Source organism: Balaenoptera ricei, chromosome 8 (assembly GCF_028023285.1).
Source record: "Balaenoptera ricei isolate mBalRic1 chromosome 8, mBalRic1.hap2, whole genome shotgun sequence".
Lineage (NCBI taxonomy): Eukaryota > Metazoa > Chordata > Mammalia > Artiodactyla > Balaenopteridae > Balaenoptera > Balaenoptera ricei.
In genome coordinates this window covers 87307684-87429579 of record NC_082646.1, presented here as the reverse complement: position 1 = coordinate 87429579, position 121896 = coordinate 87307684, and the positions used below count along the sequence as shown (strand labels likewise).

At 44.1% G+C, this 121896-nt stretch overlaps 1 protein-coding gene and 2 long non-coding RNA genes across 20 annotated transcripts; 2 read left to right on the top strand and 1 right to left on the bottom strand.

Moving 5' to 3' along the window:
* Positions 1–7788: 7788 nt before the first annotated feature.
* Positions 7789–57200, bottom strand: LOC132370737 (uncharacterized). Of its 18 annotated transcripts, none has more exons than XR_009504681.1 (10): positions 56955–57200; positions 54507–54639; positions 54167–54389; positions 50824–50866; positions 41693–41768; positions 38229–38323; positions 29047–29165; positions 26434–26497; positions 17739–17901; positions 7789–8504 (listed from the first exon to the last, which is right to left on the bottom strand). It is a non-coding gene; the product is annotated as an uncharacterized LOC132370737 (long non-coding RNA). The 18 variants fall into 18 exon arrangements; XR_009504683.1 differs by lacking the exon at positions 56955–57200 and adding an exon at positions 54911–54936; XR_009504685.1 differs by lacking the exon at positions 54167–54389.
* On the top strand, positions 55327–57364 carry LOC132370738 (uncharacterized). The gene is made up of 3 exons (XR_009504696.1): positions 55327–55799; positions 56683–56817; positions 56927–57364. It is a non-coding gene; the product is annotated as an uncharacterized LOC132370738 (long non-coding RNA).
* Positions 57365–63135: 5771 nt separating this feature from the next.
* Positions 63136–105951, top strand: WT1 (WT1 transcription factor). Its single transcript, XM_059931337.1, has 10 exons — positions 63136–63163; positions 63776–63898; positions 64349–64451; positions 74234–74311; positions 75364–75414; positions 94934–95030; positions 97455–97605; positions 101160–101249; positions 101858–101950; positions 104542–105951. The coding sequence occupies exons 2-10, from the start codon at positions 63877–63879 to the stop codon at positions 104661–104663; spliced, it is 807 nt and encodes a 268-aa protein (XP_059787320.1). The 5' UTR covers positions 63136–63163; positions 63776–63876; the 3' UTR covers positions 104664–105951.
* The last annotated feature ends 15945 nt before the right edge of the window (positions 105952–121896 follow it).

Below are 121896 nucleotides of genomic sequence, written 5' to 3'. Positions count from 1 at the left end.
ACTTCGTTCCCTGAGCAGTGGGAAGATGTATAGATCCCTACTGTACCTCGCGAACACACTGCATTGAACCTCTGGCTAAGATAGGCCTCTTGTCAGCCTTAGGTCAAATTAAACAAGGTCATGTCTTTACAGAAAGTTTAGTATGTCTCTTTAGGTATTTTTTCAGTGCATACTATATGCTTTACATGTGTATTATACAATTGAGATAGTATTTGCTTGTGTTCACTTAATGTATCTTGATTTTTAATGACTTCATATTATTTCAATATGGATGTGCCATAATGGATCTAACCTAGTTCCTAGTAGACATTTGAGTCTAATAACATAGTATCTATATTAATAACTTAATGATAAATAAGTTAAATAAGAATGTATAGAACTTACGTATTAATCTTTGCACACATATTCCTGATTATTTCCTTGGGGAGACTTCTTAGAAATGAAATTGCTAGGCCAAAAGAATATGCTTACTTTTCTGATTGAATCAAAAGTGCCAGCCTGAAAACTATCAATTTACATGCCCACACATGAAGTGTGAGAGTAGCCATTTCAACAGGGGTACTGTTTTCAAATGGTGTGTATTGGGCTGCAGAGGAAATGGGGAGTTACTCAGGTCCACTTGGATTGGAATCTTGGGTCTCAAGCTTTGTGTACTGCAGGTAAGTACACAAACCCTAACCTTAGTTTCTTCATCTGTAAAACAGGGGAGATAATAGTATTTGCCTCACAGGAGTGATGCAAAGATTCAGAGAAATCACGTTTGGAAAGCACTTAATGGAGTACCTACCCAGAGTAAGCATTTATTAGTGTTCTCTCTCTCTCTCTTTCTCTACACGCACACACACAATGTTACGTTATGTCGTGAATTTGGATACTCTTTTGAGCAAATGGAAAAAAGAAAATTCCTGTGTTTGTTATCACATCTTTTAGGCATTGAATAAAGTGTTTTTCTACTTTCTCCTGCCAAATAAGAGTGTAATTTCCATACTCAAAGGTCAGATTTCTCTACATGGATATTTCCTTTCCAAAGAGAAGAAAAGTCATCTTTGACTAACACTGGATTTAGAGACTATCTGTTTTGCATTTGAATCTTTCATTATTTTCTTATATTATGAGGCAAAAAAATGTGGCTTGGAAGTAAGAGCCCCTAAAGACCTGGGTGGGAAGGCTGGCTCTTGCCACTCACAGGCAGTGTGGCCTTGGGCCAGTTGCTCATCCTCTCTGAGCCCCACTTCCCCCCACTGTAACATAAGGTAATGCCACCTCTCAGTGTTGTGAGGATTAAATGAGGTTAACACAGGCAGGGGCACTTAACCTCTGTTGTGTAGGAGATCAGTAAATGTTGAATCCAAATCCCAGATCCAGCTTACAAGCAATGAATAGTGAGGATGTGAGCATGTGGAACTTCTTATATTCATGAGAAAAGACATCTGCTCTTGGGTCTAGCTCAGTCTTTTATTCCTACAATGATCAATTGCCTCTTCCCTTTCATATGCTGTCCTAAAAAATCACAGTGACCCTGACTTATAACCAAGATAAGAAAACACAAGTGATAAGGAAACTGATGAATCTCCTGACACACTGCAGGGTTATTTGAATGATTAAGTTGACCTGCCATCTTCCTCCTTTGTCAATCTAGAAAAACTCTGAAATGGCCAAGAGGTCCAAGGCAGCCAGTAGCCCAACAAACTGAAGAGTGGAAAGAGTGCCTGAGTTCATGGTCATCCTGAAAGGGTGTCAACAAGTAGAGAACCACTGTTTCTCTAAAGTTTACTGTGAAAAGGTCCATTCATTCCCATTGAGAGTGACGGCCAGAACCAACTTGGGCATATACAGATTTTATTTGAGGTGGGAGGGTAGGAAAGGGCCCAGATAATCAGAAAAACTTGGGTGGATCAGGATTTCAAAAGTCATAACTCAAGGGACTTCCCTGGTGGTACAGTGGTTGAAAATCCGCCTGCCAATGCAGGGGACACGGGTTCGAGCCCTGGTCTGGGAGGATCCCACATGCCGCGGAGCAACTGGGCCTGTGAGCCACAATTACTGAGCCTGCGCGTCTGGAGCCTGTGCTCCGCGGCGGGAGAGGCCGCGATAGTGAGAGGCCCGTGCACCGTGATGAAGAATGGCCCCCGCTCGCCGCAACTGGAGAAAGCCCTCGCACAGAAACGAAGACCCAACACAGCCAAAAATAAATAAATAAATAAATAAATTTATTTAAAAAAAAAAAAAAGTCATAACTCAAACTATGACTTTTTTTTGAGATTTTCTGATTCATTTTTTCACTCTCGTTACTCTGGAAAACTATTCCTCCCATCCCCATAAACAGGTACAAACCCCCAAATTCCAAGTTCTTAAGCCATTAGCTAGAGCATGGGCTTTGAGACCGATTTATACCTGCAGCCCAGGTTGCTCTACCCCTCCTGATGTTTTAACAGTCATCTTGAACCTCTCTCTCCATCTCCATTAGTGACAATTCCATTCTTTTATTCGCTGGAGCAGAAAACTTTGGGATCCCTCTTGTCTCCTGGCTTTTTGTTTTGCTTTGTTTTTCTTATACCCCTGTCCAGTCTGCAGGGAAATCCTATTGGCTATACCTTTGAAATATATCCAAGCCAATTTGACCCTTTTAAATTAACTACTCTCGTTGCTACTCCTTGGCTATGACCATCTCTTTCCTGGTTATTACAATATCCCCTTCATTGCTCCCCCATTGTTTTATCCTGGTCACTTCAGTCTATTTCAAACACATCAGGAAGATGAGGCTGTTTCGGTGTACAAGTCAGATCATGTCAGAAGCCTCCAGCTACCTTCTGGGAATTCCCTGATGGTCCAGTGGTTAGGACTCGGAGTTTTCACTGCCAAGGGTAGAGGTTCAATCCCTGCTTGGGGAACTAACATCCAGCAAGCTGTGCAGTGCAGAGAAAGAAAGAAAGAAAGAGAGAAAGAGAGAAAGAAAGAGAGAAAGAAAGAAAGAGAAAGAGAGAAAGAAAGAAAGAAAGAGAGAGAGAGAAAGAAAGAGAGAGAGAAAGAAAGAGAGAGAGAAAGAAAGAGAGAAAGAAAGAGAAAGAGAGAAAGAAAGAAAGAAAGACAGAGAGAGAAAGAAAGAAAGAGAGAAAGAGAGAAAGAGAGAGAGAGAAAGAGAGAGAGAAAGAGAGAAAGAAAGAAAGAAAGGAAGGAAGAGAGAAAGAAAGAGAGAGAGAAAGAAAGAGAGAAAGAAAGAAAGAAAGAAAGAAAGAAAGAAAGGAAGGAAGAGAGAAAGAAAGAAAGAGAAAGGAAGGAAGGAAGAGAGAAAGAAAGAAAGGAAGGGAGGAAGGGAGAGAGAGAAAGAAAGGAAAGAAGGAAGGAAGGAAGAGAGAGAGAAAGAAAGAGAGAAAGAAAGAAGGAAAGAAGGAAAGAAAGAAAAGAAACCTCCAGCTACCTTTCATCTCCCTAGAAGGTGTCCCTACTGGGGCTTTTTGAGACATAGGTGCTCTGCCCTGTCACCGGCTGGCTGCATTCCCTCCTGCTCCCCTCCTCCTTCACCTCACTTCCACCACCCTTGGTCTTGGCTGTTCCTCCAACACCATCGCAGGCACACTCCTGCCTCAAAGCTTCTGCCCTTGCCCTTCCCCCAGGCTGGAAGTTTCTCTTCCCAGATGCACACCTGTTTCGTACTTTTGGTTTCTTCATATCTTTGCTCAGTTGTCACCTTCTTAGTGACACCTTCCCTGACTGTCCTTTCCAAAATTAGACCCTCCCCATCCCAACCTCTCTTCCTCTTCCATTTTATTATTTCCTATATAAGGCTTATTGCTGTCTAACACACTTTATGTTTTACTTGCCTATCTGGCTTATCATCTGTCTGCCCAGTGGACCGTGAGCTCCATGAGGGCAGGGATTTTGATCTGTTTTCTTCACTCTGGTGTCCCCAGTTCTAGAACAGTGCCTGGCCTGTCAAGCTGCTCCATTAATTTTTATTGAGTCAAATTAAATGTAGACCTGGATCTAAAGCTGGGCTCTCCCGCTTAATAGCTGCATGAGTACGAGTAAGATACTTAATCTCTTCGAATGTGTGAAATATATGGGACCATGTTTGGCTTACAGTAATTTCAATAAATATTTACTTTCTTGCCTTCTCCCAATTTGAGTAATGGTAAAAAGCCATTTGAAATGCTAGAAGAGTGACAGTTAAGTACAAGGAAATTCTCACTTTATTTCTCTTCTCTTCTTTACCTTTCATCCTCTTTTGATTCCTTGCTCTCATCCTTGTTCTTACTAAGTCTGCTGAAATAATGCACATGACATAGAAAGAATGGTGGAGGACCCCGTGCTACCAGTCATAACTGTTAAACATCAGCCCAGTATACTGCTGATGGGAAAAAAGGCCAGGGATGAATATTGGAACCCAAAGCTGTTATAGAGGTGCAGTCTTCATAGCAAACTTGACAGTTTCTCTGTGCCATTCTGGAGAACACAGGAAAGATATTCAGAAGCTGGACAATATCCAAAAGAGGCATTTAAAATAAATCAGGTGATTAGGAGAAGGAATTGCTGTGTGGAACCTTCCTTTCTTCTCCCACCCCACCTCAACACCCCGCAAAATTGAGTGCGGAATGGTGAAAATGGAAAAGGAACCATAGCAAACCCTCACATCACACTTGCGCATGCCAGGCTCCGTGCCGTGCATATGATATAGATTAACCTGTTCAACCCACAGCTATCCTAGAAGGTAGATACTATTATTATGCTCATTTTACAGATGAGGACATTGAGGCACAGAGAGGATAAGTAATTTCCCCAGGGTCATACAGTTGGTAAATGGCAGAGCTGAGATTCACTCTTAGCAGATGACGAACGCGAAGTAGGACTCAAGTCTCAAACAGTCATACTGATCACATGAATGTTGACTTGTTCATCAAACTCTAGACGTGCTTATGTGTCTGATAAGCTGTCACCCTGAATACTCTTTCTCGGCCAAGCGCTGCTCTGTGCTCTGCAGCTTGGCCACCATTTGGTCTAGCAGCCCAGGTGAGCATGAACTCACCCGAACAACATTTGCTTCTTCTTCTCTCTGTCCAAATCCTGTAAGAGTCCCATCATATCTCGGCTCCTCAGTGAGACTTTCCCTACTAATGCCATGTGGTGATTTATCTTTCTGCTCACTGGTCATCCACATGTTTTTGCCTATACCATCCATCTTGACATGTGGTGTAACTTTCCTTTAGCACTCTGTACAGTTGGTACTTTTTGCTGCCTATTTCCTGTCACATCTTTTCAAGAAGATGGCATGTCCTTCCAGCCAAGGACATGTGCTTCCTTTATGTTCCTTCTCTCCCTTCATGTGCTAGTATTTTCCCACCAAATGCTTGCTGACTTGAAGCTTTTATGACTAATCCATGAAGAGTGGGTTACTGAGGGAAATGTGACGCTGTGGTGACATCTACAGTGTGGTACTTATGAGCCTGGATTTGGAGGTTCACAGGTGTTGATTCCCATCCTGGCTCTGCCAGCTCATGGTGGCCTGCTCATGTTACCTCCATAACATCTGTCTCCTCATTGGAAGATGAGGGCTGTAATGCAAGTTAGCCCAGAAAAATGTAACTCATCCTTAGGAAGATGTCTGGCACAGAGCAAGTGCTCAGTGAACAGTAACTATTATTTTTCTTGTCCCTAAGCTTTGAAGTTTATATCAAAGAGAACAATGACCTTCTGGAATATGTTCCCTGGTGAAACTGTCTGAGGCTTCCTGGACCATGAACCTGTCCCACTACAGCATTTCAAATGACCTTATATTAAACTGGATTGTGGGGCCTTCATCCCCTTGAAACTATGGAATACTCGTTATTAGACATTCAGGACCAAGGATTCTAGGGAGAGGCTGTGAGATTGCATGGAAGGGATAAAGGGAAGGCTTTTGATTATTTCCTGATTGTTACTTTTCATCTGGCCTTCCTTTGCTTCTTTCCTCCCTCCCTTCCCCTCAAATTTTGAAGGCTTATTATGAAAATGAACTGAAAGATGAAGGAAATTTTCGATATAGTTAGGTATATCATGTAGATATTTATAGATTCTTTCAAGTCTTCAACATTTAAAACTTGGGTTTACCGTTCTCAGTAGAACAGCACTGGTTGATTCTTGTTGGCTCACCCTGTGTATATATAATATAGCTGCAACATGAGGCAAAACTTTCTATTAAAATGTTGACTCTTCATTTAACCTTTCAGATGTGGGTTCTTAGATGTTGAATTACAACTGCTAGAGTTGTAAGTTAACTTTTGACTAGAGAGTTCAAAGATCATCTCTGCTTATATTTTCTTTATTTCATTAATTCACAAATATTTATTGGGTTCCTGATATGTGTCAATTACAGAGATGGAAAAATCAGTACGATATGGGCCCTTCCCTCAAGAAACTTACATCTACCTACAATATGATCTGCTGAATCATAATAATCTATTGTTAAAGATTATCTTGATTTCCATGATGCATTTGAATACTGTCCTTATTTAGAAACACTGGGAAAGTTTTTATCTGCCAAAGGGGCATTTATGTGTGTGTGTGTGTGTGTGTGTGTTTTCATTGCCCTCAAATAATTTTGTGGTGCTTTAGACAACCTTTTAAAAAAGTCCTCAAGTCCAGCTTATGGTTTGGGAAGATATGTCTACTTAGGTTTCCTATAATGTTTTGTATTACAGTATTATAGGCTAGATTATTAAAATTTCTTAGTTGTTTCCATAGTTTTGAAATGCAAAAGTCTTCGCATCCCTCGAGTATTCTTGTATAAACTAATCCTTTTGTTCTCAGAAAATTTTTGTAGAATAGATAAATAGACCCATAGGAAAATTTAAAGACTCTTAGTCTCTCATGCAATTGAAAATATTTTATTTATTATTTTATAAATTTTAATAATGTTTGTTTAATTGTTTCTTATTTGCTTTTCTAGGTGATACTTGTTATTTTCAATTAATGAAAATTATTTTCTAAATTTATTTCTCTTATTTATGTTTTATGTTTTGTTGCATTGTATAGAACAAGGTTTCTCAAACTCAGCACTATTGATACTTTAGGCTGGAGAATTCTTTCTTGTGGGGGCTGTCCTGTGCACTGTAGGATGCTTAACAGAATCCCTGGCCTCTACCCACTAGATACCAATAGTTTTCCCGAAGTTGTGACGACCAAAAATGGCTCCAGACATTGTCAAATATCCTCTGGGAAGCAAAATTACCACCAGCAGAGTCCACTGGTCTAGAATTTCCAAAATATTGTATAATGATAACTGTGATATGGGCATCTCTAGTTTATTTCTGATTTTACAGGAAATAATGCTTCCATTATTATGTTTTTCCATTAATATATCAGTTTAACATAGGTAGTCTTTGTGAAACGAAGGAAATAGAATTTTACTCTTATCTTAAAATAAATAAAAGGTAAATTTGCAATGAATATTGATTGGTGATAATGTAGGATGATAATTCCTTGCGGTCAAAAAGAATTAGTACAATTCAGTGGACCCTTTAGGGCCAAGGCTGGGTGGGGAGTATGGGTGTGTGTATGTGTGTGTGTCTGTGTGTGTGTGTATGTGTGTGTGAAAAAGTTGGGTAGAGAGTGTCTGTTGTGTAACTTTTGATTCTAGACACTTGATCCTAGAAGCAGAAAAGAATCCCTGCTAAGAGAACACAGCCAAGCCTTTCGCACAGTGAAGGGAAGGAAACCAAATACTGGATTATTGCTGTAGTTGAGAAATAGCCCCCAGGTATTTTGAGTAGATGAGTTCTTTAGCCACTACTTTCAAATGATAATTTATAGCTCTTTTTGTTTTTCTGAACTTATTTTATTAGGCTTTAGCTTTCAACATTTCAAATATAATAATGAAGTTGAGAGTCCCTGTTATTAGCTTCCAGTGGCCTTGAGAAGTCTGCTTCTGTGACTGAGGTGATGATGGCAGACTTGGCAAGGAGCTGGGAGGTTCTGGTCAAACCTTCAAAACCAGCCTGGAGTAGAGGCCACAGACAGACAGCACAGGTGAGAGGAAGCATAAATTCTACGCCTTCACTGCTCAGACTCCGCTTGGCCTGAAGGGCCTCCCTCTGTGGGGGGCTCAGAGGCCCCCTGGGCTGGCGGATTTATGTCAGCAAGAGCAGCGCAGTAGAAAGAGATTAAGAACACTTTCAAAGGGTGAGGGAGTGGGCTGTTCCTCTGGCTGAGCGATCTGGGACAGAGCTCAGTCTGTGAGGACCTGGGCTGGTGCCAGTGAAGGGAGTAGGGCAGTCCTGAGGAATGGAAGGTCACCGGCCAATTGGGTGTTGTGATAATTATATCCTTGTTTCCTTGAAGGTACCAGCGTCCTTGATTTTCCAGCTTCAAAGAGAGTTGCCTCTGAAGTAGGGGGACGTTCACACCTGCTTTGCTGCAGTGATTTCTGCCTTCCTGGCTGCAGACTCAACAAGACAACAATAGTTCTGTGGACATTTTCAAGGCCACGTTCATAAACCAGGCATGGGAAGCTTCTCTTTCACCCTTTCTTCCTAAATGAAAATGAAAAATTAGTGTACCCCATGAGAATTCAGCAATGAACCCGATTTAACGGTTTTACTTTAAATTCAGATACTTAGGAGGTTAGGCACTCTAAATCATTGCCCCACTACCCTTATCCTTGCTCCCTCCGATTCTCCCCCCTCCCAAGGGGACTATCACAGGACTAGACATCAGGTAATTGCTAGAGGTGTCAGTATACAATACACTGGGAATGTTTTGGTTTTTTCTCTTCCTCTATCCCATTCGTCTTCAGAGAAGCTGTGCCAACAATAGTTAAGAAGTACAAGCTTAGTTCTACCTTCCATATTTTCCTTATGGCACTTAGATTTCCATAAGTCCTTTCAAGAGAGGAGAGAAGTTGTTGACATTGCTGTTGTTTTAAGTGGTACTCTGCTTGTCTGCCTGGTGCAGAGAATAGGATCTAAAAGTGGGCTCTCCACTGACTAAATATATACTTGCTGCCTCCCACCTCTTCTTTCTACTGATCATCTGGACCCTCCCATCATTAAATGTGCAAGTTTAAAACCACATTTTAATTAATAAATGCCCTTTGTTAAAGAGCCGATGACTGGTTTCTGGCACATAAAACTTTTCCAGGAGGTAGACTGGATATTACACGTAACTCCCTAAATCCTGAGTTCTAATGTTTCTCTGGAAACATTGCCATCAGCTCTGGAAACCAAACCTTCCTTCCCTACACAAAGGCAGGTGCTGGTCAAAACCTGGAGAGTAGAAAGAGGGAAATGTAGTCTATTTTTGAAGCTAGTTCTTGTTCTGACCCTTGACAGTGATAAACGGTGGTCCCATATACAAAATATTCCCTAACTCTTTTTAACTTTTGCTCTGAGATTGTGCAAATACACAGTGTTATGTTGATGAATTCCCAACTTAGTGATATATAAGTAACTAGAGTCTTTCTTCATTGAAACATGCAGTCTCTGTCTCTCTTTCTTCCTCTCTGCCTCTGCCCTTCTCTTTCTCTCTCTATCTCCATTGTACTAAGAGTTTTCCACTTCCAAAGATCAGGAGTAATGACTGCTATGATACCTGGGAGGAGCAAAACCTCCGCCCAAAGTCTGCTTCTACCTGTCACTCGGGACCCTGGGATTCTGAGCTCTTGCCTGTGATTTAATAATGAGACCCAATGGGGCAGCCCAGGTGCTGTATATCATACCCTTGTTGATTGCCAAGGGAACATTTAATCTGTTGGCTTTATTCAGTTATGCTAGTCTGGCAAACGTACCTGGAGCTATAAATTATTTAGATGTTTAATTTATTTGGTGTAGAAGGAACTCTCTTATACCTTAGTTATCAAATAGCAGAAGATGAAAAACCACTTTGCTGGCAAATCATAAAAACTTTAACAGACTTGTGCCTTAAAAAGCAAAAGAGACTTTCCTGACCTTAAAAGTATAACGGGGATCCAAACAAGCACTGTTAACACATTATCCCCTGAGATAAAAATTATGGTATAAATTCCTTCGGATTATAAGTGAAATGTGAAACAAATGCTTTCCATCGGATGCTAACAGATAACTACTCTGAAGTGAGTACAAGTGTAAACTGCCAATGAGGGGTCAGAAGGGGCCTAGCAGGGGTCTTTGTCATAGTGCTCTTCTCTGTTATAATGTACTTCCATTATAAGGACCCAGGTGAGGGAGATATTTTAAATTGTAGGAAATATGATATAACCTAAGCCTTATTAGTATACAAAATTACTAGCTAACAACGAAACATGTCATTGTTTTATTTATTCTTTGACCTTGTACTTAGCACATTTCATTAAAATAGAAACTCAGCACATGTTTCATTAAAATAGAAACAAATAGCAAAAAGATATTATCTTGTGGAACAACCACTATCACATCAGATTAGGTCTCCTACCCTCCAACTGTTTCATCCATTCTCTTGATGAAAAAGGGTTGATCTGAAGCAAAAATAAACAATCTATAGCAACACAAAAATATAAACAATAGGAGTACAGAAATTCTTTGTAAATGTTTTCTAACTGTTTTGTTTCAAAGATACTTCTGGAATCAGGTGACATTACTAGGCTTTTGTTTACCATCATCCAAATATTTAAACAATTTTCCTTTCTCAGTGGGAAGCAGCAGAGTTTTTAAGCTAAGAATGTTATTTCTGCAGTCAAGCAGCATGGGTTTGAATTCTTGACTTTTATCAGCTGTGTAACGTTGGAGAAATTATTTAACTTCTCTGTGCCACAGCTGTCTCATCTGTACAATAGGGATATTATCTTCCTCATAGAGTTCTTATGTGGTGAAGTACATAAAACAGCACCGGACATATAATAAATGCTTGATAAATGTTAAATTGTTGCTACTAATCATCCACTACGTGCTTTGGATTCATTTCCTCATATTCATATAATAAACAATTCTATGAGTAGTTATTATTCCATTTCACTGGAGAGGACATTTATTCCTGGACCCAGAGTGAAGCAGATATAATCCAAACTCAGGTCTGTAAGTCTCTGTGGCAGGTTCTGATTCCTGGTGCCGACTCTGAGACAGAGATCTTGGTGCCGGAAGCTTAAGGGGAGTGCTCGGGGGCGACACCTGTGGGCCAAGGGAGAAGGTGCTCTGTGATGCAGCACACGTGCATCACCCTACAGGATGAAAGGCCACCCTACCAGAGCTCCAGCACTGGCCTGGCCCTTCAGAGTTGGACCCCACTGGGGCAAGGGGTTGGCCTGTTAGTGGAATCTGTGGTCCTTGCATGTAGCCTGCCCCCAACAGGGGTGTGGGTTTGGGCAAAGCAGCTCTCTTCAGCCAAAGGCTATCTCCAGAGAGGGTCTCCGCTGAAGAACCATCAGTAGCCAACACTCCCAGCAGCTGGGGGCATAAGCACTTCAGTCTCGAAGCGGGGATCTAAGCAGTGGATCAAGGGGTCCACACCGCCTCCATCTTTGGAGGGTGTTCAAGGCCATCTGATGGCCCATGGCGGTTGTGATCCTACTTCTTTTGCCCAGAATCTCTCAGCGCCTGTTCGTGTTGGGGAGTCCAGGAAGCATGTGGATGGACTGTTTCTGTGAATTACAGAAGGTGCTTGGTGACTTGAGACAGCACAGCTGCTGCTAACCAGCATCAAAACCAAGTAAATCACCCATAGGAACTGGCTGCCGTGGTTTATGGTCTGTACAGCTGGCTATAAGAGTGGTCATTTGAAAATGCCTAAATAGCACAAATTTAAAAAAATCCAATCTTCTAGCAAGCATTCTTTATGGTGTTTATGTCATGATCCATAGGCTAGAACTACAGAATTTTAAAACCAGAAGGGGCCTGAGAGATCCCACTCCTCCATTTGGGTTGGGTTGGGTTGGCAGGGAGTGATTTAGTCAAGGTCACACAGCAAGTTAACAGTTACACACAACGGGATTGGGACCATAAGCCTGAAAATTGATATTCTCAAGTAGAGGCTAGCTGTTTGCCAACTGCAAAGAAATTATAAAAACAAATTCTTGGCTGAAAACTTGAAAGGATAGGTTTGGAATGTTATCTTAATGCACACTACAATCTTGAAGTTTCTTGTCCTATCCTAGATAAAGTACTGTGTTTATATTTTATTCATTTCCATGCAAAATGGCTTCTAAAACTAAATGCCAAGAATTCTCACTGACATTGTGTGGTTCACATTTCATTGATTATATTTTGTTATTTTACTATTTTATGATTAAAACTGTCCTCTACTCCTAGCACTGTAGTTTTTCTCTATATAATTGATACAATGACAAATACTGTGTGGTGCTGGCAGTCTTTGAAGAAAGAATTTTAGATTTGAGAGTGGAGTCTTATCTTAAAATTACTTTCAGAAAACATATCAGACACATGGAGCTGTCAGGTTTAAAACTGTATCACCAATTTTATGTTAACTTATTATCTCAATATTCTCTGGCACATGGATACATCCATAACCACGAAGATTAGTGCTTAGTCAAAAAGAAAAAAAAAAAAAAGCTGTTAATTTTTCATTACCCCCTCAGTACACTACCTGGCTGGAGTTAGACATTTAAAAATCCCATATGATTGTTCAGCTCTTCAGAGATGTTAACCCTTAAACTTCCAGCAGAAAACCTACTGAACAGTGTTTGACAATTAGGGATAGTGGCAGTTTAGAGTTGAGGTTCAGAGCACAGACTGCAAATCCATACTTCCTGGGGTCAAAGCCTAGTTTCACCAGCTGGATGACGTATGAAGTGCTTAGAACAGTGTCTACTCACAAAAGTGCTCAGTTGATGCCGTGTCATCAAAATTTGCTTTTTAAACTACAGAGGATTGAGTCATTACAAGGAAAGTTAAAGATGAAGACTTAAAAACTAGATACACCTAGTTTTCAGTTTTTGACGTGTTCAATTCTCGATGCTTACAATGGAGCTCCTAGGTGAAATAGAATCATAAGCCTAGTTAGACCATACGTTTAGATTCTAAAGATTTACTCCACAACCTGATACACATAATACATGAAACAGTAAATTCCCAATTTTTAACTAGAAGACATTTGATTCTGGAAGTCACTGTTCTAATAGTGAGCTCTAGAAAATCATGCTCAACTTGCAGCTCCATGAAAGCAGTGACTATGCCTATCTCGTTCACCACGCTATGCCCAGGATTTTGCACACTGCCATACGGTAGGAATTTAGTATGTGTAGAATGACTGACTAATTGAATATAAGAGGCAATGCACTTTATTTTTTTATAATTGCTTTACATTGTTGGGTTAGTTTCTGCTGTACAACAAAGTGAATCAACTATATGTATACATATATCCCCATATCCCCTCCCCCTTCAGCCTCCCTCCCACACTCCCTCTCCCACACCTCTAGGCGGTCACAAAGCACTGAGCTGATCTCCCTGTGCTATGTGGCTGCTTCCCACTAGCTACCTATTTTACATCTGGTAGTGTATATATGTCCATGCCACTCTCTCACTTCATCCCAGCTTCCCCTCCCCACCCTGTGTCCCCAAGTCCATTCTCTATGTCTGCGTCTTTGTTCCTGCCCTGCCACTAGGTTCATCAGTACCGTTTTTTTAGATTCCATACATGTGTGTTAGCATACGGTATTTGTTTTTCTCTTTCTGACTTACTTCTCTCTGTATGACAGACTCTAGGTCCATCCACCTCACTACAAATAACTCAATTTCGTTCCTTTTTATGGCTTAGTAATATTCCATTGTATACATGTGCCACATCTTTATCCATTCATCTGTCGATGGACATTTAGGTTGGTTCCATGTCCTGGCTATTGTAAATAGTGCTGCAGTGAACACTGTGGTACATGACTCTTTCTGAATTATGGTTTTCTCAGGGTATATGCCCAGTAGTGGGATTGCTGGGTCATATGGTAGTTCTATTTTTAGTTTTTTAAGGAACCTCCATACTGTTCTCCACAGTGGCTGTATCAATCTACATTCTCACCAACAGTGCAAGAGGGTTCTCTTTTCTCCACACCCTCTCCAGCATTTACTGCTTGTAGATTTCTTGATGATGGCCATTCTGACCGGTGTGAGGTGATACCTCATCGTGGTTTTGATTTGCATTTCTCTAATGATTAGTGATGTTGAGCATCTTTTCATGTGTTTGTTGGCAATCTGTATGTCTACTTTGGAGAAATGTCTATTTAGGTCTTCTGCGCATTTTTGGATTGGGTTGTTTGTTTTTTTGATATTGAGCAGCATGAGCTGCTTGTATATTTTGGAGATTAATCCTTCGTCAGTTGCTTCTTTGCAAATATTTTCTCCCATTCTGTGGGTTGACTTTTCATCTTGTTTATGGTTTCCTTTGCTGTGCAAAAGCTTTTAAGTTTCATTAGGCCCCATTTGTTTATTTTTGATTTTATTTCCATTACTCTAGGAGGTAGGTCAAAAAGGATCTAAGGCAATGCCCTTTAATTCATAGAATTTTAGAGTTAGAAGGGGTCACCTGCTAATGATGTTGCAAATAAGGAACCTGAGGATAAATGACTTAGAACTAATTATATGATTAGCTGTGAATAGAACCAGGATCCAAGATGTTGACTTCAGGCTTTGGACACTCAAATAAGTGATTGCCTTCTGCAGTATTTTTGCAAAAGTTATTCTTAGAAACACCAGTCTCTTGGGATATTCATGGAGTAAAGAGTGGAAGGAGTTGTTCTGTGGGCAAAAAATTGGGGGAAATGTGGGCTTAAAACAATTAAACTGTGGATCTCAGCATTTGGAAGAGGGTTTGGCCATAACGCCACCCACCCTTTTTTTTTTATTGGAGTATAGTTTCTTTACAATACTGTGTTAGTTTATGCTGTACAGCAAAGTGAGTCAGCTATATGTATACAAATAGCCCTTCTTTTTTGGATTTCCTTCTCATTTAGGTTACCTCAGAGCACTGAGTAGAGTTCCCTGTGCTATACAGTAGGTTGTCATTAGTTATCTATTGTATACATAGTATCAATAGTGTATATATGTCAACCCCAATCTCCTAATTCCTCCCCCCCCCCCCTTTCCCCCTTGGTATCTGTACGTTTGTTTTCTATGCCTGTGTCTCTATTTCTGCTTTGTAAATAAGATCGTCTACACCAGTTTCATAAAACCCCTTTTGAAGGGAGCATATTTTGGAACTGATGGTCTATGAAACCCATAGGAGAAGGCTGACCAGTAGGCTTCAGCAAATACTTATCATGCACCTACTTCATGCAAGTATCATGATAGGAGCTGTACAAAGAGTTAAAGTGAGTTAGACACCAAAGAGTTCCTGGGGCGTTTAAGGGTGGTGGGCGTGGGGTAAGAGTGGTGGCAGGGGCGACAGCATGTTATGAAAAGGCACAAATAACTTCAGTCTATGTCTGAATTTGGGAAGTGTCATGAGAAAGCCTCAAATAAAATGCTATGGGGATTCAAAGGTCAGAGTTCCATGGAAGAAACAGCATTTGAGATGAATCTTGAAAGATGGATGTGAACTCCTTTAGTAAATGTCTGCTGGCTTTTGTTTAGCTGAAAATGACTTTATTTTACTCTTACTTATGAAGTGTAGCTTTTCTGGATGTGCAATGGATAGTTATTTCCCTTCAACACTTTGAATAATTATTTCACAGACACCCTGCATCCACAATTACTTTTGATAAGCCTGACAGTCTAATTCTTAGTCCTTTGCAGGTGATCTTTCTTTTCTCTCAGGCTGCTTTTTAAGGTTTTCTCAGTGTCTTTGGTGTTTCCCTATAACATGTCTAAAGCATAAATTTCTTGTTCATTTATCTTTCCAGGGATGTGCTGTATTTCCTAGATCCGTGGGCTTAGGTCTTTCCATCGGTTCTGAAAAACTCTCAGCTACAGATATTATGTATCTTCCATTCTCTCTATCCTCTACTTCCAAACCTCCAATTAAATTTATATCAGAAGTTCTCATTCTATCTTCCATATCTTTAAATTTCTCTTTCATATTTTCCATTTCCTTTTTTTCCTGAGCTACATTCTGGATGTTTTCTTCAGATATTTCTTTAATTCACTAAGTATCTCTTCAGACATTTAACATGTTTATTAAATATTTATTTTCAACCATTTTATTTTTGTCTCTTTTTTATTCTTTTTCAAATCTACCTGGTCATCCTTTGATGGTCCTTTGTTGCTTGGTTATCTTTGGTACTCCACTCCTTTTTTTTTTTAACTTTTTAAAAAAATTTATTTTATTTATTTTTGGCTGCGTTGGGTCTTCATTGCTGTGCGTGGGCTTTCTCTAGTTGCAGCGAGCGGGGGCTACTCTTTGTTGCGGTGCGTGGGCTTCTCATTGCGGTGGTTTCTCTTTGTTGCGGAGCACGGGCTCTAGGTGCAAGGGCTTCAGTAGTTGTGGCGCACGGGGTTAGTTGCTCTGTGGCATGTGGGATGTGGGATCTTCCCGGACCAGGGCTCAAACCCGTGTCCCCTGCATTAGCAGGTGGATTCTTAACCACTGTGCCACCAGGGAAGTCTTTCTTATTTCTTTAAATTTGTCACACATAGGGCTTCCTTAGTGGTGCAGTGGTTGAGAGTCTGCCTGCCGGTGCAGGGGACGCGGGTTCGAGCCCTGGTCTGGGAAGATCCCACATGCCGCGGAGCAACTAGGCCCGTGAGCCACAACTGCTGAGCCTGCGCATCTGGAGCTTGTGCTCTGCAACAAGAGAGGCCGCGACAGTGAGAGGCCCGCGCACCGTGATGAAGAGTGGCCCCTGCTCGCCGCAACTGGAGAGAGCCCTCGCACAGAAACAAAGACCCAACACAGCCAAAAATAAATAAATAAATAAATTAATTAATTAAAAAAAAATTTTGTCACACGTAGACATTCTATGTTAGAAAGTCAACAAAATGTAGAGATGAAGAGTGCATACTCTAGAACCAACTGCCTGAATCCAAATTGTAGTTCTACCACTTAAGAAATGTTGACCTGGAACAAATTACTTAATCTCTCTGTCCCTCAGTTTTTTTCCTTTATAAAATGGGGATAACAATAGTACTTGCTTCATAGAGTTGTTATGGGAATTAAATAAGTTAAAATTGGGGGAAAAAAAACTTTACAATAGTGCCTAGCACTTAATAATTGCGCTATACACTTTTGTAAATGAAAATATATATCCAAAGTTCTTGGGGTCTAAACTAGATGCTTGTTTTTCCATCAACTCATTCTCTCTTGGTGGTTTGCCTCCTTCCGTGATCTTAGATTTGAACTCAAATTTGATGGCTCTTAATGGCCTACTATGAAGATTTGTATTTGCTTCTGCTGGGAGCAGAAGGAAAACACCAGCCTGAGACACTTCACCCCTTTCGGAGTGTCCTGGCCTAACGCAGAAGTGGCAGACCTTTGGCTTCCCCACTTTCTGATGCTTTAGAGTTCATACCGTGCTACGATGGCACTGGCCCTTAGGACAACCCAGTTTTCTTATTTTCTTAGCACTCTTGGCTCCCAGTTCTGGTTTCAGCTCATATTTGAGGATAAGAGCTGTCCTAGACAATTACTTTACTACTTACAAGCCCAACAGCCCATTTAAAAAGTGATCCAGGGAATTCCCTGGCGGTCCAGTGGTTAGGACTCTGTGCTTTCACGCCGTGGCCCGGGTTCAGTCCCTGGTTGGGGAACTGAGATCCCGCAAGCCGCATGGCCAAAAAAGTGATCCAGTTCTTTTGTAGCTGGAAGGCCTTCTGAGTATCTAGTTATCTATACCGCCAGAAGCTACCTCCTGCTTTGAACCAGTCAGAATGGGTTACCTTATGCTGCAGCAACAAACAACCTCCAGTGGCTTAGAAAAACAAAGGTTTATTTCCCATTTATGCTACACGTTCATCCCAGGTCAGCAGGGCCTCCGCTCTGTGTGATTCTTACTCAGGGATTCAGGCTGATGGAGCTTTGACTATTGGAAGAACATCAGTCCTGTAACAGGGGAGAGAAAATACAGTGAATCATACTCTGGCTGTTAAGGGCTTCCATCTGGAAGTGACACACAACAGTTTCATTCACTTTTAATTAGCCAAGGCAAGTCCTAGGGCCACACCTAACTCCAAGGAAGTGCTTAGGAAGGAAGAGAACTGAAAATATCAGTGAACATCATTAACAGTTACTACATGTTTTTTTCACCTAATATTATAAACATTCTTATATTCTTATATAGATTTGGTAACTAATTTTTAAAAATATTATTATGAAGCTCTCAAACATAAAGACTTAAAAAGAATATTATAATATAATAATACACTTCAATTAAAAATGGTTAAGATGGTAAATTTTATGTTATGTGCTTTTTACCACAATTAAAAAAAACTTGATTGGATTAAATACAAATCATTTTGTTCTGAGGATTCTGATACATTTGTGTTATAACAAGAAATAAACATAGCATTTATTTTCTTTAAAAAAAAGTTTTGTACCTTGAGGGACTATGAAGTGAGCTCTGGAGAAAGAGGGCAAAGGGAAGCTGCCTTTGAGAAGTGATGAGTCTGGGAGAAGAAATTGCCTGTCAGGAAAGAGTGCAGGATCATCTCGAGGGGGTATATGCCCCCTGCCTCCTGGCAGTGCCTGGGTGGGCAGCATCTAGTGGGGAGCGGCTGCTCGTGCTGCCAGCGAGGCCCAGTCCCAGCCTCGCCAGAGTCCCTCCTGGGCCCCAGGTGTACCTGCCCAGCCTGGAACAGACGGCAGGGGTTTGACCTCTTTTGCACATCGCTACTTATCAGCTCCTAGAGCAGGCCTTGACAGCTGGTAGGTGTTCAGTAAATATTTGTTAAGTAAGTGAATGATGGTGATAAGGCAGGGCCTTGGTGTTGTATAAGACCCCTGGACTTCTGCATGAGCCTATGGACTGCAGAGAGGGAGGCTGTTACCTTTCTCACAAGCTTGGCAGGATGAGGACTTGGAGTTGGAACTATGTTGATTTAAGGAAAATAAGTGACATCTTGCACACTTGTCAGGCAGCTTTCTTTTCTTTTTTTTTTTTTTTAAATTACAGTGAATTAGTTTATAGCCAACAAGTATTGATGACCATGTAGAGAAATGAGAATTCTTTTTTTTTTTAATTAATTAATTTTTTAATTTATTTATGGCTGTGTTGGGTCTTCGTTTCTGTGCGAGGGCTTTCTCTAGTTGCGGCAAGCGGGGCCACTCTTCATCGCGGTGCGCGGGCCTCTCACTATCGTGGCCTCTCTTGTTGCGGAGCACAGGCTCCAGACGCGCAGGCTCAGTAGCTGTGGCTCATGGGCTTAGCTGCTCCGTGGCATGTGGGATCTTCCCAGACCAGGGCTCGAACCCACGTCCCCTGCATTGGCAGGCAGATTCTCAACCACTGCGCCACCAGGGAAGCCCAGGCAGCTTTCTTTTTAACTGACTATTTTCCTGCATCCTTTATAGTATGTTATGTAATACACTGTATTTGCAAATAAGTTATATTTGCAAATAAATAGGAGGTATTTATTTACTAATGGATAAAGAATTTTCAGCATGTTACTCATGAACAGAATGAGAGCTGTATCCTCCCCACGGACAGCCTTGGGTGTGAGTAGAATCTATGGTAAACCAACAGGGCACCCCACTTGCCTTACCGGGGCTTTGTGACGGCTGCAGCGGAGGTAGTTAGAGGGTGAACACGGAAGGCTTGGGTTCCACTCCTAGCTCTGCCACCACCACATGGTCTCAGGTAAATCCTTCAATCTCTTCAGTGAACAAGTGTTGGGTTTAATGGTCCCTAAGAGAGGGCTGGAGTTCAGCCTATATGCACTGGGTCCAGCCATCCCAGTCGTCTCCAACTGGTCGGGTATCTACTATCCACTGGTTAAATATTTTGAATGTCATTCCTACTCTCAGGTCTCTTCCATGTGAGGACAAGTCTCTTGCAGGTCTGCAGGAGCCAGAGGTAATCTGGCTTCTCAAAAACAGAAGAATCACAGGAACTCATCCAAAGCATTAGCTTATCCTGATTATAAATATTACTCCTAATGACTCCAGAAGCAATTGCTATGTGCCATATAAAACTGTCTTCTTATCACTGACTCTGTGCTCCAGTTTTCCATTTTCTAACCTCCTCTAAACCTTTTCTCTGTTTACTGTAAAGTAATATTTTCCCTGGCTTCAAAACATGTGGACACATTCCCCATAGATGTGGAAAATAACAGGAGGCTTGAAGTTCACCTGAAGTTCACCAGAGCACCTGAAGTTCTCTCTTGGAGCCTCACTGTTGCTCCTTGGGAGAAATCAAAACAGAAAAGGAAGGTGCTGCTGTAACCAGGCAGCCAAGGAGTAGTATGTGTTCTCTCATCTCCCCATACCTTTACTAACGTTGTTTCCTTTTCCTTTTCCTCTCTACACCCTTTCTTCTGGTGAGCTTCTACCCACACTTCGATGCCCCAACCTATGGTTATTTTACTTCCATTACACTTGTACACCTCGCTGTTACAGAACTTAGCACTTTGTAATATAAGTATTATTTATAAGTGGACTTCCCAACTTCGAGAATCTATAGCCTCTGGAAAACCTGTGTTCTAACATCTAGCATGATACTCTTCCTTTTCTTTACAGTACGTCCAATATTATCACCTATGCTCCTTTGGTCAGCCAGTCTGAGTCATACTGTTTGCCAGAACACAAAAGCAATGGCAGAAAGGGAGCCCAGAGCAGAATAAACAACATACACATCAGGACGCTTTCAACTCAGCTCACCAACTGGAAGCAGCCGCGATACTGTGTGTTAAGAACACTCAGAATGGCTTCTTTGCTCTAGATCTCATTGGCTGACAGCAACTGATGACACTAAAAAACCCACTGCAATTTTATTTTGGAAAATATCTCAGACATAAGTAGTGTTATAATGAATTGGTTTTGAGGGGGTAATCCTGAATATTAAAAGTATTTCCTGGTATTTGATGCTAAGAAGTTCCACTCTATGAACAGTAAATCTCCTTTATTTAAATTAGTTCGAGAGGCTTTCTGTTCCTGTGTCACCAGGCGACCCTATGCAAATAGTACGCCACCGGTATTAGTTAGTGTTCTCCAGAGAGAACCAAAAAGATGTCTATATATACACAGAGAGAAATTGCAAGGAATTGGCTCACATGATTGTGGAGGCTGGCAAGTCCAAAATCTGCAGGGGTGGTAGGCCGTAGGCTAGAGACCCAGGGAAGAGGTGCAGTTTGAGTCCAAAGGCAGTCTGGTGGCAGAATTCCCTCTTCCTTGGGAAAGGTCAGTCTTTTTTCTACTGAGAACTTCAACTCAGTGGCAGAAACCCACTCACATTATAGAGGGTTATCTGCTTTACTCAAGTATTTAAGTGTTAATCTCAATTAAAACAATACCTTCACAGAAACATCTAGAATAATGTTGACCAAATATCTGGGTACTGTGGCCTAACCAAGTTGACACAGAAAATTAACCATCACACCCCTCATCTCTAATCCTTACCAGTGGCTGCCTTGAGCACCACGTTGCAAACGATTCTGAAGCCACGTCCAGACTTAACAGGAAAGCACACTCTTATGAACTAGTAATGTCTGCTCTGAGCACAGAAGAGAGGAGAGGCAGCCTGTGTCTTATATTTTCTATTCCTACACTAGAAGTTTGGTTTGTGTTTATTGAATGAACAAGTGACAAATCTTGCCCATTTTGCCTTTGAAACTAGGACTAACCGTGATTCAAGATGTGTTCAAATTGAATTGTTTGATATCAACCAGGCAAGCTGAGAAAATTCTCATGCTCCCTGTGTATATGCACAAGAATGCTCCCAGCAGCTTCATTATCAACATTCCCAAACTAGAAATAACCAGAATGTTCACCAACAGTACGTGGTAGATAAAAAATGTGCTGTAATAAATATGAACTACAGCTACATACAACCTGGATGACTCTTACAAACAGGAGGTTGAGCAAAAGAAGCCAGACACAAAAGAACAAGGCATTAATTCCATTTATGAAGTTCCAACACACAAAATTAAGCTATATTCTATGTAGATGCACATTTAGGTGCTAAATAATTATTTAAAAAAGCAAAGAAGTGATTCCCATAAAAGTTCTGATAGTGGTTATCTCTAGGAGCATGTGAGATGGGGGGGAGAATTCACAATATTATACGTCTTGACTTGAGTGTTAACTTTAAAACAACATGGTAAAATGTTTTCTCTGTATAAGTGTTAAACAATCAAAAAGTTTAAATGTTTTTCCTAAGGTCTCCTTATGCCAGTTCCTAAAAAGAGAAAACGGGCAGGTGCGGAACTAAAAGAACCCTCAGCTAAAATTAGAGTCAGTACAGGCCTGTAGGGGGAGCTCTTGCGCCCTCCATGCCTCTTCAATTACTCCAAACCGGAAGGGACTACCCCTACACCTCTCCTGCATCTCCCACAGGAACGTGTTGCCTACTGCGCTATCCAACAGGAAGAAGAAAACTTCTCTCCCTGAAGGACAGCCCAGCCAATCCGAGACTGTAGCAGTCCAACCAATGAGAAGCCTCCATACTTTGGACTCCCAGCTTCCTCCAATGGCTCCTTGGTTATTACAGGTCCTCCCAAGTCTCGCCTTTTCCCTATAAAAGCTAGTTTCCCTTCCTTGTTCCCTGGGTTTGCCTGTGGTCCTCCATAATTCAGTATCCCGGGTTGCAATTCCTCTGGCATTAATGAATAAACTCACTTTGCTGGTAAAATAATTGATGCTATTGCATTATTCAAGCTGACACAGGGAACCCCAAGAAACACTGGCCCAATCCCCATTTAGCCTCTGGCCAAAGAGGCCAGTGCATTCACTCTCCAAACTACCTCCCCCCTAGTGTCTACTTTAGACCCTTTTCTGTTTTGCTTTTTCCCCCAGAACAAATGTCTCCATTTTAGTAGTGGTTAGATTTACAGTATAACAAATTTAACAGTTGAAAGCCCTAAAATTCATCCTCAGCAAAACTTGCAAAGCAGCTGCAAAAAAGATGAATGTCACTCATGGGATCAAAAGCCTAGAAGGATTTCGTGGAAAAGTTCAGCAGTGTGTGCATGCAAAGCCTATTCTAAACAGAAGGCTCTGTTAGACGATAGTGTCCCTCTGTCTCATTATGAGCTGGAAGTGCCTGGGATAACTGGGCTTTGGAAGGCTGCTGGTTCTTATGCAGAAATCCTGGTACAAAGGGCAGGCTCTCATGATCTGCCTTCCAGGATCTTAGGCTTAAAATTCAGAACTGAGCTTCAAGAGAGTTAGAGAAAAGGCAAAGTGATTTTAAGGGCAGGTGCTGGAGGTTTACTTTTTCCTCTTTTCATAGCTTTGAGTACTTAGAAATTTGTAGTTAAATATGCTTTCTTCCCTCTGGAAAACAGATTTCCCTGCTCTCTCACCTCTGCCTGGGGAATAACAAATTTCATATGGAAACCCGAAAACCCAAAGAGAAATATGCAATGCTTCAGACACCTTGTGTCAGACTGGCTGGCACAGACCCTGGTTTGGGTCAGGCTGTTTAAGCTTCTCTGGAACAAGCATTTATCTACCGCAGGGTCATTTTATAGGTCCATTAAATCTACATTTTCTCTTGGGCTCCTTTCCTCAGCTCCCCTCAACCCCACTCTAGTCACACACTCTAAAAACCCCCCTTAAGCCCCAGAAATAAATTTCTATAAACTGCCAAGCGTTCAATCAGGCTTTTACTATATCTCTTTGTAATTAGAATAAATTTACTGCTCAGAGAGATGGGGGGAAATATGCAAGGTACTCCTTGGATAAATATACTGCAGTGAGAAAAGTAGAGGCTCTGTAAAAGTTATCTCTGTGAATTCAACAAGAATCAAGGTCACTGGAGCTGCTACATACCAGGGAATGTTAATTAATGGGCCTGCAGCTGGTGGTACCACTTGGCCACTCTGCTCCAGCTGCTTGCTCCATATTTCTCTCGTTTGGAGGACCATTCTTGGATCAAATCCCATCTCTTTTTTTCCTCCAAGTACAAAAAGTACATAAGTCTATCCTGGAAGGATGCCAACCTTTCAGAGCACTAAGCTAAGTGTTGTTTCTTAGCTATTTTTATCTCCTTTTTAAAGAGAGGTCACTCTATCACCTCTGGAGCTGGATTACTTGCAATCGGTGTTCAAGCTGTGGCCTGAGGTCACCGTTCTGGCACTATCCACAGGGAGGTGTCCTGAAGTTGTAGAGCAGACGGGCACTTGTAACTTGCCCTCAAACTAAAGCGGAAGGCACCTGAAAAGATGCACTTATCTCTCTCCTCACTACACAGTCTACATTTTAAGCGAGGCTGAAGGCAAGGTGAAAATGCAACCCAAGCACTCAATGGCTCAGAGCTGAAGAGGGAGAGAGAAAGAAACAGGAGAAAAGGAGAAAAGAAGAGAGTCTGACAGAAGAGGCAGAAAGTATCAGGGTAGTTTATACCATTTAAATCTCTGGGAAGCATTAAATGAGACCAGGCATGTAAACCACTTAGCACAGTTAGCTGGGACACAGGCCAGCTATTGGTAATTAAAATAACTCCAGAGTTGAGGTAGAACAGACGTGTACAACATGGACCCGTCCCTGCACTGCCTTGGGACTGTATTTAGGCAGTGCCTTACTCTGGTTAAACCTGGACTTTGGAGTCAGAAAGATCTGGTTTTATGTCCCTGCTCAACCACTTAAGTAGCTGTGTGTCATTTGACTGCTTAGATATCTCTTTAGATCTCACCTTTCTCATCTGTATAATGGGGCTAATTATAGTATCTGCTTCAAGGCTACTGAGCAGATTTAATGAAATACAGCATGTGGGACCTTTAGCACAGTGTTTGGTACATGTTAATCTCAATAAATACTCGTTGTAACTGGGGCTCTTATAACTGTTTTCATAGGTCAGCAAAGTAAGAATCAGGAAAAGTGTTTCAGGAAAACAGTTTGCCTCTCTGGGTGGGTGAAGATGGCTTAAGAAGAGCAGTTTTTCCAAAGCAGTGAAAATGGTCCTGCTTGCCTCTATTGCAGCGGGGCTTGTTTTTCTTCTCATTTGGAAACTTTCTTTCCTTCAGTGTTACATAGTGAGGAGACTGGGCGTTCTTCCCACAATGACAGACATGCAAATCTTGCCCAGAAATAACAGGGAAAATGCCCGACTCTGCTTCTTTAAGGAATTCTCCAGGTAACCATAAGCCATAGACTCCAGGCTCAGGGCCCTGGGGATGGCTGCACCCATTCCCCTCAAGCCAGGCGGGCTGTCTTCCACTTGGGCCAGTTCCTTTATGAGAGAGACCCAGCTTTACTGAGCCCTTTTTAAAGGAAACAAGAACGTTCTAAAAAATTGGGAAATGTTCTCCATTACTATTTCCAAACTGTAAAATGATATTTGGGCCTTTTAAAAGACTTGGGAAATTTTCTGAAATTAAGGAATATGGATTTAAAGGAAGCCTTGGGGGATTAGATTTTTCCTTCTCTTTGAAGCATTTGAAACAACTTTAATCTGCTTTCAGAGTGCTATGCAATTTGGCATGGCATTCTGGTAGAGTGTTGTTGCCTTCTTCCTGGAACTGATACTTTTGTGCCCCTTTTAAAACCCATCTGGAGAAATGCTTCGGGTATAAAAAGACATTTGAATTTAAAGAACAAGACTATTCAAGGTAAAGGAATGGCTTCTAAGATGCTTCAAAGAAATTTTTAAATTTCTATTTTGGGCAAAAGAAAACTAAACAAACAAAAATCTAGTTGGATATACAGCCACAAAGATTAACTTTTCATACATAATTTCCTGCTTGTTGTCCTCCTATCATATATATATATATCTATATATATATATAAAATATGTACTTTACAAAATGCAATTGTATATACTCTCATGTAATACCACTACTCTGGGAGGCAAGTATTATAATTCTTATTTTACTGATAAGGAAACTGGGGCTCAGGGAGTTCAAGTTTTGCTTAAAGAAAATATAATGTGGCAAGAACTTGAACTTGGGACGCTAGGTTTTAATCCCAATACCTTTTCCACAACACCTCATCACCTTTAACCTGCCATGTGGTCTAGGCAGCTCCAGTCAATCTTTGATGCCTCAGTTTCCCGGTCTGTGAGATGAGAATAATACCTCTCTGGCTTGCTTTCAGGGACTGGTGGATAGATTTTCCAGGGCCAAGTCTATCTATGATGTGACCAAGATTTCCAGGAACAGTGTATGATAAACCTGAATGAAATACAGTTGTGCCTCAGTATCTGCGGGGAATTGGTTCCAGGAGCCCCCGCAGATACCAAAATCTGCAGATGCTCAAGTCCCTGATATAAAATGGCGTATGACAGTGAAGAGAGTCAGCTGGAGCTATCCAGAGGTTTCCCATCCGCGGATACGGAGGGTAGATTGTTCACTCTGCTGAGCCCAAAGGAATATTGCTAACACCCTGTCTACCCCAGGAATGCTGCAGAGGTCTGCAGGAGATGCACTGTGAAGATTTAAAATGACATTGGTTGCAAAAGACAAGTGCAGAATGGTTACAAACCTGGCAGGTGGCCTGGAAGCTGCAAGCAGTTGTGCATAGCTCATTATCCCAGGGGCTGGAGAACCTGCAGAAGGGGCAGATGGGGAAGCAAGGGCACACATTGGTCCACCTGGGGCCTTAATTCCCCAAAGCTACAAAGGAGGAGATAAGTGTATCATCAAAAGGAATGAAAACTCAACAGCTATGCGATTCTAGAAGAATATATAGTTTTTAAATGTCTAGGAAAATAATACATTTCTCCTTTCTATTTATTTATTTAGTTATTACAAAAGTATATCTATTCATTGTCAAAATAATAGAGAAGTGTAGAATGAGAAAGTGACATTCCCTCTTTCGTTTGCTCCTCCCCTAACTCACTCACTAAACTCCCCTAGCTCCCAGACATGTACTCTGTGTCCCCTAAAATGTTTTCCATTTAAATACTATGTGTGTGTGTATTTCAGATGCATGTCATATGGATTCACATATGTGTTTTTAAATGGGGTCTCATAACACAGAGAGTTTTGCAACTTGCCTATTTGTTTAACTTTACAATGTATCATAGATACTTGCTCACACAGACCTCTCATTCCCTGCCCCCAGCTTTATTGAGATATACTTGATGAATAAGAATTGTATATATTTGAGGTGCTCCACACGATGACTTGGTATATTTATATATATATATATATACACATACACACACACACATTGTGACATGGTTACCAAAATCAAGCTAATTAACATATCCATTACCTTAAATAGCTACATTTTCGTATGTGGTAAAAAGCTCTACTCTCTCAGTAAATTTCAAGAATACAACACAGTATTAGTAACCAGAGTCACTATGCTGTCCATTAGCTCTCCAGAACTTATGCATGGTGCATAACTGAACCTTTGTACCCCTTGATGAGTATCTCCCCATTTCCTCCAACCACTGTTTTAATCTCTGCTTTTAGGAGTTCAACTTTTTTAGAGACCTCTCATTTTTTTTTAAAGCATGGAGCGGGTTCCTTTGTATGGATATACCATAGTTTATTTAGCCCCATTTCTATGGGTGGAGATATAGGTAACTGCTGTGTTTTTCCCCTTAACATTAACAAACAATGCTTCAGCAAATAATAATGATGGTTTATTAATATGAAAGGAAACAATCTAGGGATAAATGGGCTACAGCAAATTTGGGAAAGATAGTACATAACAAAATCCTTACCTGTGAGCCCAGTGTGGGGAATCAGACCCTTCTCCGTTTAGCTCTTCATTGTGTCAGAGTGACAGCTGACACCGAAGAAAGAACCCAGGAAAAAAACAAGTTAAAGAAAGGAAAAAGAGGGCTTCCCTGGTGGTGCAGTGGTTAAGAATCCACCTGCTGATGCAGGGGACACAGGTTCGAGCCCTGGTCCGGGAAGATCCCACATGCCAGGGAGCAACTAAGCCGGTGCGCCACAACTACTGAGCCCATGAGCCACAACTACTGAGCCCACGTGCCACAACTACTGAAGCCCACGTGCCTAGAGCCTGTGCTCCACAAGGAGAGAAGCCACCACAATAAGAAGATCGCGCACCGCAACAGAGTAGCCCCCACTTGCTGCAACTAGAGAAAGCCCACACGCAGCAATGAGGACCCAACGCAGACAAAAATAAAAAATAAATAAAAATTTAAAAAATATATATAGAAAAAGCAAGGAAAAAGAAAGCACAGCAGGATTTTTGAGAGGTTGGGTGAACTGAATTAAGGATCATTATCGAGTGTACAGAAACCCTGTAGAGAAACCGTATGATTATTATAAAGTTCAGATTGGTGGCACTGTAAGAAGGAAAATGATGGCGAGGGTGAGAAAATGTGTGAGCATTTAGTCTCCATGTCAGTCCCCACAGGATGGGGGTTGTGTCTTAGTCCTTCGTAGCCGCCATACCTGGCATAATTCCTGACAAGTAAAAGGTGTTAATAAGTACTTGAAGAAAGAGCAAGGAATACTTCTCCCCAGAGGACCAAGCCTTTTGGACATGAGCCAGCAGAACCTACCTGAATGTAGATAAATCTTGATTTGTGACTTTACAAATAACTTGAAAATTTAAAAATATTATCTTGAGTTGAAAAGCACTAAGTTAAAAAATAGTTTCACTGAAAAGCCTCTGTTTTGTAATTTACCTGACATGTTTCTCTGCTTACTGTTCTTTGTGTTTTAATTTGTTGCCTGCTCAAAAAATGTATTAAATTGTTATTGGACATTGAATTCAAAAATTTTTTAATTGACCTTATTTTTCTTGAACCCACCACTAAGATGTTCTGTGTCTAGTTGCGTTGTGTCAGTTGGCTGGTTTCTGCCTCTTGGCTTCAGCATTCATGTTCCTAAATGAAGTAAAAAGAATCAAGTGCCCCATGGCAGGTCTTCAGTCTCGTTAACTGAGAATTCAACGGAAAAGTTTAAGACATATCCTCTGTGTGATGGTCCTACTGATTGGGTAACTATGTTCCAGTCAACCAGAGATCAAATAACTTGACTTGGGTGTGTGTGTACATTCCTCAAGATATTTTTATGAGAAAGGGATAAGTGAAAGATAAGCAAACCGATATGAGGGATTTACTTTTAAAGGAGAGAGAGAGAGAGGAACCAGCTTGGTCAACCTCACCTTCTACATCAGGGTCAGCAATTTACCAAAAATACACCAAAGGGAAGATTGCCAACCCCTGTTCTTCATCAGTTGAATTCTCCAGAGTGGTAATCCATATTCATTATGATCTTGACATACTAGGGAAAGAAAGATTGAATTAAATTCAGTAGAATTGCTGGAATTATATTTCAATGTCCCACATATTCATTCATTCCATAAATATGAGCAAAACCACTAGACAATCAGAAAGACTATTCTCTAGTCATTCTGAATCATCAGGATTGTTCTACTGAGTCTTTTAGTGAGTTCAGTGCCCTCCGTGCCCCCCAAAAAAGCCCCACTGAATCCTCTTTCCCCATCCCAGCAGAAGCTCTAGTTCATGATGAGACATGCTTCAGAGTGTTTGAATTGGCTTATGGATAGAATTATCTGCAGGGAGGCGACCCAAAGGTATTGTGAAAGAGAGAAGGAATAATCTGTTTAGGAAGTCATTCTTTAAATTGTCATTTTGGCAGGGTAGCTCAGAGGGTAGAGAACTGGAATGAGGTCAGCAGTCTTGGGTTCCAGGCCTTTATTTTTATAATGCTGTCTGACTCTGGGCTTCAGTTTCTTCATCATGAAATGAAGAGTCCAACAAGGTGACCGTGGCACGGAGGATCGTGCCTTCTATTAGTGTATAGGATAAAGGATGCTGACAAAATCATATTAAGATAAGTTTCCAAATTCTAAAGACATAGGATTCTTTATAGAGATGAAAACAAAATCCTGGGGATTCTAAGGGGACTCTTCTGGGACACCAGTCCTGGGGCAGATTTTTTCCCCCAAATCAGGTGTTCCTTGTACTCAGGGATTCTGGTGAGAGGTCTCCTTCCTTAACTAGATCAGCTGTAAACTGTGTCCTTCCTGAAGGCTATGATAACCTGGAGTTGGCATCAGGGACTCCGAGCTATAAACCTGGCACAGGGTCCTACGCCAGCAGTAACATTCTTACTGCTCTGCCCAGAGGGTTCTCTATTTGTAGCCCCCTGAGCTCTGTGAGGCCCACCCATCTCAAAAGGCAACCTCAGGGCCTCTCAAAGAGAAGTCTTTCATAGGGCTGTTGACTGGGGTTGAAAACTGAACCCTGGCCCTGACTGAAGCCATCATTTGCATAATAATCATGACCAATTTGGAGGAGTTAAGAAAGCCTCAAGTCCAGGAGCTCTTCACTTTTGTAACCAGTCACTGTCAGGCAGGTGGTGCCTCGTTATTTTTTGGTAACTTTAGGTACCTAGAGTTGTTCTAGAGGAAGAGAATCTTAAAGATGAATTTTCTGAACTGTTTCTCTAATCTGATTAGATTTAAAGGCACTAAGGACTGTATTTCTTGTAGTAAAGAGGATGCTGATGGTCCATGGTATGTTGTGGCAGCAGAGATACACAAAATAAGATCACTGATCACTGGATACTCCTAAACAAATACTTGTAAAAGGCAAGTTTCTTCAGAGGAAATCCACTGCTGCTCTTAAAGGAAAGAGTTGTCCCCCCCACCCCAACCCCCCTTTCCTGATAAGACAAAGACTTAATGCTATCCTGAAGAATTTGGCTTTGGAAATGGCCGGTTTCACTTTGCTGAAAGCCCTGAGGCTGGGAGCGGCAGCCTGGAGGCGGTACATCTTGTGTTACTTGGCTAGGAGAAATCCCTTGAGGCAACATGAAATGGTGCCTCTTTGGGTCATTTGCTTTTCTCCTGTCTCTCCATCCTATTTTTAAGAGTCAGTAGAATACTAACAACACCATCACAATAGTGATCACTCACATGGCCCTTGCTATGTGCCAGGCACATAGCTCTTAGGCCGTAGACAGATTCATGTTTTTAATTTTTACGACAACCTTATGAGGTAGGTATTATTATTAATCCCATTTTACAGTTGGGGAAATGGAAGCAAAGTCAAATAGTTACCAAGTAGGGACGCTACCAAGTACCAGGATCATGGTGAACTTGGGTGATGAACAGTTCTGGACTGAATCCTGGCCATGCCCCTCAATGGTGATAGGATCTTGGATTGGACCCTAAAACTCTTCCAGCCTCTGCCTCTGCATTTGAACATGGGAATAGTAACAGCTCCTGCCTGATAGAATTGCTGTGAGATTGAAATGGGTTGATAAACATTTGGTCCAGGGCCTGGCACATCCTAAGGGCTCAAAAAATGGGCTTCCCATCCTCTGAGATACCGATGTGCAGTCGTTGCAAATAATATTTTTTCCCAGTTTATAGCTTGTCTTTTCATCCTCTTTGATGAAGTCTAATTTATAGATTTTTTTTTATGGATTGTGCTTTTGCTGCCATGTCTTAGAACCCTTCGTCAAGCCCTAGATCCTACAGATTTTCTCCTAAAATTTTTATAGTTATGAATTACTTTTTGACAGGGCATTTTTTCCTAAATATAAAAGAAAGACATGCCTATTGTAGACCATTTGGAATATAAGGAAAAACTCAATGAGGAAAGTTAAAATCACTAGTAAAACCGAAATCCAGAAATACATTTGGTATTAGATGCAAGCATTTGTAACTTTAATAAAAATGTCACCTCTTTTATAATGGGGAAACAGAACCCTCCAACAGTAAACTGCACTATCGAGTACCAAGCAGAGTGCTGATGGAAGGTGCCTCTCTTCACGCCAAGATCAGCTGGGGGAGTTGCCATTCAGAAAAGACTAAGAACTACTGACCCAAACAGTGAAACTCATGTTTATGAACTGCAGCTGTTAGTTACAGGCTGTAATTGCCCCACCAGATAAAGAAGCTATTTAAGAGAGCAGGTTGCTATAAGCTGAATAGAAACAGAAAATAGTCTTTTTGGAAATCACAGGATTGTAACTAAGGGGAACGTCAGGTTCGAGGCTGGAATGGATCTTTGTGTATTTGCTGGCTTGGAGATAGACAGGCTGATCTGGCATGAGGACGGTCCAGCCCTGGCTGCTCTTCTGTTTTGTTGGAGAGTAATCAGTTGAGGATCCCTTTTTCAAGTCCTGCCATGTAGGGGCTTCCACGGCTAGAATCCTTTCAGCCTACCCATTTCTGATTCCTGGGCACCTGGAATTCTGCCTCTTGTCCCACCGCCTCACCTGCCTGACTTGTCAGGTCAGTTGGTAACAGCTGTGATCAGAGCAGTGTGAACACTGACACCCAGCCAGGCACGCAGATTAGCGTGGGCTCTAAAACCCAAATGAATCAAGTCAAGTTTGAATTTCATAGCACATTGGGCAGTGAGTCACCCAAGCAGCAGACAGTGCTCCTGGGTATATGGAAGGCTCTTCCATCTCTCTCATACCCCCCTTTCCCAAATTTGCTTATTTAATAGTTTAATAGTTGACGCCTTCTCATCCCCCATGCTTTAGCCTAAATGTCACTTCCTCAGAGAAGAGACAAATAGGCTTGGCTAAATTGGTATAGCTCCCTCCTTTATCCTCTATCACCATCCCTGATTGTATCCTTGGGAGCACCTATTACCATTTGTAATTTTTTATTTTGTGTATTTATGTCTTACCCTTGCCTCCCCCCCCTCCCCAGGTTGTAAACTTCACAAGGGCAGAGACCGTGTGTGTGTGTGTGTGTGTGTGTGTGTGTGCGCGTGTTTTTAAAAGCTGGCTTTGTTTAGTCAGCTTTTAGCTCATAATAGGCATTTAATAAATACAGTGTTAATAAGATGGAAAATTTTACAAGTTCATTTTTGAGCTGGAACTCTAATTTTATAAATGTTTTAGATAATGGCTGACCCTTGAATGATAGGTCCATTCATTTCTTCATTCTGTCAATCAACAGATTTTTATTAAGAGCTTAGTATTTGCCAGACCTTGTGCTAGGTGCTGGGGTTAGAGGTGCCTAGCAAGGAAGACAAATATGATTTAGGCAAATATGATCTAGGGAATCACGAGCTATGATATGGGTAGTAGAGGGTTTTAGGGAAGCATTGAGTTATCAATTTCCTGAGCTTTATGAGAACCACAGCTGATTTTTTTCTCCACCCAAGTCACCTTGTGACATCCATTCAAGCCCAACAACTTCATACCCAAAATGTTGATTGGGGTTATCTGTGTATCTGTAAGTTTGTACAGAAAAGATTATAATCAACTTTTTAAACAGAGACTAAACAGTGTAAGCGAGTGACACCATAATAAATGAGTAAGAAACCAGAGGGATAGTTTTAAAAACTATCTTTACAAAGTAGGGTTTTACAAAGTGCATTCTCTTTCTCTTTACTCCATCCTTTCCTCCCTCCCTCCTTCCTACTTTCTCTCTCACACACAGTTCAGACACAAGACATGGAGAAGCAAATGTTTTCTAACTCGATGACTTCAGCGGATTAGCGCTCCTTTGAAAGTGATATTGTTACAGCCATAACGTGTTTATGTGTAACACAGACATCTTTATGTTTAATGCAGACGTGTCTGTGTGGGGAACATTAACATCCTGGCCTTGTCATTTAGTGAGGTAGGAAGTTCAGCCTAGAACTCGAGATCCCCAAAGCCTTGAGAAATCTTGATACGGGAGGAGGGAGCAGGAGAGAAGAAGGGAGATTATTTTAAGGGTTATTTCTCTTTTTTTTCTAACCCTCCTGGGCTTAACTCCTACTCTCAGAGAAACAATCCTTTTCCATCACAGCTGGGATGGTTGTCAGGCAGAGTGTCAGGCAAAGGTATCCTTGCTGAGGATAGCAGTCATCCAGAAAAGAGTCAGGCAATTAGAAGATGCTGGTAAATCCCAGAGACACCACAGTGAGAGTTCCATTTTCTAATAAGCTGATGGCAAAATATTTATTTCAGACCCTGACACTCCAACTCCAAAGGAACAAATTAGAAGTATTTTCTCAATAATTTTCTTTATATACCAAACTGTATCCTAGAAGTTAACTTTTAATTTTAATATTTTAAAACTCTTTATTATTCTTTATAAATTATGAAAGTTACCGAGGCTTACTGTAACAAAATCAAACAATACAAAAGTATATCAAGCAAAAAGTTAAAGCCTAGCCCTCTCCTCTATCCCACTCCCCAAAGCAGCACTGTCCAATAGAAATTAAATGTGAGCCACATATACAATTAAAAATTTTTTAGTAGCCACATTAAAAAAAGTAAAAAAGGAACAGGTGAAATTAATTTTAATTATACATTTTATTTAACCTAACGTACCCAAAATGCTGTTACTTCAACATGTAATCAACATTATCAAATTATTCATGAGTTACAAAATTATTACTGAGATATTTTCCATTATTTTTTGTACCAAGTCTTCTAAATCTGGTATCTGTTTTACACTTACAACATCTCTCAATTTGGATGCTAAATTTTCATTGAAAAACCTTGATCTATATTGAGATTCCTAAAACATAAAGTTGAAAAAGTAGACTCATATCCAAGTTGCTGCAAACGTACTCAAAATTTTCCCAATAACTGAATGAAGTACCAGTTTTTAACTTAAATATGAAGTAATTAAAATTAAATAAATTAAAAAAATCTGATTCCTCAGTTGCATCACATTTCAAGTACTCAGTAGCCACGTGTGGGTAGTGACTACCATATTGGACCGTGCAGCTCTAGAGGGAACCGCTAATGTAAATTTGGTGTGGAACCTTCTTGACCTTTTCTCTATGCACATATATACATATATAAATGTATAATTAAACAATATATGTATATTACACATATCTGGGTTTCATTTCAGAAAAATCATGCTATATATTTTACTCAATCTAATTTTTTTCAGTTAAAATTATATTTTGGATATTTTTCCTTTTCAGGACGTATGGATCTGCATTTTTTTATAACAGTTGTGTAGTAGATTTATTTAACCACTTCCCTACTAATGGGCACATAAGTTGTTTCTGATGTTTTGCAGTTATAAACATCCATGTTTTCATACTTATGCTAGTATTCCCAGAGGATAAATCCCAAGAATTGATTCTTCTGGGCCAAAGGGTATACATCAAAAAATCTGAAAGCTAATGCTGAATTACCCTCCCAAATGGTTAGGCCAAATATCCTACACGCTTTGCTGGCATTCCTTACCAGCATCTGTAAATGCTCCAAATGCCAGAATCATAAAACATCAGAAAGAAAAGATATTAGGGGTCATCTATTCCAGTCCCTTTATTTTATGGACCAGGAAGATCAAGCCAAAGCTGCGGGAAGAGTCCAGGTAGCTTATTTGTGGCCAGGCTGGGACCTGAGAAGCTCCCGGGTTCTTGCCCGCTGTCCCGGTGAGCGCGGAGCAGCCTGGCTGTGCCTTTCCAAGCATCCTCAGGAAGGTCATCCTTCCTCGCGCTCCCTGTACTGTATCATTATCAAACCTGCGCAGGTGAAATCAGCAGGCCTTTCAATGGAGCATCACATCGCGCCTCAGTAAACAAACAGCAGGAGCCAAGGCAGCCTTTCCTTGACATTTGTATCCAAAATTGAATTCGGTCTGCTCAAATGCTCGCTACAGTTTCAAGGGTGCCTTTCCCACCTCCCTTCTGCTGAGCACAGCCAAGTCTTAGACTCAGGCAGAAGGGAAAAAAAAGGGGTGGGTGTGTTTTGTTTCATGGAGAAATAAACTCCACCGGTCAGCAGTTCCTGGCCCACCAGCTCAGAAACATTCCATCTTTAATGGGAGTCACTTTGGGAGGGCAAAGGCAGAAGGGCGTGAAGGTCTTTTTGGGGGAAGGTGGTTCCTTCTAGCCACCCTTGAGCTGGTGGAGCCAGTGTGATGCTAGACGCATCTCACGTGCCAGCGAGATGGGCTTCTCCTGAGGACTCCTTCCCTACAGTTTCCTACAACTTTACAGAGCCCATGAACACAAGCGCTATCCCATAGAATCCTTGTGCGGTAGGCACCACGCTCAAATGCGCATTGGTGGCAAGAGGCTGGAAACCATCTCTCCTGACTCCATCTCCAGGATGCCTCCCTCTTCCACATCACTCAGCCCCCGGCCCCATCACATACCCTTCACAGCCACCATGGGCCTGGTTCCTCTTCTCCATCTGTTGCCTACACCCCCAGCCCAACTTCATTACAGGCATTAAAAATAAAACTCATTTGCTTATGCTAACTCATGTATTTAAAAATCAATTCAGACATCTTAATTCTATTTAATTTTTCTTCCTTTCCTGTCATACACCCCCTCTTTCTGCCCAAATATAATGCTTTCTTCACATATGGGCACCAAAAAGCCAAAATCTAGACAGAACTCTCCTGTTTTTGCTATATGTTGCCAAATAGTTCATACTCCTAAACTTGGTGACTCCTTTTGGCCCTGGTTTTTATTTTTCTGATGTTTCTTTATTATGCGAAGAAAGGAAAGAGATATCACAGTAGGAAAAGATGGATGGTTATGAGAGCAGAAAAGCAAAATAAGGATTTATTTCATGCTGTTTTAGCAGGGCATTATAAGGCTTCTAACTTTGTCATCCTAGGCATAGCCTCACCCCATAAATGCAATTCACCAACAGGCCTTGCCTCTACAGTATCTTTACCTCTGCAGTATCTCTCAAGTCCACACATTTCTTTCCATTTTGACCATCTTCACCCTAATTCAGTCTTCCCCCAATTAGCTCCTATGAAATTGCACCCACTCTTGCCTTTTCAGTGTATATGTCCCACATTGTAGACAGGATGACTGAAAAGGCCTTTTAAGCCTCATGTTAACCCCTGTAGGGAATAATGATAACAATCATCATCACCATTGTTAAAATTTGTTGAGCACTCCCAATGTGGCAGGCACTATTTTTAATGCTTGAATATCTGAGCCATTTATCTTCACAACCTTATGGATAAATAGCATTACTCTCATTTTATTTATTTATCTTAAAAAAAATTTATTTATTTATTTGGCTGTGCTGGGTCTTAGCTGTGGCACGCGGGATCGGGATCCTCATTGCTGCGTGTGGGATCTTTGTTGTGGCGTGAGGGATCTTTTAGTTGCGCCATGCGTGCTCTTAGTTGCAGCATGCGTGCGGGATCTAGTTCCCTGACCAGGGATCGAACCCGGGCTCCCTGCACTGGGAGCGCAGAGTCTTAACCGCTGGACCACCAGGGAACTCCCGTTATTATGACTCTTATTTTAGAGATGAAATTGAAGCAGAGAGATGTACGTAATTTGCCCGAGGACACATAGCAATTAAGTGGTGGAACTAGTTTAGGAACCCAGATATAAAAGAACTATCAAGAAATATTCAAGTAATTAATATTTACATATGTGGCAATGGCGGAGGGGTCACAATCAGGTGTAAATTTCTGTACAGACCCCATGGGATGGCAAGTGAGTTGCATTCCACTGACTGATTGGGAGTAACTGCCTGGACTGCTGGGTTGAGAAAGATCATGAGGCTGCATCTGGGCCCAGTAGGAAACTGTGAGGGATTAGCGATGTCTGTCCTGAGCCAAGTCGTGCCTGGAGTAGGGAGTGTACTGGTTTCCTAGTGTAACAAATTATCACAAATTTAGTGGCTTAAACAACACAAATTTATTATCTAACAGTTTTGGAGATCAGAAATCCCAAATGGGTCTCATTGGGCTAAACTCAAGGTGTGGGCTGGACTGCATTCCTTTCTGGAGGTTCTTTCTAGGAGAATCCATTGCTTGCATTTTCCAGCTTCCAGAGGCTGCCTACATTTCCCGGTTTGTGGCCCCAATCCAGGAATTGCATCACTATCACTCTGCTTCTGTCCTTACATCTTTTTCTTTGTCTCTGACCCACCCATCTTCCTCTTCCACTTTTAAAAGGACTCTTGTGATTACATTGGGCCCACCTGGACAATCCAAGATAATCTCCTCATATCAAGATCTTTAATTTAATCACATCTACGAAGTCTCTTTTGCCATGCAAGGTAACAGGCACAGGTGCCAGCGCTTAGTTGGTGGACATCTTTGGGATGCCATTATTCTGCCTGCCACAGGGATTGATGGCATCATGTGGTGTGAGCGCTCCCCCGGAACCAGACTTTTGTATCTTTCACTTCTGTCACACAACAGGTCTGCAAATCTTTGATGAATGAATAAATGAAAGTACTGATTTAAAAATACACAGAATAATAGAGTATCTGTCTTAGGAGTTTAAGGAAATGCTGCTATTTTTAGCATGGAAATTTGGAGGAAATCTTTTTAAAGAAATCTTAATGGGGTCCCACATCTGGGCAATGCCAAAATTAATGGTGGTAAACTGAGGTTAATATTCAACAGACCTGGGAATTCCCTGGTGGTCCAGTGGTTAGAACTCCAAGCTTCCACTGCCAGGGCCCGGGTTCAATCCCTGGTCGGGGAGCTAATATCCCACAAGCTGTTGCAGTATGGCCAGAAAAAGAGGGAAAAAAAGAAAAAAAATATTAAGCAGAACTCAGTGCTGAATGAATTTTTAAATCTGCCCGTTGTCTTAACCAGTTTGGGCTGCTATAACAATTTACCATAGACTGTGGCTTATAAACAACAGAAACTTATCACTCATAGTTCTGGAGGCTGGAAGTCTGAGATCAGGGTGCCAGCAGGGTCCGGTTGTGGTGAGAGCCCTCTTCCAGGATGCAAACCTCTGACTTCTCACATAGTGAAAAGACAGTAAGCTAGCTCTCTGGCCTCTTCTTATAAGGGCACTAATCGCATCTGTGAGAACTCTGCCCTCATGACCTAATTACCTCCCAAAGTCTCCACCTCCTAATACCATCACGCTGGGGATTTGGATTTCGATACAGGAATTGTTGATGTTATTGTTGTTGTTGTCGGGACACAAACATTAAGTCCAAAGCATGAGTTGTTTCTTGACATCGCTGTCTTTTAACTGCACCAGAGGACAGCGGTCTGATAAGAACTGAAGTGTGCAGCATCCATTTACTCCTACAGAAGACAGTGGGAAGGAAGGGCGAGTTGCTAGCCTAGCAACAGCCTTACGCTTCCATGGGGAGAACGCCTCTCTTCTCCCAGCTGTAGCAGTTGGGTCTGGAGCAATACCAGGTCTTTCAGGAGCTCTCCCTCTGCTCAGGATATGGTTAAAGATTCTCAGCAGGATTTACAAGGTCCCACGCACTCTAACCCTTGCCCACGTCTCCAGCCTTAACTTTCACCACTCCCGCCCCCAACTCCAGTCACCCCGGCCTCCAAGACCAACTCCTTCTGCCTCAGGGCCTTTTGACATCTCATTCCCTAATTCTGGAATACTCTTGTTACCTTCTTGTGCCCAATTAATCTCTAATTATCCTTGGGCTAGGCCTAAAATCATATACTGAAAAAAAGTTTCTTTAACCTGCAAATCTAAATCAGCACCCCTTCCCCACCCAGGTCCTAAAAAATGGTGTAGTGTCAGGAACTTGAGGCCTGGACTCAACTGCTTGACTCCCTATCTTAGGCCCACCACTCATTAGCTGTGTGACCTTGGGCAGGACATGCAGACCTCCATGCCTCTGTTTCTTCTCTCATCTCTAAAGTGAGACTAGCAATAGCTTCTACTGCAGAGTATTATGATGAGGATTAAAGGAGATAATCCATGTAGAAAGTTTGGAAGAGTGTACTATGAGTATAAGCTGTTATAGCAGTTATCCAAATTGTAATTATAAAATTATTTGTGTTACTATTTGTTTAATATCTGTTTTCCCACACGCAGTAGGTTCTGCAGTGGCATGGCAGTGTCTCTCTTGTCCTCCACTGTACCTGCAGTACCTAGTACGCTGCCTTCCATGCTGAAGGCCCTCGATAGGTATTTCCTGGGTGGATGGATGGATGGATGAACATATGACCTATTCCTGAAGTGGGTCCCATGAAAAAGTGTCACCTTGTCAGAAAATAATCAATATGATTAAAGAGAATTATCTGGAAATTTTTGATTGTCAAATTCTGGGCTGATTAGTAGCCTAAAATTAGATGCGACATTCACCATCTCTCCCTTCCTGGGGCCTGTTCTCACCCAGGGCCCTGTGATGCCCGTTGCCAGGCAGATTTATGAAACATCTCAACAGATGCTTACATTCCATATGTCACCATTTACGCATTCCTGCTGGGGTCAAGGTGGGGAATGGCATGTGTGCTAATAGCTGCATTTCTCACGTGAACTTTCTCATAAACCCTCTTCTCAGCTCATTTTACTGATACATTATAATATGCTTTTATAAACAAGTTTTCAAGGTCATGAATAAATGCTTCCGAATTTCCATTTTTTGAGGATTACAAGTCTAGCAAGGGCAACTAGAGGTTTCTTAGCCTCACCCCTTCCACAGGCCAGAACTCCATCTGAACCATTCTAGAAGATCTCTAAGGAAACAGGACAACAACATTTTCCAGTGATTCTAAGCTCTTGCCAGTTCCTCCTTCCTTAGGTCTCAAGGATACTACGTCTATATGTGTTAACCGTGCATTTCTTACTCTCATTCTGTCTGAAGTCCTAGAAAAAGTGCTCTTTTGCCAGAAAATAGCCAACAAAATTGCCAAATCCAAAAGGCCACCATTGAGCCTGTTCGTCAAGTCGGTGGAAACCTCCCACAGAATGTTTGCTTCTTGGCAAGGAGGTCAACCAACATCAGTCTTCCTGTGCCTTCATTTTCTTTCTGACCTGAATGGTCAGTCAAGCTCTATCTTTGTTTCATTTGTCAAAACACCATTGTTCTCTCTCCTCCCTGTGGCAGTTTCATTTCTATTGTTAAAAAAATCAGAAGTCAGAGCAGCCTTGGGTTGATGGACGCAGGTCTTACTGACTGTGGCCAAGAGCTGGTCTCATCTTTGGTGTTCAACTGACCGTGGAAATCATCTCATGACAACCAACTTTGGCTCCATCGGGGGACTACAACCCACAAAAGAAATTTCTGTCACCAATTGTTCTGCACTGGGGCAACAATTTATTGCATGGTGGTTTCTAAAACCGGGCAATCTCTTCTCCCAGCTATAATATCTTCTTGTAAAATAATAAGATCATTAAGAATAAAACATATCATTTTTCTAAGAGAAATGTCTGATAAGTCTGCATTTTGGAGAGTCTGAGGCCCCAAGTTATTGTTGAAAAGACACACACAGTTCAGTGCTAACCTAGGCCTATCTCATTCAGCAGCAATTTTCATGTGAGGATAGGATAACTGAGGCATTTTTAGATGCTGAATAGAAATACTATGATTTTTGGATGCTCCCACTATCATGAATTTTTCTCTCCTCATCTCTTACATTATTTGCCCAGAGAATGTATTTTAAATCTGAATTTAAAATTCAATACCTATGTTAGATTGGGCTTGAAATGCTACTTAAGGGAAAAGGGATTTCTATGAAAATGGGTAAGTTGTTTCTTCTGTCTATATAAATTCTCTGTAAATTGTCATTCTAAAATAGTTGGGATAATTTATTTAATAGATAGATCCTTTTTAACAAAGATTATCGGGAATTGAATTGGGCAGTTTCGGGAATTCCTGAAGAAAAGATCCTATCAACTCCAGAGAGAAAAAGCTTACTTCACATATGGGCTCAAGAATCAGATGGCTTTGGATTTCTCAAAAGCAATGCTATAAGCTAAAAAGCAAAGAGCAATGTCTTCAAAATTCCAAGGGAAAATGATTTCCAACCTATATAGCCAGCCAAATATCAGTCAAGAAAAGGCTAGAATAAAGTTATTTTCAGACATACAAGCCCCCTCCAAGTCCATGTCCACCTTTCTTCACCCTACCCTGGGCCCCAGGAGGCTGACCTGAATCGATTGCATCCATGGGCTCTCTTATCTTCCACTTCCCGTAGGATTTGGCCAGTGGGAAATACTGGCAGAGCTTGGAGGGAGAAAGAAGATGAGGTCAGGCTGTTTGTCCCCTGGCTCCCTCCCTGCCAAGTCGGCTCAGGTTGACTTCCTTACCCGAGGTCAGCATTCCTGAAAGGTGGGCCTCTCCACTCTCTCCAACAACTTCAGTTCCTCTCTCTGGGTTCCGGGAACCTCCTCCTTTGCTTGCCTCTCTCTCAGTCCCAGGGAAGGTAACAGGATCCCTGCAGTGACTAGGGTCAAGGGTCTTCACCACCCCTTGTTGGTTTCCCTTAACCCTGCCCGTATCTTTTTTTTTTTTTTAATATTTATTTATTTATTTATTGGCTGCATCAGGTCTTAGTTGCGGCATGTGGGCTCTTCGTTGCAGTGCGTGGGCTTAGTTGCCCTGGCACACGGGACCTTAGTTCCCTGACCAGGGATCAAACCGGTGTCCCCTGTATTGCAAGATGGATTCTTAACCATTGGACCACCAGGGAAGTCCCACCCATATCTCTTAAAATAGACCCTTCATTAAACATTCCTCAATTATCCCATGTGACTGTGTCACTCACTTGTTTCCTGCAGGACCCTGACCTACGCAGATGCCTGGATGACCAGTAGATGGTTTCCCTGACTCCTTGAAGGCAGTACAGTTATGATGAAAGGTTTCAGTATCATGTCAACCTGGATATGTATTCCAGCTCTGCCATTTTGTACCTGTGGGACTTTGGACACATGACAAGCTCTTTGTCCTCTCTTTCCTCACAGATAAAATGGGGATGTTGGGCTTCCCTGGTGGCGCAGTGGTTGAGAATCTGCCTGCTAATGCAGGGGACACGGGTTCGAGCCCTGGTCTGGGAGGATCCCACATGCTGCGGAGCAACTGGGCCCGTGAGCCACAACTACTGAGCCTGCGCGTCTGGAGCCTGTGCTCCACAACAAAAGAGGCCACGATAGTGAGAGGCCCGCGCACCGCGATGAAGAGTGGGCCCCGCTTGCTGCAACTAGAGAAAGCCCTCGCACAGAAATGAAGACCCAACACAGCCAAAAATAAATAAATAAATAAATAATTAATTAATTAAAAAAAAAAATGGGGATGTTTATGTGACTTTCCTCCCAGAGTTTCTGTGAGGATCAAATGAAATAATCCAGGAAAAAATGTATCGCAGTCCCAGTCATTTAACGAGCATTCAGTAAAAGGTAGTTATTAATTATTACCCTTGTGCCATTCTTAGCCTGCCAAGAGCTGCCCATTCTTCGATGGGGCCAAATGACTCAAAGGGCAGGGATGCCACCCTCATAAACCTCAAAGCCTCATTTGTGAATCCTGAAGGGATGCCCAAGGAAACTGAACTAAGTGGGGAAGCCTCGTGCCCAGCCCTGAAGCGTGGTTTGGGTTGAGAGGGCTGTTCTTGCTTTTGGGGGCGGACCCTCATGGGCAGGGTGGGGCATCCTCTGGCAGCTGGCTCCAAGTTCCGCCCACCATCCTTCGCTGGTGATCACAGTGTTCTTTGCAAGAGATAAAGGGGAAACTGAAACCACGATGCATTTCTCAGAAGAGTTGTGATCCCAAATACCTGGCTGAGGATCCCTGGTTATCTTCCTAAGGTGCTCAGTCAGGCCGAGCTATTTTAGCTTTGGAGGGCTTGACTTCCTGCCTGGGATATTTAACCCCGCTCTCCTACCAACATATGAGAACCTCCGTAAAGTCAACTTTGACAGAGTTCCGTCTTTTAGTGTAATTGAAAGTTCCCAACTTGCCCCTAAGAAGCCATCTTCCTTTCTAAACTTGCAATACTTCTTTAGCTCAAGACTTGTGGATTGTTTGTGTGAAGGGGGGTGTGGAAGGGAGAGGAGGTATAAATAGAAGCTGCTTTTTCAGTAGAGGTAAAAATGAGAAAGCCGAGGCCTGTAAATGTTAGAAATGTGCACATGTGCATGTGCGCACATGTGAATGCACCCTCACGGGAACAGCTATACATACATATGAGCTTCTAGGTTTATATATGTGTACATCCTTCTTCCTGTGGCTACCAGAAATAGCCTAGCTCTGAGATCTATTGAGAGCCACCTTGTTAAAAACCTGAGTGGATTCTTCAGTAGAGCTGCCTCCTGCTTTATTTAGACACAATAAGGGTGTGCTCCTACATTCCATCTCTGCTCCCCATCCCATCCTGGCATATAAAAAGTCTGGAGAGAGGGAGAGAGAGAAGAATGATTCAGGGGAGAAAAAAAATCACCTTGGGATTCCTTGAAATAGCACATTCTTTTTGTAACTCCCCCACAGTGCATTGACACAATATTCACGTATTTAACAAAAAAATTAATTTCAGGGACACAGCCATTGTATGAAGTAGGGTATGCCAGAATTTGATATAAACAGGAAGTGGGTGGGTTAGACTTTAGTTGACACTGTGTGGTGGAAGCAGATCCTGTGGCAGAAGCAGTTTGATTTTACTTTGGCCCGTGGATCTTGTCATAACTGGGCAGGACAATAAGTCTGATTCTGAGGATAAGCTCTCTGTCAAGGGCTGAGGCCGAAGTGGATCCCTGAGGTTTAATCCCTTCACTTCCTTCCAGAATTCAGAAGCTACATTGTACAGAATGATGACTGTTGCTCTGGATACACCACCTTCTAGATAGTCAACAGTGGACAACCCAAACCTACTGGCATCTATTTCCTCATCTTGGACATGGTGATAATAACTGCTAATTAAAATTTGAGAAATAGAATGCATGAGAGCGCCTAGGCACTTAATAAATGATGGCTGATAATAATAACTATCATGCAAAGAAGAGAAGGAGGAGGGAAGAAGGAGGGAAGGAGGGGGAGTGCTGAATCTAATTACATAAAGAAGTCACCCACAGGGCCATCTGGGGAGCATAAGAGTGATTTTATAGTACCTTTTAAAGAAATCATATTCAACATTCTCTTAAATAAGCTTGCTAATTTCCCTGATGGGATTATTTCTTTGTTTCTAAGCTTCAGCATTTTATTACGTTTTAATTATACAATATTTCAGGTCTGACATCAAAAAGTGCATCATCTGTTTTTATCTTTCTTAGCCTCATCCACATCCTTAGTTACTGTTGCCAGGTATCCTAGGGTCACCCAAAGAACTTTTGTTCCAGAGACCTTTCAAAGTAAGCCAGTGCAGCAGTTTAGAAAACTTCTCTCGTTTGTGGACAAAAATACATTAAAACAACCAAGGGAGTGATTACTCTTTGGGATTTTTAATGCCTTACTGGACACGTTTGCAATGCTTTTCAGGTCCTTTGGGATTCAAATTAGGAGAAAATCTTTTTTTTTGTTTTATTTTGTTTTACATCTTGGAACTTGATCTTTGGTAAATGTCTGTGATGTTTGCACATTGTGTAACACTCCATCCTTCCACCCCCACCCGCGGTCCCGGTCCCAAATGCTATCAGGATTTCATCAGCTTAAAAAGGCAACAACAAAATACACCGTGGAGAGAATGAATGGTTTCTTTGTGGCTTTCTGGTTATCTTCCTTTGACCGTGCTACTAAATGCAGCTCTGAAAGAGGCTTGTGCTTTTGGGTTTGATCAGCCAGTCACTTCAGTTCAGTTCCAAACCAGAAGAGCTCCCCCTTGGGGTATCCTTGTTGCTAAACCTCTATGAGGCATCATTGACTAATTCAAGCAAAAAGATGCTGTCAGCATATTAGGTATCTTGTTGAGTCCTCTGTAAAGTACACTGATGCTTTCCTAATATTAACAACATTGTGGTTAGCTAATTATTTTACAGACCCACAAGAGGCCCTCTCTCTAAAACCTGATGAAGTGGCCTTTAGGTTCCCTGATCACCATACAGAGGAGCTGAAGAGGAATCTTGGACTGGGTCTAAGTGAGGGCTGTTACAAGGATACTTCTTATAGCACAAATTCCACATCCTGCTTCCATTGTGACCAAGTCCTACAGCACAGCCAGACTGTGAGCAAGTTGACAGCAAGGACTATGTATCTCTAATTCAGTTGCTGGGTCTGTAACAGGTACACAGTAAGTGTAGAAGAGTGAGTGCTATTATACAAAGATGGTTCTCACCCTCCACCAGCCTTGCTTTAGGGACAGCTCTGCCACTACCTAGCTGTGTAATCTTGGGTAAATAATGTAATGTCTTGTCTGAAAAACAAGGGGTAGGACTAGAAGCTTTTTAAAGTCCCTTACAGCTGTAACCTCCTGCGAAACTGCTGCTTTGCCTTGGAGAGAATTTATCTTATGTATCTTGTGTGAAATGAGTGGTACCTGGGAAGGCACCATATTGAGTTAGGAAAAGGACATGGTGATGAACTTCTTAGTAAGTGATATTTGGATTCCTCTTGCCCCAAACGATCACTTAAAGCACATGCAACGTGAAAAAGTCCAGCTGTCTCAAATATTCTCATCTTTTGAAAATGGTTCTGTTGATAGAATCCACAAGGTAACTGAAGTCTCTATGGGATTCTCCATGCAAGTGACCCATCTGAGATAAGCAGGTGAATTTTTTTCTTTTCTAAACCTGGTCTCAAACACAGAGATGATCAAGGAGCAGTTATGGCATTATAGATCCATTTTAGATCTATCTGTGACAGACATAATTAGAACTGTGTTCAGTGAATTCAATTGCCTTAAGGCAATGGGGCTAAATTGACCTAACAAATGTTCATGCTTCTCCAATAATAATAATAATGATACACTGTGTTTATTTGGAACACGATTAAATTGTTCCTGCTGAGTTCAAGGTCCCAGTGCAAAATCCTGGATTCAGATCCTGTGGATTTATCACACCCACTGGAGGACACTGGCTTTCCAAACCGCTGAATGGATTATCCTCTTCCATTAGAGTGGGCTCATCCTTTCCAAAAGATAACATCTTGTTTCTCTGGCCTGAATTTCCCTTGACTTCTTTCAAAACACAGTTTGTGAAAACAATGTGTGAGAACACATGACAATGGGAAGTACTCAGCGGGAATACTTCAATAAACATGTCAGGTATATAAACTAGCTGATGCTATTTATTCGGTCCTTAAGAAGAAAGTATTGGGATACGATAAAGTGCAATCATCTTTCAACATCTCAGATTTCTCCAGTAACGCATATATGTTGGCAGACCTTAGGGGATCGTGCTAATTTATCTGTAGATCATCAAAGGAAAGAATAAAATATATGACTTCAGGCAAGTGAATAGACTGGAAAACCAAATTGGGCAACAGCAATATTTTCTTACACCAGAAATAAACATGTCAACATGGTGAGGAGGGTTTTGTCCCACTCCTGGCTGAACTTTGAGGGGTGAGATGGCTAATATCGAGGGACCCAGCTTCGTGGTCTTTTCTCACAAATCGTTCCACGATTCAAGAAAAGGACAATCTGCAGCGTGACATGGCAAACTAGGTCAGAATAATATTTCTTAATGGCGATTCCTACAATGTTCTATTAATTACAGCAGCAGTTCAGAATTTTCTGTGCCTTGACAGGTTGTATTTTTAAGCAGGCACCCATTTTTAAAAATTTAATGTGATATATAAAACTGAGTTCCAAGGAATCTCTAATATGGAAGTGGTGAAAATGATGTGGGGGAGAGGAAGCAAAACATGTGCCTATCCTTATACACACCCCAAGCCAGTATTCCGAAGATGAGCTTTGTGAACATAAAAGTTTATGCTGCCTTTGATTTGTGTGGTTTTTAAAAAACACTAGCAATATTTAGGGATCTTGGAGCATAACATCAGAACAGAAACTCTTTGCCCTAAATTTGCGTGTATTCTCTGGCTTTCTCTCTTATTTGCTCCACATGGATTCTCCCTCTTTTCTAGCTAAATCAGTTGACCCACAATTCCCTTTGTGGATGGCATCCCTACAACACGCCTTACCTCTTCTTACCTGCTTGTTTCTGTTCCCACCATTTCCTGAGCCTGGGGAGAGGCATCTCCAGCTCCTCTGGGGTTGGGTGGGGGGAATCTAGTTCAAGGGCCCCTCTTCCATGAAACGTTTTCCTTTTTACCCCAGCTAGAAATAATGGTCTCTTCTACTGATAATACTCTGGAGAACGGTTTCTCAACCTCAGCACGATTGATATTTTAGGCTAGATAATTCTTTGTTGTCGGGGGGACTGCCCTGTGCTTTAAAGACTGTTCAGGAGCACCCCTGGTCTCCACACACTAGATGCCAGTAGCACCCGCCTCCTACTCCCACAGAGTTGTGACAATCACAGATGTCTGTAGACATTGCCAGATGTACCCCCCGCCCCCGGGGGGAGTGGGCACAGATCACTTGAGTTAACCGCTGCCCTACAGTTCTCCGCAAATCAGATCACAGATTCTGAAGAACAACGGTCAGGTCTTTAGTAGTGTTTTGGTTCATGTTCAAAGTTATTTGATGATTAACAAATAAAAGATGTTTTTAAAAATTATCAGTTGGGAGTTTCTGAAAATTAACACAGAAGGTTAATTTGAATCCGGTTAGATCCTAAGAAAACTTTAAGAGGAGTATGTTATTGCCTCTCCCCTCTTAGAAAAAGCTTTATAGAACTATAATTTTAATACTACACCACTGAGTTGAAATGAGAAACCACCAGAGTGTCTCTGCAGCTTTTGAAACATTATTGTTGAAGTTACTAACCATTGCTGATGACCCTTATAGAAAAGCCAGTGAGGTGAGTTCCTCTTAAAGTTTAGTGCTAGAAAAGTTTGTCTCTTCTGAAAAACTGGGTTTCTTCCTTCTCTTGCATAAAGAGAGATATGTAACTACTTTTATTTTCCCTTTTTGACTTGGCCATCAGGAAGCTCAGACTAAGATTTATGCTCAATTACAGTAGCTAGCCTCATCCTTTCATTTCTAATATTAAGCCAATCTTTCCTTCTCACTAGCTCCACTTAACTCTTGTCTTTCACCTTTGTTGTAACAGCTTTCTTAAATCTTTTTTATAAAATAAAATTTTAAGCAAATGGAATCCTTATCATTTACCATCAAAACTAGGATGCTTTTGGGAATAAAGGGAAAATAATAATTAAGCTGGGACAACAGCTTAAACTGAGGCTTTCCTGGGCAAAATCAAAATGTGGTGTCACTCTAGAAATAGATAATAAATATAACAGATAACAACAGTTACTCTATTCCCAGTTTGGGGATAATTAAAGATAAACATGTGCCCTAAATAATCAAAGTTATGTGCTTCTTATTTATCATGTGTCAATCTGTTGATTAGAGTTAGATATTTATTATCTCTTGGAAAATTTTGTAATTAGCCTCTGTATCGGCAGAGAAAAAAATCTTAGGCGTTCTTAAATGTATTTAATTTCTACCAAAGGGGAGACAGGGACCCTTTAGATCTGGAACAGTGATCACAATAGAAGTTTCATTTGTCTGTGATTTATGGAGACTTGGAATAAATGCACTATTGACCAGTATCAGATTTCTAATGACTCTATCTTGTTTTTCCTAAGCAACTTCTCATAAACTTTTGTAATATGTTGAGCAGCCAGCTGATACTATGTTCAAGCCTGTTTACAGAGCTATTAATAAATGCTATGTGGCAACTCCAGGAAGAGAGTCAAACTGCTTTTTCTCTCCATTGGCTGAAAACAGTTTCCTGCTTATTTTGAAAGGGCATGGGATTGCCAAAATCCTTGATATATGCAAGATATTCTGCAAAGAAACCCAGTGGAAATAAATAGGATTCTGACTTTTATCCTAACAGGCTCATAGTCAAAAAGGAAACCTTGTCAACGTCTTGATTGCAAAGCCGTTCATATATGAGAGAGTGAGATTTCAACGTGGCACGGGGTAGTTTAAAAAAAGATGGTAATTCGTTTCTCTGCGTGCTCAGAATCATGCTGTAATTCAAGTTCTTGATAGCTGATTTGTTTTTTGAAGTCAGCTAATATTCTCTGATTAGACAAATTAAATTTTTAATTACTACCATTTACTGATTTCCAACTACATGCCAGGCGCCATGCAGGCACTTTACACGTGTTGTGTTAATTTGTTCTCAAAACAACTCTGTGAGGTGAAGGTATTATTAGCCTCATTTTACAGTTATGAAAATTAAGACTCAGAGAGGATAAGGAAGTCACCCAAAGTCATACAGAAAATAAGTAGCAGAGGAGGACTTAAGCCCCAGCCGTATTATCCATAAGCCAAATTACTTATACTAGTCTGTGCTTCCAGAATAAGAAGTTATTGGTGTGAAAACTTAAGGCCCACCTCTGAGCCCAGAAAAATGACCAGAGAAGGGTAACAATAAGAGCAACAGCAACACCCACGTAGCACACACTCTATGCCAAGTGTTGTTCATATATCTCATTTAATTCTCACAAGCCCAAGAGGAAAGCCCTATGCCCACTTTACAAATGAAGAGGCATGAGAGCAAGCCATGTACCCCCGTGCTCCCAAGAGTATTCCTTTCCACGGTTAGTTCCCATGTTACAGATCATCCTGATGGTTCCGTGCATCGCCCAGCACTTTACAGTTTTCAGATCATTCTGCACACTTTACTTCATTGCTATCATCCTCCTCCTTTTCCAGATAAGGGTAATGAAAAACCAAGAGCTTAAGTTATTTCCCCAAGGCCATGGTCATTGGCAGAGACAGGACTTGAGCCCAGGTGTTTTTGTAGCTAGCCCAGGATTCTTTAATTCTTTATTCTGGACCTGGCTGCACACCTGAAATGTGACTATGAGGAAGAAGGCAATCCTAAACTTTTCAAGCTGACGTTAGCCTAGAGCCTTCTGTACTGAAAGGAAAGAAGTTGATTTTGAAGCAAAAGCCACATATTTCCCGTTTCGGGGCCCAGGCGTAGGACAAAATGGTTTCAATTTACTTTGAGGTGGCAACATCCTTGCTTGAGGTCAGACCCTTGAGCAAAGGGCTTCCCTTACTGCCCTTCTCCCTGACACAACGAGAGCAAAGATTGTTACCTTTTCTTAACTCACACCAATATCAACTCTAAGTCTAGAACTCATCAGTTAATTAGAAGCAAAAACCAAACCAAACCAAACCAAACCAAAACCAGACTGTATGTTAATATAGATAACAGCCACCATTTATTAAATGCCTTCTATGGGCTAAAAAATTTACATGCCTTACCTTATCTAGTTCTTGCAACTTGAATAGGCACCGTTATTGTTACCTTGAAGAGGAGAAAATCAAGTTTTTCAGAGTTTAAGTAACTTTCAGTCACTCAGCTAGTGCTGGCAATTTTAATCCAGCTTTACCTGAACAGCTGCCCCACTGAAAAGTTCAGCTGCCTTGTAGGCAGAGACTTATCTAGACCAAGCATTCCAAATCCTTCCAACTTCCCTGCATCTCGACTGTAGGGTGGGATACTTACTAAACACATTAAAATGTGGCAGTGTGGGTTGAGGGCAGAATGAAGTGAGGGTAATACGTTGCTCCCATCCCCATCTCGCCTTAAGCCATTCTCAGACCAGCAGACCTCCTTGTTCCTTTACAGCAGTTACCACTATCTGAAAGCATCTGACTTGTTTCTTGTAGTTTGTCTGTCATTCCTACTGGAATGTAAGATCCATGGGAGCACGGCAGAGCCTGTCCCCACGCTGCTGTATTCTCGGTCCCTGCCACAGTGCCTGGCACATAGGACGTGCCAATGAATAGTTGCTGCACGGCGAATGAATGAATGGAAGTGAAAGGGTAAGGATGCCCCTGCTGGAAAAAAAGGGGGACTATTCCCTTTCTCTGGTTGACTCCTTGATTTAAAAAAAAGCTTCAGAGTAATCATTTCTAAGAGGCAAAAAAAAAAAAAAAAAAAAAAAAGCCCTGATTTGCCAAGATTTACGGAGAGCTGTAGTTATGAGCTATGCGAGCCATTGCTCCTGAAACATTTTATCTGATTTTTGTCTTCGTAAACCTCTGCTAGGAATTCTGGCAATTCCCCTTCCTCACTCCCCCAACCCCTCTTCTCCCAATCCACCTCTAGTGAATACACATCCTTCTCCTGACGACCAGCTGCATATCCGGGTTCACAGATGAAGGCCCAGGTGGCTCTTCATTAATGGCTCATCCGTTATCTGTATGAAAAGCCAGTGCTTTTCTGAGCAGAATTTTTTTTTTTTTGAAGCTAAATTGACCTTTGGAGAAAAAAAAAATGCATTCTATAGAAAGCAATGACTTTTGTTCTTTATTTATCTCTTCTTGCCTCATTCCTGTGCTTCCAGTCAAATATAGCCTTAAAAAAAACGGTTTACTGAATATTCCAAATGCAAACTGTTCAGATTTTTCCTTTCTGTCACACTTTTTGAGTACTACAATGCTAATAGGCTGCTCTAAAGAATATTCCCTTCCTGCCCTGCCACTGCCCCCATATTCCTAACTTAACATTTGGATATTTTTACAACATATATTCAGTTTGAAAGATAATACTGATACCTTGTTTTATATGAACATTTATACACCAGGACCCTGGCAAGGGACTGACTTCATTGGGATACTTTACGGCTTAATACATCTGAATGATTTATATCTCGTTTTGTCTAGGCATTTATGCTAATAAATTTAACAGATTCCCCAGTACTGCCTGGTCCTTCGTTTTCTTCAGGGGGTCAAAGTGAGAGGAAAATAAAGCAGCGTGTAACTAAAGAAAGAAGAAACTGGCACAACCGATTTAGAACACAAATAAAATTACAACACACATAACATCTCTGATTACAGTTAAGGTGGAGCAACCGTCAAAAAGAAAAAAAAAGTTTCTAGATCCAGATAGATTTCAGTAATTAAGCTGTTTCTCAAAGGCAGAATCACAAAAGTGACAATATTTAGCAAGCTAATTTACTGAGGAATGTTTTGGTCCTACATAATTAAATCCAACACTGAGGAAAAACTGACAACTATTAAACTGAGTGCACTCGGGAGAGGGAAAGGGGATAAGATAAAATCCAATCTATAAAATATATTCCATTATCTTTTATAGGTTTAAAAAACACAAAAGAAATACTTGGAAAGAATCTTCTAAGATGGGAAGATTTTAAGGTTGTGCGAGGATTTTTTTTTTTAACAGGTGCAGAATAAGTTCTTTTTTTTTTTTTTTTTCTCTCTTGGTTCTTTTTCCCATTTTTTTCTCCTGTTGTTTGCAAAGTTGAATCTGGGGTCAGTAGTTCTAATTGTAACCTCAGACTGGAATTCCAGATGGTGCGCTCAGGAGTGGAAGCAACTCTCAGCTCATCAATTTCATGGGCCTGCGTATCTGCTCTGGCCACAGCCCGGCCTCCATCCCCACTGTGGCATTAATGCAGAACAAATTGAGACATATCCTCTATATAATTAGTTCCAGAATTTAAAAAGATTTACGGTATAATAATAGTGGCAGCGCTGCGCAGTCCTTTCTTTGGGGACTCTCTCGGAGCTCGGGGACCATCTCGCGGTGGCATCAGAACAGACGGGTAACCCTGACCGCTCTAGGCACTGCGAGCTGGGGGAAAGGGGGAGTTTTGCTCTGCGCACCTGGTAGTGCGCACCGGTCCTGGCCCCCAAACCAACTGAGTTTGAACCGTAGATGGGTGATTGGCCAAAAAGTAGAGTTAATTTTCAAACGAACAGAGGAAGCCTGGGGTAGACTATACCAAAAGCTCTTCTCTTACTTTTTTTTTTTTTTTTTTTTTAATTTAGATAAATGAAGCTGGGATTTCTACCGCCTGCGCGGGGATGGAAACCAGCCTAAGCGGCTGCCCAGCAGCCCGAGGTAGGCAGAATGCTAAGAGCTGGAGTCGGCGGGGAGGAGAGGAGCAGCGGTCGGGAGCGTGGAGCTCGGACACTGGCCTCTGCGCGAGGCGCTAATCGAGCGCTGGTTCCTCCCGGGCGGCCCACCACTCCTTTTCGCTGTCTACGGCCCCGGGCGCGGGCAGGCGGCCCCAGCCCTTGACAGATCGCAGCGCTACGGTGTGTTTATTCAGTTGTCGGCGCCCGCGGGGTGACACCCGGAGCGCGGCTCGGGAGTACGCGCTGGTCCCTGGGGCCGCGGCTGCAGGGCCGGGCTGGGCTCTTGGTCAGATGCAGTTGACGGCGCCGGGGTCAAAGTGGGGGGCGGGGGGGTAGAGGACCTCACTGCCCCCTCCCACTCAGCATCCATTTTTAAAGCTTGCAATAATTAAGCCCCTTCCAGGCCAGGATGAACTTTACCAGTGATACAAAGCCACATGGGTTTTTAGCGTCTCTCCTCCTCCTTCTTTCCTTTACTCTCCATTCCATTAGCTCTAAAGAAGCAGAGGAGTGGTGGGTTAAGCCCAGAGAGAGAGACCAGGGTTTCAGCTCGGTTTTGCCACTAATTTGTTACGTGTCCTTGAACAATAGTAACAAAAATTGTAACGTTTATTGAGGGCATAGGCCAACACTCTCTTCCGTCGAATCCTCAGGACCCCTTGAGGTGGGTACTAATATCCCATTATTCCATGTGACCAATAAGGAAACTGAGACTCACAGCGGCTGCGGAGCTCGTCTATGGTTGCACAGCTGCTGGTTACCTGGTGGAGCTGAGATTCCTTTTTCTGGCCACCAATCTCTTGCTCTTAACCACTGCACTCCACATCTGCCTTTCCTCCCTCTGCCTGGGCCTCAGTTTCCTTTTCTGTAGAACGAGGAGTTTAATTTCCAGCTCTGCCAATCGGCGATTCAGACCACATCCTCTTCCACAGGTCTCAGTGCTATCGGGGGTGGGAAGGTGATTGAGAGAAAGGAGAGGCCAGTTCTCCGCAGCCCTCAGATCCCTGGGACCTTGGGCCGGTCTCGAGCCACAGGAGGTGCAGCAGAGCGCGCTCTACCTGCTGGGGCGGGCGGAGGTTGGACCTTCTTCCCGGCCAGACTGTCTCCCCCTCTGCCCAGCTCAGGGCGCTGAGGCCAGCAGAGCGGGCGCGTCCGCCTGGGTAACTGCAGAGCTCCCGCGGAGAACGTCACCTAGTGGAGGGACAAGTGGGGAGCGTAGGGCACCCCGTGAGCGCAGCAGTGTGCGGGTTTCCCAGGGTTGGTCCTGGGGCGCCTGGGCTCCCGGGCGTGGGCACGGGCTAGGGGCGTTCAAAGACCTCGTCTCGGGTGAGGCCCTCTGGCTGCGGCTTCGGACGCGCAGCACTTACTTCTCTGCCCTGAGGGTTGCAGGGAACTCCTCCCACCGCTTTGGACTACAAGGTCTGGGAGAGGGGGTACCCCAGGGTTGAAATGGGGATCTCACCACTGCTCTTCCCTCCCTGAAGAGGTCTCAGGCGACAAATGGCGGGCGAGAGAGGAGTTCTAAATTTGCTAGCCCCCTCCTTTCCTCTCACCCCACCCCCAGGCAAAAAAAAACCAAAAAAAAATTTTTTTTTTAACTCAGAGAGTTAAGCGCCCTTCCTCTATCTGGGATTCAAAACCGCAAAAGCTCACAATCAAGCCACCTTCCTCCAAATACCCCCCCCCCAAAAATTGCAAAGAAGGATAAAAAAAGAAACAATCTCAACCTTTTTCACTTAGAAGTGGAAATCCCGGGCTTTCATAAAGGGCTCGCCTTTCCTCGTAGCGCTTGAGTGAGTCCTAGTTAAGAAAAACGACTTCTAAGTAGAAATAAAAGTGAAGGGTGTGAGACAGTGGTCTGGGGCGTCCTAGGGACAACTTGGCCTGAGAAGTTTTATCTCGCGAGGCCTTTCTCCACCCAAAATACGAAAAGCGCCTGTCCTCTGCCCAGCCCTGGAGTCCCGCGCAGGTTTAGAGATGGGACATGCGGGCGAGGAGTGGGCGGCCCACAGGGAGTGTAGGGGAGAAGGAGCTGGCCTCGAGAGCCTTTTCACTTATTTTTTTAAAAAGAAAGAAAAAGTTTCTGACTGAAGACTTCGCAAAGTCAGGCACCAAAGTAGCGCGGAGAAGTGTCCACCACCGCGAAAAGCGGTCCGGCGATCAAACGGGTAGCGCCTGTTCTTGACCTTTGCCCTCACGGTTTCCTGCGCCTCCAAGACAAGCGACCCCAACAGGAGGGAACTGCGCTTAGCGTGTAGATCTTGAGCTGGCACACGCTTCGGGTCCGCAGCGAGAACTCCTGGCTACCGTTTACTTAGTGGGAATTAACTAAAACCAACGCGTAAGAAATTGTGAGTAAATCAAGGCTTTAAAACTCCCGGCTTCTCTATAAAACTGCAACTACCTTGATTGTTGCTTCACATGGGCTTGGCTGAAAAGCTTCGGGCCCCATCCCCGGCCAGCCTCGTGTCAGAGGCCAGGCGGCAACAGGCCGCTTCCCGCCCGGCGCTCCTGGCAGTCCCAGGCTGCGCCGTCGCCGCTGCCTCCTGGGCGTTTCCACGCGCCCCTGAAGCGCACTCCCATTCAGGTTCCCGGCGCTTCTAGCCTAGGGTCTGTTTCCCGATAGAAGCCGACTCTTTTGGAAGAACCAAAAGAAAGAAAACAAAACAAAACCTCAAGCACCTGCTCTGGGGCGCGGGGCTCCCAAAGAATGATTAGGTGGAGGGAGGAATCTGATTTGGCCATGCCAGGCGCTGGGAGCTCTGAACAGTAAGAACCCTGCCTTGGACCTTGGGTCGCTGGAGGCTCTCTTCCGTCCGCGTACCCTGGCTTTCGCCTCCTGATCAGTCACTACGCATGCAGAATGGTACTCCCGACTGGAGTGAGCGGAGGCAGAGCTCAGCAGGAGCGGCTCCAAGAGCCAACCTCGCCCCAAGGACTTCGTATCTAAACCTTCCCCACCCCCTAACCTCCAAACTCGGCGCCTGGATTCTCCGACCGGAATCTGGGCATTTCCCTGAGGGTTTTCTTCCCTCCCAAACTAGCCGCCGTTTTGTTTTCCCGGTTTCCCCGTAGAAGAGTTAGGTACTCCTCACTAGAAAGGGAGATTAAGTGCCGCTGACACCGTTTTTAGGTAGGCGACAACCGCCCTTCTCTGGGCGCAAACCTCACCATGTCGCCAACTACCAGACGGTGGATATACGCCCCGTTTATCACAAATGATGCAACCTCCAGGTGACCCACGTTCGCCTGAGTCTGGCCTCTGGAATCCACAAAAAGCCACCCCGCTCCCCAGTGACCCCAAGATTATGACCACCAGTCCAGTCTGACGGCTCTAGAAGGAAGAGCCGCCGCCTCTTTTGAAGTCCGGTAAAGTTCTCTGCGTTATCCTGAAGTTCCCGCCCTCGTGGAGCCCCCTGCCCCTCCCTCCAACCCGCCCTCCCTGATTAACAACCCCTTCCCTACCCCCATCACACAGGGATGCAGAGGGGACATTCAGTGCTCACCTGGAGAGGCTCGCCAGTACCCCAAGGCGCCCACACTCGCGAAGGCCGAGAAGGGGAGGTGGGGGGAGGATTGTGTCCCACAGGCCTGCGGAGAGCGCGTGGCGGGTAGGAGAGGAGGGTGTCTCCGAGAGGGACGCTCCCTCGGGCCCGCCCCCCACCCCCACTGCGAGGACGCCCCCAAGGAGTCGCGCGCTCTGCCTAATCTGCTAGGGCTGCGGTGTGAATGGAGCCGCCGAGACTGCTGACTCCTCCTCCTCCCCCGCCGCCGGCCCCTCTTATTTGAGCTTTGGGAAGCTGGGGGTAGCCAGGCAGCTGGGGTAAGGAGTTCAAGGCAGCGCCCACACCCGGGGGCTCTCCGAAACTCGACCGCCTATCCGCTCCCCCCTTCCCGCCCTCCCTCCCACTCATTCACCCACCCACCCACCCATAGCCGGGACTGCAGCCCAGGAGCCGGGGCCCCGCCGCCTCCTCGCCGCGATCCTGGACTTACCCCTGCCGCAAGAGCCGGCATCCACGTGTGCCCCGGAGCCAGCGTCTTCGCACACGCTCCGCTCCGGGCCTGGGTGCCTTCAGCAGACCGAGCAGCCGGGGATCCGGGGCCCGGAAGGCATCTGGGCCAAGTTAGGCGCGGCGGAATCGAGCGCCGAGCGTCTGCAAAGCCGGTGGGGCCGCGGAGCGTCCGGGGCTGAGCCACAGCAAATGGGCTCCGACGTGCGGGACCTGAACGCGCTGCTGCCGGCGGTACCCTCGCTGGGTGGCGGCGGCGGTTGCGCCCTGCCCGTGAGCGGCGCGGCGCAGTGGGCGCCGGTGCTGGACTTTGCGCCCCCGGGCGCCTCGGCTTACAGTTCCTTGGGCGGTCCTGCGCCGCCGCCTGCTCCGCCGCCACCACCGCCGCCGCCGCCGCCTCACTCCTTCATCAAACAGGAGCCGAGCTGGGGTGGCGCGGAGCCGCACGAGGAGCAGTGCTTGAGCGCCTTCACCGTCCACTTCTCGGGCCAGTTCACCGGTACGGCTGGAGCCTGTCGCTACGGACCCTTCGGTCCTCCTCCGCCCAGCCAGGCGTCGTCCGGCCAGGCCAGGATGTTCCCCAACGCGCCCTACCTGCCTAGCTGCCTCGAGAGCCAGCCCGCTATTCGCAACCAGGGTAAGCAGACTGGGGAGCGCCCCCTACACGCGGGGCGGTGGCGACTGGGCTGTGGCTGCGCGCGGGCACTCCCCTGTTCTACCCCTTACCTGACCACAGCTCTTACTCGGCCGCCTCCCCAAGGACTGTGAGGGTAGAGGAAGCAGCAGCTGGGGGAGAGGAGGGCAAGGAGAGGGAGTCCAGGGCATGGCCCCCTGACATCCTCCAGAGCGGGGAACCGGACTCTTCGCATGAGCCGGGAGGTCATCTGGGGCCCCTCGGACCTCGGGAGATTCTAAGACTATTCCCCGTGGGAGTGGGAAGCGGGAACCGGTGCAATGCCTGGCTCTGCCTCGGGAAGAGGTTTTGTCGCTCAAGGCACCACCAAACTGTCGCCAGGCACTGGACTTTTTAGACCCTGGATTCAGAGTGGGACCAGCGCAGGGTGAGCAGCCTTTGCTGCCTCCGCCACGCCAAAATGTCCAGGAGCCACTCTAGACCTAAGGGAGGCACAGTAAGCACCTTGGAGCACTAGAATGAGTAAATGAATGAGCTAGAGACAATAGTGGCTTTCCTGGACCCGTGTCCGTGTTCGCCTATGGCTCCAGCGCATGGTAGTGTATAAGTGGATCTCTCCTGGGTTCCAGCTCAGGTGGCGGCCACGCGGGCTCCAGGGCTGGAAGAGAACCCCGTTTATCTGATTCCAATCTCTGCGGGACCGGGTCCTACCACAGGCGGTGGAATGAGGCCCGAGCGTCGGCCTTACTTCCAGCCCGTCTCTGGCGCCTCCTCGTCGTTGAACACGGGGCTTAGCTGGAGAAAGATTTTTGCAAGACTTGGAGGTTAGAACAAGGACAGGTTTATTTTCCGTTTTCAGTCATTGTACATCGAGGGACACAGCTGGTGGTTTTCTCATCCCGCGCCGGCACCCTCTCACTTCTTTTTCTCAGGGACCAGTGCGGAACCAATCACGCCGAACCTTTGTATTTTGATTTCTAAGTTTATTCTAATTAGACTTCTGCGCTGTTGTGAACCTAAACCAATTCGAGTTGATTCGATATTGTAGGAAATGCTTTAAAAAAGGGGTGGATGCTTTTCCTAGAGCAAAAATTCCCTCGGGCCTAGGGACTGGGATGTTTCTAGAATGCGTGGGCTAGGAGGAGTAGAGTGTGTACTGTATGCAGGAGGTGCTGCGGCTCCCAAGGCTCAGAAGGGCCCTGTTCTTCCCGCCTTCGCACGCACGTTGTAAAACCGTATTTCCAGGCTGTTCGTATCTTAGCCCAGCCCGGAACACCTGGCCCACTAGAAGCCCTGGCGAAACCGAAACCGCCCTCCTCCTCTCTTCGTTTGGGGAACCTGGGATCCATGTTCTGTGGAAGAACCTCAAGCCCACCCGTGGGGTCCCTCCACTCTAGGTCCTTCCTAAAGGAAATTAGTGTTTCAGACTCAAGGAGTATTGAAACAGCTCAGTGACTATTACAGATTCTTTTCCTCTGATCGTACCACCTCTAATTAGCAGGCTGATGTTACCTCTGGCAAATCTCCAGGTCTCAGTTTCCCCATCTGTAAGAGGAGAGCCAAGATGGGCAACCTGGTGTTTGGCTCAGGTTTGAAGTTCTATGCCACACAAGCGGAAGTCCGACCCCCCCCCCAAGGGGTTCTAAACACAGAAGGCAGCAGCCACGTAAACTTGGTTGGACCAGAAACGGCAAGACTGGCAGGCAGGTGTGTGACGTGAGTGAGTCTCTGTGTGGATGTGTGCTATGTGAAGACACCTGAGAAGCTATTTGATCTAAGTACCCCCTGTGCAAAATACTACCATTATCATTTATTTGAAACCATCTAGGTTCTGTCGGGGTTTTGGAACCTGGACTCTGCGGCTTTGGTTGGATCCCTGGGTCCATCCTTCTACAGGGTGGTCTGCTGCCCAGAATTTCATCAACTCAGCCTCAGGAGTGAGACTGTGGGCTTCCTAGCCAGTGGGCACTATGCTTAAAGGAAAAATCCCAATTCCTTTCTAGAGGATAGGCCCAGGATGTTAAAGAGAAAAAGGGCTTGGGAGCTGGAGACCAACTAGCAGGTAAAGGAATCCCCCCTCCCCATCCTGGGAAATAGCCCAGTAGAGAGGCGGCCCCAGATCCAGGCCACAGCCTGTAAGCCGGTTCCTGTCTTCTTCGGGCTTAGGTTTTCTCTTGTAATCAAAACGTAAAGGGATCACACTTGACCAGTCCTTGGGACTCAGTCAGCAGCTGGGAGCTGGGGTCGGATGTCAGAAGCCACTTGTGCCTCAGCCCTGGCATTGGCAACCAGAGTGGGCCCTGGGGCCCTGAGATTTCAGATTTATTCTCTCGATTTCTGGGCTTCCTGCAGCTCTCCCAGCAATGTAGAGTCTTGGTAGGAGGCTTAACCAGCGGAAAGCAAGGGCATCAATTCCTTCCCCAAAGTGTGGGAATGGCCATCAGCAGGCCGAGGCAGAGAGGAATGAAGCTTCTGGCTCCCTGTCCCCAGGCAGGGCAACCTAGCGATGGCCCAGGGGTGGGGACAATTGCTGGCACTCTTGTACCTCCCCCCACCCCAAGGTATCACACCTCGTTTTTTTCCAATTGCTTAAATATTATAGCTGGTATTCTAATCTTGCTTCTAAATATTAATTCAGGAAACATTTATTGAGCACCTACTCTGTGCCAGGCACTGGGGATTGAATGTTAAGACAATTAAAGTGCCTCAACCTTTGCAGGAAGCTCACAGCCTGACACTGGAGGAGCCCCTTATATTTGGATGAGGAAATCTAGGCTCTAAGAGATAATGTGTGCAGGAGATCTCTCTGTGGCAGAACTTGGACTCAAACCCAGACCATTCTAGGTTATTTCTACCTCCTTTCCCAGGGATCTTGACCCCGCTGTTGAGATGGATTTTCTCTTCCCTGCTGGATGGGCACCCAACCCACTGTAGTCTGTGTGAGAGGTGGGGAATTTGCCGGGGCAGAAGAAGGGCGAGGACTTCGATAGCCCTAGACTAAGTGCGGGGGTTTGGGAAGGGAAGACAAAGACTGCTTGACAGTGTGCGCGATTCCCCCAGCCCCGCTGGCGCGCAGAACCCTTTACCTACAGGAGGCCTTGTTATCACCAGGCCACCCTAGTGTCACGTGGGGACACCAGCTCAGCCCTAGGGCCAAGGGCGCCCCCCTCAGGTCGCATTGGAGAGGGTATTTCGTTGCGGGACAAATTTCCCCGTATGCTGCCGAAGCTGCGGAGTCATGATTTTCAGCCTTGGGACCACCTTCCTGACAGAGCCTGTTGTCCACTCCATCCCTCAGCTCCCGCGGGGCCTGGCTCGGCCAAGCGGTTCCCGGGCTCCTCCGCTGCGGCAGGCGGGGGAGAGAGGCGCACAGCGTGTCTCGCCTCTCCCCGCGGTCAAGGTTGCACTCCCTTCCCCGGCCGAGACTAATCGTGGGAAAGGCGCTACCTTGGCCCCTCGAGCCTCTCCCTCTAAGGCCTGTACAAGGAGCCTTTGAACATGCTGCCCCTTTCTGCCGGCAGCTGTCCCTCCCCCCGGCCTCCGCCCCAGCGCTCTCCGCGCCTGGCTCAGCGCTAGGCCCCGGGACAGCACGCTCTGATCAGTTCCGCATCCGATAAGTTTCTAATTTAAAGAGCCCTCCCTCCTCTCTGAGGGCCCTTTCACCGATGCCCATCCCCTCTCCGGGGAGGGGGACTGCGAGAGGGGGTTGGAGGCCAGCCTCTGCCCAGCGGTCCGGTGTCCGGTCTGGGACGGGTCCTTGGGAGCCTCGCGGGGCGCGGAGGCGACGCGGCCGGCGCAGGATCTGCAGCCCGCAACCCGTGGCCCTAGCCGTGCACCGAAGGTTGCGGAGCCCGCCTCCGAGGACAGCACGGTGCCCGGGCCACTGCCTTCTCATCGGCTCAAGAATGGAGAAGGGTTCGTCTAGAGACAACTTCTTTATTGCTTCTGTTTCTCCTCTTTATTTAAAAAATGGTCTTTGAAAATTCGGCCTTCCCTCTGCAAAACTGGGTGCTTGGAGCCAAATTTCGTTTGTCAGCGGACTGGTAGGCCTTAAACACAGTCTGGCCTCCGCTCCCAAAATGAAGTGTCTGGAAGCCCAAGCGTGCTCACCCACTCCTGACAGCTAACGGGGCGGGGGTTATCTTTACCCACTTAGCAGGCCAGAAATGGAGGCCTCTGGGGTCATGTAAATTATAAAAGCTGGTGGCTTCTTAAGTTGTCAACCTGTGGCGCCAATTGGTGCGTGAGACTTGGACTGCCCTGTACAATCCGGTAATGAAGACCTGTTCAAACCCTCCCTCCCACACTGACACACCACATTCCCCGAAGTGGACTGTAGAAGGTCGGTTTTTGTTTTTGTTCTGGGGATGTGTATTTGAAAGATGTGGGTAATGGCCACCTTTCACTGTTCAATCTAAGTCTTCACTGGACACTTGTAGAGCCTTGACCATGTCTGGGGCAAGAGTGGGGGAATGGGGTTCATTTGACTCATCCCACTCCCAAGAATTGAGCGGGGTTTGGAGACTCAGCTCAGTGCCCAGAGGCGGGGCCGAGGGTGGGGGGGACTGGGTCCGGCCCAGTGGCCCTGCAGGGAGCCGATGTGAGCGTCTGGACCAATCTGATTCGTCACTTGGTCAGGACCTCAGGCCAGAGACTACGGAGCCTGCGCATCGGAAGGGACCCCACCATTGGGTTCAGGGCTCAGAACTGATCTTTATCTTAGCTGGAGGATGCTTTTTCCCCAGAGGCAGCTACAGTTTTGCAGAAGCTAGTGCGGTAAATGTTTAAAGTAATTTAGTGACAATAGTCACAGAAGGAGACTACGTTTTTCAACCAACACGTTTTTTTTTTTTTTTCTTCCCTCACTTTCGGAGAGCTGGGGAAGAATACGGGCGGTATTGCCTTCGGTTTCTCGGCAGGGAAACTGAGGCAGAGGACCAGTGCATACCATGGAGGGAAAGGGAGGTACAGTCTCAGGCACACTCTGAAACAAACAGGCTTCCCGGACTGGTGCGCGAGGAAGTCCGCCCCGGCAGTGGTGGTCACAGTCCGACCCGCTGGGCGCGAGGTGGGTCCGAGGTAGGAAGGAGGAGGGCGCAGGGTCGAGGCCCATGGGCCCAACTTGAAAGGCCCCTTCTTTTTCCCCCTCACCAGCTTTCCCGAGGGCCTTGGGTGTCAATGGTGTCGGGTCGCGCAGCCTCAGACAGATAACATTACTCTGTAATTACTCTCCCCATTTAAAGCCCATGCCGTTTAACTGGCCCCGAGTAATTAATGAAAGTTGGTGCGCGGGCCTCTGATTTACGGCTGCGAGTCAGCGCCGGGTCAGGCGAGCAGATTCATTTCGGTCGCCCGCGCTGCCCTGTTTTGGGGGGAGAACAACTTTCTCCGCCGAGCGGTTGGCGGCTTTCATACTTGCGAGGTGTGCAGAAGCGGCGGACGCCCTGAAAGACAAGGGCGTAAATAAATTGGGAAATGGTGGGGAGGCCTGGGCTTTACTCGGGAAAGGACGGGGAGCCTGTCGCGAGGTCACATTGGGCCCGGCTTCCCGCCGCAAGCCCTGGGGGCTGAGGGAGCGGGATCCGAATGCGGGGCTGGGCGCTCCTCGCCCGGGTGCTGGTTCAGACACACGGTCCCTGACTCTCCGCCGACGCTGTTTCTCTCTCGGCCGCGCCCGCAGGATACAGCACGGTCACCTTCGACGGGACGCCCAGCTACGGTCACACGCCCTCACACCACGCGGCTCAGTTCCCCAATCACTCCTTCAAGCACGAGGACCCCATGGGCCAGCAGGGCTCGCTGGGTAAGCGGAGGGAATGATGTGGGGTCTTTCTCCCCTTCTTCCATGCTACCCCTCCCTCCCCAGGAATTTCCAGCACACAGCAAATTGGGGAAGGGAGGAGAGGATAGCTAAAAGAATTTTAGAAATAATTAGCCTAATCTCACTCAAAAGAAAAGATTGTTTCCCCCCACCCCAAGTATGTTAACTCCGCTCAGCCGAGACTGCGAATGTCCAGAGGGCCTTTTCGGTGCTCTGTGCCGTGACTGCTAAGGGAATGTGAAGTGAGAGGCTTAGCTCGCTGTGACCTGTAGGCCGTCTCTCTGCACGGCCCCGGCATCCAGGCCCCAGTGCCCCCAGCGCAGCCTGGGAGCCCAGCTCAGGACGCTCTGCCCCAGCCCTTGCCCGCAGCCTCGCACCCCCGCACCCCCAGCCCTTGGTGTGCTCTCACCCCGCTCTCCTGGCTCTCTGCAGGTGAACAGCAGTACTCCGTGCCGCCCCCAGTCTACGGCTGCCACACGCCCACCGACAGCTGCACAGGCAGCCAGGCCCTGCTGCTGAGGACGCCCTACAGCAGGTAGGAAGGCGCTCGGCACCACATCTGGGTCCACGCGACCTCGGAGGGGGCGCTCGAGCCAGCGAGCACGGGAACGTCCGACGCGGGGCAGCCCGGATGCGGCCGTGCAGGGTCCTGGAGGCAAAGTACGCCTTTAGCCCACTCGTCTCCATAAAGCAAATGAAAGCCTCTCTCCTGGCTCCCATTTGAAAGAAGTAGCTTTCCCTGTCTCCCGGTGTTCTTACTTTGTGTGTGTACGTTGGTTTTTGGTTTTGGCCGCGCCGCGCGGTATGCGCGATCTTAGCTCCGCGACTAGGGCTCGAACCCGCGCCCCCTGCAGTGGCAGCGCGGAGTCTTAATCACTGGACCGCCAGGGAAGTCCCCCCAGTGTTCTTACTTTGAATATAAATGAGGGCGATTACTGTTTGGAGATGAAGAAGGAAGAGCGGCGCTTTGAGGAGTTTTTTTTAAAAGGGCTCTTTGCTGGGAGGACTTCAGCTTCCTCGAGATCAAAGATTAAACACGGGGTCCACTCCCACTCGGTTCTTCTCACTCCTCAAGCCCCTCCTCGCGCACTGGCCACACCCGCCAGCCTTCTCTGGGACGAATTCGAGGGCGCGTACACTCGGGCCACAACCTTCTCCCCACTCCTGTCCCCCAGAGTCTCGGGCTGCGGCACCACTCTGTGGGCGTCGTCCCCAGCGCCCAGCTACCCCGGACTGTGTGCGGGACTGTGGTCGGGCGGCAGCGGTACCTGCTGGGAGACCGCTCCAGCCCGCGCCCGCCCTTCTTCCTGTTCCCTTGAGGCCGAAGACCAGCTTCTTTTCCTTGCAGACTCTTTTCCAGCTCCTCGTGCCTTCTCTAGGCTCTTGCTCCACCCTCCACCTTCTCTCCCCCAAATTTACTCTTCAACTTTGGGTGAACTTGGCCGGCATCCCGCGTCACCGATAGGGTTGCCTAGTAACTATACCGGCCGGAGCTGGGCGGGAAGGTGGGGCGGAGGGAGGGAAGTGGCAGATCGCGGCCTTGGATGCCGGGGATTGGGCGCGCATTACCTCATATTCCATCCCTACCCCCCACCCGGTGCTGCGGGGATCCTGATACCGACTGCCCCAGACTCATCTCCATCCTCCCTCCCCTCTGTTGGAAGACCCGGGGCTGACGTCAAGGGAAGGAGGTAGTGAGGTAATAAAGGAAGGAAAAGCGCCTGCCCTGGGAGATTGGTGGAAGGAATGGCCGCGCCTGGGGGACCTCCAGTCCCACAGGTGGAGGAGGGGAAGGAGTGTTCGCTCTTGAGCCCGCAGGCGGCTCATGCCAATGTTCCGACGTGTTTATGAAACCGAGCCTAGGACTGGTCTGATTCTCCCATCCCGGGGAGGGACAGGGTCGAGCCCGAGCCCGTCTACTTCTGTACGCCTACGGTACACAGATTTTGGAAACCTTTCCTTTTGATCGGGAAATCCGGCATATCTAATCTGATCTTGTATTCAAGATAACTTTTTTTCCTCCCTGCTCCCCCCGCCTTTTTTTTTAAAAAATAATTTTAGAGAGGGGGTGGGGAAAGGCATGCATTTTGCCCAGATAGAGGTATTGAATGGTCACAGCTTCTCACCCTCCTTTTCTCCCTCTCTAGTTAGAACCCAGTTCTGTTCTTTGGCACCTCAGACCCAGTGATCTGTCCCGAGCAACCATCTTTGAACCTTCCCTTGGTGGGTCAACTCACTGGAATGGGTACAGGATCTGAAATCTCTGTTATGAACCCCCTCTCCAAGCAAAACTGAGATGGTGGGGTCGTTGCCCTCCTTTTTAAGGAGCTGCTCCTGCCCATTGCCAGAGCAGCATTGCTCTTATTCTAGCCACTGGGGGTACAGTTGGAATGGCTCCCAGTGGGATGACTTTGACCCAGTCATTCTTCCTTGGCTCCTGGTTGATGCCTCACCCCAAGCAGAGAGGAAGACCTTGATGCTAGAATGGGTGCTATTTAGATGGGTTCGGATACCTCCTTGGAGGTTGGGGAGTGGGAGGCTTTGGAGTCTGGTTCAGTAGTGACACAGTTACACACATTTCTTACTCTCCCCTCTTCAAGCCTAGATCCACCTTGTGGGTCCCTACGAAGGGACTGAACAGCCTAGAAATGAGTAGGGGATAAAGTGATCACAACTTCTGTCTTAACAACATTTCTCCAAACTGAGTCCCTGTGGTGGATTTTGACTTAGGACTGAATTAATGGTTGCTATGGAAGCAGGAAAAGTCACTTGGATTGCATTTTATACATAAAAATTTCACATTTTCTAATCCATCTTCTAACTGGCCACTGTATAAAGCAGTTTTGTCAGGTTCATCTTTCAGAGATATTTGCTTATCCCTTTCTTCTTTCTACATAATTGGAACTTCTTTGCTCATTTTTATATGAATGTCATAAAAATACCATTTTCTCTTGTTACAGAAAAAATCTCTAAGTAATATCTCCTGAAAAAGAATTTGTGACCCCGTAGGAAAAGTTTGCTTCCTTGAAGTTTGTGCTGACTGAGTCTTTGAAGCTCCATCCACTCTAAATTGACAGCATTTCTAATCACTTTTCAAAGATCAGGTACTTCCCCTGCAGTAATGATGGATGGACATTTGTAAGGATGTTTTAAAATTGGATCTGTGCATCAACGTTACTACCATTACGGTTATGTCATTTCCTTCTTTCCTACTCCTAAAAATGTTTGAAGGATATTTAAATGCTTTTGTGAACACAGTGTTTGAAAAAGCATAGGAAGTACGACTAAACTTTAATCACTTAATGGCTAAAGTTTTAGATTTTAGATATTCAGTGGTTCTTCTGATCCCTGGCTTTGTTCCCTTTTCTGTCTAAAATTGGGACCTCCTGGGAAAGGCTTGCTTGTATTTTGTTTGACTTGTTGCACTTGACCCCCTAAGGCAGCCTGCCCAGCTTCTTTGCCCTGCCCTTCCAAAGCTTCTGTCTCCCCATTCTTGGATTTAGTCTCCCTTCCCACATGACCTAAAGGTAATGGTACATACACTGACATTAAATAAGCACTGCACAATGTGAATTTGCTTTGAGGAAATTCTCAAAATTCTCTGCCTATTCTGAGAGAACTGTGAAGTGATTCTCTCCTCTCTTTCAGGTTACAGATCTGAGGAGTTACAGCTATACACAGATGTGATCAGTAGTGAATAGAAAGTGACACCCCAATCAACTTATGCGAAGTGTTAGGAGACAGTTTTCTCCATACTCTCTCCCCACCGTATTGAGAGTGGGTAGAATCTTGTCTAAAGGTCACTAAGGATTCTGGAACAGATTTCAGCCCTTCTGGAGCCCAGCGATCATAGCCCTCATTACGTAATCACTAGGCTTTACTGCATATTTTGTGCTGCTGGGCACTGCACTGTGTGCTGCACTCAGTTTACTCATTTAGTTCTTCTGATTACCTACGAGGTTGGTACGGTAATCCGCACTCTACTGCAGAGGAGATAGGTTCAGAGACTCCAGGTAACTTGCTCAAGTTGCACAGCGAGTGAGAATCAGAACCAGGATTTGATTCTTAGTCTCTCTGCCTTCAAAGCTCATGTGTGCTCTGAATCGCTGAGGGATTCCAAGCCACTTGGTGTCCTCCACCTGGAATATTCCCCTTATACAGTCTGTGCCAGCACCTTTGCTAATAAATAATAAGAGCAGATGCTTATATAAACTTACTACTTACAGAAACCATTCTGAGCACTTCACAGGTATTGACTTATTTACATTTAATCTGAAACTCTTTGAGGTAGGCAATAGGTTATCACCCCCATTTTACAGAGGAGGAAACTGAAGCCCTTGGAGGGGAATTTGCCCAGTGTGACACAGTAAGGGACAGAGCAAGTGTGAGGCTCCAGAATCCATCTTCCCACCCTCTGCACCCTGCTGCCTCTCCTGATGGTTAAGTGCCATTTCTTTCCAAACGTGGCATCTGCCTTAGGTCTTGCTAGAGGAAGGTCTTTATTCCTCACATTTGTGAAAGAAACCCCGTTATCCATTAGTTTTACCCATAGTTTTCAATTGAAATCGCTCAGTGGATCAGAGGCAGTATTTTCATTGGTGAGTATTGTAGGAGCCAACGTGAGCTGTCTCCTGAAGTCTTAACTCACAAAGCAGCTGTCTTTCAAGCTCCAGACTCCTCCAGCTTTCCCTTTACCGCTCAGTGGGCGTGAACTACTGAAGTTCAGTCCAGGCTCCTAAAGAAACAGGCAGAAATGGCAGAGACCTTTCTCCCTTCCATCCAGACCCAGGGGGAGCGACAGCTTCCAGGGCCACCCTGGTCTGTGCTTGCCCAGAGGTAAGTTCCCAGGGCAGGGGGGACCCCGTGCTACCCTGAGGGGAAAACGTAGTGAAGTCCAACCACACCAAGCACAGTTTTCCCCTGATTTTGACCTAGAGCAGGCAGCTAGCTGGGCCTTCCCCGCTCACTTCCCTTGAATCCTTTTCCACAAGTCCCCCTCTCTCCCTCAGCTTGCTGAGCTCCTTGGAGCCCACAATCCCTGACCATGCCCATTTCACAGGTTGATTCTCACAGCTACCTTGAAAAGGAGTTCTGTGCCCTGTGTTTGAAAAATATTCCCACGCACACTTTTTTTTTAGACATTCTAGTTTCCTTTTCTTTTTGCACTCTTATTAGGTTTACATATTCATTTTTAGCAACTGTGCTACCAATTTAAATGAGAATGCATGTTTCCTTTGGCCCCCTAGCAGGTAAAACTATTCCAATTTAGAAGCAGTAATTGCTAATTTGAATATTTGTAATTGAATGTTGACAATTCAATCCAATGATGAAGTTGACAGCGGAGCCTGTTACTGGTAGACTGTCATGTGAGAGAAGCTTCCTTAGCAGCCATAGAGCTTCTGGGGAATCCGGTCAGTGGGAAGTACATGATCTACCATTTAGGTTAGCCTTCAATGTAGAATTAAATCCGAGGACATCTGTCACCGAAGAAATAAAATCATAATTAATAATGCCTCTTCTTACGTGTCGTCTACAAACACTTTACATGGTGTACAAGTTTCGTTTAAGACGATACTGATATTTGTTTCCCATATAGGTAGGCATGAAGGCAGAAAGTCTGAAATGGTTTCCAGGGTGGTGGGCAGTGTTATCAAAGCCAAAGAAAGGCTTGGAATTGGACTTGTCTCCAGGGAGTGGGAAAAATCTAGTTTCAATTATTCCTGCAACATTTGTGCTGACCAAGTGTTTATTAATAGAAGTTGAATCCCTAGTGGGTTTTTCTTTGGTTAACTGGTGAGCTAGAGAGAAATTACAATACCAAGAGATGGACTGTAAAATGATTATTCACCATGGCCTGCTGAGCAGAAATTTCTGAACAGGCAGCCTCTGTGGCGCCTTGGAGGGAAGAACGCAGGAAAAAGTCTGCGTGGAAGTTTGGCTGCAGCCTCTGTGCATGAGCGTTGGTCATCAGGTAGAGGCGTGGGGCAGAGCTATTACAGCAAACTCTGGAAACATCATGAATTCTGTTCACAGATGCCAGTTACATGTGCCTTTTTCTTATTGGGAATTTCTTTTCCTTGATCTCGGGAAATACTTTTCTTCTACCAAGATACTGGTTTGCCAGCCAGCAACCATCTGGCAGAGGTAACTCCAGTCTTAATCAGGTTCGACAGTTCCATTCCAGTGGTAATAAGGACTTTTCTACTTTGTTCTGCTGAATATACTTAAACACACTTAAAGATGAAAATATACTTGAATTACACATGCATTTGAAGAGTGGGGGAGTTCTGGTCCAGATAATAGCCGAGAGCTTTTCTCTTCCTTTCTTTTTGTGCAGAGGTCAAGAACTCAGTAATACTGCAGTCCAGGCCAAAGCAAACTCTATATGATCTACTACTGATTTCCTTTTAAGTTCCCCTTTTTGCTAGGACTGACTTCCTTTTATTTTACTCCAACTTGCATTAATCCCAGTTGTAGAAGTTTCTTTCCTCTCTCCCTTGCTTCCAGCTTCAAACATTTCTTACATAGGAAACCAGTGACTTTTTCTGTTTAAAGATCTACTTAAAAATATAAAAGACACCATGACTTTTGGAATATATTTTGGCAGCCAGCAATTTCAGAGTTCACTTCCAAACAGACAGAGTTAGATGGGGAGCTGGGAGCTGAAATGCCTACATGACCACTGTGGTCACTGTGAGCCAAACCACCTGCTTATCTGATCTCCTCTGGGAATGAGGTGGTCGACACCTACAGTGGTTATTTAGTAATTAGATGCTTTATTTTCCAGGGGTCATATTTTCCTTTACTGGTGCTGCCTCTTTTCGTGGGTTTTCATGATGAGAGCTGGGTGTTGACCAACTACCCAAAGAGATCAGAGCTTGAGCATGCTTGGGACCAGTATTTTTAGTTCAAATTCACATTTTGTCCTCTCCCAGCAGCAGCTATTGTCATTACTGTCATTGTCATCCAGCTGAAAGGTGGTGCCAGCCAAGCCGACTGACTGAGCTGCTGAGGAGCCGCAGCCAACAGAAGGCAGGATGTGGTTAAAATTGTGCTCTGATCCTATGGCCAGCCTCAGGAAACCTATTTGCTGGTTGTTGTTGTTTGTTTGTTTTTCTTTTTTGGTTTTTGCTTGGGGATTTTCTGAAAGTCCTTCCCCATTGGCCCTTTCCACCTTCTCTCCCCTTATGCGGATTTGCAAGGTGAGCTATCAGGACCACTGAAATCGAAGTGAGGGTCCTACTGGGATCTTGGCACACTATTCTTAATCAGGTGAAGAGGATGTGGTTGGACACCACATCTTGGAGACAGAGTAGGTCATGATGCTCCCTTGAGTATGTTCTCTTTCACCTCCAGACTCCTGTTTGTATTACTATATTATTTTTACTATCATTTAAATGGTAGTGAGAGGACAAGACTCAGAGGTCAAATAATGCCAGGAAGCCTTTAAAGGGGCCTGGCAGGGTAGAGGTGGGGGCATCAGGCAAGTCAGTACTAGACACTTCCTTGAGCCCCCATCCTCCTCTGATAAATGGGAATCATAATTACACCTGCCTCACAGAGTTGTTGTGAGGAGTATTGGTGATGTGTGAATGTACTATACAAAATTTGATGGATTAGAAAAAGTTAAAATATATTATCTGTATAGTCTTGAAAGAGCCAGTATTAGAGCTTCACAACATCCCAGTAAAGTTAGACTGATTGAGATTAATATTCCCATTTAACAGATGAGAAAACTGAGGTGCAGAGAGCTGAACTGATATGCTCAAGGTCTTAAAATTTACCGAGTAGCACTGTCCAATAGAAACATAATGCAAGTCATCTATGTAATTTGAAATTTTCTAGTAACCACATTAAAAAACATAAGAAACAGGAAATTAATTTTTAAAATATTCTATTTAACCTCAAAAGCCCAAATCTTATTTCAACCTGTGGTACTCTCCATATTTCAAGTGCTCAATAGCCATGTCTGACTAGTGGCTTCCATATTGGGCAGTGTGGTAGAGAGTATTTATCAAGCACCCACTAGGAAGATACATATATAAGACATAGGTTCTGTATTTTAGAAGGTTTGCTTTCTGGGGGCCAAGAAAATGTCCTTAAAATGATTTTCTCTTTAGGAATCTGCTGGACTATTCTTTAAGTCTGTGAGAAAATCCCTAAGTCATAAAGTTAGATATTTGGGACTCATTGACCCATGTGTGTAAACTTCTGTCACTCATCTTGCTTCTCAGACCTCTTGAAAATTAGTGTTCTTAGTCTTATGCAAGGAGGAAATAATTTCAGAAAGATCCCACATCCCAATAGGACCTAGGAAAATTGTCAACTGGGGCTGAGTGATTTTAGTTGGTGAACAATTTTTTAAAATCAGTGACAAAAATAGAGAGCTGCCTGGGGAATACAATGCCTGTTGGCTGAGATTAATGGCAAGATTAATAAATGGATTGCCTGATGAAAAGGCGCAGGAGAACAAAAACCAGTAGAGATTGTGGAGGAGGCCGCTTATTAATGAACTGTCAGCCCAAAGAAAGTTCAAGAAACTCTCCCATGTTAAATGCAGCAGGCTGGCACTTCTAATAAAAATTGGGGTCCTTCAGGAATTAATTACACTGGCCTTACAGCAAGAATTCGTGGAATTGCGAAACGTAGTGGCACAGACCAGCACCGGCCGCTGCTGAGAACAGGGAAGCTGCAGGAGAGACTAATCATTTTTTTTTTTCATTGATATGTAGGATATTGTAGTAGCATAATAGCCAGTCAGACACGGGGATGAATGATGGGGTCCAGATATGCACTGACTAATGAAACTACACGTACTTCGAGTTTGAAGTCACTTCACATTTCATACGTAAAATTCCCTCCTGGAATCTGATTTCCTCCTTATCCTGTGTACCCACCACTAAGGAGTTCCAAATAATTTTCAGTGATTATATGAGAGGCAGATGGACTCCACCATGATTTATCAAGCTATGCTGAGAGAGAGCATGGTGTTCATTTATTCCAAGGGATAAATACTGTAATTTCCCTCACCCCTCCACAAGTCCTCAGTTTGGCTGGCCTTACAGAACCTTCTCTTAATTAAACTTTGGTGTTACCTCTGCCCGATGGATGAAGCAGTCCAAAGGAATGCCGTGACAAGGTGGATATTGTCCAGAATTTGCAATCTGGTATCATACATTACATACTGAAAGCTTCTTACCTTCTTTCCCTTCTGCTGTGACGGTGGAGTGGAAATGTTCTTCTGTAATGTGTTTAGACCAAGCGTTCCCAGACAAACCATTAATCTCTTGGGTCTCAAATTTCATAATTAACCATTTCAGTTCAGAACTACATTTATTCCTAGATGAGCTTGGTTACTTAGGGGATTTCTGGTAATTGAGTTATGTGCTAGTTTTTTAGGAAGGAGATAAATATAAAATTAATAAATTAATAAACATAAAAGCATATAATAAAGATGTTCATGAGTCGTGCATGCAGGATACTTTGACAAGAGTGTTATTCCAGGAAATAGATGTGATAGCTCTTCTATAATGCATTTAGAGATGTGTTTTAAAACATATGTAATAATGATGTTTTTAAGAGTTGTATGTGCAAAAAAAAAGGGAGAGAAAAACTTTTGGTTGGTTTATATGGTGGGACATTTTTCCTTTGGGGTCTTAATGTAAATGATCAGCCATTGTTTTCCCTCATATAATATAGAACTGAGTTGGGGGCTTTAAAAAAAAAAACTCCGTGACTATAAAATTTATAGAGAATGATTCCTTCAGTTGTATCTAGAGTTTATCATCCTCTTTCTTTTGCTTGTCACATCCTTGAGTATTAGACCATCCATCACCCATCACTCTTTGACTTTTCAGGCCCTCATAATCCACATGATACTTATCCTTTTGATTAAAACAACTTAATGGCCTTTTCACGAATAATTAATCTGCTGTCTTTTTACTTTCAGCTCCAGGCTTTTAACTTTAATGTTGAGCTATCCAGCCTGTGTTGCCTTTCAAAGTTTCACTCCCTTTAGCCTCTTCCCTTCAGAGGTTTAGTACCTCTCTAGAAACTTCAGTGTTTGCTCTACTAAGGTTTTTTAAAGGCTTCCAAATTATTCTCACATCCTTTCTGCTGTGTGTGAAGTGAATGACGTGCAGAGATCAGTGGGATGAAATGAAAATCATTTCAGACTCGTGTATTCTGTCATTCTGGAAAATGTGGAGGCTTTCATTGTAAAGAAAAGTTAAAAGTCTATTGCTTTTTGGAGAAACAGTTGCATATATATATGTCTTTTGTATTATGCATTTCTAACTCTGAGTGTTTTTCTAACAGTGACAATTTATACCAAATGACCTCCCAACTTGAATGCATGACCTGGAATCAGATGAACTTAGGAGCCACATTAAAGGGGTAAGGTCTTCTCTACTCCATTTCCCTTAAACAGTAACTTACACTTGTTTGAACCATTTTAAAGGTCCTTATACCGTATGAAGAGAGTACAGTTTTAGAAGAATAGGCATGGCTCTCTGTAGAATTAAGATGCTTTCCTCCCTCTCCCAGTTGGTCAGTGTTGTTCAGTATTAAATTTTTAGGAATATAAATAGGGGATGTTCTCGTCTAGAACAAGGGGGTTGAGAATACTGGGAAAATTAAATATGGCCTTTCCTTATTGAATGTTTTAGAGTTCTTCAAACTTGTGTCCATTCAAACTTGTTTAATGTTTGTGTTTTGCTAGTGATATCACAGAGGTTAATCATTACATTATCTTATCAAGAAATGCTTTGAGTTTACAAAGTCCAGGATCCAAACTCCTATTTGAGTGAAGATGATTTGGACCATCCAAAGTCAGACGTGTTCACACCTGGTTGCCTGAACAGACTTTTATCACACTTGATACACAACCAGAATAGGGAGAACATAGCAATCAAACATAGGTAGGGACAATGCTTTGCACCTGGAAGTGAAAAAAATAAAGCAGGTGGGACTTGCTTTAAACAGTAAAAGAACTCACTTTTGGTTTCGAATCTGAGTTGGTGGGCAGTAGGATGTGACAGTCATGAAGCACCTGTGGTGTATCAGGTTCTCGTCTAGGTCACCTCATCTAATCTTCCTGATGGCATTATGATGCCTAGGTACTGTTATCCTGTTTTCCAAATAAGTCAGTCAAGCTCAGAGAATTAAGTAACTTCCCAAATTCACATCATGCTATGTGGTAGAGCTGGGATTCCACGTCCAGATCTGATTCCAAAGCAAAGGCTCTTTCCAGCCTCCCTGTGCTGCCTTCCACACCCCCACCCCATCAGCCCCAGTGGGATCGAGGACTCAGTTCAGCACTCTTGACTAGACAGCTGGCTTTACATCTCTGTGTATTTAGTGGCTTCTCATTGGACTGTGGGATCTGGGGGGCTTGCTAGAGCCACGCATGCTCCAGTCCCCATTCCCCACCTCTTCTTCTCTTCTAGAGTTGCTGCTGGGAGCTCCAGCTCAGTGAAATGGACAGAAGGGCAGAGCAAGTGAGTGGACAATGCGATGATGGCAAAGCAAATGACATAGGCCTTGTTGACTGGCACCTGGGGTGATGCAGGAGTTAGGACTGATGATGGGTAATCAGGGTAGCAGTTGGTGCACAGGGATGGGAAGAATCTATTCATTTTTTCCCTCTGTCTCTCTCTGCCTCCTCTTATTTATTGTAGATATACTGTGGGTAAAAATGGAGGTGGTGACATTTCTCATCAACACACTCCTGGAAAACAATTAAAAAAATGATGCTGTAGCAACCCTGCTCATTTCCTGGTGAACGTTTCAAAAAATATGAAATTTGCGGCATTACACATATTCCTGTTAGATCGGTCAAATCTTTCAGCCTTTTCTCTATTTACCTTTAAATCTCTCAGGGAGAACTTAATTTTTACCCCAAGTCTATGGCCAGACTTTCTGCAAAGACTTTTGAAAATTCCTAAACATCTGTGTTTTCCCCAGCCTTATTATAGCCTGCACCCTTGGACATTTCTGTAACTGTTTCTTTTGATTTTGTTTTCTCTGCTTAAACACCAAAACCAGCCTCCCTCTTCTCATCTTTCTTTTGTTGGTTCAGTCCTGTTTGTTGGATCATCCTGCAGTGATTAGTGAAGTTGTTTTTCATCTTCTAAGACTCACTATTAGATCCTTCTTTCCACCCCCAGCCCCCAATTTTTCTATTTTAACCAAATCTCCACTTCGTCTCTCTAGACCCAAAAGTAAAAAAGCCTGCTATTGACTTGGATTTTTTTCTCTCCCCACTTCCCCACAGCACAAGGGGCTGCTGACAGTTTTAGCACTGTATCTTTCCACCTACTCAAAACTTGTCCTATGTTTCGTGGTCCCAGCCTTTCTTTCTGGATCCCTTGCTTTTCTTCTCTCTACTGTAATCAGAATTCAGTAACTCTCACCAAACTACCTGCCAAGAATAGATAGAACATGATTGTGAAGTGAGTAGTATGTTTTCAGTTTTTAAAATTTCTTCATGCTGGAGTACAGGGTTAGTTTATTTGCTTAATTGCAAAAATTACATATAAAGAATCTTGGCATGTATTTGAATCTGGGTCTTTCCATAGGTGAGATAATTTTGGTACCTTTTAAGATCTTTAGACACATGATATTAGTCACTTGCTAGGGAGTCAGAAGCTATATTACAAAGATGAAGCACAAAATGCATATAATTTGTTTTGTTCAATCCTGTGAAAGAAACAAAAACTAGAAGTGTTTTCCTTGATCTGGTGCTTACGTTTTGGAAAAGGATTCCTGAAATTAAAATGTATTTCTTGAATACTTTATTCAGAGAGTTGTATAAAAAGCATCAAGGACTCCTCCAGTAGATAGTCTTATAGAAGAGTAACTCTTTGGAGAGCAAAACATTACAACTGTCTAATTTCCTAATATCTTCTCTCACACTGTGTTTTTATCCCTTTAGCACATGTTGTAAGTCAACTAAATGTTTGCTTCTGAGTGTGAGCTGAACATTTACCTGAAGATGGTTGTTAACATTATTGGGCAGGGTGTGAAGGGCTTTATATACCTCTCCTCTTTTGATCTCATGACAATCCTAGGGTATTATGTTCACACCCATCTTTCACATGAGGAGGCTTGAGAGGTTAAGTTCACTTAGCAAGTAAGGGTCAGAGCCACGTTGGAACCCACTTCTGTCTGACTCCAGTATCTGGGCCCTAGATTAGAGTTTCTTAAACTTTTTAGACTGCGACCACAGTTAGAAATACCTTTTACACTGAGATCAGATGTACCCACACATGTAGAAGTTTTCACAAAACGATACTTACTACATGCTGTGCATACTGATGTTTTCTACTTTATTACATATCATTTTAAAAAATGCTGGTTGAGATGTGTAAATTGATTTTACAACTCATTAATAGATCATGACCCACAGTTTGCCTCTCTTAGCTCTAAAAATAGCGACTCCTTAGCTCTTTCCTCCAAGCCCATGAACAGCAGAGAACTGGATTCAATTGAAGCTGATACCCCAGTAGAAAGTGGTTTTTTCCCAGGGGGTACATAATCTGGGTAGGTATCTTTATTCTCTGTACCAAATTTGCTTTCCTTTGCCATGGTATGAAAATGCTGTTAATACGGAAAATACATTTGAGAAAAGATATTCCATGAAGAAAGACAAAGAGAAATAACTGTGTTTTTACATTTATCTGTTACTAGTGTCTGGACACTATCTGAAATCAGTAGTAAGAAAAATCATGGTGACAAGGTAGATCTGTAACATGAATACTGGAGGTTTGAGTCATGTTTTGGAGAAAAAGGATATAATTTCTAAATCACTCATAAAAAAGAGGCATTATAATGTTTTTATTAAAAGATCATGTGCCTCCCACTAACGCCCACTAAATATTTGTTCACATCGCCTTTTCTTGAGAATTTTACTTTTTAAAAAAAGAGTGAGCTTGTTTCCTTGCTTAAGCAAGTCCACAGAGACATCTTTCGTTAGGCGTTGGGGAGCAGTGTTATTATACTGGGTGGGGATAGGATTGTAGGGAGGACATGGGCAAGACGAGATGAAAACATGAAACAGGGTGGGGAGGAGGGAATCTTACCACTGATTTACTCCTCTCTCCTCCTCCCTTTACTCATTTTCTAATCTCTGCGTGCCCGTAGGGATCAGAGCTACTTTTATGACCTCAAATGGGAGAATATTGTGTTTCAATTTAAGTCGAAGAGAAGGTACTTTATGAAGCCACTTTCTTAACTCTGACCCTTTTCCTTACAAACAAATGAAATTATATTTTCTAAGTGGGTCATTGGGAGAAAAAATTGGAGGGGAATCTTTCTAAGCACTAGTCCACCTTTATGAATAATTCTGTGTATGGTGCCTCGCATTGCAGTCTGCTTTGTATTTCTTTAGAATCATTTTCTGTGTGTTCCTAACGCCTGCTGATTTCCTAATGCTGCTCCCAAGCCCGGCTACTCTGTCAGCCTCTGTTTTGTCTCTTCTGAAGAAAATATCCTGCAAAATGGAGAAACACATCAACCTTGAGTGCCGTCCAAGTTATTAAAACGAGGAAGAAGTTATTCTCTGGGGACTTGGGTAGGGGGAGTGGGAAATCGAACACAATAGAAATGTGAAAGGAGTACTGAGCAAAATGAATGTCCCTTTGCTGGTCCAAGAAGTTCAGACCATTGGGAACACACAGTATTTGACCTGTGGATGCTTGAAAGGAAAAACGAAAGACTCAGGTTGAGTGATGTATGGTGAAAACAAAGCTGCGTGTTTTGGTAGGGCCAAGGCTGTCGAATCTGGAGAAAATCCCCACTAGACATGGTCTCATCCCTGAGAACCTGTGCCAGAAGAGATAGCTGGAGTTCCAATACACAGCCCAGCACCTTTCCTCTCCAGCTAGTGAACAGAAGGTATTCGTCCAAGAGATTTACTTCTTGAAAATGGATAGCTTGCTTTTCAGGGGCTCCTGGAGCTTGTGATGAAAACACAAAGGTGGAGAGAAGCAGCTCTGGGAATATCAGCATTCCTGAGGGTACTCCTCCACTTCCACTCCCAGGATAAAGCTGTTAATTTCTTCTTTTATATGGTTACATTTATGCATTTCAACTGTGCTGGACTTGGCTAGAGTCTGTTAGCCATACTTACCAGAACAAAGCAGGGGACTCTCCCGGGTTTGCAGGATAAAGATGGGGACTCTGATTTAGAGCTGTCTCCCCTGTACCTCTCAATGTGGACTAATTCAGTAGTTTCTTTGCCTTCACTTCACTTCCCTGCCGCTACTTTCCCCTCCCTAGCTTTTTGTCTTTCCCCTTCTTTTCTCTTTGGGCTTATATTCAATTCATGTATTTAATTTTTTTATTATGTAAGTAATATGTATAAATTATAGAACAGTTAGAAAATACAACTTTATAGGAAAGGAAATTAACACTCCCCCCAGTAGCCCAGATGAAACTACTATTAATATTATGTTGCATACACTTTCAGACCTTTTGCCATGCGTCGGTATACATTTGTGTCCTTTTCTTTTTTATAACAAATGATTGGCTTCGGCTTAGATCTAATTCAGCAACTGCACTCCTATAGGCCATTGCCGAGTTCTGTGTTTCGACCTTCATGAGAGTGTTTTTGAAAATATTCTCAACCTCTTAAAAATACTTCACTTTAAAAAGTATTTTGGGCTTTGTAGACTTATCATCTCCACACTATGTTTCTAACTGTTCTGTTTTAAAGCAAGGAATTAGTTTTATCTCATAAATGGGAGGATAAATAACAGGTTTGTTCAGGTCAGGAGAAGAAAGAAGCCAAGCAGGAAAGATAGCAAAGGAAGGTGGTGATGAAGGGGGTCAAGCTGGGAATGAGGAGCATGGTGGACTCGGTGCAGGGAGGGGTTAATGAGGGCTCCAGTCTGTTGATAAAGGGTTGTGTGTGTGTGTGTGTGTGTGTGTGTGTGTGTGTGTGTGTGTGTGTGTGTGTTGGAGGGCGAGAAGGTATATCAGATGAGTGGAGGATCTCTTTCATGACCTCAAGGTGTCTTTTGGACCTCTCATGTCTATGATCCCATCATAGGCCCTTCTGAGACCCTCTGCTCACCATTTATCCTTCTCCCTGTCATCTATTCGAGGAAAAAAATCATAACCTCTAGCTAGAAAGACGTCAATATAGAAGCTGCACTCATAAAAAGTCATCCAAATAAATGCATCTCTGGAATGAGGGGTTACTGCTTATTTTAGTAGGGTTTTTTTTCCTCTTAAAAGTGAACAATTTCATTTATTCTGGTTTTATTTCTAACTCTTCATTTTAAAAGCAAAGCCACAGATGTAGTGTTCTTAAGGCTAAGATAGTGCCTTTATCAAAATGAAAACAACTTTTTTCCCCTTGATTATAAAAGTAACACAGGCTTATTATATATTGAAGAAATTCAGACAGTACCAAAACATTATAAAGGAAAAAAAGAAAAGTCATCTGTTATCTCACCACACAGAGATAACTAGTTTTTAAACATATTGGGGTATATTTGTATCTGCAGAGAAGAAGTTCTGGAAACATTTACTGAACTATTAACTGTAGTTGCCTCTGAAAAGTTTAGAGGAAAAGGGAAAAAGCCTAATAGAGATGGGTTTAAGAGATCATAGGAGGAGATAAGCTGGAGACATTGTATTAAGTCAACACACTTCCATGGAGTTTTGCAGCAAAAGGGAGCAAAGAAATGGGGTTCTAGCTCAATGGGGAAAGAGGGTTGGGAGAAGGTGGTTTTTTATTGCTTTGATTTATCTATATTTAGATGGAAGTACCTGCATGTTTGCTGTTGAGAATGTTCAAGAAGAGGGAAAATAATTAATGATGGGAGGGGATAGAATTGCTGGAACAGGGTCCTTGAGAGAGAAGAGGCTCCGTGGGCAACTGGGGTTGGTTAGCTAGGAGCTGGGATAGTTCATCTAGTAGTAAATTGGTTTACAACAGATCTTTGTTTCTAAGGATATTAACCCTTTGCTTGTCATATGTACTGCAAATGTTTTATCTGGTTTGTATTTTAACTATTAATGTTTTTTTTCTGTCAGGAATTTTTATTTTCATAGTAAAAATTATCAGTTTATGTTTCATAGTTACAAGGTTTTGGCTTTTATATAGAAAAGATTTCTCCAATCCAATTCAAAAAATATCCAATTTTTTTTTTTTTTTTAATTTTATTTTTGGCTGCGTTGGGTCTTCGTTAGTGCGCGCGTGCTTTCTCTAGTTGCAGCGAGCGAGGGCTACTCTTCGTTGTGGTGCGCGGTCTTATTGCGGTGGCTTCTCTTGTTGCAGAGCACAGGCTCTAGGCACGCGGGCTTCAGTAGTTGTGGCACACAGGCTCAGTAGTTGTGGTTCCCAGGCTCTAGAGGGCAGGCTTAGTAGTTGTGGCACATGGGCTTAGTTGCTCCGCGGCATGTGGGATCTTCCCGGACCAGGGATGGAACCCATGTCCCCTGCATTGGCATGCGGATTCTTAACCACTGCGCCACCAGGGAAGTCCCCCCATTTTTAAAAAATTTACTTATTGTATTTTGGTATATTTTTTGATTGACTTCTTAACACTTAAACATTTAATTTATTCTGAATTTATTTTGCGATTGGATTCCACCTTGATTTGTTTCTAGATGACTAGCCAGTATCCCCAAACTGCTTTGAATAATCCATCCTTTTCTCATTAACTTCGTATATTATCTTTATCAATTCTTGAATCCTATCAAATTCCTTGGATCCATTTCTAGACTCGTTATTCTCTTCTTTTGATCAGTCCGGCTCTTTTTGTCAAGCATCAGACTGTTTTCTTTGCTATAATTTTATAGTCTGTTTAAATACCTGATAGGAAAGTTCCCTAGCATTGTATTTCTTTTTTCAAACTATTTCTGGCTATTATCTCTTGTTTATTCTTCAAGATGAACTTTAGATTCATTTTGTTAATTTCAAAGAAAGTCTTTATCAATATTAGTTCATTAATTGTGACAAATACACCATACCAATGGGAGATGTTAAGAATAGAGGAAACAGTGCAGAGTATATCGCAACTGTCTATATTATCTTTAGAAATAAAGACCCATTCTAAAGTAACAAGTTTATTTTATAAAACTCTTAATTGGAATTTTGAATGAATTACATCAGGTTTAAAAATTAATTTTGGAGAATTTTGACCTTTGAAAAATTGCTAGTCCTTTCTTCAAGAACATGGATGGCATTTCTCAACTCTTTTTCAAGTCTTGTATATCAGATGTTCCTTATTTTGAATTTCTCCTTTTCGGGAATTTTAACAGTAATGCCTCTGGCTTCATAAATCTCTTTGAGAATGAGTGTGATTCCTATGAATGTATTACAAGGTATTTCTTTTGTTTCTTTACCTTGAAATACTTTGTTGTGTTACTAATGTCAGCTGAAAGGTTGTGCCTTTGGTAGAGATGATTATGCACGTGGGCTTCACGTGTACAAACCTCCGTTTCAAGTGGAGAAGCAGAAAAGGGCTTAGTCTTAAGAGCGCTGTGCTTGATTCTGGGGTTTCAGGCCGGACTTTTTTTTTTTTTTTTTTTTAAGTAATTGAGAATGGTTGAGTCAAATTTTTCAGATTTAAGAGTGTGTGAGCAAGCTGGGTGGGAGCCTTTGAGAACCCAGGCTGAAAAGATCCTGCTTCTTTTCCCTGTGTAGAATTTATCTATCGTGAATTTGGGACAGCTGTTCTTGGGGTGAATCTAGCAGCAGTCTCTGGCCATGGAGCCAAAGCATTGATATTCTAGAACCCAGTGAGTTAGATGAAACTGGGATTCTGATGAACTAGCACTTCAATACCAGATGCATGTAAGGGGAGATCCAGATATTTCTCATATGGTCTGATGAGGTGATCTACGAGAACGTGCGTTCCTATGTTTGTATGTGTTGAAGTAGGAAGGAAAGTCATGCCTAAAAATATTCTTCCCAGCAGTAGGAGCCAGTAAATAGTGTGGAGTTTTATTTTTGGAGGGGAGCTGTATTCTCCCCAAACTGTTATGGGAAACTAGATTTAAAATAGCTTCTAGCTCTGCTCTGAGTGTGAAATAAGAGAAAAAAGTCAGTTGGAAGAGGTTTGTGTACCATTTCAAGTGGTGAGGAAAGCTTGATGGTTCATGATGGCTGATTTATACAAGCGTTGTTGTCAGGCTGTTAACCACTCAGCCTGTATTCCCTATTAAATAGTGGCTAAGAACTAGGCTGCATGGACGTGAAAACATACGAGCTGTGACTATAAAGAAACTTACAAAAGAGGAATACGAACAAGTGTTAGCAATAATAGCTAGCATGGTTGGAACAAGTGAGCATCTTCCAAAAGGTAATATATTTTTTTAAATGAATACATTAAAATTTTTATTTTTTACCTTTTTCTTGATGTCATTTCACTGAGTTTTGTGTCTTATCATGAAATGTGGATGGAGGGCTGTTTTTATTTTTATTTATTTACTTTTTTAACTTTTAATTTTTATTGGACTATAGCCGATTAACAATGTTGTGATAGTTTCAGGTGCACAGCAAAGGGACTCAGCCATACATATGCATGTATCCATTCTCCCCCAAACTCCCCTCCCATCCAGGCTGCCACCTAACACTGAGCAGAGTTCCCAAAAGGTAATACTTTGAAGGGACCTTTTGCAGTACTCACTTATAGGTATCATGTTTTGATATATTTGCTGAAAAATAAATACAATTACTTCTAGATAACTGTTAGATTATGTATTATCAGGACTTTTTCTATTGCAAGTGGCAGAACCCTAGTTGTAACTGGCATAGGTCAAAGAGGGAATTTAAATTTAGTGGCTTATTGTATTGTGTTTTAAAACCCCATGTGTGGATTCAGGGGCTGAGACAGTGTCTTTAGAACACTGTTTCATTGTCCCTTGTCTTTGCTCTCCTCTGTGCTGGCTGTCCTCTCAGACAGGCTCTCTTCACTGTGGCGAAAATAGCTGTTTTTTGGCACCTACAGCTTCACAAGAAGACTGCCTCCCTATTGGTTCTTCTCCACCAAAAGACCCAGGGAAGCCTCTGATTGGCCTGGATTGGGTAGCTAGAGAACGCAGTGGTCTGATTGGCCAGGCCATAGGCATGTACTCACCCCTGGAGCCTGAGGGTGGGATTAGAGAGAGATGGTTCCCTGAAAGGAGAAGAGGCTGTGTTACCAGAGGACGGTGGGCAAAAATAAAAAAACATACTCAATAGAGAACTTAAAAAGTCAGAGTTAGTGAAAGTGGGGTGAGTCCTCTTCCCCTCCAGATATTATGTGGAGCTGGATGCTGCAGGGATGTACAAGACCCGGATAGAAAATAAATGAAGGATGGAGTGGGCAGGAGGAGCTTTCTTTCTAATGCTCATGGGAAAAGTGTTCATTAAAAAGTACAATAGTTAGAATTATTACCATAGTATAATTTTTAATGAAAAGTGACATACAATATATTTAAATTAAAAGTAAAAAATGTGTCTTTTTCTTGAGGTGTGAACTGAAATGAAACACCTGAGGGCAGGAGGAAAGTAAATATTTCAAGTAAAAATATGGCTGATTGTTTTCTGTAGACTACTGAGGAAATTTTATACTCATAAGTTATCAGATTACAGATATTATTTGTGTTTTTTTTAAACTCAGTCAAATTTAACTTGGTCGTTTCATTTTTAGATTCTACTTTCTATGCTGGATTAGTAAAAGAAACTGCATCTTTCAGCCTTTCCCTTTATGTTCTCAGTAGCAGAGTAATCCTTTGTTTTTTGTATTGATATGTACTTTTTATGTATTATCTTATGTATTTATGTGTTATATTATGCATACATGTATGTATACATTATATGTCACATATATTTATATACATTGATTTGTTATACTTCCACTATAAAAGATTAAATCACACAAAGAAAAGAGGATGGCTCGATGGCATTGCTGATAATATTTGTGCAGAATTTTATTTAAATATTGCCTGTAGATCATAACACTCAGGCAAGAGAATAACATAGCATTCATATTGAACTAGAGGTAGCTGTGCTAGGTCGACACCAGCTCTGAATATGTACAAAAAGATAGTTCTATATCTATTCATTTTCCCAAGTCAGATTTTATAAATGAATATGAAAGTGAGTTTTGAAATTACTCTGGCTGTAGGGAAATTACATTTGCTTTAAAGTAAAGCTTTAAACCCAAGCATTCTGATGTGACCACTGAGGCTTCCGTGGGGACTTCTTGACTCTAAGGCCTCTAGAACTGAACGGTTCAAGTCCAGCTGTCTCTGGCTCATCCTTGTGCACGGTGAGCATTTGTGCAGAGGCTTATTGTTTTGTTGGTTTTTATTTTGTTGATTGTCTTCTCTTAAGTCTCTTTTATGCTGTAACTGCCCTCCCCGCCCCCACTTCCTCTTTTTTTCTCATGCTATGATTTGTTGAAGATGGCAGGTCAATTGGTCAGTAGAATATCTCACAGTCAGGATTTGGCAGATCACTTCCTCTTATAGTCTTTTAACTTTGGATGTCCATGCCCTGTATTTCCTATAATTAAGTAGTTAGATCTGGAGGCTTGATTAGATTTGGGTTCCTTTTTTTTTTTTTTTTTTTTGGCAAGAATAATTGAGGAGTGGTGGTGTGTTCAGTCTCATCTCTTGGGTTTAAACTTTAAGGAAGCACACTTTTTAAACATGGTTCCATTGCTCAAAACTGGCACACTAGACAGGGATGATGGTTCTCAAGGCTGGCGGCAAAGTGTATTTTCTTTTTTTTTGCAAAATGTATTTTCAACACCAAAAGGAATCAGGCACCTAAGCATCTCATATATAAGCCTGAGTAGCAAAGGTGGAGAGAGAAGAAGGGTTGATGGGTAAATTCCATTTTCTGGATACACAAGAGTATGAAGTTTTCCCATGTGCTTCCCTTTAAATCTGATTAATTCTGCAGAGGTGAGAAGACAGAGGTGAAGATGAGGGGATGCCCACCTGGCCAAAGGTTAGAGGTGGGAGAGAGAAATCACAGGTGGTGGTTTCCCCTTTTTGAATATTCTTATCAAATGCTAGTTGCCCTCAAAAGGCTCTTTTTTTTTTTTTTTTTAAACCTCTTCTGTTGATAAGGGATTTCAGGGCAGCTCTGGTTTTCCTCATGTGTAAAACCTCAATTCCTTTTTATTAATCTTCTTGTGCCTGTGAAATATCAAAATTAATCATTTCTAAAGAAGCTACTCTTTAAACATTAACTTTTCTCTGGGCCGAACCTCAATGTACAAGTTTTTAGCATGAATAGGGCTCATAATTTGTGTTATATGAGGGACATTTTTCTCTTTTTACAAACTTTCTAAGGTCACATGTTTATGTATTTTAAAGCTGTCTAGGAAGAGCACACTTTCTCAAGATACATTTTAATGCGTTTTAAAGCTGTTTAGGAAAATGTACAGTCTGTGCCACCGCCAGAAATGAAGTGGCGAGATGTATGCTCTGCTGATAACTGCTTCTGCTTAGTTTATTTTCCCAGTTAGGTAGAAAGAAATTTTCCTGTAAAAATTGTCCTCAGTTTCAACTGCTCTATCGCACATAAGCAGGCCATTTCCTGCAGTTTACCTTGCGCTTTCTTATACCAAATAAATATTGTGCCTCTGAGCAGAAGCTGAAGTGTGCTGAGTGCATATTTGAACTTGCCCCTCCTCACAGCCCCCATCCTCCTATCCTACCCACTCCTACTGCATTTCTCAAGCCTTCAAATGTAGCTAATTTCATTCACACCCCTGGAGAAAAGAGCTGGGAATTATTCAAGTGTCACGATGACAGAAGTGAACCCAGGATGGGCTTGCACCACCAGAATTGTCTAGCTGGTTTCGAAGGAAGAAGAGCTACACTGACCTGGACGCAAACCCCATTTCTGCCACTTGCCATCTATCTGACTTTAGGCAAATAACTCAATCTCTCCTTAAACCTCAGTATTCTTTGCTGTAAAATGGGGATAATACTATTAAGTAACCTTTATTGAGGGCATACCATGTAACAAGCATTGTGCTTTACTTACCTAATCTCATTTGACCTTATAACAGTCTAATGGCGGGGGTACTGTTTTTCTCATTTTACATGAAGCTGAGGCCAGGGAGGCTAAGTCATTTGCCTAGAGTGATACCCTTAATGACTTCTAGTGTTGTGCTAAGGATAAAAATATATGTTTTATAGATCTCAATCACCAGGCTTATAAGAAGCATACAAGAAATAATTTCTGTGGTTGTTAGTCACCTAATGCATATAACCATAGACCTGAACATTTTGTTAGGATAAAGTTACTGAGTGATATTTAACTTTTGCTCCCCATATAGCTTAGCTCTTTGGTTTTCAAACAAATGTATGAAATAGGTTATTGCTTCATTTTGTAGAGGATGAATCTCAGTCACAGAGGGTTTAGATGACTCACCCATGACCACAGAGCAAATAAATGATAGAACTGGGCCTGGAACACATGCCTTCAGATGCAGAACCCATGTTCTTTCAGACTAGTTTTTCAGATTAATCTGGAGATAAAGGATCCAGGTTAATTTAGCTCTGGCAAATGTATCTGGAAGAAACCAAATAAATCCAGTTCCTTTGGTATGGTAGGCTGAATAATGACCGCCAAGGATATCCAAGTCCTAATCCTTGGAACCTGTGAATGTTGCCTTATATGGCAAAAAGGGACTTTGCAAATGTGACTAAGTTAAGGATCTTGAGATGGGGAGATATCCTAAATATCTGAGTGGGCCCTAAGTATAATAACTGTCCTTATAAAAGGAAGGCAGAGGAAGATTTGACTATAGAAGACAAGTAGGAGATGTGATGCAGGGAGCAAGAGGTCAGAGTGATGTAGTGATGTGAAGAAGGGGCCAAGGAATGCAGGTGAGTTCTAGAAACTGAAAAAGGCAATGAAAGAGATTCTCGCCTCAGCCTCCAGAAGAAAATAGCCCCGCCAACACCTGGACTTTAGTGCAGTGAGGCTGATTTTAGATTTCTGGTCTCCAGAATTGTAAGAGCATAGATTTGTGTCCTTTTAAGCCACCAAATTTGTGGTAATTTGTTACAGTAACTGTAGAAAATAGATACACTTCAACTTACTGCACAGCAACTGCATTTTTCTATCTGTAACCTCAGTGCTTAAGCCTACTTTCAAATGGACCAGTGACATTTAGAGGTAAACCACTGACCCCTGTAGATGGTAACTTCTGGATTTTGCTCTAGCCACACTGGCCATTCCTGCTGTTCAAGTACAGCATCCTTTCAAGCTTTCAAGGGTTTGGAAGGTTCTAATACTCAGTTCTCAAAGAATCAGGCACATCCCCACCTCCACTTTGTTGCCGTGTAGGAGGAAGCAACAGAATCCAGATGGAATTTTCCAGTTTGCGGCTTAAGCTTCACTGCTCAGCCTTCAAAGCAGAGGTTGCAAATTGGTGGCCCTTAGGCCAGAGGTACGTTTTGTTTGACCTGACAGTGATTCTTTAAAATTTCAATAATTTGCCAGAATTTAAAAGTCAGGTGATCTCATATAAAAGTCCTGATTTCTGACTTTTCTGGAGACTGGGAAGATCTGACAACACTGGGTTTATGTGATCGACAGTACTTGGCTGGTAGAGTGGGGTCCTGGCTGCCTCCTTTGGGCAGGGGGTGGGGTGGTTGTCCCTGCCAGTTCGGTGCCATCTTTCTCTCCGGGGCCTTCGTCATTTATTTTTCTCACTTACTTGGTCCCTGTAGGTACCTGAGTTTGTGACTTTGCTTTAAGGAAAAAAACCCAAATCTGTATTCTGACCAGTTTAGCAAAATTATTGACCCTTGGCCAATAATCTGGAAATTCATGGAGAATTAGAGAGGTGACAGAAGAGTTGAGACTTTTGTCTTAGTTTTAGTCTTAAATGAGGCAAATATCTTAAAGTAGGGGAAAAAAAAAAACCCCAGTAGATTCTGGAACCCATAGAGCAGTGAGATTAGCGTGAGTTGTTGGTAAAGCTATTAAGCTGGATTTCGGAAAGCACATGGGGGAGAAAAGAGAGATTAAGAACGAAGGTATGTTAATCGTATGCAAGGCAGTGCTCAAGTCTATTCTAGAATTACTAGTCTCAGTGGAAGGTCACTAATGTAATGGATCTTTATTGCAAAAAGACATCTGAAAGTTAACTTTTGCTCCCCATATAGCTTAGTTATATTTTGATGTCCTTGTGGATAAGATAATTATGGGCCAAGTGCTTAAATGAATGATTTGTGCCTAGTTGAACAATAAAACCAAAGGATCTGTCTTAAGTATCTTTATCAAGCTGGTGAGTGGTTTCTCGTGCAGAGCTCCGGGGCAGGAAGGAAGAAGCAATTGCATTACTCTTAGCCTCCTCTCCCATATGGTTACCACTAGCTCTTCTCCCCACCTGCTGCACCCATGGCTGCCCTCATTACACCCAACTGTACTTCCCTGTGCTCTCCCTGATTATCTTGGCCAAAGAGTCAACAAATCCATTTCCCCTGTCATTCAGCCAAGTCCAGTATCTTAACTGTCAAAGAAATTTATGAGGCAACAGAACAGAAAAACATGAAAACATTTTATAAAGTGCCAGTTTTTTTCCCTAAGAAATTCCAGCCTCACTCAGGCTTGGTTCATGTACCTTTCTGTGTGTAGTGCCAAGGTTCCTTTACTTTTCCCTCATTAATCTGGCTTGGAAGGTAGACCTAGTCACTGCATGCATTTCTACCCTAAGGGAGATACGGGGTCTCTCAACTGCTTGGTCTGGTGGGATTCATGCTCTGCTCTAGAACCTGCTTTCTGATATCAGCTCCATGAATGATAACACCCTTGTCTCTGGGTCATGACCAATTTTTGCCCCACAACTCTCCGGGGCTCTGTCCTTTATTTGAAAGGTATATCATTGGCCCCAGAAATCTCTTCTCTAGGCTGATAGCTCCTTGCCCTTTAATGGTTTCAGACCTCTAGGAATCCTACCTTCATTCCTATTTGGTTCATCCACAGCATACTTATTGGAACTTTTAAAGTCTGATCTCTTTGGGGGTAAAGCTTGGTTTCACTCCACCGTTTAAGCTAGCAGCTGGGTCTTAACAATAGCTATGGACCCAATGGCAGCTGCCATCTTCCTGAGCTTTTCTGTCTCAGATTAACTCCTGCTTATGCTCTGTTGGACTGGACCCCATTTAAATGACCAGATTCTTTATGACGGCTTCCCTCAGGTTGCCCTATGGAGAGACCTTCTAGAATCTTATCACTGCCTTGGTTACCAGAGAATAACTATACATATTGTTAATATAATAGTTCCCAACAACAGCAAGGAAGAGTTTTTCCTCTTATGAAAACAGAAAAGGTGCTTTTCAAATGTTGAGATAACTTGAAATGGGATGGAAAGCAAATGCTTTGGAAGCCAAATCAAAAAGATTTCAACAGTTGAGGATAGCTTGCTAAAAGAAATAGAATGGGATTTGAAGGATAAATGTGTAGTCCTGAATTGCAGTTAAAAAAAAAATCACGCCTTCAAGTTCAAGGTTGGAATACCTGCCTTAATTGTGGTTTGTGCTAGGGTGGGAGTTGGAGATTTTATTTGACTGAGGAAGACCACTCTGACCTGAGTCCTAAGACGGGGTGTGCTCTTAGGTGTGTTAGCAGTGCTCTGTCCAGGTTGAGAAGGGAAGCCCCAGACCCTCTGCCCAGGGATTGAGCTCTGGCAGCCTGTGGGCATAACACATTGTATTGACTAGCATACTGATTTTGAAAAATTCGGAATGGAATCTCTTTGGGTAAGGCATATACTCTCCAGTGTTAGGTATTTATGTTACTCCTCTGATTCTAAAGACTTTTTTTTAAAATTTTATTTTTGGCTGCTTTGGGTCTTCGTTGCTGCGTGTGGGCTTTCTTTAGTTGTGGCGAGCAGGGGCTGCTCTTCGTTGCAGTGCGCAGGCTTCTCATTGCGGTGGCTTCTCTTGTTGCGGATGGAGCACGGGCTCTAGGGTGCTCGGGCTTCAGTAGTTGTGGCCCACGGGCTTTAGAGTGCAGGCTCAGTAGTTGTGGCGCACAGGCTTAGTTGCTCCGTGACATGTGGGATCTTCCCGGACCTGGGATGGAACCTGTGGCCCTTGCATTGGCAGGCGGGTTCTTAACCACTGTGCCACTGGCGAAGTCCCTCTAAAGACTTTTGTGGTCTCCTTTCTCAGTCCCTTATTTAAACACTGTTCACGGGTACCGGGGTCCATCCTAAGCTTACACTTTGAGAGAGACTTCATAAAATGAAGGGGATGAAGAAGAGGATGATCTGGAAAGCACGGAAATTAGATGCCAGTTCACATTGTCATAGTTGTGAGAGCCACAGCTCTGTAGTCTGGAGAGCTGTCTTCAGATACCTGAAGGATTGTCATGTGGAAGAGGAGTTAGATTCAGTCCATCTCCGGGAATTTTTCAGGACTATGCACCTTACTTCAGTCACAAAGTTGAGAGGATACAGGGGGGAGCAAATCAGTCTGTCCTGAAGGCCAAGTTTACCATACAGTGGAGGAGATACACAGAGATGGCTGTAAAATAGTAATACTCTCTGGTTCTCCAGAAGACAGAAATGAGGAGGCAGATTTCTGCTCAGTTTAGAAAGCCCTTTCCTAACAATTAGAGCTCTCCCCAAGTGGAGTGGGCTGCCTTCAAAGCTAGTCACCAGTCATGTTGTCCAGCTGGTGAGGATGAACTGGAGGAGCTTTGAATGGGGGTCAGAGTAGATGATTTTTCTGCCTTTATTAATCTATGGTTCCAAGTCCCCTGACTTGCTTTCCTTTACTTACCCAAAGAGAGTTATTACCATACTGAATGCCCACGGGTTGTACTCAGTGTCCTAGGCAGACCACGCTGGGAAGAGTGTGGGGTTGCAGGGTTTCTACTGTGTGGAATTGCACTGGTGAGTTTGTCTTATGGAGACACAAGAGCCAGTAAGCAGGGACCTGGCTGGTTTTCTTGTTCACGGACCTGGTAGAAGAATCTAGTGGCGTATTTGGCAGGTACAATCTTGTTGCTTCTTTTGTTTGTTGGTTGCATCTGGCTCTGAGGATCATGACATCCCCTTTGAGTGGTACAACACTTCATTTCCTGAGACAAGTATCCTGAGAAAAGTCTATTTCCTATGTCATCCCCCCCCTGCACCCCCCCACCCCGGCCAGGAATCCAGATAACATCCAGAGATTAGATTCCAAGTTCTTCCTCTTTTTCTTTTTTTTTAATTAATTTATTTATTTATTTTTGGCTGTGTTGGGTCTTCGTTTCTATGCGAGGGCCTTCTCCAGTTGCGGCAAACGGGGGCCACTCTTCATCGCGGTGCGCGGGCCTCTCACTATCGCGGCCTCCCTTGTTGCGGAGCACAGGCTCCAGACGCGCAGGCTCAGTAATTGTGGCTCACGGGCTCAGCTGCTCCGCGGCATGTGGGATCTTCCCAGACCAGGACTCGAACCCGCGACCCCTGCATTGGCAGGCAGATTCCCAACCACTGCACCACCAGGGAAGCCCAAGTTCTTCCTCTTTGATGGTGGAACTTTAAAATAAGTCAGACTTCTATCGTTGGGTCCCTAAAAATCCCTCAGCCCTACAAAACCTGTAAGTCACATTTTGGCTCCATGCAGAAGGCTAAACCTAGCAAAGGCAGCATCTCTTCACAGCCTTTGAGGCAAAATCTGGCAGCACCATTCTTGTCTCTTTCTGCTGCCACATCGCCGTTCTCGTCAGCTCTCCCTTCCCCACTGTCTATGTAATGTAATTGTAAGGAGGGTAGATAGGGCCTCTTTCTTTTGGCAAGCACATTCTAAGGTTCTGAAGGGCAGACAATATCTGAGTTTGGCATTTCTTTCCAGTTTTTGTGTGTCTGACCCTGGGTCAGCTCTCTGGGACATTTTCCCCAGGTATGTCAGAAATCACCTGAAGGATGTGGAGATGAGGTGTAGGAGGTTAGGGGGCGCAGAGCTGCCACCCACCTCCCCCAACTGCTCTCACTGCTCTGTGCGAAGGAGACAAGGCAATTCTTTCTAAAAAGTTTGGAGCCAGAGCCAAATGTGAAACGCCACAGCTGCTGTGGCCACAGGGTGTGTGGACATGTCCGTCGCCCTGGCATGTGCTCTTCCCTTCCAGGAGTTCTGTCTCCTGGGTGAGTGAGAGTTGAGCCAGTCCCGGATGGAGTGGGCCGCCTGCCTCCTGCATCGGGCCCCAGGGAATGTCTAGAGTAACAGAGGCAGAGGGTAGGGGTTCTCAGCTCTGACAGACAGTTGATTGCACCCAGAGGCTTAAAAAAATGCATAGTAGTCCCCAGAGGTAATTTATTTATAAATGCTTGCAATTTTATTTTGTTTTAGTTTTTTGGCACAATCACTTTAATTTTTATTAGAGTATAGTTGATTTACAACGTGGCGTTACTTTCTGCTGTACAGCAAAGTGTATCAGTTATGCATATACATATATACTCTTTTTTAGATTCTTTTCCCATATATGTCATTACAGAGAATTGGGAAAAGTTTGCTGTGTTATACTGTAGGTCCTTATTAGTTATCTATTTTATATATAGTAGTGTGTATATGTCAGTCCCAGTCTCTCAATTTATCCCTCCCCAACCCCCAAGGTAATTTTTTAAGCAGCTTTATATATTTCGCATACTATACCATTCACCCATTTGCAGCGTACAGTTCAATGGTTTTAGTATATTCACAGAGTTGTATGACCAGGACCACAATTTGAGGACATTTTTACCAGTCGCTCTCCATTTCCCCTCAAAATCCTGAGTCCTAGGCAACCAACCACCCATCTACTTTCTGTCTCTATAAATTTGCCTATTCTGTACCTTTCTTATAAAGAGAGTCACACAACAGGCGGTCCTTTGTGACGGACTTCTTTCTCTTAGCATAATGTTTTCAAGGTTTGTCCCCATTGTCATGTACCAGTACTTCATTCCTTTTATTGTCAAAGAATATTCCATTTTAAGAACAGACTATATTTTCTTTATCCACCGTCAGCCAATGGATGTTTGGGTTGATTCCACTTTTTGGCTGTTGTGAATAATGCTGCCAGTAAACAATGTGTACAAGTTTTTGCGGAGAAATGTATTTTCATTTCTTCTGGGTATATACCTAGAAGTGGAATTTCTGGGCCATATGATAACTTTGTGTCTAACCTTTTGAGGAACTGCCAGACATTGTCCAAGCAGCTGTACCATTTTACAGAGGCGTTTCATAAAAGCTCCCCGTGGTGGGTCTAGATATGATTATACTGTGCTGCCCGTGTGGGTTGGAACCCTCACTCTGCCTCATCTGGAAGTAAAATAACTGCAGAACAGAGATCAGCTTGTATCCGAAGGGGAGAATACTTTTAGAGCAGAACATCCACCCCTTCCAAGGTGTTCTTTTCAACCTTCTCCATCCCTCAGCTCTTGGTAGTAGTCGAAGGTCAACTGAGCTCTGACTAGAGGACTGGTCAGAGGAAGGAAGGAGGCAGATCACCTATCCAGTGTCCACCTAGGGTATGGGGTGGCTGCAAAGAGTTAAGCTGATCTGGAAAAGTGATCTGTGGGTTGAGCGGAGCAGAGCCACAGATGTGTAATCCCCACTTCTGAGGATGTGACATCTCTTCTTGTAAGTGTCATCACTTAGTTGGTGCTATCTGGTAAAAACTGAGTCATGAGGTGCCGACAAGAATTCCTTGCACTCAATGTGAAACTTGAGGCATCTGCTCATTCCTGAGATATTCACAGCTGTCAGCCCCATTTTGATGGTAAACAACTTGCTGCAGATGAAATCCTGCACTGTGACTTTGCCCGTCTTGTCTGAGAGAGGCGTAGGTGGTGTGCCCTCGAGAATCTGAGCGTGAGGGGCTGCATGAGGGTGACCCGAGGATCGAGCAGCCCCGCCTTTCACAGAGCCCTGCTTCCAGCAGCCCCAGTGGAGGAAGACAGAAACCAACCAAATCGTCCCGAGAGCTTTTAAAGAACATTCCTTCCGCTGCAGATGTGCGTTTCCAAAGGGTGCCTGTGAGCCAGCCTGAGTCTTGTTCTCCCTTCTTTGTGTTTGCAGCCATGGCACGGGGTACGATAGTGATAACCACACCACCCCCATCCTCTGTGGTGCCCAGTACAGGATACACACCCACGGCGTCTTCAGGGGCATTCAGGTGAGTATGCAGGGGCCTCAGCTGCCTCTTTCCTTCCCAACAGTCTTTCACTTCCTTGCTGAAGGCCATTTGGCCCTGGCAAGTCTGTTCCTAATTGTAGGCTCCTGTGACAGCAGGGACCCCTCCTCTTCCACTGGGGCAGGTTGGGGGCCTCCTCCTCTCCAGAGGCCGGTGTGGATGTGGCCGCCTCCCTGACTCAGACCAGGATGCTTCCTGCAGAACCCCTTCCCTTCCTCCTTCACTGCTTAACTCGCCTTCTCCAGGGTGGGCCGCGCACATCTTGTATCGGGGCGGGGGGGTAAATGAGCTTGAATTAATGACCTGGACTCTTGACTTGTAAGGAGACTTGGTCTGCAAGGTAAAGTGCCCAAAGTTAGAGTCTATCATTGCTAATAATAACAATAACAATAATAACAGCACCATGTATGGCTGGACACTTTCTATATACCAGGCATTGTGCTCAGTTTTATACATGGACTTTTTTAAAAAAATAGAATTCATTTTTTTCGAGTAGTTTTAGGTGTAAGGAAAAACAGAAAGTACAGAGAGTTCCCATATCCACCTCCCACCCCATCCCTTGGTCTCCCCTATTATTAACATCTTGTATTGGTGGTACATTTGTTACAATGATGAGCCAATATTGATACATTATTAACTAAAGTCCATAGTTTACATTAGGGTTCACTTTGTGTGTTGTGCAGTTCTAAGGGAGAGTAAAGAAAGTAAAGTAAAAAGGCTGACGTTTTCAGAGAATTCAGGAAACTCGATGGAAGGCCACCTCCAGGGAGCCTCTTTTGGATGCTCAGAACCATGCACAGTTACCAGGGGTTTGTGTTTGTGACTCTGGCATGTGACTCAGTGTCTGCAACATGAGGAACGGCTGAGATACTTTCACCGGCCTAGTCAGCACACTAGAAACAAATTGTGTGTGGGCCAAGTCCTCACGTGATGTGTGGGGCAAGCGCTCTGAGATGTTCTGATTAATGTTTCCAGAAGCGTCATGGTGATAGAACAGCATGCTCCCTCATCTCAGGCCTTCCAGTGGTGGGAATAAAGGCAAGGGTTACAGAAATATGATGGCAATCAGATGGAAATCAGACAAGTACCATCAGACTCTTCCACCGGGACCGGCTGACATTGACAGCTCAGATTTATATCCTATTGCCGTGTGTGCTGCCTTTAGGATGAATTAAAGGAAATGTAAAAAGCTCCTTTTGCCTTCCTTTCCACCAAGCGCAGTTTGTCAGACTCGCTGTCATGGCCTCTGATAGACTCCAGACCAGACGGGTGTTCATTTTCTGCTAGAGTAGACCAATCGGACACCGCTGGCTCACCATTTAAACTTATGCCACATTTTGCCTTGAGGCACTGTGGCCCATCAATAGCAGAGCTGTATGAGACTACTGTACATTTTCTTCAAAAAGATCTCACGGTGCAAGGCAGTATGAAATAGGAACTCAAACAGGAGCTTGGGGGTGGTGTGGGAGGTGCACAGGGCAGGAGTGGGTTAAGCTCAGAAGTGTTTCCAGGTCTTAACACAAACTGTGGCCATGCTCTTGGGCCTTGACTGCACATCTGTGAGAGCACAAGGGATACAGTGATCCCTCAGGCACTTCCACTGTTCCTGTCTATGACTCATTGGTCCCAGGAGCCTAAGGGGCTTTTGCCTCACTGTTTCCCTGTAGCTCCTTTTCATGGAGGACCGGCCATGCACACACTCACTCGCACAAGATAAGGGGGATCAGAAGAATGCCCTGAGATGGACACGTGAAGTGGACGGAAGGCAGACACAGTGTTTCTGAGTGTCTCTAGTAAAGGAGTGCCCTGGCCACACCATGGCCCTCCTGGAGTTTCAGCTCCCTTCACAGACAGAACCTCCGCCTCCCAGGAGCTCCTTCTTCCTTGTCATTTACTCATAGGTGGAAGGTCTGCTCAGTTGGGGGTTCATTTAATATGCTTTGTTTTTCTCTCCTAAGGACTTCCCCACCCACTGCAGATTGGGCCCGAGGTCATGTGGCCCGGTGTCCCGAGTGGGAGGGAATAGAATAGAATCTGGGGCTTCGGACTTCCAGACCTCACTGCCTCAAGAGGAGAAGCTGAGAGACAGGATGCACTGGGAGCTCTTCCGGTCACCAGCGTTTCTTTTCCATAAGCTCCGGATCAGCAGCAGCAGACAGACTTTATTTCAAGTCCCCGTTCTGGTTGATAGCCATGACGATGTTAGAGCACTGCACTGTAGAATGTACTGCTCTGTCACCCATTAGTGACATCTGCTACGGGCGCCTCGGGTGTGACGGGGAGTGGCTTAGGCCTCACATCTGCCATCCCTTCTTTGGGAATACTTCAAGGCTCACTTTCCTTGGGACCAACATGAATGTTCACGTGTGCCTTAAAACCTCCGTTTCTCTTACACTCTGCTTGTAGGACGTGCGGCGAGTGCCCGGAGTAGCCCCGACTCTTGTTCGGTCGGCATCTGAGACCAGTGAGAAACGCCCCTTCATGTGTGCTTACCCGGGCTGCAATAAGAGATATTTTAAGCTGTCTCACTTACAGATGCACAGCCGGAAGCACACTGGTAAGTGCGTCCACTGTCCAGCCTTGGCTCTGGTGGCCTTTGGGCAGCGGTGGCCCAGGAGCTCCTGCTCCTGGCTCCTGCGCTGCCAGGACACAGGTGATTTCTGGGATGGAAAGTAGGTGCTGCTTTCAAAGATCTGGCCCAGGTGATGGAAAAAGGATGCCAGGTCATTTTGTATCCTGATTGTCCATCCTTTATTAAAGAAGGGCAGAGCAGAGTAGGTGGAGGGAGAATTCCACAGAATTAAAGAGACCTGTGTTTGAATTCTGGCTTCACCACCAGGTGGTGTGACCTTGAGCAAGTTACGGAACTGTTCTTCAAACTTCACTTGCCTCACCTACCTTATACAATTGTTGAGACTAGATTAACTTCTAAAATCAAATTGAATTAAAGGAGTTAGAGATATGAAACGTACAGTTCCTATGTTAATAGGTCTGAATAGATGATAGTATTACTTTTATAATTCTATTAGTATCTCTTAAGGGAGAGGAGCTAGCCTGGGAGCTTGGTAATCAGATGATTCTGAGAGCTTGATATGCAAGGTCATCATAAGACTTAGGAAAAGATGGTCCAAAGAAGAACTTAACTGCTTGGGATAGTAATAACCAACCAGATGGGAATGGGAAAATGGATTGTAGGTTTAATTTTTGTTTTCAATCTTAAAAAAAAGAGATGATGATTTTTGATGATGTTTTAAAGAAAACTGGATTTTCCCACAGGTCAAGGGGTTTGCCTCTGGGAAAGAGAGAATTGGCCATGTGCTGTTGTTGGCTACCTTGAATGTGAACAGCCATTTCACAAATGTCTGCTCTTGGCCTTGTGGGCACTAGATAGGAGTGTGGCTAGGTCTCCCCTACAGAAAAGCCGGGCAAAGCACAGGCTTTCCTGCTGGGGAGTTGGTACCTTTCTTTCCACGACAGAAGGGAAGCTACATTGTTATGATTACCATTATTATTTTATTGTTACTGTGGACTTTGCTTTGGAGAAGCTGGAGAAGAAAGTGAGCTGCATTCAGATCTCTTTAGACCATTGGTCTTTGCTAAGCCATTGTGTCTTGAGGATGTATTTCTGGCATAGACCTGAGTTTGCACTCAGTAAACCACTTGCTTTGAAGCTAAAGATGAGAGAACCAGTTGCATGTTATATTTTTACATATTTCCCCAAATGGGATCATTTGAAAAGTATCTGTTAAGATTATAAGGAAAATGATAAGGTAAAATTCTGCCTAGACAGATGTAATACATTGAAGGCAATGTGGTTGTAGAAATTTTAATGGGAAAGAGGCACTTAGAAAACAGGGGTAGATGTCTGTGGGAAGGGAAGGCAGTGGGCAAGATAGTCACGACCCCCAGACCTGCTGGAACCTTTAAGAAGCGCTTCCTTGCAGAAGACGAGGAGGGCAGGGTATTTAACAACGCTGAAGTCCCCTTCTTGAAAGAGTGCCATCTTTTTGTATCTATTTATAATAACAGTACAGACTATTATGTTAAGTGCTTTTATATTAAATACTTTTTATGTGCCAAATTCTCTACATGCATTATTTAATTTAATCCTCACGCACAGTTATCCGGTGGGTAGGATATAGGGAAGCGGGACTTAAACTCATGACTTTCAACTCCAAGTCACAAGCCCCCTTCTCAAAGAGTCTGTGGTCTGTTTTGGAGCCAAGACATACACAAATGAAAAGGGACAGAGAGTGTGTGAATCTGGAGGTGCTGAGAAGACTTGCTCGAGTGAGCGTCGTTCGTTTCTTGGAGGAGGAAGGGCTTGGGTTAACCATCAAAGGATTGGCAAGGTTGGGCAGAGGAAATAAAGGCTGAGCAGAAGCAGAAAGGCAGAGAAAAGACATGAGACTGAACAGGAATGTTGCTTTTCCCAGGTTGAAGAGGTGAAGCTTAAGTTGCTGGGCTGGATATCAATAGAAAGTTAAGGAAAGGCTCCTGCCCTCAGGATTTTCCAGCTCGCGGCAGAACTAGACCTGGACACGGCCCCATGTTAGATGTTCTGTAATAAGTTCTGTAATGAGGGAAGGAAGGGCTTTCTATGTGAACATGAAGTTTCCAAGAAGGCATCGCAGAGGAAGCGGCATTTGTGAGGGATGTGCAGTAGAGTTTTTGATGGGTTAGGAATCCAGAGATAGGGATGAAGGATGTTTAGTGTGAGCAAAGTACAAGGCAGTTTTGGGGAATGGTGAGCTCTGTATATCAGGAATATAGATTAATCAGGGAAACGGAGGGGGTCATGAGGCTGGAAAGGTAACCAGGGACTGCCCAGCAACAGAAAGAGCCGGCTGATCCTGGGAAGCCTTGCTCTCCATCCAGAATGCTGGTGACTCAGAATTCTCATAAGAAGGTGGGATGGCCCAGAGTCGCTCAATGCGTTCAGGGGGCGCAGTTCCCAGGATTTGGCTGAACTTTCTCCAGCGAGGACAGGGGTGGGGCTTCTCCATTCTGAGGCAGGAGGTTGTGTAATCCCACTCCTGACTTCTCTCGGGTAAAGGGATACCAAAAACTCTAAAGGCTCTGGCTCCTGGTTTAACTTGAGCACCTCACAATCATGCAGCTGTTTATCCCTGACTCAGGAATGGGAAGTCAGTAGCAGAGAACACCAGATCTTCAGTCCATAAAACATAAAACACTTATTTCACGGGGCTGGCTCCAAGGCACATCCATCCCAAAATTCTGCCTCAGACTCAGCCTAGGGCTTAAGACTGCTTTGGTTTATTATTTGTTTAAATATTCTCTGCCAGTACTTTTTTGAGCACTGTCTCTGTGCTAGGCACTGGGCTAAGACCCTTATGTGGATGGTCTGTTGTAATCTGCTTATAAATCCTTGGAAGTTGTTGGATTATTGGCTCCATTTCACAGTAAGGAAATGACACCTCAACCAGCACTTTAAGTGGAAGAGCTGGATGTGACCCCAGCGTCAGACTCCAGAACCTGAATTCCCTTCACTTCTTTTTTTTTTTAATTAATTTATTTAATTTATTTATTTTTGGCTGTGTTGGGTCTTGTGTTGCTGTGCGCGGGCTTTCTCTAGCTGCAGCGAGCGGGGGCCACTCTTTGTTGAGGTACGCGGGCTTCTCACTGCCGTAGCTTCTCTTGTGGAGCACGGGCTCTAGGCGCACGGGCTTCAGTAGTTGTGGCACGTGGGCTCAGCAGTTGTGACTCACAGGCTCTAGAGCGCAGGCTCAGTAGTTGTGGCTCCCGGGATTAGTTGCTCTATGGCATGTGGGATCTTCCCGGACCAGGGCTCGAACCCGTGTCCCCTGCATTGGCAGGCGGATTCTTAACCACTGTGCCACCAGGGAAGTCCCCCTCCGTTCACTTCTAACACATCCTTATTCACGCAACCCCCTTCTACGCCTCCTGCCCATGAGTGTATGTATAGGTGGGCCTTTAACCTCACACTGCAGTTGGCAGCACATCCCTGAAACCTTCCACCCAAGTGCCTTCAGCATTTTGGGATGCCTTCAGTCCCAGTAAGAGAAGTTGCCTCTAATGAGATCCTCATTTCCAGTATCATTTTCCAACGGAATATGTGTCTTCCCCAAGGTGAGAAGCCATACCAGTGTGACTTCAAGGACTGTGAGCGAAGGTTTTCTCGTTCAGACCAGCTCAAAAGACACCAAAGGAGACACACAGGTTTGTAGGCTCACTTCTCGTTGCTGGCAGTGTGTTCCCTCGGGTCATGGTTGATTTTGTGATTCTCTTTATTGTTCAATATGGATGTGAGAGGGTCAGCCATTTGTTTAGTTTCTCCAATAATTTTTTCCCCCTAATCTCTGGGGATTTACCTTCCCTTAAGGAAAAAAAAAAAAAAGAAGAAGAAAGGAAAGAAAAAGAAACATCCCATATTTCCCCTGAAAACCACAGAGCCATGATATTCCCACTAGCAGTTTGCTGATGATACACTGAGTGTCAGTAAAGAACATGGGTGGTGGAGAGCAAAATCCCATTTGTAGTGTGTGATTCACTTTTTCAGTCTCAGACACAACTGAGAACTTGGTGAGAAGCTGGACATTTGTGGTTAAGCAGTAGTTGTTCCCAAGACCACAGGTCTTCAAGGATTACTGTGTAAAATCAGGTGGTTCCTGCTGGGCCTGGGGTACTGGGGAAATCTGAGGGCGAGGCAGATATTGCAGGCGTGGCTGGAGATGCCTGGCTCCTCGGGCCGCCGGGAAGCAGGCCTTGTGGGCCTTGCTTTGCCCCACATGGTTAGGGCCACGGCTAGACCTTCTCTGTCCGTTTAGGTGTGAAACCATTCCAGTGTAAAACTTGTCAGCGAAAGTTCTCCCGGTCTGACCATCTGAAGACCCACACCAGGACTCATACAGGTAAAACAAGTGCGTAAACTTTTCTTCACATTTATTTTTCATTATTTTTTTAAACTACTGTTGAATGGAGTTGCTTGTGATGAGAGAGATTGGAAAAAACAAGTGTAAAGGTTCTAAACAGATTTAGATTCAGTGGAGAGAAAGAACACTGCATGGCTATCTTTAAATAACAACATTGTTTAAGAAGGAATGAGGGTGGGGGACACAGAGCATAAGAGATGTGAAAAGAACTCTTCATGAGTGTCCAGAATGAAGTGAAGAGATAAGCTAGGTCCCTGCTGTTCCCAATTTGTTGCATCACATTTTTATCAACTCAGTTTGATAGGATAATCAACCTTACAGAAAAACAGCAAAAATTTTAGCAAGCCAAACACTTATTTTCCTGAAAGTTTGTGTTTCACAACAGTATTTTCAGAGGCCTGAATCTTTGCTCTGCTAAAAGTTAATGCTGCAGGAGCAGTCATGGTTTCTGCCAGACCCATATCAGTGTGTGGGTATTATTTCCTTCATACTAGAATAGAGAGGGGAAAAGGACATTAATTCACTGGCTGCTGAAAGTTTTTGCTTCTCCACAAGGCTGGTGTGATTCATAATGAAAACAGCACCATCTTTGTTGTGTATTTTCTAGCTTTGGAGGGAGGGCCAATGCTTAGGTTATCTCATTTTATCTTCACAACATCCTTGGAAGAAGAGTAGGGTAGGCACGTTGTATCCCCATTTTACAGATGAGGAGGCTGAGGCACGTGATAAAATGACTTTGTCTAAAATCCCAAAGCTAGTAAGTAGCAAACCCAGTTCTGTCTTCTCCCAGCCCACCTACCCACTGCCTTCTTTGTTGGGGAAAGAGCCTGGGTTCACCTTGCAGCCCAGGGAGGATAGAGAATAAAGAAGAGACCCAAGGTCAGCAGAGTTGAATTCCATTGAGAGACTGAGGAGAATGATGACTGACAGGAGAAGAGGTTGGGATTTGTCCGTTAGGAGGTGATCTTTGACAGCATGGCTGGCGGTGGGAGTGGGGAGCAGAGGAACAGTGAGTAGGAGGTGAGGGAAACGGGAGGTCATGAGCCCCTGTGAAGTCCTGGATTCTCAGCTCCAACAGGCTGTACTTACAGACAGTCAAGGCACCTGTGCCCCAGAGTTGGTGGGATGGGCATCTCGTTCCCCAACTCAGGTGCCTTTGGTGTCACTTCTTTGCCTTAGTCCTTAGCTCATAACTTGGTGGGAAAGAGTTATCATCGCTTGTACCCTGCCCCCTACCCCGTGCATATCTGTATATGTACAAAGTGACGTATGTCACCAGCAGACTGTTTAATGCTCTATTTGACTGGCCTCCAGTTCTGACCCTGGAACAGCGCCTCTCCTGGGACATTTCTCAGTGCTTGTCCCATCCAGTAGTTCTCAGAGAAAGCAATGTGGGACTAGCCATATCCTGAGAACATCCCCACGTGGTACAGGAATAGGCTCCTGCAACGTTTTTACTTAGGATAAAGCTATGGCTGTATTTCCATTATGTCAAGGTCCAAGAGGTATGATGCAGCAAAGTGTGTGGGCTTTGGAATCAGACAGACCTGGATTTAAGTCTTGCCTGGGTCTGCCCTCACCAGAGGTCCAGCTTCATCTGTAGAGTGGGGATAATAATGCTGGCCTTACAGGCTGCTGTAAGGAGTACACGAAATTATATATATGTGTGTGTGTGTGTGTACATGTATGTATATATATATATATTTGAATATATATGTATGTATATGTGTGTGTGTGTCATATATATATATATATATATATATATATATATATATATATATCTATCACACACACACACACACACACACACCCAGCACAAGGCTTGGCATGTATTAGGCATTCATAAATGCTAATTATCTTCCCTATCCAAAATGAGGCTTGGAAGGATCTTCTGAGGCCTCCTTAGATGGAGAAGCCTCGATTTTTTGGCAAGCTTGTTAAAAAATCTCAAAACCATGCCTCAGTTAGAATCTTCTGTATAATGGGTATTATGCTGAGTAATCCTTTAAGGTGAAAGAAGCAAATACCATGTGCACTGATGTCAGTGATTTATTTAAAAACACCCAGCCCATCCAGAATATCTATACAGACAGAGATATTAAAGCTACAGTCACAGCTCCGCTACTGGATGGCTGTCAATCAACAATATCCAGGGTGATGATCCTGAGGCCCTTGCCTCCCAGTTAAGCTCAATTCCCTCCTTAAACAGCAAAGGGGAAACATTTACACAGTTCACAAAACAGTCTAATGGCAGGGGTTTTACCAGATGTTTTTCCCCCTTGATTAAATATGAATTGCCCAGACATTTCCATTAACTAGACTCATTCTTTCTCTCCCATTTCCCCAGTCTTCTGACTCAATAACACTTTATAATTGTCACAGTATTTTAATCCTTAAGGCCCAGAGGTGCTGCCACTTCAAGGCTGCTTGCGAGATGAGCCCGATTTGTTAGCTTAGGGAAAGAGCTAGAGAGAATCTGGAGTGGGTGTCTTGTGATGATTTAATTTGGGCCTTTGATGATTGAACTTGCGCCCCATCTCTCCACCGCAAGTGTCTCTGACTGGCCATTGTGTCAACAGGTGAAAAGCCCTTCAGCTGTCGGTGGCCCAGTTGTCAGAAAAAGTTTGCCCGGTCAGACGAATTAGTCCGCCATCACAACATGCACCAGAGAAACATGAGCAAACTCCAGCTGGCGCTTTGAGGGGTCCACGCCAGGCACCGTTCTGTGTCTCAGGCAGGACTGTGTGTGAACTACCTTCAAAGCTGACTTTAAAATTCCTCCTCACTCGCCTCTCTAAGAAGGAAACGGAGGTTGATCTTCTTCATCCAGCTTCCGAGAAAGATGCCTGTACCACTGGATCCTACCAGGTTTGCTCAGAGGAGTTGGTCTCTGCTTAGCCAACTTTTAGTTGACTCATAAGGCTCTGGAGAAGTGGCTGTCAGCGTCCAGTTAGTTAAAAGCCCGTTGCCATTTGGTCTGGATTTTCCACTGTAAGAAGAGCCATTGTTGGTAATGTTCCCCCCTGCCCCTTCTCCCTTTACGCTCATTTTCATGAGGAATGGAGTCATTGTACCTTTTTCCATCATAGAATATTTATAGGCCAGGGCATGTGGATGTGTCTGCTAATGTAAACTTTGTCATGGTTTCCATTTACTAACAGCAACAGCAAGAAATAAATCAGAGAGCAAGGCACTGGGGGTGAGTCTCGTCCGACATTCCGGAGCTTAGGCAGGCTGCTAACCTGGAAAGCAGGATGTAGCGCCACCAGGCAACTTTTAAAACTCAAGCATTTCAAGCAGCTGAAAAAAGAATCAGAACTAACCAGTACCTCTGCAGAGATATCTAAAAGAATCTTATCATTCAGTTAATTCAATGTTAACATTAGCACAATGCTCTTAAGAAACCGTGCTTGAGGATCTGAGATTTTGTTTTTGTGTTTCTTTTTGACTTTTTTGAGTTGTAATCATATGCATCTTCAGAGATGTACGTGTCTCCTCACACAAAGGAAGTGGAATTCATTTTTATCATTTGGGGTGTCCTTAAGAGTGTACAGACCACACTGGTTATGTGGATTCAAGTTGTAAAAATTAAAGTGACTCTAAAAGAAAATAAGGGCTGGTCCGGGATCTCCACTGATAAGACTGTTCTTTAGTAACTTAAGTAACTTTGGGTCTACAAGTATATGTGAAAAAAAATGAGACTTACTAGTGTGAGGAAATCCATTGTTTAAAGGTGGTTGGGTGTATGTGTGTGTTTTGTTTTTGTTTTTTAAGGGAGGGAGTTTATTATTTACTGTTGCTTGAAATTATTGTGTAAATATATATATCTGATAATGATTTGCTCTTTGACAACTAAAGTTAGGAAATGTATAAATGTTAGATGCATCACTGTTTTGGTGTTGATCTTCCAACGTATACCACTAAGTAACACTAAAAATGTAACCTGCATTTTTCACTTCGCTCTCAATTAAAGTCTATTCAAAAGGAAAGTGGTAAGATTCTATCAGCTGTATTGTGTACAAATCTTGAGGACAGTTGAGCCTCTTTTAAACAGGTAAGATGCTGACGCTGACATCAATGACCACTTAAGTCTGTCCAGGTCCTGACCACTCGTTATTTCTCTCAGTTGAACCTCAAGAGGCAATTACTGGTCATAGAAGCAGCCAGAGAGCACCGCCTTCACCTCTCATCATGCCATGTGGATGGCGTGGGGGGAATTGTATTTTCAGAGTCATTTTCATTGGGCTCTCATTGTATAACTGCTTACTCCAGGTCAGCAAAACAGAGTAGAGAGATGCAAATGATAACTGGTCTTTTTTGAAAAATTCACTGGTATACACTGCAATCAGGAGAGTAAACTGAACACCTAGTACAACCAAATTTACAATTGTAGTTGCTATAAATTAGCTCAGCAGGTTGGAAACTGCTTAGACTTTCCAGGGCAGCCGAGTGTGAAAGGCAAATATCTACGTTATCTATAAACTCTCTTTCTGGTTCTGGTGGATGGTTTTTCAGTTGTAAATAAGGAGATTAATTTGGTGCCACCCCTCTCAACTCCGGTATCTGGGAGCTCGTGTGCATTCCAGGCTTCATTTCTTCATTTAAAATGTATCTTGAGCAGACAGCAGCTCACAACAGAGACTCTTCTGCGTTGAAGTGCAGCTCAAAGTTTGGGCTGCTGAAAAGTCAGGTCCTGAGGCCCCTGTTGGTTTGCATCTGGCTCTTGCATCACTGTTAATTATAGCCAGTGTAGTGACTCATTTGTATCAGCAGTTTTTATCTTTTCCTGCCAGAAGACGGCATTTCTCTGGAGAAGCTCAGGACAAGCATGGCAAACGTCAGCGAGTCAGAGCGAGCCAGGTTTCACAAGAGCAGTCACATTGTTTCATCTGCACTAGGAAGCCCAGAGATTCTCACACTACTTTAGCAGGTTAGCTTGTAGTTAAGGTCATGGGCTTTGGAAAGCAGACCAACCTGGATTCAGATCCTAAGTCCTCGGTTTCCTTATCTGTGAAGTGGGGACTTTTTGTCCCTATCTGTCTGATAGGGTCGTAGTGAGGATTAAATGGGGGGAAAAAGCATGAAAGCATCTAGTACATAGCAAAGGCTTAATAGGCATCATCTAGGAAAATGATTACCTGAGAACTCATGCTAATTTCCTTTACCTCCCCCCTCACCCCCTGCATCCTCTTGCGGTGTCCAGACATCTTCATGCAAAATGACAAACAAATCCATTTCCATATGCTACAAACCAGAGTTAAGGTTTGCAGCAAGAGGGCTCTTGTCAGCCTCCCCACAGAGACCACATCTATTTGCTTTGTGCCTTTTGTAACACACCCAGTGGCATTGAGTGTGTGTTTTGAGACCCGTGGAGTTGACCACGAGCAGATTGTCAGGATGAAAGCTGGTCAGAGGGAGCTCTCTGTAGCTCAGGCTAGAGTCTATATGAGGTGCAAAGGTCAAAATGTACATTTTTCCATCTTGCTTTAGTAAAGTGTATGGTCCAATATCTTTAAAAGGCCACCTTCAGCCCCCCAGTGGATCTTCCCAGACTCTCTCATCCCGGCACCTCTGTAGCCCTTAGAGTACATAACATTCAATAGTATTTTTTATGGGTATCATGCTTTCCCACCTAGGACCATCTATCTATAAGGTAGACAGGACAAGTATTATTCCCACTGTACAGATGAGGAAGCTGAGGCTCGGTGAAAGTAGTGGCTGAGGCAGGACTTGGTTTAGGTGTTCTGTATCCAAGTTTTCTTCCAAAACGTGCTCGATGATATAGACATGCACTCTGCTCCACGTTTTCATATCTACAAGTCGGTTTCATATCTACAAGTCGTATCTTCCTAACCATGTGTGAGTTTCTAGAGGAGTGGATCGTCTCCCTTCCTGTGTTACTTCCTTGAGGACTTCTCAACCTTTAATATCGATAGACATTCCCTGAGGAATTCCCTGAGGCATGTTCTGGGGTGGGGCCTGAGACTGCATTCCTAACAAGCTCCCAGGCGACGCCCACCCTGCTGGTCTGTGGACGACAATTTACAAAGACCTAACGGCTGGGCTCGGCTGGGCTCGAGAAATATTTGCTATAAGGTGACTGATGAGCTTTGCACCTGACGCTCCTGAGACTGCCCTGAACCTTTTTAGCCTGTAGAGAGCATCCGTGAAGATGGCCCGGGGCCCACTGCGATGAGCCCCGGGGCTGTGGGCCAGGACATTGGTGCTGAATGCAGTCAGAAGAGCTGTATGCAGGAGAGTCCATCCGTGAGGAGCTTTGTTTCCAAAACAGCCTGACCGTCCTCTGTCAGTGACTTTCCCCAAGCAAGGGAGACCCCCTCCGCCAGGTAAGGAGAAGGCGGTACACGGTCCCACCTGCATATCCAGTCCTCACACCTCACTCAGGTCACATCTCCACAGCAGGCCTCTCCCTCCCTGAGGCGTGTTTTCCAGCACCCGCAAACTGAAACCTCGTGGCTTTGGAGCGGATTTATTCCCTGTGAGCCAGGCAGGAATTCCCCACGTCTTGTCCCTATGAGGAGCCACTTGCTTAGCTCTTTGGGTACCAAAGGGAAAAGGAAAAAGGCAATGTCTTCCAGAGCCCTGTCCTCCCTGCAGGGTGTTTGCACCACTGATTTTGGACTAACAGGTGTGTCAGGAACAGGTGTAGGGGTGTGTGTGTGTGTGTGTGTGTGTAAATAGAACAGTGGTTCCCAACTAGGGGCATTTTTCTTCAAAGGCTTGCAGCAGGCAGAGTGGCTCATAGGAACTTCTCACAGGTGAATGTATAAGAACTACAGTAAGGGAAACAAATCCCCAAGAAAATATGAAGGTCTTGGCCCTTTTTATTCAGGTCTTTGCTTCTAGTGACTATTTTATTGTATTTCAAATGATTGAAATCTGCACAAAACTTAATAAATAAATGTAAATGATACAATGTTGATGACCACATGGTCTGATTTCTTACACTGAGAAAGTAGCTGCTTCAGTGGAGGGCTCTGGGCTTTTCTCCATTTTTCAAGCAGCCTTGAGAAGGAAAGAGAGAGTCAGGCAGCATAGGAAGGGTCATCTCTCAGAGGGCTGGAAACCCACCAGACCAGCCAGCAGACAGCCGTACGCAGTCAGGACCTCCTGAGTAAAGTTTTGTTTCAGAGACTCGTGAGGCGATGAGGACAAAATCCTGAGGATGCAGATGCAGGAAAGTCAGTGCCTTTAAGCACACCGTGAAAATCAGCTAGCTATGAGTGGAAGTCTCAGACAGATCTCAGATATAAGCAGCTAAGGCAGACCAAATTAGCAAATGTGAGTTTAGGAGATAACAAGATATTTTTATGGAACAGGGAGGATTGAGAGGTGGTCCAGGAGGAGGGGCTAAGATTAGCGTAGAGGGTGGGTTGGCTGAAACAAGTGGCTTCTCCCCTTCTCGGCATCCTGGGAGCATTGACATTGACACTGGGTGAGAAGGATAGCCTGACACGGCAGGGATTCTGAGGGCCACTGAGGAGGCAGTTGGACTCCAGGAGAAAGAAAGGAGGGGTAGAAAGAGGGGGACAACTCTGGGAAGAAAGATGAGACAGATGAGAGGTGGAGTGCGGATATCAGCGAGGTCTGACAGGAAGAGGGGGCTTCTGTCTGACAGGGCCCGACACCCCATGTGAACCCACCCCAGCTCTGTTAACACGCACCCAGGGCCTTCCCAAGTGGGAGATGCTCAAGGGCTAACATGCAAATGATAATAATGGGGCCATTTATCGGACCTTTATGTACAGACCAGTGCCATTGTACATGCATTCTCTTATTGAGAATGTTCCCACTTTACAGATAAAGAAACTGAGACCCTACGAAGTAGCTCACACAGGATCTCACAGCTCGCGTATGGCAGAGATTCAAACCCAACTCTGACTCAGAGCCCACGCTCTCAACCCCTTCATTTTACGGTATTTATCCCCCTTGTCTCAGGGCATGTTGGCCTGGAGGAGGAGCAGGAATGCCGAGAGAAGGCAACAGTGGCGCCTTCTTGCCCACCGGCTTGTTCGGATACTAGGAATGTTTGCCAGGTGTCCAGAGGAAGAATAGGCATGATTGGCAAAATGTTCCCTCCTCCCGTTTCCAGTTGCAGAGCCTGTTCGTAAAGTATGTTTTCATTCAATATTTTATATTAAATACCGGAACTTAAATGACCTAGCATAATGTTAGCTGGACAGTAATAAAAGGGGAAAATTGAGAAACACATTTAAAAGTTCAAGGTCAATGAATACTTTATAAAAGCAGCATCCTGCTTTCCCCAGGAGCTCTACGTCAGAGGGAGCGGGTGCAGGAGGAAGCTGCTGGTGTCTGGTGACGGTGGAGGTGAGGGAAGCTCCTGACGGGTCCCATGGATAGGATTATCCCCTTGTCTCCGCGGGCAGCCTCCATTTTTCTAAGATGTCTCTGGGTCCTTACCATCCAAAGGAGGAAGGCCAGGGAGCCTGTCACAGATGTCTCTTGTCCTAATTTTTCTGAGGTCTACAAATATAATGATCCATCTCAGTGGCCTTTATCACTCACCGTGGGCACAGCCTTCCTTCCGGTCCCCACTGCAGCAGACCTTCTCCCCTGGCAGGGGAGAAGGGGCACAGTGATCCTTGGTAAGGGCTTACAAAGGTCTCATGGGGGAAGAAGTCCAGGGAGGCCGCCCCTGCCCTCATCCTAGCACCAGGCCGAGTGAGGCAGAGTTCATCCCTCCTTGTAGACCCCTCCTGATGAAGATGCCTTTGAGTTCGCTGGGTGGGCAACACAAAGCACGTTCTGAGGAAGATTCCTGATGCTGTCACGTGGAGACAAGCTGCCACTGTTTTTAGACAGAGACTCCTAGGCCCTGGGAGAAGCAGCTGAGGGGCTGTGAATCTTGGAAGACCCTCCCCCCACCTGTAAGTGTCTAGTAAATTCCAACTGCTAGTGGCACGATACAATGGTTCAGCTTGCTGGTCCCGCCCCTGGCGAGTCCCTCCATTCACCTCTAGCAGGAGCGGTCTAGAAAGGCCCAAAGCAAAGCATGAGGATTGTTGAAAGAGGCCTTGGGGTGGGCGTGCCCTCCAGGAGGCGAGAGCATCCCAGCAATGGGATACAGGCTCAGACCATGAGACCTGAAACACTTGAACCTCAGCTTCTGCTCAGAGTAACAACACTGCTCCCCTCCACGGAAGGGGATGCCACAGGGGCTTAGTCCACATGCTCAGGCAGGGTAGCCAGGTCTCCAGCTGTGCATCGAGGACTGAGTCAGAGCCTGTCCCTGGGTTCTCGCCTGCACTGGCCCTGGGCCACCCCACCAGCAAGCCGTGGCCCGCTGCACTGCAGAGAGGAGACATGGGCCGCGCTGGGCGAAGCCAGGAGGGGCAGGTAGTCAGCAACTGCCAAACTCCACTTGTCCCACAGTTGTCTCTGTGATCCTCCAGGAGACTGAAGGGACTGGGACACAAGGTCACCTGGCCACCTGTCAGTCACCCTGGCCAGCTGGTGGCTAATCAGGCAAGGATAGCTGGGACCCACCCTCATCAGATGTCAGGCCCATGCCCAGGTGTCGTGAGGCATCTTTCGTATAAAGGTCCTCTCTGAACCCATCAAAATGCCTGCTGCTGGTTTCAACTTCCCAAGGAAGAGGAGAGGAAGAAAGTATTCAGAGGCCTTGGCTCAGGTACGAAACATGGAGTGTGTCAGCAAGAGGAACAGTATCAAGGAACCGGGAGAGCTGTGGGTCTCAGTCTGGGGGCCAGTTCGGGTCTTCGGAAACACCTTGCTGGCTCCGCATTCCTTGGTTGGTATACTGAATGAGAAGAACAATGGCTCAAATAACCAAAAGCAGCGGCAATTAAAAACTCCTGGTTCTGGGTTCTGAGACGAATTTATAGTGTGTGGGTTTTTTAAAACCCCAATGATAGATTCATATTTTATCAATATTTTACTACGGTCCTCATGGTGCTACTAAACCTGGATGAAAAAGGAAAGGTTTATCTGAGTAGCTACTGCAGAGTCTCCAGATATTTATTTCATTGTGCCTATTTTCCTCCACACTAGTCCTTTTAGGATTGCAGGCTGTGTGGATAGGTGAAACTCAATTTCATTCCCCAGATCCGCCACTTAACCAGCCCCATGACTCTGGACAGCTGGACGGAAACCTCAGTTTGCTCACCTCTAAGGTGGGAATGTAACACTGACCTCATGGGACAGTTGTACAGGATAAACGTGGCAAAGTGCCTGGTGTGGGGCTCGGCACATAATGGGAAGTTAGTTAATAAACAGCAGCTTGTTCTTATAATTTTGTCTTTGATACTGTGGGCACCCACTGGGTGTCTGGCTTGGCCTTTCCTGGGCACCCCCCTGCCCACTGGAAGTCAGTGAGGGGAGCCCAGGATAGTGGCAGGATGGCCAGTTTAGGCAGGGCATTCAGTCCTGGTGAACCTGACAGCTCTTTCCCCGTGGCAAGCATTCCTTGCCAACTCCATGAGGCGGAATGCAAACACCAGGCGAGTTCCGTACCATGCCCCAGCCTGCCAGGATGCACTCCTAGAAGCAGATACGTGCAGGCTCCAGCCCGTCAGAAGAATTCATTAGGACAGTCTGTGATATGCTGCTGAAACCGGAGGCTCGTTCAGGCAGGCTGGGGATGGGGAAGTCTTGTCCCTGCTGAACCTCTCCAGCTGATAAAGGCAGCCTCTGCTGGCAGATTTCATTTTTCACTGGGCCATCTGCATCCAGTCAAGGATAACTTGTCTTTCCCCAAAAGCTCCTCGTCCGCATCAACCCCGCACAACTTCCCCCCTCCGTGAGTCAGGGCACCACTCCTGGTGCCTGGGGTCATGGGGACGGTGTGGTGTCAACAAACCAGTGTCATCATAATACAGACAGAAGCATTGAAGTGGCCGGGTGTTTATGTGGTTGATGCCCTGTTGCTTTTTATCAGCCCGAGTTATTGCCTATTTAGTTCTTGGTTAGCTGGTCTAAAATCTTCAGAGCAGTGTTTTTATTTTCTTAATTTTGTCATTGCAGTTATCAGCTTTTATCACCTGTGTATATAGGGAACGTTACTACTCTCTGTGGTCATTCTTATTCTTTATCCTTCCCCTCTCACCCTCTCCCTTTTCATTCCCTCCCTCTACTTCTCTCTTGCAGGTTGGAAATTCCCAGTTTGAGAGGGTCGGTCTAGCTCTTCCTTCTGACTCTGGGGTTCTTGTGTCAGTCCTGAGGGGACATCTTAGAGGACACCGTCCATCCTTGTGGAAGGCTTATCGGTTTGGGGGCAGCTTAAGAGAAGAATCAAGTTCTTGCCTTCACATCTACCTCATCCGCCGCCTTTTTGTGATTGCCAAAAAGTTTAAGGCCAACTGTAGTGGCTTGAGTCTTCCCAGAACATCCCTTCGGAGCTGAGGTTGGCCAGAAGGAGCTCTTACCCTGCAGTGGGCACTTCCTGCCCACAGCTAGAGAAAAGACATACCCTGCTAGCCACTCTTGTCCAACCACTACCAGTAGAACTGCTTTTATGGACCTTCCAGAGACAGGGACATTTAAACTAGGTTAAGGAGTGATGTCATTCACTGCCTAACTTAAAATCAGAGATAAGTTTATAACTTCATTCATTTAGCAGTCATATATTGTGAGCCTCCTATGTGTCTGGCTCCTAGTTCAGAGATGAAGCAAGCATGGCCCTCTCCCCAAGGGACCTCACAATCTAGTAGGAGAAGCAGAAATTTAAGCAGATAATACAGGGGTGGGCAAAGGATCGAGAATGAGCTTTGCCTAAAGAGTCTAGGGAAGGCTTACCAGACAATAGTTTTCAGCCTGGACATGAAGGATGCATTCCTTCCTTTCTTAGAAGGAAAGGAAGGGGAAGAACACCCCAGGCAGAAGGAACTGTAAGAATTAAAAGGACCGGGAATATCTTGGTACACGTGGAACCATAGTGGGGAAGGAAGGCAGTGGGCCATGTCCAAAAAGACTCCTGCTTTCTCAAGATGGTATGTCCTCAGAGCCGGCTACCCAGTGGCGCACGGAGCTGGCTTCCACTGCCTTGTGAGAGCCAGCTGTTACATATGTAGGACTTCTGCAAGCCGGTTGTCAAAACATTAGTAGCTCGAATTGGGAGTGTTTATACCGTGGAAATTGGCAAGTGCTGCAAAGCAGGACTGCTCTTGTTAGTTTGTTTTTTAGAGAGCCGGTTTACACACACTGCTGTAGGCTGCTCTGGGTGGTAGATGTGTAGTTACATCCCAGTAGAGTCTGGGCAACGTGTCTCTCTGTACTCAGAGTCAGTTATTCCCTTCTCCCAAAGGCCCGGCTGTGTGGTTCTTCTTCAACAGCTGCTCCTAAAGGATGAGGAATAGAACAACTCAATTTCTAAAGAGAAATAGAACAACAATCTGATTCTTTCTGTTTCGAAGATGGCTTGGTTTGCGAGGCCTGTGTCCCTGCCTACGTTCTTGTACTTCCTCCCACGTGCCTATTCTAAAGGCTCCGTCACTTTAGAACCTAGGGTCAGTCCCCGCTGTGATCAGTTCCACGCCCTTGATTTCCTCTCTCGTGGGTGGGACAGCACTTGTCCAGAAAGAGATCCTGCAGGGCAGGGGCTGGGCCTCAGACCCTGGAGATCCCAGCGCAGCCAAAGTCAAAAAAGGACTGACTTTTTAAAGAAATATATTTTTCTTCCTTTCACTGAATTGACCAGTTATTTCATTGTCAGTTGCCATAGCCTTGGGCTTGATAACTGTGTGTATAGTTGCTCAGACCCTGAAACCTGTGGCCACAAACAGTTGTCCCAGGGCAGTGTGATAGAAGGAGTCAAACAAAACACGTTCAGACCGTGGCTTTGCTGCTGACCAGTGTTGGCAAATGTATACGAGTTGGCAAATGTATATTGACTTCTCTGAACCTCATTTTCTTCATCTGTGTCGTGGAAATAGAATAACGAGCTCACTTCATAGGGTTGCTGTAAAGATTAACCTAGACTATGTGTACAAAGCACCTGGCTTTGCTAGTTAATGTCTTTTTCCCTCCCCTATTGCCCTGACTACTCCCACCCCCTGCCTTATCTTCATTTAGTGAATTGAGGCTGATGCTAACTTTTTAAAAAAAAATCAATGACCGATCTACCTACATTTCTTCTGCTGGACCCCATTCGTTAGGTTAGGGGAACAGTCAGTGACCCATCCGGGGAGAGAACTTACAGCTGTGGCTTTATTATCACTATGCTCTAATCTCTCTGAATCTGTAACATGTGGATAATAATAGGTTTGCAGTGAGTATCATACGAGATAGTGCATTTAAGGTACTTAGCAATTTGCCTGGCACATTGAGAGCCCTCAATGATGGAAGCCGCTATGATCTAAATTGCTGTGATGAAATAGGCTTGAAAGGATTCTGAGTCAAAGGACCATAGATCTGGAAGGGAGCTTAGAATCCAGTCTTCTTGTTTGCAGACAAACAAAGGGCCACATAATGAGTGGCAGAGGCAGGACTCAAATCCAGGTATCCCAACTCAGAGTCCAGAGTTCCCTGCATCTAACCAGCAGGAAATGGTTAATCCTTGCACAGGACTTTGTTGTTGTTGTTTTTTTTCCTATCGAAGCTGGAAGACCAGAACAACCCTCAAGGAAGATCATTAGTACTGGGGTTTGTTATTTTGAGGCTAATTAGGACTCACATTGCTGTGTTCCCCAAGGGAGAAACTGTACGAGAAGGCTGGGGCTTCATTTCCAGGAATATGGAAGCTGTTACACGTTGCCTCTGAGCACAACCCCAGTGGGGACCAGAGTCCCTGAGAGCTTATGGGACATACATCATCCAGAAATCTGGCTGCCTTGAGCCAAATACAAATACAGACGAGACCCGAAACTGAGGTTTCAGCTCTCTTTAGCAAAATGAGGCATTTTAGCAGATAAGACAAAGCTGGGGAAATTGGCAAAAATCAAATAGCCTCAAAACAAATGTATCTGGAGAAGAATATTGACCATATGTAAAGTGTGTAAAAGTGATTTTTCAGTAGATTTTTTTCCCTTTTCTATTCTTGTGTGTTTATTTTGGCCATTAGCTCGAGATGACTACTGACATTCTTGACTCTTGAAAATCTTCCTCTAGGAGCTGGTCTCATTTTTGCATTTTTTGCCCTTGTTTTAATCTGAAACACCCAGGACATATAAGCATGGGAAAGGAGGGGGTGAGGGGAGGTGAGCCCATCGCTCTGTCTCATGTGGTATGTTTACACTGACTCCTAGTTAGTGGAGCAGAGTGGTGAAAATCCAAGGCTTTAGAGCCCACAGTCCCGAGTTTGTATCCAGCTCTGCCGCCATACTCCTCATATGATCCTGAGCAATCATGCAGCTTCTCTCAATCTCATTCTCTTATCTTCCAAAAGGAAATAATAATAGAACTGGCCTGTATCAGTCTGGGTCCAATCAGGAGACAGAAACCACATAGTGATTTGAACAGGGGTGGTTTAATCTAAAGAAGTATTAAACTCAGATAGGTGCTTAATTACAAAGCTATAAAGAGAATCCTAAAGGGGACGCCAGGGCTGAGGGCAACTACCCAAGGAAGGACAAACATGGCCTTCCTGTGGCTGAGGTTCAGACTCCGTTGGAGAAGGTATGGGTGGAGCCCACCTGGTCTGCTGGGTTGTTTGGCCCAGAGCTGTTCCAGTGGCGAGGCAGTAGGAAACAGCACACGTACAGGTGAGCCAAGGTGGGTGGGCAAAGAGAAGTAGGGTGTTGGGAGTCTACTTCCTGGCAGGTGACACTTGGCCTGGCGTTCATGGTGTTGATGTTGGGAGGCCATGGTAAACAGTTGTCCAGGGCACAGGCAAGCAGAGGCTGGTGGCAGATGTACAGGGGATTAGGGAGCCTGGGGAACACTTGGAGTGTTTGCATCAGGAAGGCCAGAGCGGGGTGGTCACTGGGCTCCGGACAGGGCTCAAGGTTGCTGCGGAACTAGGCACCCTGGGTGGGATAGAACACCACTAGACGTCTCCACACGTGCATGGGCAGATGCACAGAGCAGTAGCAACAAGCAAAGGCAAAACAGCACATCAAAACCAGGTAAACTTCTTCCTCCTGTAATGTCTCTCCATTGCCCTCTACTGACAAAGCTTAACACTGTGCTTAGTGTGAAGAAGAAATACATCAAGAATCCCGTCTATCATTGCAAAGCAGGTACTGAAGGGTGAATTTGGAGCTGAGAGGCAATAAACCGATTAACTGGAACAAGACTTGAAAGAGTTGTTTGAGAGATTAATTGAAAGAGACCATGGAGGGTCTTTATCACAATGCCTGATAACTTTCAGTAAATGGAATCTGTCCTCTTGATTCCTGTTGATTCACCAATAGGAGAAGGGATAAATAAATAAATTGTGGTACATTCATACAATGGAATGCTATTTGGTAATAAAAGAATGAATGAATGATCAATGCAGCAAAATGGATGAATCTCAAAAAATTTTGAATGAAAGAAGCCAGAAATAAAAGAGAATGTACTGCATGATTCCTTTTATATGAAGTTCAAGAAAAGGCAAAATTACTCATAGATAGAAACCAGAACTGTGGTTGCCTATGGAGAGTGGGGAAGAGGGCATAAGGGAATTTCTAGGGTGATAGAAATGTTCTCTATCTTTATTGAGGTTTTGATTACGTGGGTGTATACATTTATCAAAAGTCATCAAATTGTACACTTAAAATCAAGACATTTCATTGATTTTACCTCAGCTAAAAAAATACTCCAGTTTGCCTCATCATCTTTGAGGAGGAGGAAGGGAAAAGAATGTTTGGAGTAAGGTCAGTAGATAAAATAAGAATGGAGATGCGGTAAAGATTGTTGAGGCTGGTTGTTGAGTACATGGTGGTTTAGTGTACTTCTCTCTCTACCGTTGTACATGCTGAAAATTTCCATAATATTTTTTAAAAATTAAATGCAAAAGCCAAAGTAGAAGAACCCAAGAAATTCTCTTTCATAATAGAAGCAGACAAGGATGTCCCTTGTTACCACTGCTATTTAACAGGAATTGGCAACACTGGCAATGACTGTTCAAGGATATATAGAGACAAGAGATAATGGCATAATACAAAATACAAAAATAGAAAAGTTTTGAACATATACTTCATCGAGGAAGATGCACAGGAAAATATATTCAAAATATCACTTATTTGTAGATTACATAATTATATAGCTCGTTGATCTCAGGAAAGCACCCAAGAAAGTTTAGTGAGAGAAAATGAGTCCAGCAGCTGAAAATATAAGAAAATTCACTAGAATGGATTTTATTTGTGCCTTGTATGTGAAATACAACTTTGATAGAACAAATTCTCTTAAGCATTACACTTTAAACACCAAATACATACAGATGTCTTAACACAAAAATACTGGTATTTTTTGTCTGATTCTCTTGCCATGTCTATACTTAAGTATTCAAAGTCCCCCCAGTGTTTGAATTAAGGAAGCTTTTACCCTCCAAGGAAACAATTTCATTATCCCAAACACTTTTGGGGTTACCTTTGGTATGGTTGAGCCTGGATGCTGACTACAAAACTTTCCATGAGACTGATGGGACCCAGTGAGCTTTATTTTTGGTCCTGTATCTCAGGCTCCCCTGGATTCAGGTCACACAAATGCCTAACCCTTGTCTCTACTTTCAGAAGTCTGTATACATCCCAATCTGTTACTTCACTTGACTGGATTTTGCATTTCTTTGATTCTTAAGATATTTAAATGTCTCTGGTCTAGTTTTAAAGACCTCTAAACTTGGTAGAATCCTGCATTCTTTTAATATTTTTCCAGTGTTGGAGTCCAACAACAAATAAAAGATACTGAAACAACACCCAGCTGGATCCTGGATATTTCTCGTTGCATTGTCTGACCTTGTGCTCACAACTTTCAAAGTTATCCTATGGACAATGAAGACAGGACAGGAATTTGAAATGCTGTAACTATTTAGAGGTAAATGTCCCTTGAATTCCATTTTTCTCTTATGAAGTTGCTACGTTCATAATGATAATATTTAAAGGAAATAAATTGCCTCTGGTGCCTCATAAATCAAAACTTTCCCTTGTACCAAATGGTACTTTTGCCCAGGAAAATTAATTCCTCTCTCTGAGGGGCAAGTACTAATCAATTCCTCTCTCTGAGGGGAAAGTATTAATATTAAAACCCTAGGAGAATTTGCCCCAGTCTTCTTACAAGTACTTGTGTGCCCAGATGTGTAGACGGAGAACTCTCTTTGATGACAACATGAGATTGAAATCAGAGTGAAGAAAAGAATCAACTCATCGCTTTTGTCGCTGCTGATGATATTGCCGAGAAAGGGCCGCCCCACCTCTGACGCCCACCCAGCTCCCCATCAAAAACAAACCAGCCTGGAGTTAATCCTAGCAATGGACCCAAGTTTCCCTCCTGCCTCCTCCAGGGGATATTGGCAAATTCCTGAAAGTGCACTCAGGATAGTTTTGCTTTCTCTGTATTTGGTTAATGCTAATTGATAACCCCACTTCAGCAGGCAAACTGCCATCCTTTATCTGTTAATCCAAGGGATTCAGAATAAGAGCATGGACATGGATACAGCTGTGGAATAACCCTTTTCCTTGCTCTCCTCTCACTTATTTGCCTTCTTTTTGTCCCCCCCACCCCGCCCTCCGATGGCTCTCAGAGCATGGTTTATTGAAGCATAGCCCACACCGGAATATAAAACTAAAAAATAATAACAGCACTTCATATTTATTAAGCACTTAACTATGTGCCAGCCACTGGGCTAAGTGCTTTCCATAGATCGTTTAATCCCCACAATCCAATGACACAGCTGCTTCCGAGGCATCTCCACTTGGATCTCCCACAGGTATCAGCAAATCAACATGTTCACAATGGAACCCATCACCTTCCTCCCCAACCCTCCTCCTTCTCTTCCTCAGTGGCTCCAAAGTGCCTCCAACCAGAAACCTGGGAATCCTCCTGGACTCCTCCTTCCTTATGCCCCCATCCGACATCCAATCACTCATGATGCCCTAAGTCCAAATCTAAACCTCTCTCCACTGCTTCCACTTGTCCCCAGCCCCCAACCCCATCATCTGTCTCTGGATTATCATAACAACCTCATAAGTATCCTCTCGGTCATCAGTCTTGCTCCCTATAATCTATACTGGCTCAGCAGCCAAGAGGGACTTGGGTAAAATGCAAGTCATCTCACCTCATCACCTGGTTCCCTTAGGATAAAGCCTAAACTTCCCAGGGGTTTACCAGGGCTTTGAACACCTGAACCTTACCTTGCCCCAAAACTCATAGCTCCAATAATCTACTTTATTCTCTCTCATCTCTGAGCTTTTGTTCTAAACTTTGTTTGAATCCCTCCCTCTATAGCTTCCTCTTCCCATTTTTCCCAAACCCCTCTTATTCATCCTCCAGGTCTCAGCCTAAACAGAGAAGCATTTCCTGATCCCCAAGCCTTCTACCCCTGTGACCCCTCACACAATCCCACATTTCTCCTATTATTGCACTTACCATGCCACGCTAGACTTTAAACCTCCTATGGTAGGCAGAATAATGGCTCCCCAAAGATGTCTCAATCCCTAGAACCTATGAATATGTTTCCTTACAAGGCAAAAGGCATTTTGCTGATGTGATTAAGTTAAGGATTTTTAAATGGGGAGATTATCTTGGATTTTTGGGGTGGACCTTACATATAAATAGGAAAAGAGACGGGAGAGTCTGAATCAGAAAAGGAAATACGATAAAGGAAGCAGAGCTCAGAGCGATGTAGGGCCATGAGCCAAGGGGCAGCCTCTAGAAGCTGCAAATGGCACAGAAACAGATTTTCCCCTAGAGCTCCCAGAAGGAATGCAGCCCTGATGATGCCTTGATTTTAGCCTAGTGAGGACCATTTTGGACTGCTGATCTTCAGAAGTATACTATAAAAATATTTACGTTGTTTTAAGCCACTAAGTTTGTGGTAATTTCCTGTAACAGCAATAGAAAACAAACACATCCTCTGTGCAGATTTTGTTCCCTCTATATCACTGGCACCTAGAACGGTGACTGGCTCATGGTATGTACTCAATAACATGTGGCAGATGCTATTTTGGGAATATTATCCTCTTTATTTTTCTCCTAGCTTTCTGCTCTCCCTCTTCCTACTCTAGCAGGTAGTCCCTGGGTTCTTTTCCTCAGGAAACAGGTATGACAAGAAGAAATGGCCAGCTGGTCCTGCTTTTGAATTTTTATGTATTTTTATATTTGTATTTGCCAAAAAGTCATAAAGGGAATGACTCTAAGAAGAAATTACCAAGATTTAAAAGAAGGAGGGATTTCTCTTGAAGACCAGAAAAACATTCCTTGAGGGAGGAGGAGGTGGAAAAAGAAAATGCGGCTTGAGAAGGGAGAAGGGAAGCCCCCAGGAGGGGGTGGCTGAGTGATGTGTCTTAGGTAGTCAGGGTGGAGGAGGACCCTAGGCAGCCCAACTGAATATCTAGTGCCCTCCCGGCCTGGAGGGGCCAGGCAGACAGGAGAAGCGTCTCAGTGGGTACCTACACACACAGATTCCTGGAACAGCAGAAAGACTACCTCCCATGCTTTGGCAATGAGTCCCCCTGAAACATAGGCTAGAACTTTTAAAGTTGACCAAGATTAGACCTCAGTGATGTGGGAGTCTGACGTATAGGAATTAAGTTCCATTCTAAGAAAATAAAGTTATATTGTATATGCTCTTGAATGTGTGGGTTGAAATTCGAACCCACCACATGCATCCATCAGATGAACGAACCACTCCATGGCTTGATGTCTGTGCTTCTTGCTTTCACATATCTGCAAAAGTCAACTCTGTTATGGCTTAAGTAACTATGCTGCCACAACGCAAAACTCCTTCTTAGCTGTCAAAGAAAATATATTTTAATATCCCATACCACAGCAAGTGATTTAAGCCTATTTTTTTGATT

Bases quoted from the DNA above. Each gene is read 5' to 3' on its own strand.
- WT1 (XM_059931337.1), top strand. From the start codon at position 63,877: ATGGGCCAGCAGGGCTCGCTGG. The intron at 63,899-64,348 runs GTAAGCGGAGGG...GGCTCTCTGCAG, and splicing joins GGGCCAGCAGGGCTCGCTGG to GTGAACAGCAGTACTCCGTG. The intron at 97,606-101,159 runs GTAAGTGCGTCC...GTCTTCCCCAAG, and splicing joins GCACAGCCGGAAGCACACTG to GTGAGAAGCCATACCAGTGT.